The 141142-nt window shown below is 54.8% G+C and overlaps 1 protein-coding gene across 3 annotated transcripts; it reads right to left on the bottom strand.

The window, feature by feature from the left end:
- Positions 1-26737: 26737 nt before the first annotated feature.
- Positions 26738-132425, bottom strand: RBM19 (RNA binding motif protein 19). Of its 3 annotated transcripts, none has more exons than XM_082491607.1 (25): positions 132309-132425; positions 131265-131447; positions 130556-130687; positions 130286-130324; positions 129501-129720; positions 128126-128394; positions 127539-127613; positions 127202-127280; positions 126391-126462; positions 125476-125676; positions 124523-124653; positions 124003-124124; positions 123121-123217; positions 122588-122698; positions 121897-122097; positions 121273-121390; positions 118766-118914; positions 117464-117524; positions 115626-115705; positions 114266-114321; positions 112671-112787; positions 83699-83804; positions 76273-76393; positions 69046-69158; positions 26738-26757 (listed from the first exon to the last, which is right to left on the bottom strand). In XM_082491607.1, exons 1-24 carry the CDS (start codon positions 132342-132344, stop codon positions 69067-69069), a joined length of 2868 nt encoding a protein of 955 aa, XP_082347733.1. In that variant the 5' UTR covers positions 132345-132425; the 3' UTR covers positions 26738-26757; positions 69046-69066. The 3 variants fall into 3 exon arrangements, with proteins under 3 accessions (XP_082347733.1, XP_082347732.1, XP_082347734.1); XM_082491606.1 differs by lacking the exon at positions 26738-26757 and adding an exon at positions 57681-58052; XM_082491608.1 differs by lacking the exons at positions 26738-26757; positions 69046-69158; positions 76273-76393; ... (2 more) ...; positions 114266-114321; positions 115626-115705 and adding an exon at positions 116611-117219.
- Positions 132426-141142: the final 8717 nt, after the last annotated feature.

The following is a 141142-nucleotide window of genomic DNA, read 5'->3' as shown; positions in this document are numbered from 1 at the left end:
ACGGGTGTCGCACCTGCCCCGCGCGGGAGGTTTTTTTCAGCTCTCCCTGACTTTTCTGATGTGATTTTTGATCCCGGGAAGCTTTGTTCGGGGTCTGTTCAGCTCCAGGCGTAAGACATATGGCAAAGCCCTTCAGGAGAGGAGGGCTGAGGAGTCAGCCAGCGTTGGAGGATGCAGAAGGAGCTCACGCTCGCGCCCCGGCCGAGGGCTGCCGGAGCTGGTGCTAGCAAGCGTCACCCAGGGGACAAGCCAGGAGATCGGTGTGGGCTGGAGACTCCACCACAGACCTGGGGTGGGTGTAACTGGGCCGGTGCAAAGGTCCACACAGCAGCATCCCCACCAGCCGCCAGACACTGAGGGTGAGGTTCATCTTCTCCCATGTTTAGCGAGGTGAGGTTTGCCCCCAGGGGGAACGTCTCAGAGCACCAGGCTATGAAAGACTCTCTGCAGACACTCAGGGAGGTGCTGGCAGCTTGGTGGTGAGAAGGGGTGAGGCAGCCCGCGCTCTCAGTTGCTGACTCTCTGGGATAAAAAATAGCTCCTTTGCCCACAATTTTGACTCTGGACTTCAGGCAGTTGATCAGCTGCAGGGCCTTGTGCCGGAGGGTGCCTGACCAGGAGATTCTCGGCTCCAAGTGATGCCAACGCCTGACACGCGAGGATAGTCTCTCTCACTGCATTTCAGTCATGACTGAACATCCAGAATTTCCAAAGACAATGGGGTTTTTGAAGGCGTCCCTTTCTCCGGCCAAAGGTTCAACCGTGGGGAATCAAGAACAGCAAACAGGTTGAATCTGTTGGTGTTCAGCGGTTTCACCCCATAGGCATGAAATGAGTTTATCTGTGTGAATTCTTTAGATTTGATCTCCAAGAACTCACAACTGATTGATGTAACCGGTTATCAGCCCTGGTTAACTGATAAGAGAAGTTACCATGCTGAACTCTCCACAGAAAGAACAATCTCCATTCCTGGCCAAGGCGAGCTGGCCCACAGCTCTGGTAAGGGTTTGTGGATGCTCCTGCTGCCAGTGGTAGTCCAGGCCCAGCTGGCACTCGTGAAGATAGGAAGCCCAGTAAAGGGGAAGGGATTGGCGCCGTCCCCCAGTGGGGGTGAGTCGCTGCCTGTCTCACCACGGGGAGAAAGACGTTCTGCACTGGCTTCCAGGGACAGTGAATATACGGCATGTGCAAGCCACTGCCAGGTCCCCAGTTGGTTTCTCTCTGAGTTGTGCTCGTGTCTGATGAAAACCAACATTGTGAACTGGCACTAGATCTGCAAACGGCAAGCCAGGCAACAGGAAAAACATTTGGACCAAACCCGGTGTTTGTGAAGCAGTTCTCTGAGCTCCAGCGTAGCCAGCGCAGGGATGTCCCTGTTCACTTTGCAGTCGCTGGTCTGTGCTTCCAGCTCTGCTGGGGGAGCTGAGGCTGCGTGATGGAGCCAACATATGGCATCAAGAAAACCTGGAGAAGGCACAGGGAGAGGAAGAACGGCAGATTGACCTGTAAAGGTGTTAGGCTACCACCACAGGTGTCTTCTCTGCCCTAGTCCCAGAGGTTGTTACTGCGGTACCAGGAAGGGAGATGTGCCTTTATGTCCCATTGTGAACTGCATCTGATGAAACGTAGGGAGGTATTTCCCAGTGCTGGTTCTGCTGTGGAAGGTGGTAAATTCCTTCCTCTTCTGCTGTCCCACCTTTTGACCTCAGCGTAAATCAGAGCCTTGGTCTTGCCTGTAATGCTAAATACATTGCACTGAATCAAAGCCACCTCATGGTGAGAAGATCCGTGGGGCTGTCTTAGCACCTACCACCGTCACGGTATTTTGAGCTAAACAGAGTGTACCCAGCAAGCGCGTGAGCTACAAGAACACATGTGCCTGTTGTCACAGCTCAGCTGAAGAGCTCCTTGGACTGGAGAGATGGCTTCAATGTTGATGGGAGTTGGGTCATCCCAGCTAATTAGCCCAGTTAGAAAACTCAAATTTCTGTGGGACCCAGAGGCTTGCACAGACGGACCTGGATCTTGCTGGCACTGATGTTATCCACACGAGAGACCAGAGGCATCTGCAGAACATGAGTTCCACATGTTCATCTCACCACAGGCTGCAAAATACTCATTAAACTCCATCTGCAAACCAACACCTCTGCATTCAGAAACCAAAACCCTTAAATGTGCTGAACTACAAGAAAAGAACAGGGGACAAGACCAGGTACCTAAAATTAGAGTATCTCATGGTATGGGGGGGGTCACATCTTTATTGCAGTTGATACCTGGTGGAAGAAAATTAAGCCAATTCATGGGGAGGGAAAGGGGTTGCAAGAGATAAGCCTTATCAGGGCCCAAAGAGCACTGATTGCCCTTAATTGGCTTCACCTGGCCTGGCCTGGCCAGCCTCCCCTGGGGTCCCACCCACCCCTGCCAATGGCTCAGGAGCTCTATTTAAGGGCAGCCCTGTGCCTTTGCCTCCTTTCTGGGCTATGTTGCAGGTGTGCCTGGCTCTGGCTCTGCCTCCTGGATGGACCTTGGACCTACAGGGTAAGTAGTTTGTCTCCTGCCCCTGATGAGACCCCCCTGGGCAGATCCCTTGCCTTGTCTGGGACCGTTGTAGGATGCTGTTATGAGCACCCTGAACTGGGGTGACCCTTGGCTCCCCTTTGCTCAGGGAGAAGCTGGCCCTTGCTGCTCCCTGACAAGCCTATTCCCACACCACGAGCAGTGATGAGACGCAGAGAACATTTCCCCCTCCCCGCAGGCTTCTTGCGTGCTCGGCCTGAGCATGGATGGCTGTTCTTGGTGCTGAGCAGGACATTGCATTTCACAGGCTGGTCCTGCTGGGTTTTGGTGGGAGAGCCCAGGCATATTTTCCACGTCTTCCTGGAGCTGGGACGGTTCGGCGTGCCTGGGCACGTGCTTCTTTGCAGAGCAAATTATGAGATCAGGACCTGCTTTTACAACAGGGTTTGTTCCCACGTTGTCCAGGATTAAATCCCTCCCCCCCACCCCTTCCCCTCCCAAGCAGTGGGGAACAGGAGAAGCTGAGGCATTTCCTGCAATGACTAATTAGATCCAGCTCCTAACAACACGCACCAGAGAAAAGCAAAGCATTAGTCAGGACAAGGTAATGAGACTGTTCCCCCTCCCCAACAATTTCTCCCACTAATCCCAGACAAAGCTCCAAAGCTGGACCAAGCTGCCAGGCGGTGTAAATCAGCACTGCTCTGCTTCCTTCGGTGAAGCTTTGCTGATTTATAGCAGCTGAAGATTTCTCCCCACCAATAATTTACATCTTGAGAAAGAGCTAATTTGGGGCATGTTCATTTCTAATCCTTCCCCGCTCGGGTGCTGTGGTGGGTACCAGGGCACGGATCTTTCTTGGAGGCATGTTAAAGCTGCCACCATCGCCCCCACCACCACGAAAGGCAGTGCCACCGCTGACAGAGGCAGGCGTGAAGGGTGTTCCTGCTTTTCCAGATGGCTGGATTTCTCCTGCAGCCACTGTAGTGGCATCGGATTAAGCCACGGGCCAAACACACAAGCGGTTTAATAATGAATGATGCGCGCGTTGCCAGCGACGAGTAATTCACCCGGCAGTGTGTGTAGCACAGCTGCTGTCTAAGCACCTGGCCTTCAAAGGGTGAATGAACATTAAGATTGTCCCATAAAAGTCGGTCCAGCAGTTGCAGGCGGGGGATGTTTTATGAATGGAGGTGGCAACCTGAACCTAGCATTTTTGCAGCAGTTGGCCAGTAGTGGAAGATGATTTGCGGTGTGGTTCGCTGAGGTGTTGGTCAAAGGCTGGAGCAGATGGGAGCATGGTGGGGAGGCCTGAGGAACGCAGGAGGAGGTTTAGGAACACTCAGGAGCAGAGGGATGTGGAGCATCAGCAGGTAATTGGGAGGAATTTCAGGGTGGGAAGACAGCCCAGGACTTCAGGGAGAGTTTCCAGAGGAGATGTATCTGGACTTGCTTAGAAGTCGGAAAGGGATGGGCACCACAGCTCCCATCTTGTCTCCTCTCCTTTGAGCCCAAACCGTCAGATGTCACAGGTAGCAGGTCAAAATGCTGGCAGAGGTGTCTTGAGCACCCAGCACTGCTGCTCGCAGACCATCAGGGTGTAGGCTTGGTTCCATGCATGTAAACAAGGAGATGCTGACTGTCAAACGGGGATGGTGAAAGGTCATACTTGGTGTGCAGGCACTCAAGACCAGAGGAAATGATGGAAATCACAAGAGCAAATTGTTTTGACTGCTGATCAACCTCTGGCCAACAGGTGAAAGGCAGATGGTTGGACAGTCCTCTTGTGCCTTCACCTCTTCCTCCTGAACCCTGCAGCTCCACCATTATCTGCCAGTGCCAGCAGGAGTACCTTTTTCTCATCTGGACATGCACTCAGCACAACAGGAGATCTGGCACTTCAGCCTTAGCATGGATGCTTCCAGCCAAGGGACGAGAGCTGCATGTCCTGGTGTGGCCCCAGAACGGGCTTGGTAAATTTTTCCCCATCAATTCCCCACCCCGGCCTTGCAGTCAGCAGAGGGGTTTGAGATCAGCCTCAGGACCCTGAGAGTCAAGTGAGGCCAAAAAAAGCCCTGTGTTGACTTGTAAGAAGAAATCCCGCTCTGCAGCAGCCAAGCCCCAAAGCTTTAAGAGCACAAGCTTGTCCATAGTGACACGCAAGTCCCTGGGTGTCAACAGATGTCTTGTGTTTTGCAATGCCCTTGGTGTCTTCATCCAGAGCGCAACCCTTGTTTGGTATGGAAAATACAGCCCAAAGAAGTAATGCTGAGCACTAGTGTATTTTTTTTTTTTTTTTTTTTTAAGACTAAAACCCCTCCTTCCCACAAGCCACCACTGTCCTCTTGGCTGCTCTGATGCAGCCACGTTGGTGAAAGAAAACGCTTCTCCCAAGTTTCCTCCCTCCCATGGGAATTTCACCCCTCCTCCTCCTCTTGGGAGGCATCCTCCAGCCTCTTCGGAGCACAAGCTGGGGAAGGCACAGGGAGGAACAGGGGAGGGAGAGAAGTTGGAGATGTTTGCTAGCAAATAAAGGACTGTGTGCTTAAACACTCTTCCTCTGCCTATCCCCACCCGGCAGCGTTTGCTCAGCAAACACCGCTAATTCACCGGCTTTCCAACGTTTGATTCAGTCTGCAAAAGCAAACCTCGTCTCCCACGTCCCCAATGGCCTCCTCTCCCCCCACTTCCCCTCCAAGACGTGCTGCTCAGCACCAGCCCTCTGCTCTTCCCCACCTCCCCTGGTCTTCCCTTTCACCCCCAAAATTTAGGAGCTGGTTAAAATTGGGCTGAGGTGCACAGGGTGGGCAGGGGATGCAGCAGCCTCCCGTGCAGCAAAGCTCTCCTGCTGTGCTACCAACACTCATAAATTTGTGGGAAAACACGAGCCTGGATCATCTTTTCCTGGGATGCCACCCATGCCCAGGCAACAGGCTCGAGCCAGGTGATACGGGGTGAGCACAACCCACGCAGGCTTCACGCAGGTCCGGTCGTGAGAAGGGTGACGAGCTAGGTTATGTGGAGGTGGAAGAGGGAAAGTTGGTGTGGGACAGAGGTGGTGATGGTCGGTTTTCTCTTTGGAGAAAGGTAAGAGGTTTTGCAGAGGAGCTTGGGGAATTGCAGCCCTGATTGCACAAAGGGGTCAGCACCTCTTTTGCTTTTGACCGGTTAGTTGTAACCAGTACCTCCCCTAAGGACAGGGTTTAGACCCTGCGTCTGCTCTGGCCATGGGAAACTGTTTTCTTGCTTGACTTGAAGGTGCCCAGCAAAGGAGTTGCTGTTTTCAGTTATCAAACTACTAGACACAAGAAAAAAACCTGAAACCACCCTCTTCATCTGAGCATTGTCTTATATGGGAGAGTCATCAGCTACTATGGTATGGTATAGTATGGAGATACTACAGGATGAAATAGTATGGGTGTGGAGAGATCAATACATCTAACGGGGAACACTTGGGTGCCAAAACGTTCCACCAACTCCAAAATGTTGAGTTTTGAGTCAGAATATAACTCCCTCTTCATTTTGGGATAGCAGTGAGAATGTTCTGCTGAAATGATCATCAATTTCTGCTTGCGGCTTGGCCAGGAGTTTGGAAAACCTTTCCAAACTTGAGTTGCGTCAGAACTTGTTTTACCAGTCATGTTGACCAGCGGCACTGAGATAAGGAGATACTGAGGCTGCCTGGTTCCAGGTGTGCTTGGACAAGAGACTTGAAGGGGACAGCTGAGGTGGTCTTGCCGCATCGCTCACACCCCAGCGCTGTGTCTCACTGTGTTTCTCCTGATGACACTTGAATGGTGCACAGACCTTTTCCTTCTCCTGCTCAGCTTCTGATCTAACTTAGTAGAGGGAAGCACTGATTTGGAGCCAGGATCAAATCCAGAGGAGGCTGGGCTTGCTTGGTTTGGGTTTGCTTTGTGTTGTGTGGCTTTTGTCATAGCTGTTGTGAGAGCTACAGCCCTTGGCCACACTCTGCTGGCCTTCATCCTGGCAGGACCTCATGCCGTGGCCGTCCAGACGTCCATCGCCCATGTTCGCGCTGCAAGCACATGGCTGCTAAAGGCCACAGCAGGTCCCTGCTGAACTCCTGGAAGAGGCGACGGGCTTGGAAAAGCAATCCTCTCTGCTCGCCTGTCTGCATGGGAAGCATCCCCCTGTCACTTAAAACCAGCCCCGGAGCTCAGGCTGTGACATATGCTCCCTTCTCGCCTACTCTCCCGCCTGCCTTTCATGGCAGGTCCTCGCAGGAGACCCATTAAACACTGAGCTGACCTTGGACCTCTGCCCGCGAGCACGGGCAGGAGCGCGCGCCCACCGTGCCGTGCCCACCGGAGCTGTCACCGGTGATTTACCACGCTGCGGCTGCGATGCTGAGCACGGGGAGAGAGGGAGAGCCGGGGCGGCACGGCGATGCTGCGGGGCAGCGGCAGGCTGCTCTGTGTGTCTGCTGGCCAAGACGCCCCTCTTACTGCCCCTCCGGGTTCAACCCTGGGTCTTAATTTTCCAGCTGACTACACTCGTTTCTAGTGGGGGAGAGAGAGGAGATGCAGATTAAAACGGTGACAGCCTCTGGCGCTATGTCTGTGGCTGAAGGACAGCTAACAACCGCGGTGGGCTGTTTTTCCCTCTTCTCATGCTGTTCTGATGGGACCAACTCTACCGTGGAGGCACTTCTCCTGGGGAAGGGGTGATGTGTCCCAGCCGCAGGCTTTTTGAGTGAGGTGTATGGACACAGCTGGGCTGGTTTCGCATCAGGAGTCAGAGCGGTGTCCCTCAGACCATTCATACACGCTGCTGTGCAGGACATCCTTTGGGTATGGCATTAAGCCATTGCTATTTTAGTTCTTGATTTTACACCCTGAATCTGAGCCATCACCCCACCATATCCTGCTCAGCCTTTCAGATTACCTGGCCTTACCTCTAAACAAACACGTTTTCCGTGACAACCTATAGAAGGCCTTCCATGGTCTTACCAGAGCCTGATGACCCCCTCCTGCCCCATTTCTGGGGTTTTCTCCACTGCTGGACCGGAAAGCCCCAGAGCAGGTCCTGTCCCTGAGCTACATCCAGCGTTTCTCAGGGCTGTCCTGGGATAATCTTTTTATCTTGAGTTTGCCATGTGGAGCGCTGAGGTTTAGGCTATCCCTTGGGAGGAGAAGCAAACAAGAGCTGCCTCTGTCAGAGTCTCTGCAGGCAGCCAGAAGAGATGAAGCCATATGAAAGAAAGTAAGGGTGGGAAGTCCCAAAATGTGCTTCAGCTACACCACCAGCAGAAGAAGGCAATGGCAAGCTGCGGAGCTGCATCCCTCTTTGCTCCCAGCTATATTTGGAGAGAGCCCTAGGGAAAAGGGAATTAAAGCATTCTTAGCTGCCCCCCGCCTTTATCGCATCCTCAGAGTGAGAAAGAAGTCTTCACCATCCGTGCTTCTCTCGGGTCATATTTGATAGTAATGGGTTTTTTTCTGGGAGCCTGGTGGGATACACAGTGAGCTACCAAAAGAAGGAGACATTGCTGCTCTGTGTCCCTGGGGAAATTAGTATGGATGCAGGAAAGGATGGAAAATGTAAATCTCTCTGCCAGGTGCCGGGTGGCTGCTCAGGGAACTTCTTTGAGGGATGAGAACGTTTTCCCTATGGACGAGCTGTAGGCACCTGTTAAAATTAGAGCAGCGGCACAGTGAACCTATTTTCCTACCCTGTAACGGTGAGCAAACGCTCATCTGAAGTTTGGGTATCCCCTGGAATGAACTTGCACCTTTTTACTCAGCTCAGCATGTGGAAATGCTCCAGGGAGACTTTTACGATGGGGTCCCCGAGAGCTCTAGCTTCCTTCACCCATCAGACCTCACCTTCCCCTCCTGCCTGCAGGTCAGGAATGGGTGCAGGGTAGGGTGTATTTGCAGCCGTGGTGGCTGTGGTCCGAGATGTCTTTGCACCCAGAAGATAGCCAAGCTGTGATATTCTTTTTTTTTTTTTTTTTTTTTTCCTTCAGAAATAACCTTTGATTTTGAATGCATTTATGAGCGAGGCAGTTCAAAGGCAGCTCGGCTGCAGCAGGCAGGCTTGCACCACTCCTACAGTATCTCTGTTGGACACAGCAGAACTTGGGGACATGAAACCGAGGATCTAAACCTCGAGGCGCCTTTGAAAAATCTTCACTTGGAGACTTTGCTTGACATAGTGAGGAACAAAAAAGGATTTGGAGTTGCGCAGGGGCACGGAAGGAGCAAGATACGAAGGAGAAGCTCTGCTTCTGATGCTGCCAGTGCTATCTTGGTGTCTTGACTCTGACATAAATGCCCCAGTAGGTGCTGGGCTGAGGCCTGCTGGCTTATTTCTCTGCTTAGCCACGAAAACCCATCGTTCTTTGCTTGGCTTAGCTTGGAAAAGAACCACTCTTCAAGGCTTTGGGTTTTGTCTTCATTCCTAGTGATGAATTTCTTGCTATGGAAAGCTCTGCAGAACCAGACCTGTGTAAGCCGTAGCTGGGAGGTGCTGGTGGAGTGGTGGGACAGGCAAGTACGACCCAGTGTGGGCAACCTCTGCTGCCACTACAGCACCGTTGTTGCAGGGATGGAGTGCTCCGCTCTTGCTGGTTGGTGCTGGAGGTGCATCGCTGAAGCGGTCCGGAGATTGGACATCTCCTGGGGGAGGCAGGGGGAGGATGGAGCTTGTGTGCAAGCAGAGAGGAGCTGGGCTGGTGCTATGGTCCTCACTGTCGGGAACATCCTGGAGCGGGCTGAGATGACTTTTTTTTGCACGGGCTCCCATACGTGGGTGCTGAGCATGTCCTACGTTGGTCACCTCCTTGGCTGGGAGAGGCCAGGAAAAGAGGTCTCCTGGCCCCGACTGTGCCTCTGAAGTACGTTGCCCTGCAGAAGGAGTCCTCCTTCATCCCCTCGCTTTGTATTATTATTTCCACCCCCCCCCCCCTCTTTAAATTCATCTTCCTCTGCCATCCGGGGCTGTCCCTGCTGGAAAATTACTCTCACAAAAGCTCCCTCAGCAGTAATTACCTAAATGGGGGGAAGGGAGGGGAGATCCATTTAGAATCCACTTCATTGCGGGATTAGCTAATTAATTAACGGTTTCACTGACAACTCGAAGGGGAAGAGTGTGTTAAATAGGAAGGCTTCGGAGCTTGATTTATGTGATCTGACACCCATGGTCTCTCTGCCAACTTGCCGTCCTGCCTTCCCCTGGCCGTGGGGTCCCGCTCGCCCGCCTCTTCGGGGATGCTGTGGGGACGGTGCCTGCTCGGGGCTGCCAGAAGGCTGGGGCACGTGTGGGGAGACAATGCGGAGGTGGATGGGAGCACGGGGTTATTAGCTGGCAGATGAAGCCGGGCTTGGAGGGGGGTTGTGGCCACCGAGCTGGCAGGGCCACCCATCTGCCTGGCTCTGGCACAAAGAGAGGAGGATGGTCCTGCCCTGCGCCTCCCCCATCTCACCCTGCGTGGCTGGGAGAAGGAGGTTGTGCGAAGTTGGATCGGAGCCGCCTCTGCCTTGTCCCCCTCCACACTCTGCCTGCGGTGATGGCAGCGGGTCCTCGGGGGGGGGTGGTTGGGGATGGGATGGGGTGCAGGGTATGCGGCTCCTGACTGTGAACGAAGCTGCTGAGAGGCCTGGTGGCCCCAACCACTCCTCTCCTCTGCCACAGGCTGTGTGTGCAGCCCTGGGTATGTCTCTCAGCCCCGCAGTGTCTCCCTTCCCTGCCCATCACCCGGTGTGGTCCCCTGGCTCAGGGCCTGTAGACCTGGAAGGACGGTGGGAAGTGTCCTAGGCATCAAACCTGGTTGCAGGTCCCCAAAACTGCTCCTCATAGGGTTGGCACCAGTGCCAATCCTGATCCAGCCTTCCTCTGGGGACTGATCCTCATCACCCGGTGGCTGCAGAAGGCCCCAGACTGCACCAGGGATGGGGTTGGCCATGATGGCCATGCAGAAGCAAAGACCAGCATGGCTCCATCCACACATGGCCATGCTCAGCCCGACAGGGAGCCTGGGGAACACCAGCTGCTGGGGAGAAAGCTGGCAGTGCTGCCTGGCCCAGCTGTGCCACAGCTGGAGTGAGTTTGTTGGGTCTCAGATGGGAGCAGCTGCACTGACCTGGAGTGAGGTCCCAGCAGCAGGAGGGTGATGGTGACCTCAACACCCTCCCTTACACATCCTTCGCTTTGACCGGGCTCTGCCCACTTTCCCCTCTGTTTTTTTGTGGAGTTGGGAGTTCCCAGAGCAGACGGGGGTTCAGGGCTTGCTCTGCCCATCACCCAAATTCAGCCCCCACTGCCTGGTACCTCTCACCCACGTTGGCATCTCGGGGGACAACCAGCTGTGTCTTTGGATGGGAAAAAAATAACACTCGAGAGTTTCCAGCTGGATTTGTTAATTTGAGCCAAAGGTTAAAACGTGTATTGAAAAAAACATGCTTTTTTTGGGGGTTAATTTGCATTTGTTTGTTTGTTTGCATTCTGCAAAGACTGTAATTCCCTTCGGAGGCAACAAAACTGCCAAGTTTCACACCTTCGCTGGAGGTGAAAATTTCTCACGTTGGTAGCAAACCCAGGGATTGGTTTGGGGAGAGACGAGGAGGGGGGGAGAGCAGCGGGGGCCGGGTTTCCTTCCACTTTCATCTGCTTCTGCCAGGATGAAGGGGAAATATTGATTAACTGTTACACCGGACCTGCCCATCCATCCTGCGAAACTGGAGGGTGGGATGCGGTAGGGGACAAGGTGGGACATCCAGAGCGATGGCCGTGGGATGGGCACGGGGAACATCATGGGCTCATCCTGACCTCTCTGCCCACTGCGGGGGATGCTCCCGCAGGTACCCAGCCCTGCCCCCCCCCCCCCATCCCAGCGCTGCCCCAAACCTCTCACCATTGACTTTGACGATTGTTTCAGCCACTTGAATGCCGGAGGCAGGGAGGGGGTTAAATCTAAATAAATCTTAAATGGCAAATAAATAAATAAAGGCAGTTCTGGGGTGGGCTGGGGGTGCGCCCGTGTCTGGCAGGCCTGTGCTCCCCCCTCGTGTGTGTGTGTGTGTGTGTCCCCTCCAGCACTTTGATTGCTTTTTTTGATGGCTTCTAAATAGAGGCGCCCGATCGCATCTGGGAGGAAAATGAAACAGATTTCATTTTTCACACGCGGCACAATGGCCGCGCTGACAAAAGAGGAAGGCGGCCCATTGTCCTGCTCTGCATCTTCACATCCTACCTCTGTCCCCCGAATTAACCCCTTTCACCTCCGCCTTTGTGGCGACACCACTTCGGAGCCGCGGAACAAAGGCGGCAGAAAGCCCTTGCCGTGTACCGGGGTGTGTGGGGGGGTGGGTGGCAGGAGGGGGGCAGCGGGCTGAGGCACATTGGTGTCCCTCATCTCGTTCCCCTTGGGCCAGCGGTGGCCGGCCGTGTCTCCTTCCCATCAGCCGCTCACCAAGCAGGACCTTCTCCATCAGGTCCTACCTGCATCCCTGGCTGCAGGGGGGGGCAAGGAGGGGGCATTTTTTGCCCCCACACCTCCTCTTCCACCAGGACGTGGGGTTTGCAGCAGCAGGATCAGATCCAGGGAGCGGCTTCACCCAAGGAGCCCTGAAGGAGCGGGATGCCTTCAGCGGCATCATGGTCCTGGCTGTGCCGCACGAGGGTCCCGCAGCACCCCGCGCTCCCCGGGGCTGAGACCTGTTAGACCAAGACCCAGAGCTTTGGTGACCCCGTTAACCATGTCCTCCTTTTGCACATTAAGGGTTCACTGGGCTTTGTTTTTGTTTCTTCTGTGGCTTTTTATGACCAACTCCGAGGCGATTTGGCTTATCGCACTTAGATCCATGCAAAACTACAAAGCTAAGGAGGGAAAAAGGAGTAAAATTCTTTTGAGCAAAGCTCGGAAGGGTTTGGGGTTTGCTCAGGCTGGTTTTGATCCGAGCCTTGTGCCTTCACAGGGATCACGGGAGGGCTGGCACGGCGGGTGAAGCCAGAGCCAAGCCAGCACGGAGCCAGAGCACGGCTCAGGCGGCGGAGTTTTAAGACCCTGGGAAAGTGCTTTCAGAGATTTCAGTGTTTCTTGGAGCCGGGGGAAATCTCAGGATTTCTCTCCCCGGCCTGTAGGTTTATCTCCTCGAGGTCTCATTTCGGGGAAGATGCCGTATTTTGTTTCGCCTGATTGTTTTGACTCCCGCGCTCACATCTATCTGACGAGCCCTTCTGTTCGAAGATGACACCGCTGCGATGAAGCCTGCGATAATTCCCTCCCTCCCTGCAATCGATGCCCTCTAGTGCAAAGGCTGCCTTTGGCTGCCACGGTATTTTTAGATGGGGGGAAAAAAAAAAAAAAATAAAATAAATCACACCCAGAGATCTGTTTTTCCCTTTCCCGGCTCAGTCTTCGCAACAGGCCCCCGGCGTGCGGCCGTCAGCGGTTCGGCGTGGGGCCCCGCGGTGCTTTGCTGCTTCCTTGGGCTTCCCGGGCTGGGATGTCCCTTGCATTTGAGGAGGACAGGGGGGAAGGATCAGACCCTACTTTGGTGGTGGCGGCGGGGGGAGATTTTGCTAGCAGTAGGATTCCCTTTCCCCAACCGGAAGGTCACCGTGTGCATTGAGGAGCGGACAAGACCCTGGCCGGCCGATGGATGTCCCTGGTGGTACCCAGGGCCACGCGGTCCCTCTCCCTCTCTGAGGCTGACTCATGCCGTTCCCGGCTGCAGCATCCCTTTAAATAGCAAGGGACTGCACTCCCACCCGGGGCCTGCAGAAGGTTAGATAAGAGAATACAAACCACAATGCTTGCCCTTTTTATTTTTTTTTTTTTTTATCTTTCCTTTTTTATTATCTTCTTATGGCTTTAGAATTATCTTCACAGACACTACATGAATTTAGTCAGGGCAGGTAAGGTCACACACAGACACAGTTGCTCATATTTATGTATATTCACCAGGCAAAGGAGATAAATGGGAAAACAGGCGCAGAGGGGGCCGGGGAGGGGAGGGAGGTGGCGGAGGGGGGACGGGATGCGTCGACCCCCGGGTAGAACGAGGAGGGGCAGCATGTAGGTATGGGCATTGTGGCTGTGACTATGGTGGGGTTGAGCGGGGTACCACGGCGTGCGATGGAGGGGCAGCTGGACAAGAGCCAGGAGGAAGAACAGCACCTGGGCAATGACAAGGTCATTTCTTGTGCTGTGGCGTTAAGAGCCTGCGAGGGGAGGGTGGGCAGGATTTCCTGCAAGGCTGGTGGAAAATCACCCTGGAAAGTCTTGGGGTTTTGGTCGGCCCCTATCTTCTGCACATTTATGACCATAGGAACCAAACCAGCAACCTAAGGGGTGAGGTCATAAAGCAGGTCGTGGCTAGTTCAGGGTTTGATAGCTCACTTAGGACACCAAAAAGTTAGGTGAGATAATTCTTACTCCTGGTCCTTTGCACAGAAAGCAGTGCTGTGATAGGTGATATGTCCAGGCTCTGGCTTCCAGGTCAGTTGACATCAAGGAGAGATGACCACGTCATGGTCAGAGAGATGATGGAGATGACCATGCCATGGCGAGGAGGGTATTCTGTGACCTCATGTTGGCTGTGGCTGGAAGGTGGGTCATGGCAGAAGGGTGTGAGCAGTGGTGAGATGCAGCACTTGGTCGAGGTCACAGAGTGAGAGCTGATGATGTGAGTGCTGCTCCATCTAAATCGTGGTAGACCCAGGTCAATGGAAGCTTGAGCTGGGGTTTTACGGGTGATGAGATCTGGCTGGGCACCCTCTCCAGAGACATGGGGATGGTATACAAGGGCTGCTGCATCTTGGGAACCAGCTGGGATGGAGCTAGCAGAAAGCCAACTGGAAGTTCCTCCTGAACTGCGCCTTGTGTTTCCCAGGAGCACGGGAAAGCACCTTCTCCCTGCTCCCCTACACAGGGCAGTCTGGGGGGACCTGTGTTTGTGGGGCCCCAGAGGTGACAGAGCTCCTGCAGCAATGGGTTCACTTTCTCGGGAAGCCCCATCGCTGCCAGGCGTGCAGGAGAGCGAAACCTCCACCCCAAGCAATCGCAACCATGTGTGTGGCAGAAGGGACCTTGCACACACGGGCAGGGTGACAGAGAAGAACTGGGAGGCTGATTTAAACTTAGCCCCAGTCACGGACATTTGTAGAGCTGCTGAGATGACCAAAACACCAACCTGAGCTCAAAGCCACCCAGTATCCACTCAGCAGCTGCTTGCCGACACATTTTCAGGAGAAGAAAAGCAGACTGAGAGATCCAAAGGGCTGCTGAAATCATAGAATCATGGAATGGTTTGGGTTGGAAGGGACCTCGAAGATAATTTTGTTCCAACCCTCCTGCCCTGGGCAGGGACACCTCCCACCAGCCCAGCTTGCTCCAAGCCCCGTCCAACCTGGCCTTGAACACCTCCAGGGATGGGGCAGTCACAGCTGCTCTGGGCAACCTGCACCAGGGGCTCACCACCCTCAGAGGGAAAAATTTCTTCCCAATATCTAATCTGAATCTCCCCTCTTCCAGTTTGAAGCCATTCCCCCTTGTCCTACCACTACATGCCCTTGGAAAAGGCCCCTCCCCAGCTCTCCTGGAGTCTCTTTAGGGACTGGAAGGAGTTCTAAGGTCTCCCCGGAGCCTTCTCTTCTCCAGGCTGAACAACCCCAACTCTCAGCCTCTCCTCATAGGAGAGGTGCTCGGATCATCCTCGTGGCCCTCCTCTGGCCCCACTCCAACAGGTTCACTTCTTTCCTACGTTGAGGGCTCCAGAGCTGGACGCAGCACTCCAGGTGGGATCTCACCAGAGTAGCGTAGAGGGGCAGAATCAGCGTCAGCTTGTCCTACCCTTACTCATGCCAGGTGGCACCTACCCACGCGAGCCTTTTAATGGTGAACTGTGGGCTCACCCATCCCCGGCATCCACGAGCATCCCGAGGGCTGAGCATCGCCTGTCTTCCGCGGGCTCCAAGCTGCGAGCCCACAACCCAGGAGGCGCTGGGCCAACTGTCAAAGAAATGCAGCGAAAAAAAGGGTGATTTTGCAAAGGTTTCTTCCCCTTGTAGAGACCTGGGTGGAAGGGGAGGGATAGGGCAGGGGCAAGGGCAGAGGTCTGGGACTGGGAGTCAAACTGTTAATGGCGGGAGCCTTTCTGGGAATGCGGGTACCGGAGCAGCGTGTGATGCTATTTCAAGGAAAATATATAATGCACCTAAAGAAATTGTACAGAAATTGCAAACAAAGCATGCACAGGAGGATATAAAATACCGAGTACAAGGGCACCCACCAATTATAACTTGATTTAAACCCACTTAATTCACTAAATAATAAATGCAGATTTACCAGAGGTGTCAGGACTAAAAGCATGCCTAACAATGCGTTTATTTAATAACTGTTTGCTCTCAATGTCAGGGCGCTGTGTCTAGAAAACACGTGCAGCAAAGGAAAGGCTGCGATTATTTTTCCCAAGGCCTACTATATCTAGGGGGAAAAAAAAAAAAAAATCAAGAAAGAGAAGTGAGTAATTGTAATGATCCAGCCAAGATGAAACCTGGCTTTCCCTTTACCCAGGGAAATAGGAAACCCCGGTGGGAAGAAGTGGGAAGCAGAACAAATCCACCGGGCGCGCTAATTCTCTGCTGGTATATGAAGAGGCAAAGGAAGGAGAACGAGGCGCTGGTTTAAACGAAGCCTTCCTAAGTGAGCATCAGCCAAGGGAAACGGTGGCAGAAACGGCTCCTCGCTTCACAGCCAGGGAGATGCTTTGTAATATTGGATCAGATGCTTTTTTCTTTTTTTTTTTTCCCCAGGAAAACTGGGCAAAGTCTGCTGATGACTTGTAGCTGCTGGTGGGGTGGTGTGAAGTTAAACGGCTGCTGGGTTGGACTGGTTCATGGCCCGTGGTGTTTTGAGGTGTCATTTGAGGTCTGGGGGATCGTGGACTTTTATTGTCTCTGAACAAGATTTGGACTGCCACCCACCAGGATTTGGGGAAAACTGGGGGGTCGGTGTTGACCTAGCAGAGTATTTCACCAAAGCACCCAAGATGAAGGAAGGTCTCGGGGTCTTTGGGGGGGTTCAGCTCCGCCTGGGGAACCCCCACACTACCAGCAATGTCCTGGGCTCTGAGTTTCTAGCCATTAAACAAGAACGTGGATCGTTCCACATATTGCGTGATTTTTGAGCTCAGTGCCATGGGGTGCTGAGTGTAGGTTCCATCAAGATTCCTTCATCTGCCAACCTGTAGTTTTGCCTGTAGAAAATAATACAAGGTCAAGAAGACCTTGTTCAGGAAGACCTGTCTTCTGCAAAGCTTGCTGAGAGGAATTGGCTGGAGCATCACATCAACGTGGCTTAGTAAAACCAAAGTAAACCACTCCCTCACCGTGGTCATCACCAAGAGAAGCTCATTTGAACCATCGTTTTCCCTCTAGCTGGAGCTGAGGATCCGTGAATATTTTGAAGTCTTTGAACCTGATCAGGAGGTGAACCAAAGTGTTCATCCCTGCTGATGGCCCGTCCTCAGTAAAGGGGTTATTTCCCCCCAAGACCCATCTCCTGGCCTCTCCCCCCCTTTCCTTCTGCTCCGTGGCCAGCCCTGCTCAGCACGGTGTAGGAAATTCAGGCTCGTTGCTTTCCGCATCCTCCTTTTTTTGGTCTTTATGTCTAAACTCTGTCACTATCCCCACTGCCACCATGCTGGTGAACGTGAGCTGCTCCTTGCCCAGGTCTTCCTCCCCCAGGTCTAGAGTCGCATCTCTCTGAGGTTCACACAGGCCAATTCTCAACATCTCCCTGGGTTCCCCAAGCACTTACTGAGCAAGTTGATGCTGACAAGAGTGTCAGGCTTTGCAAAAATAGCCCGGTGTTGGTATGAGTAGGTGGTGCCTGCTTCTGTGGGCAAAACATGAAGGACCTGGCAGGGCTCCGACAGGACCAGCAAGCCTGAGTCAGCGGGTGACCCTGCTTTGGTCATCTGAAGGGGGCTCAGCATCGAAGTGGGCTGTGCCAGGGCAGGAGAAGGTATATCAATGAATTTTCCTGTAGCCTTTCAAAAGTCCAAGGCTGGTTTGCTGTTTAACCCCATGAGATATTCCATGTGTGGGGCATGCGTCTCCAAGGCCATCTTTGACCCTTGCTTTGGGAAAACCAGCACCTGCGGAAGCTTTGTTCCCCATAGCACCTTTCTGCCGAGTGTGATGTTGACATAAAACCTCAGGGGTGGATACAACTCTGTTGTGCAAATGTTGAAGTGGGGGAGACGGTCCCTCAAGGAGCTGAGAATGAGCCGACCTAGTGGGATGCTTCACTGGGCGACCCTCCGGCTCTGTCTCCGGTGATGCCGGAGGGATGCAGCACGACATGATGAGCAGAGACGCCTTGCTTTGAAGTGGTTAAACCAGGGAAGATGAATCTCTCAAGTCAAATCTTAACATGGCAGTGCTCCCTGGCCGCACGTGGGTTTCTCCAAGCCTACCTCCTTCCCATGGAAACGCTGGTCCCACGGGGCTGGCGGTGTTCACGTCACTCCCAGCATGCCTGAGCGCTGCAGGCTTGGCCAAGGGGCACGGGGGGGGGGGGGGGCGGCACGTCCCTCACCCGGGGTGTCCATCACCCTGGGGAGCTGCCCCTTCTCCGATGAGGACAGCCCCTGCCCTCCACGATGGTATCAGCCCTCTCCAGCCATAGCGGTGGGGTTCGGGGAGGAGGAAGAAAAGTCCACATTTCTTTCCGCTCTTTCTTAGTGACGCACGTCCCTGAAAAGCCAGTTATCTTCCCCAAATCCCGCGCCTGTCAGGGCAGAGCTGCACAAAGAGCCCCCAACCCCTTCCCAGCGCCGCGTCCAACCCACGGCGGAGGTCTCTGCCGGGCTCCTCTTCCTTATTCCCCCCCTCCCCGCCTCCCCCGCCACTGTCTCCCAGCCTTATCTTCTGTTGTCTTCTTGTGGAAGAAGAGATAAAAGTAATTCTTATGGATGCTTCTCCGGCGAAGGCTTGCCTCCTTCCCCCCTCGCCTCCCCCAGCATCTCCCTGCTCCGTCCAGATAAAGGGTGAGGACCAAGCACATGTCATTTTCTTTGTGCAAAATCAATATTCAGCAAAGTTTATCTGTCCGACATAGCAGGAAGCGCTAATTTCATCCGCGTCAATTACTTTGATGAACGCTCATACTGTTCAGGGTGCGAGAACAAGATAAAAGAATTACTGAAATAAAAAGCACACACCCGCAAACGCGCGCACCCCCCCACCCCGCATCCCCTCCTTCTGCTCTCCCCCACCCCAAATCGCCCCTCTCAGGGCTGCGCGGTGCGGAGCGGGGCTGGGGGCAGACACTGAAGCCGAGGAGCAAGGGTCTGGGATGCCAATGGAAATGCCCGGGTGGCGTGTGCAGCCTGCCTCTATGGGAATGAGCCCAATTTGGGTGAAAAAAGCCATGGTTTGGGTTGGGTGAGAAATCAGAACCCCCCCCCAGCTCTGGGTATATGGGCATCACTCAGTAGCAGGTACATCCCGCGGGGGCTTGCGTGGCTGTACGTGGCTTTTTTTGATGTGCAGAGAGGAGGTCATGGGCACAGCCAAGGTTTTCTGATGTGCTGCTTTTCCCTGGTGGCGGTCTCAAAGCAGAGAGCAGTAAGGTGGCCGCGTGCTTCGTCACGGCCGGCTGGAACCAAGCGTGGCGACAGAAATGCCAGGGCAGGTCACAGGGCAGAGCGCGGTGGAACGGAGGGATGGATGGATGGAGGGAGGGAAGGATGGGTGGAGGGATGGGTGGAGGGTTGGAGGGATGGATGGATGGATGGATGGGTGGAGGGATGGATGGATGGTGGAGGGATGTATGGATGGGTGGAGGGACGGATGGATGGAAGCCCAAATCAAGGCTTGGAGATCCACCTGGAGAGGGTGAAAGCTGTCACTGAGATTACCCAGGACAAAAACTGTCTCTGGTGCTGCTGCACATGAGAAATGACCTCAGGGGAATAAGAGGAGCCCCTTCTGCCCAAAGCCACCGGCTCCTCAAGCTGCTGCCTCAGCCTCTGCGCATGAAATGGTGCGTAACAATTTTATAGTGTTGCTACAGCAGTACTGAATAAGCAGATCTCGGGGCCCAAGTCTTTAATTAAGCAGCCGGGCTTGATTTTCCGGCAGGGCTGAACGCACACCCACACTGTCACGCTGACAGTGTGGCCCAGACCTCGGAGACATCAGCTCTCCCTCCTTCCTCTGCAAAACCCGTCTGCTCCTGCCGATGGGTGCCAGCCTGGCCCTGCCACCCGTGTCCCCAAACCCGGGGTGGCAGGAGGAGTTGAGCCCCAGTACCCCCCAGGCTCGGGGCTCAGTCCTTGGAGGATGAGGTGGTTGTTTTTTCTTGGTTTCTAGAAACTCATCCCCTCGGTGCTGGGATTTGTTGGACCTCCACAGCAAGTCCCCTTTTCCTTCCATCCCGAACTCATCGGGAATGGCTCCCTGCTGAGCAGACCGATCCCCCCCCCCCCCCCATCTCCGCGTGCTCAACAGCCCCGGCTGGAACGAGTACAAATGGCCCTTTCAAATATCTCTGACGCCGTCCGTCCCAGGCAATTTGTCAGCCTGGTGGTCCCCTCCCAAGCCTTGGGCGCACGGGGAGGGGGGGTACACGGAGCAGGACGAGGTCTCCCGCCGGGGTCCTGGGAAGGGTGAGCCTTTCCCATGGGGGTGCCTCAGGTTGTCTCAGGGGACAAAAGAGGGCACAGCTCTGGATAAAGTCTCATCCTTGGTCAGAGCTGCCCGATTTTGCCCTGTTTTCTTTTGGGAGGCATTACCCTCCATGCCAGGAGCAGCCGTCCCAGCCGGGCAGTCCTTGCCCCACTGGGCAATCTGGCAGCAACCCCGCAAAGCACCCCACAAGCCTAAAGCAAAGGAAAACCAGGATGGGGAGGGGGCTGCTCCAAAATCACTGCGCTCCACAAAGCCTTGATATATCTTAAGTCACGTGAGGCGTAAAGACACCCCAGAAAATCCCAAATTCCTGGGTTCAGGTGAGGATGGGTGCACGAGGGATAGGCTGGACCTGTGTGCTGCAAGGGGACAGGGTGACACCGACGATGGGGTTCCCATGGGACACAGCCGAGGCTCACCCCAAGGCTGGGGGGGTACCCCCGTGGAGGCACAGGGCGGTGTCCCTGCTACCAAGCCCCGGCTCCCGAGGGAGGTGGCATTCACCGGGGAGGGGGGGGATTGCCGATGGCCGGCCCCCACCGCCAGGTGACCCCTTGGGCGCGTTTGCAAGCGGCGGCGGAAAATGTGGCTTAAGCAAAAATGCTGCCTGCACATGTGCAAGGGGGCTGGGAACGTGCGCTGGAGCGATTTCCACGGCTCAGCTCGGCAGCGGGAATTCGTTAAGTCACGGCAATTTGCCAGCTCGCGGTGGTGATGGTGGCGGCGGTGTGATCAAGAGGCTGTCCCCATTTCCTAGCCGGCTGCGCGCGTCCCCGCCGTGCCAAGGCTCCCGCTGGCATCGCGCTGGCACCTTGCAAGAGCAGGATTGCCCTTCGCCCACCCCACGGGGCATTTCTAGCCCAGCTCCATGTTAAAGCAGATCCGATCTGAGGAACACAAGTTTTCCCCCCACCCCGTGTGTCCGTGCTGCCTGTGGTCCCCACCACTTGCACCCCATCCCCAGCTGGGCACAGCTCTGCTGGGTACCCACCTCGGGGAGGATGCTCTGTGCTGGGGATGGTGGGGGACGCTCCCAAATGAGGCTTTTGGGGGGAGCAATCTGAACTGGTGGCACTTCAGAAGCAGGGGGGACGGTAATTGGGCTGGCAAAGGACAGGGCTCACCTGGCTGGTAGCTGGGCACCCCTCTGCTCGGGGGGGTCTGGGGGTGCCTCTCTCTCCACTGGCTACAGGGGGAGCCAAGACATCGAGCTAAGCCGAGATGCGCATTTTATGCGCGGATGAAGGTTGGCGAGGCGTATGGTGATGATGTGACGCGCTCCCACAGGGACCTGCTGGCAGGTTTGGGGACAGCTGGGGCAAAGCTGCCAAATCTACACGATTTTTATTTATTTATTTATTTATTTTCAGGTGAAGCTGGAAGCGCAGCATCTCAGCGCCCTGCCGGGAAGGCTCCCTCGCGGCAGATGTCTCCATCTCTTCACCCTTGCTGGAGCGGGTAAACCGGCCATGCGCTGGCCCATCCCACCTTTCACCCCTGTGTCCTGCCGTGAGGAGTTGCCCACCGTGGCAGGACGTCCCCGTCCCCAACGCTCGCTGCGTGGGGATATTCAGCACAGGAGTGGGATTGCTGGTGGCAGCGAGGGGTCCCAAAGTCACCTGTGGGGTGGCCGGAGGAAGTATAACCCAGATGTAGGGCAGGGTCCTGACCTCCTGTGTCCCCCCCCCAGCCTCCCTCATCACCCTCCAGCCCGACCCAGCAGGTCCCCTGGAAGTCAGTACCGAGCGCCTGTGTGGTTTTTGCAGCAAAAAGAGACCCAAAAGGTATGAACCGAATTAGGAACGGGCTGCGCGAATGACAAACTCCCTACAACCCACACAATTGCTTCAGGACGCAAACACGCAAGCTGCAGCCTGAAAAAGTGCCCAGTGAGGGATGATTTAATTTTGGAGATAGTTTCGAATCATGTAATTATTTGCTTGTTGGGGTTTTTGTGTTTGGTTTTGTTTGGTTTTTTTTTTTTGCGTTTCTTAAAAGAAACGTTAACGGCATTTCAAGGGTCTTACCACGACTGCCAAATAAAAAAGTCTGCCTAATTAGCAATACTTTGTTTGGGAAGAATAATCCTTCTTTGTTATTATTTGGAACAAGCAGACTCGGGCGGTGTGTGTATATGTGTGTGTAAGTGTGTGCGCGAGAGAGCGCGAGCGCCCAACCCACCAGCTGAATTATGCAACGAAATATTTCACGGGGGATGTCAGGGCATGAGGCTCCGATTTAAGCGCGCGCACGAAGTCGGGTTTTGCTTTAATCGGGGCTGTCCTGGAGCTGGGAGCTGTGCGAGCTCGGTGCAGATGTGTCCCCGAAAAGTCTTCATCACCCCAAATAGGGCGAGGAGGAACGGGGCTGTGCCGGCCTGGGATGAAGCCGAGCTGTCGGGGCGGGATACATCCCCCGGCTCCGAGCCTGCCCCATCCCCCCGGCCCCCCGCTCCCTCCCGGCTCTCTCCTGGAGAACACAAAGCTGAGACTTGGATTATCTTCATTTCCATATGGAGAGCGATGTAAGCCCGTTCAATGCATGGCCGGTCATTTTGTTCACAACTTCACGGCAAGCGGGAGCGAAACCCACTGGGGAAATCAACTATTCAGCGCCTCTCACCTTGGTGTGCGCACGCATGGGTCGGGCAGCGCAGGAGCCCGGGGAAAATCAAGCCGCCTCACTGGGCTGCCTCTGACCACCCTGGATCTCTCGGTGGTTTTTTTTTGGGGGGGTTGAAATCCACCCTGGGAGCCAGTGGGGGACAGATGTCAGCGCCGGAGCCGGCGTTTCCCGGTGAGGGGTGGCATCACTGTCACCGCACCCCGGGATGCTCTGTGCCCCTTGGCTGCATCCCAGCCCAGTGCAGACCCAGGCTCCTGTTCCCCCCCATCACCCCTCCGAGTCGCATCCTGGCAGCTCTGAGCTGCTCCACGCCTGTCCCCATCGCTGTCCCGTCCCCCCCCCTCCCCTCGCCGCGATGTCCCCGCTCCTCCTGACCTGCAGCCCCCTCTGCCGTTCGCCGCTCCCGCCTCGCCCCAGCAGCATCCCGCGGGATGCATCCCGCAGGGAGCATCCCGCCTCTCCAGCAGCCCTGGGCGCTCCTGGGTGCTGTGTCCCCCTCCATCCCCACTGTGTCCCCCTCCATCCCCACTGTGTCCCACTCCATCCCCACCGTGTCCCCCTCCGTCCGGGCGGACGGCACACCATTGGGCCCCAGTGCTCCCTCCCTGCAGCCAGCATCCCTCTCGCAGCGCCGGCGGCGTTGGCACAGCCAGCACAGAGCTGCTCCTTTCTCGGGACCGCAATGCGAGGCGGGGAATCAAAAGAGCCAAAATCCAAAGAATTCAACCCAAAACACCGCTTCTTTCTCCTTCTTGTCCGCTTTGCAGAAAGGAGGCAGCAGGGACCAGCCGGGGCGGCGATCAGCCTGTGGGGATGCTGGGGGCACACATGGGGCTCTGCGGGGAGGTTGTGGCCTCCCCTGCCCCCGGGGCAGACGCCAGGCTGGCTGGGGACATTGGCCCCGGTCCCCATCATGAAGCCCTGTGAGCAGTTCAGCCACAAAAGGCTTTGGGGTGCCAAACGCTGAGGTCAGCCCCAAAGGACACCGGGGAAGGGCGTTTGCTGGCTGGATGACGAGCCTTGACATTTCTCTACCCCAAAATTTTATATCAGGCACTAAGGCCTCATTAAGGGCTGCGGGATAATTGCGTGTGCTCTGGGGGACAGGTGGAGACCCTCATCACAGCGTCCCCAGGCTTCCCTCTTGCCGGCCTTGAAACCACGCTCCCCTCCCTGGATTTTCAGTTATTGTCTTAGACACCAAGTTTCACCCCAAATTGGAGCCTGAGCACCCTCCAGGCTGGTTGCTGAGCCCGGCTTTGGAAGAGGTGAAGCTGGGGGTGGGTGCATCGCCCCCTCCAGCTCCCTTTGCCAGGGAGGTGATGGGCTCACGGGCGAGATGCTCCCGCGGGACTGGTGGGCGCTGGGAGCCGGGCAGAGAGAAGGGTGGCGTAACACCATACTATCCACCAGAGAAGCCAAACGTAGCGCAGCAGCCTGGTCCCCCCCAAAAGCTGGCAGCCCCCCACCGTCAGCCTTCCGAACCCTCCCTGCTCCGCGGCAGATGGAGGAGGAGGTGGCAGGAGCCGCTGGAAGCGCGGCCACAGCTGCTCCCGCACGGCCCAGGAGCCACCATCGCCGGCCCAGCTGTGCCGGGGCTTATATTTTCCTTCTTTTATTTTTTTCCTTCTTTTTTTTTGTTTTCTTCCCTTTTTATTTCTTCTTTTTTTTTCCCCTTCATCTTTTTTCTTTCTTTTTCCTTCTTTTTCCTTCTTTTCCCTTTTTTCCTTCTTTTTTCTTGTTTTTCTTTTTTCCTTCCCTTTTCCTTCTTTATTCTTTTTCTTTTTCCTCATTTTTTTCCTTCTTTTCCCTTTTTTCCTTCTTTTTTCTTATTTTCCTTCCCTTTTCCTTCTTTATTCTTTTTCTTTTTCCTCATTTTTTCCTTCTTTTCCCTTTTTTCCTTCTTTTTTTCTTATTTTCCTTCCCTTTTCCTTCTTTATTCTTTCTCTTTTTCCTCATTTTTTCTTTTTTCCTTCCTCTTCCCTTCTTTTTCTTTCCTTCTTTCCCTCTTTTCTTCCCTTCTTTTCTCCTTTTTCTTCTTTCTTTCTTCTTCTCCTTTTTCTTCTTTTTTCCTTTTTTTTTCTTTTTCCCTTCTTTTTTCTTCCTTTTTCCTTTTTTCTTCCTTTTTCCTTTTTTCTTCCTTTTTCTTCTCCTTTTCTTCTTTTTCCCTGCTTCTTTTCTTCTTGTCCTCCCCCCCCCTTCTTTTTTTTTTTTTTGTTTTTTTTTGTTTTGTTCCTTTCCCATCCCTTTCCCCATTCCCCCCTTCCACGCTGCTCTCCCCCGGTGTCAGCGCGGCACGGGTGATAGGACACGGTGATAGATCTGCCTCGGCCACACTCTACAATAGCTCTCAGACAGTCTATTAGTCAGCAATTGTCTGCCAGGCAGCCTGGCCCGGTCCGTGTGCCGCAGCTGATAATGGCAAAGAACAAAGATGGCAGCTGCTTTGTAGAGGAACAGATTTGTGGCAAATCGAGATAAAATAAAGAGGAAGGAGAAAGGAGTGTAAGGGAAAAAAAAAAAAAAAAAACCAACACACACAAAAAAAAAAAACCAAACAAAACCCCACCACATCTAAAAAGGGGGAAAGGAGGGAAGAGGAGAAAGCGGCGGGGGCCGGGGAGGGAGGAGGAAGGATGCTGCGTGCGAGCTGTCAGGCTGCGGGAGCATCGCTGGGCTCTGGTGTGGTGCGGTTATGGGGAGGAGGAGGAGGGGTGGGGGGGTGGGGGGGTGGGAGGGAAGGAAAAACACCACGGGAGAAATAGAAAGGCTGTGGCGGACGTGGGAAAAAAAAAAAAAGAAAAAGAAAAAGGCGGAAATAAATAAATAAAGAAAAAAAAAATCATTTTCAGGCTTCTGGTGGCAGAGGTGGAGATAAGCAGAGACACGGCGGCTGTCGGGCGGTGGGGCTGGGGGATAACATCTCCAGTTGTGTATCTCTGCCTGTATCTCTGGGGGGGGGGGATGCCCCCAGGAGGAGCGGGGTGATGCCCGGGCAGCAGGGACCTCGGCATGGGGCACATCGGCATCGCTTCCCAATGTCCCTGGACCCGGCAGGGCAGCGGGGGCAGCGCTTGGCCCCTTTTGGGGATGGAGAGCGGGGGCTTAGCGGGGTCACTGTCCCACCCCCCCGGGTACCGCTGCCCCCACCAGCTGAGGGGTGTGTGTGGGGGATGTTGCAGCCTCTCACCACCCACCCGCCCCAGGAGCGCTGCGTGGGCAGGCAGGAGGCACACGGACACGCGTGGAGGTGAGGGACGGTGGCTTGAGGTTGGCCTGTCACTGCCACCAGCGAGGGGCGGCTGACCCCAGCGACCGTAGTCACCCCCCGGGAATGCTCAGGGACCGCTGCTTATCATTCTGAGCGAAGGGTGGATCCAAAATCAATTACAAAAAAAAAAAAAAAAAAAAAAGAAGACACGAAAAGGTGGACGTTATAATTGAAGTCCGATTTTTTAATTTAAATTATTTACTTTTTGCCTCAAAAAATTAATCGAATTAAAATGAAAGTTAACATTACGGTGAACCTATGCTGAAGTATTTAGTAGAATCTATTCACATTTAAATTAAATATATACGTATATGCAATTTTATATACGTATGTAAAAGATAGCTGTACAAATTTGCTGGTAAAGTTTTGAAGATAGTTACGCTACCGAACCACTGAAATTCAGCCGCGAAGTAGGTCAGCCCCAAACCGCCGGAGTGGTTCTTGCTCATACCATCCTATCTGCAAAGATAGTTTTTATTGCGTTTTGGTTTTTCTCGAGTGGCTCAGCTCAAAGACTGCTTTGCCCAAGTTGGGAGAGTAATGAGAAGTTCGAAGGCAGGAAAACGTGGTTTTGTCTTCCCACCTCCGCAGGATAAACCCATGTGAGCCGTGAAGTGCGCTGGAGGCAATCGGTGCCGGCGCCTCGCTGCAGGCAGCACCTCCGGTCTTCTAAGGGTCTATTTAAAAGGGAAAACGAATGTTTAGGAAACGCAAGACCTTTTTTCTTACAAAGTCGTCTTATTTAAGATGTTGTTAATACATACAAAAAAATGTAAAGTCCTATTTTTTACGTGTTTAATTGAATTCTGCTTCCCCTCTAACTAGTGTTCGACACGATGGAAAAATTAATAATCACCCATGTGATCCCTTCCGTTGTCCGTGTTTGAGGAGGAAATCCCGGGATTCCCCCGGTCACCCGGCACCCGGGGCGGCCAGAGCTGGGCACAGCCATCGCGGTGTCATCGGGACCCTGAGGGAGGGATGTCCTGTGCGGGGCGAACCTGGTGGGGCGACGCAGGGGTGTGCATGGCCGGGTCGGCCCATCCCGATGCTGATGGGTGCTGCGTTCCCCCATCCCGCTGGCCTTCCCAGCATCCCAACAGCATCCCAGCATCCCAACATCCCAGCATCCCAGTGTCCCAACATCCCAACATCCCAACATCCCAGCATCCCAGCATCCCAACATCCCAGTATCCCAGCATCCCAACAGTGTCCCAACAGCATCCCAACAGCATCCCAGCATCCCAGCATCCCAGCATCCCAACAGCATTCCAGCATCCCAACAGCATTCCAGCATCCCAGAATCCCAGCATCCCAACATCCCAGCATCCCAACAGCATCCCAGCATCCCAACAGCATCCCAGCATCCCAGCTTCCCAGCCTGGCGATGAAGACTCCCTCCATGCCTTAGACATCATCCCCAGAACATCCTGAGCTGCCGTTTCACATGGAGCCTGGTCATTCCCATTTTAGCTGGAGGGAAGAGCCGGGTTGCGGCCGCTGGTGATGCCAACACCAGGCATGGACCAGGTGATGCCCAAGTCCCCGGCTCATGGCAGCATGGTGCTTGCCCATCATCTCCAAGTCCCCGGCTCATGGCAGCACCGCTCTCGCCCGTCTCCCTCCCTCCTGCCCTCGTCCCCTCTTTGTCCCGGGAGCCTCCCCCAGGGCCCAGCTCCGGGTTAGTTCAAGTCTAGCCTATTTAGATAACCTTCTGGTGGGTCTATAGAGAGCCGAATATCCCTGCTGGAGGATCTCACTACAAATGAGCCAATCCGCCTAATCTCCTTATCGTTGTAGGCCTCAGCCTCGGGGCCTGGTTATCTATATGGATAAAAGAAAAGGGACACTGCACAGCACCTATCCCAGCAGAGACCCCTCCCCTTTAATCCTGCCAGGGTTGTTTCTCCCTTTATCCCCCTATTGCAAATCCCCAGCGAGAAGCTCCCCCCCCCCCTCCATGCCCCGCTCCCCTCCCTTCACGCCTGAGCAGGGAGGCAGAAAGGATGCGAGAGGGCTGAGCAGCGCCGGGATGCTCTTATCACCGACACCTGGAGTGGGAAAGCGGGGCTGGGGGGGGGGCAAATCCCCCCGGCCCCGGCCGGGAGGGAGGCTTAGAGGGGCTGGGGGCTGCTCCCGTGCCCCTCCGGGAGCTCCCTGCCTGATAAGTACCTTAATCATTCAGGGCCAGGAGTCCCGCGGGGCGCGGGCTAAGCCCCGCGCATTCCTGCCGCACACAATTAGGGCTCTTTCTCCCTCCCTCTTTATATTTTTTTTCCCTCGCTTTCATTCCTGCCCTCCACCCTTTCACCTTTGCATTAGCCCCCTCTTCCCTGCTTGGCCCCCAGCACATCCCCTCCATCCCCATCCCCATCCCCATCCCCATCCCCATCCCCATCCCCATCCCCATCCCCATCCCCATCCCCATCCCCATCCCCACCCTCATTTCTTTCCAAGCCCCCTTTCCCCCCTCCCTTCTCAGTTTTCCATCTTTATCCATTTTTCCCCCCCCTCCACCCTTTCCCCGCTCCTTCCCCCATCCCACCTTCTCCCCTGCCCCGTTCTCCAGCCCTCGCTCCGCTTTCCCCCTTTTCCCTCTCCATTCGCTCTTTGTCAGTCTGTTCTCCATCCCTCCGTCTGCCTCTAATTTCTGATTAATATGTTCTTAGCCAAGGAAAAGGGAGAGTGAGAGAGAGAAAGAGAGCGGGAGAGAAAAGAAGGAATCTTCTAAATAAATCATTTAGTCATGTGAGGAGCTAATCTCCAAGTGACGGCCTGTGTTTATCTAGTTTTTAGCAGTGCATGTTAAATAGTGATATGGGACTAATTTTTTTTTTTTTTTTTTTTTTTTTTTTCCGCTGGAGCTGCTGTGAAGGGATTTTTAACTTCATTTCCCAGAAAGAAAAATGGTGAAAGCAGAGATAAGGCCCCCGAGCAGCTCTTCCCCTGAACCGTTAGCCAGTGCAATTAAACACGCCGCCGCAGAAAGGGCAGCCGAGCCCCGGTTGCCAATTACTGACGCCTTCCTCCCCCCCCCCCCCACCCCCCCCACCCCACCAGGCACCGGCGCGCTGCGCTCAGCATCCCTGGGACCCCCCTGGACCGCCTCTCCCCCCCCTCCAGCATCCCTCTCTCGCAGAGGTCCCTCTGCCACCCGCCTGCTGCCTGGCCTTGGTCTTGTCACCTAACACAGCTCCCCCGGGGGCGTCTGCAGGACCTGGTGGCATCTCCGGTGGGGTCGGGGGCCACGGCAGGAGCGGAGTAGCCCACCACGAAAGGCATCGAGTTTGGGTTGGGTAAGAGGTCAGTTTGGTAAAGGAAACCTCTTGTTTTGCAACAAAGCAGGCAAATATTTCCCTTGGAAAATGACCAAACCCAAACATTTTCCGCTTCTCTGGGGGAAAATATTTGGTTTTCCCCTCTAGACTTGGACCCTTTGACAAAGCTGACCTGAATTTTGAGCTCTTTCTGGATCCTCCCCCTCGAGAGACGAGCGTACATAGTATTTTTTAACTTCGGTATCGTTCCCTGAATATTTTTTCACCTTTTCTCATTACTCTACCTCCCGGCTCGCTGAACGGTTACGCCTTCCCAGGATGGTGACACCTTCCTGCAATCACTTGCAAAGCCCTCATCCTCTGGCTCATTTTCCAGAGGGGCAAAATTGTTCCGGTTCGGTCCCATCTCCCTCCTCCCAGCAACCGGTCCCATTCCCACCCTCACCCTGGTGTTTCACAAACCCTTCCCGATTTCCTGCCTCTTTTTGAGGGAAAAGGATGGGGATGCTCAGGTGACTTTTTCTCTCTCCTGCAGATGAGGGAGAGAGATGGCTGTGAACCCCTCAGGGGAGGGACTTGGGGGGGGAGGGGGGATGGATGGGGAGATAAATGGTGGGAAAAGGAGGGTGGAAGCCATTGCTGTAGGTCAACTTCTTGAAGAAGACCTCCTCTCCTTGCAACAGCTTCTCCAGATGTTCTCCAGCCCCTGAAACCCGGCTGCTCCCTGGGCAACTGGGGGGAAATATTAAAAGAAAAATTAAAAAAAATCATCATTTTTAGTGCTCCAGGCAGATCCCATCACAAAGGGTTTTTCCCTGGAGCCCGAGAAAACCCCCAGGAGCCGCCTGGACCTTCTCCCCGGACCACGTCAGAGCCTCCCGGGTTGGGTGGATAATGAGCGGGCAGGAGAGGCAGCTAATTTCCGCCGAGAGCTCGGAGGGGGAGCCCGCGAGCGATCGCAATTAAGCCCTGAGCATTAAAAACACGGTAATAAGGGGCTACGTTGAGGGGAGGCAGAGCGGTAATTTAAATGATAGCCAGCTCAAATATGGAACGTCTAAATGTTCTCTCAGCGAGATTTATATGTGCGCGGGCCTACCTCGCTCATTTATTTCGTTAACTAGCTCCTTATTGGTATATCTGCCCGCTCTGGCCGTGGGAAGCCGGGGGGATGACGAGGGATGCCGGTGCGGGGTGCGCGGCGGGCTGGGAGCTCCCTTTTGGGGTGGGAAGCATCCCACCACCATCTCCCATTTGGGGTGCGGGTGGTCCTGCTGAGCCCTGAAAACTCGGTGCACCTCCCAGCAAGGGCTGGGAAACGCTCCGCATCCTCTTCCCATGAAGGGAAATTGAGGAAGGGGGATGCTGAGCAATTTGACACCACCCCCCCTCCGCCCCCCTCCACCCCATGATGGGTCTGCAGGTCCTTGGTGCAACCGGAGCCCGAAATATTTGAGCGGTGATTTGGGTCTGGGAGGGTCCCAGGCTGTGGGCAACTGCCCTTAGAGGTGGCCTCGGTGGTGACATGGCCCTTTGTCTGCAGCTTCTCACCCTTGGGGGGGGGGGGGGGGCTGGAAACAATTTAAAAAAAAAAAAAAAGAAGAAAAAAGATTAATTTTTCCAAGAGTTGGGAAAATGGGAAAGGTTTGCGAAGCACCAGGGTGAGAGTGGGAGTGGGAGCAGTCGCTGGAAGGTGGGAGATGGGACCAAACTGGAATAATTTTCCTTCTCCGGGAAAATGAGCCAAAGGACGCGGGGTTTGCAAGCGCCCGCAGCACGACGGTGCGATCCTGTTCAGCGAGCCGGGAGGTGAAGTAATGAGGAAAGGTGAAAATCCTCAGGATAGCAAACCCTCCTCATCCTCCTGCGGCAGGGATTGGGGGGGGCTAGCGGGAAGGACAGGTTCCCCCCCCCCACCCCCCCAAATGGGAATATTTTGCAGCGAAAGAAAAGTACCGGTGCCAAAATCCTCCCTCCTCTCGCTGGTTCACCCACCCTTTGGGAGGATGGCGGTGTGGGGACCCCTACCCTCCTGCCCCACCCCCCCCCCCCCCCTCCCCTCCGCCCCTCGGCTGCTCCCCCTCCGGAGCATCCCTCGGGCGGGCGGTTGGGAACAGCTGTTGGAGAGCTGAGATCTAATGGCTGCCTGGAGAGCAGTTAGTGGATAATTAATATTTGCAGCACAGAGCTGTGATTGCTCTACATCTTCTTCCTGACAGCGGCGCGGGGAGAGAGCCCAAACCCCGGGGCTCGGTGGCCCAGCAAAGAAAGAAGGGAGCTCAACTGGTCCCATCATCCAAAATACTTGGGGATCCTTAGCCGTGGGTGGGAGAGGGATCAGGAAAAGCCCCTGGATGCGGAAAAAGCCACGGCTGCATTGGCGAGGCCACCAGGGCTCGGTCCCTCCATCCCAAGCAACCCTCAGCCCTCCTGTGGGAAACCCCTCCGGTGAACTTTGTGGGTGCGAAAATGCTCCTCCTCTCCCCTCGCTTATTTTTTTTGTCTTTGCAGAAAGGGTAAAAAAATGTAAGTAGAAAAGTGCCCTGGAGCAACCTTGCAAAAAAAAAAAAAAAAAAAAAAAAAATTGGCTGGTTCTCTTCCCTGAGGGTAGGCAGGACAGGGATGCTCTGAGCACCCAAAAACCTCTGGGTGGGGGGTGAATAGGAGAAATGGGGATCCCTCCACCTCCGCCTCCTGTAGCGATGCCCCGGCGGAGGTTGGCTGAGCAGCTCTAGAGAAGATGAAAAAAGCCCTTAAGAGCGGCTCCTGCTTTTTATGAAGCGCTGGGCAAGGCCGGTCCCTGGGGAGGGGGCAGGACCCCTTGAATTTTGGGGAGAGCACCCCACGCCCAGCCCAGCCCCATCGCCCAGCCCAGCCCTGGGGGGAAGCAGAGAGCGTTGGTGCCGGGGGCTTTGCTGGGCAGGGATGGGGAGACTGAGGTCAACGAAAATCAGCGTGGTCCCTACCCTGGGGATGAGCAGAAGATGCACGAAGCCATCAGGGAAGATGCTCCGAAGCAACGGGGCGCATTTGGGAAGGAATACCATCCTCACACACACACACACACCCCCCCACTTTGGGCAGACCCAGCCGAGCTTTGACCTTGGGCTGAGCTCACGGCTGAGCCCGGAGCGCTCCGGCTCGCCAAGCGGCTGACAAATCCCTTCCCAGGTTCCCGGGAGCGGGGAAGCACCAGCCCGTGGTCCAGCCGGCCCCATCCCAGCCCCCATCCAACCCCCCACCCCACCTCCTCCCCGTGAGGGAGTGGCATCCTGACCGCAGAGCCCTCAAACCTGAAAAAAATAAAGAAGAAAGGCAAAAGATGAAATAAAAGCCTCCGTGTGGTGGGCAGGGACTCTCTTATCCTTCTTTATTAGCGTTGTTTTCCTAGGTTTGGGGTGGGTTTGGGTTTTTTTTTGGGTTTTTTTTGTTTGTTTTTTTTTTGGCGAGGAGCAAATCCAGCCGTCTCTGGCTGCGAGTGGGTTTGCTGCAGCTCGCGGCGCGCGGTTAATTCCCTCAACTGTTTAATTTAACAGCCTCTGAGCGTGCAGACGGAACGCTGTCGCTTGGCTCTTCCGAGAGCGGCCTCGGGACGCGGCCAATAAAGGAAAAGCGCAAATACTGTACTTGGGAGAGGCTCAAAAGCCCGCTCCATTCCCGCTCCCTCGGCCGGCAGCGGCTCCCGGGACTGCAAAACCCCACCGGGGGCGGCGAAGGGTGTGGGGAGAGAGCCCACCACCCTTGGGGGGTGCTTGGTGAGGAGGATAAAGGCAGATATCCCCATCCCCATCCCGTGCCTGCATCCCTACGGGAATCAGAGAATCGCAGAATATCTCAAGTTGGACGGGACCCACAAAGACCGCGTTGGCGCTGAGCATCACCGTCAGCGGCTTTGCACGGGTGTCTCCGTGCCTCGGTTTCCCCGTTGGCATGGCACCATGGTATCGCTTCTCGGCCACGCTGCGAGACGGAGCAAACTATTAATATTCGGCTGCTGCAGGGATGAACGCGAAGGAAAAGCCCATCGCTGCCGTCTCAGCCCAAAATATGGGTCACCTTTGCCATAGGGACAGTGTTGGGATGGCCCAAGGAGAGGGCCCAGTGGTAATTAACAGTGGCTAATTGAAGGCTTATGGGCTCTCGGTGGAGGGAAGCAAACCTGCCGAGGGTGCGATGTGCTGAGGAAGAGGAGTAGAAGAGCCCAGAAAGAGGAGCTTTGCTCTGCCACCGCCTGCCCACATTGGCCTTGGCCATGTCCCTTCATCCAGCCCAGACCCCTCGGGACTGGGGGCTAAAGGCACCGCTCCACGTATCGCTGCCGCTTTGGGGTTAATATCATAAATTATCATCCCCCAAAACCCACTTTGTGACTGCCTCTTTGACCCCCCCCCCCTTGTCAAGATGACAACATTAAACCATTGGCATTTAACACACACACACCCCCCACCCCGTATCACCACTTGGAGAAAAAGGGACCGTTCTCAAAATGATTATTTCCCAGCAAAAATCCCCAAAGTCCAGAAAATTTCTGCCAACATTGATTTAATAAAAAAAAAAAAAAAAAAAAAGAAAGAAAAAAAAAAAAGACCAGGAATTTGATTGCTAAGAAAAACTCTTGGGTTTAGTGTAAGCACCAAAATGCACCAAAATGCCATTCCCGGAGCCCACAGCCCAGGCTGTCCCCAAGGACAGGTGGGGCTGTCCCCAAGGACACATGGCGGTGACCTCAGAGGATGCTCCACGACTGATTTCTTGGCTGGGGAGGGGACATTGCCGGGGGGGAAGGGGGGGCAAGCAGAGGGATGCTGCTGTCCCCGTGCCCCCTCTGCTCGCCGGCTTTCGGGACTGGGGAGTGCAGACCTGTCACGAGTTGGGCAGGTCTCAGCATCGCCCGGGAGCTGCTGCGCCGTTCGGTAGGAGGATGGATTAAACCAAGAGGAGGATGAACCTGGAGGGGTTGGAGGAGAGAGCACGGCAACCCCACCCCCCACCCCTTTTATGAGGATATGGGGGTTGTGTCGCCTTGTTGGCAGCAGGTGACACAGGGGACAAAGAGCCTCATGGGGTTCCAACGCCTGGAAAGATGCAGGAGGATGCGGGAAACCTTTCGAAATCCGCTCCCAGCACTGGGAGAGGGGAAGGGGAGAGAAAACCCTCACGCAGGGGCTTTGGGGTGGGGGCAGCACCTTGAGTTGCTCTAACACCCTCCTGACGTGCCGGCCACCGGGATGCAGGAGGACAACGGGATGCTTGAGGACACCATCCGACCCGGTCTCACCTCCGGACCCATCTCCAGCTTTTCCCAACGTCTGGAAAGATGCAGGAGGATGTGGGAAGCCGTTCAAAACCTGCTCCGGCCCCTGGGAGAGGGGAAAGGGAGGGAAAACCCTCACGCAGGGGGGGGTCCGGGGTGGGGGCAGCACCTTGCATTACGCTAACACCCTCCTGATGCCACCGGGATGCAGCAGGACAACACGATGCTTCAGGACATCGTGATGCTTCAGGACATCATCCGACCGGGTCTCACCTCCGGACCCATTCCCATCCCTTCCTTTCGGCTCTCCCGGGTGGCAGGATGGGTGCAGGGGGCTCCGGGTACCCCCCACCCAGCACCCAGCCCCGCACCCCAGGGACCTCCCCCCCCGCCCCCGGCCCGACCCTGTGCCTTCCCACGGCCCCCGCTGGGATGGAACAAGTGGAAAATCAGGCTGCCTAGTGCCATCGCTCCCTGGATTAAAAAATCCTATAAATAGCAGGGCGGCTGCGAGCGGCACCACGCCACCCCACCGCCCGCGAAGGGGCCGTTTCGGCTCCGGCTTGATCCCCCCGCCTCTGGTATTATCCTTGCAATTTCTGCCGCAAACCCCGGAGTGCCTGGGCTTGCACACGCGGGAGTTCACACCTAGAGAACAGAGCCTTATCTCGGCGCTGTGTGCAGGACAAGGCTGTTTTACTCCTCCCTCCATAACCCTCTTAGACTTAATCCCGTCTTTAATGCCGCTTGGAAGGGGGCTTTGAACGGCTGCGCAGCCTAACTGGCTCTGACCTCTCCGGCTGCTCTCTCATGCCCATTTGGAGAACTCCGACTTTCAAAGAGATAACAGAAGCCCGGTAAATCCTCGCTGGGAAGCTAAAGCGATTGTCACACTTAGGGGAAGTTTACTCGGAAAGCAAACTTCGAGCAGCTTCCCGGCCCCGGCAGAGGGGGGGGGGTGGGGGGGTGAGGGGTGGTCCCTGCGGCGGGAGGGCGCGGGCGGACGCGCCGAGCGGCTTTCGGCGATGACGGTCCGTGTTTTAGTTTTGTTAATAACCATTTGGGATGAAGCGGTTAAGGGATGCTCTCCTTCATCCCAGTTGGGGGGATGCTGGGTGGGATGCAGGACGGGTGCTCCTGGCTCTCCGAACCCGCCTGTGATGCTCTCCCCTTCCGCCCCCCCCGAAATGCAGCACCTCGCAACTTCCCCCACACCCCATCCCCAAAATAAAGCGGCTGCGGGCTCTGAAACACCCCTGCCATTATCCACCCGGCTAATTACGCCCCATCCTTGGCTGTTCTCCCCCGTACCGCCATGCGGGAGCAGCCGGCCCGGCGCCCATCCTGGGGCGACCCCCCCCCCCCCCCCCTCCCCGTGCAGCCCCGCGGGGTCCCCGGCAGCCCCGGGAATCGACACCTTTCTGTTCCGCTTTAAATTAATCAAACCCAGAGTCCCTATATTAATACTGTGGTGGGAATTAAAATCATGCAACGCATTAAAGATGTAATTTAAAATTAATAACTCATAATTATTTATCATGGCGTATCAGCGGGGCTATGAATTTTCTCTTCTCACCCGGCGTTCATTTCCTTCCCTTCCCTCCTTCTCGCGCCTCTAATAGCTCCCGGACCATTATGAATATCTGCGAGTGATTTTTTGGAGACGCTGAGCTTAAGATATACCATGCTTAATTTTTTATTTATTTTATTCCCCCCACCCCCTCCTCCCCCCCGCCTCGGCGTTTTTCGGGGTGGATGGGAGGAGAAAGGCTTCGCTGGGCTGAAGAGAAGGTGGAGGCTGAGCCTGTGGGTGCTGTTAAATGCCTAAATGAGGGTGTCGGTTTTGCCACGTGCCGATGGCTTCGGAGGAATTGGCTGGTCCCCCTCTTCACACCCAGCCGTGCTCGGCCATGGAGGCTGCGGAAACCTGGGAAAGGCCTTGGGAATGGCGAGGGGTTTCCATCTCCATCCTGCTCTGGATAAGTGTGGGACCACTGGGAGCTTCCCGCTGCCCTTCTCCACCAGCGCTTCAGGGGGGGGACCATCACCGTGAAGTGCAAGATGGACGCATCCCCGATGGCCATCCCCCACCACGCTTTTGTTCCCCCGGCAGCTGAGGGGGGCAACTCGGTCATTTTATAGGGAAAACCCAGAGAAAACAGCGGTGAAATCGAGGGGGGAGGAAGAGATTGAAGCCCAGCATCCCTCCAGACACCACGCGGGTCCTGCACTCCCCCGCCTCCGTCAGCGAGCTGTGCCGACAGGGGAATCAAATCCCAAATAGCGGCTGGTGAAAGCTCACAGGAGGGAAAAAAAAAAAAAAAAAAAAAAAAGAAAAAGAGGCAAGAGCAGCTCTGTCTCTTTAAAAATAAATAAATAGATAAAGACTAAAAAAATGCAATAAGTATATGCAAATGTGTTGAGCCGAACATCGCTGTCTGTGAAACAGATGAGGGAGAAAGTGCTTGAAGCTAGAGAGGAATGAGGCAGCCAGCGCTGACCTCGGGGTTAATAATTTTTACTTCTCCATCTCATTCCCTCCATAAAAAAAAAAAAAAAAAAAAAATACAAGGGGGGAGGGAGGGGAGAGGCGGCGCGGGAGGGGAGGGATGGGGATGGGGATGGGGATGGGGAGCCTCGCCGGCAAAGGGGAGCTGGTGGTACCCAGAGCCGGTCCCACACATGGCATCACCCATGGGTGGGAGCTGGAGGGTCTTGGGAGGGGGGGAAAGGGCTGATGCGGTGTGGGGCTGAGCCCCGGTGCTGAGCGAGCGGTTTGCAGGAGGCGCCTGATGAGGAGGCGTGAAAAGCAACGGAGATGAAGGCAGAGCACCCGGGCTCCGGCTCTCCTCCGAGTGGGAGTGAAACATCCCATTAAATACTCCAAATATTGTGACTTTAGCAAAGCCGCGGCGTCCCGCGTGGGGGTCGTTCAGCCCTGCGGAGACGGCGGCAGACGGTGGGCGACAGCGGAGGGGAAACGCCGCGGCGTCACCCAACGCAACGCTTTGACGAGGCGGCGAAACCTCAAATCAATGGTTCTTGATGGAAAACCCAGCCGGCGCCAAATTTCCACCAGCTTCGGCATCCTGCAGCCCACGGCTCCTGCCGGACCCTCACGTGCTGAACCCAAAAGCGGCCTCAGAAGTGGAGGCACCAAAGAGGATAAAGCCTCGATGCATTTACGTGTGTAAATATTTCTTAGCTTCCCCCCGGTAATCCCAAAATAGCAGGTTTTGGTGTTTTCCAGCTGAAGCCTGCGACACCCGGAACGACGAGGCCGTAGCGCAGCGCCCGAAATGGTGCTGCCGCGTTTGCTGCCCTGCGACCGGCTGAGCGCCTTAACCAAACCAACGTTTCTGCTTTCTTCCCAACCTAGGCTGCTTTTTAGCTACAACCCCCCTAAAATGTCTCCTTGGGTGCGGGTGGATTCCCCATATTATTATTATCTAAGCTCGGCAAGCGTGCAGGGGTGTCCGGTAACCGTCACGTCTCCAGGTGTTTGGAAACACTCATTTTTCTGGATTTTCCCCTATTATACACTACCCTACTTCCCATATATTGAATTCAAGGAAAGTCCCTTTCATACCCCAAATAACCCCAAAACCTCACCTGCCACCGCAGGTGAGGGTGGGAGACCCAGCACCGGAACAAACCCCGCTGCCCTCCGCCTCCAGTCCACCCCCCCGAAAACATCTCCACCCTTTGCATGGGGGCTGAGCCCTGCCGGGTGCCCGGGGGGGTGGGGGGGTGGTGTTTCTCGCTGGCTTTTGCGAGTCCTCCCAAAGCTCGGGGATGCCAAAACCCAGACTTTCCCCTTCTCTGCAGTTCTCCCCACACCCTGCATTCCCATTAATCCCCTTGGGATGGGATAACAGGAGAGGGGGGGGGGGGGGGGGTGTCCATGGCGTGCCAGTGGCCGGGGCAGCCTTCGCCCATCTCCCTCGGCGTGAGAACTGGCACTGCCCGGGGAGGATTGCCATTCTCGGGGGCTGTTGAGGAGCTGTGGAGAGCAAATGCATCTCTGCTCACCTCTTCCTCTGGCCGACCTCGTGGGCAAACCCTGGGAGCTGCCCTACGCCAAGGGGGCATCTTGGGGGAAGGATGGATCCCAAACCCTCCTGCGCCGGGCTGTCTGCGTGGCTCAAAATCAGCAGCAGGGCCACAGCCTTGGCGGGAAAGATGATGCTTGGGTCTCATCTGGCTGTCTCTTGCCTCTGCAGCCCCCTCGCCAGCCTTGTCACCCCCAGCCCTCCTCACCCGCCTGCCGAGGGCAGCATCCTCGCTGCCACCAGCCTGGCCTGCAAGCCTGCATCCCCCCTGCATCCCTCCCCATGCAAGCCTGCATCCCTCCCTGCATCCCTCCCCATGCAAGCCTGCATCCCTCCCTGCATCCCTCCCCTTGCAAACCAGCATCCTTCCCCGCATCCCTCCTTGTGTAAGCCTGCATCCCTCCCTGCATCCCTCCCCTTGCAAACCAGCATCCTTCCCCGCATCCCTGCCTGCATCCCTTCCATGCAAGCCTGCATCCCACCCTGCCTCCCACCCTGTACCCCTCCGTTCGCAAACCAGCATCCCTCCCTGCATCCTTCCTCACGCAAGCCTGAGCATCCCCTCCCCAGGCACCCCACCCCCACCCCACCAATTCCCGTCCTCCCAAATCTCAACCTGATCCGGACCACCACCATCACAGCCCGCTCCCCCCCACCCCACCGTCCCCATCCCCGTCCCGCTCAGCTGAGCCCGTGACCCTGCGACCATCACCGAAGCATCGCGCCAGCGACGCTCGGGGCTGCACCGAGGAAGCGCCTCCTCCACCCCCGCGCTCGGGCGCTAAATGGAAGCGGCAGATCGATCCCGAGTGTGCCAAACTGACACGGAGGCTCATTAGGGGTTAGTTTTCATCCTCCTGCTCCCTGGCAGCCTTCACATTATCCCATAAAATTTATTTACTATTTCATGAATACATAAGCAGCAGGCAAACGCCGGCTTTTTATATATTTACACTGTATATATTTCACGGGAGAGTTATGTATGTCTCTGAGGCAGAGTGGAGGGAGCGAGAGGGGAGCAGGAGCAGAAGGAGAAAGCAGCTGTGAGGGAAGGAGGAAAGCAAGCCGTGGGGGAGGATGGGGATGGAGCACGCTCAGCCGCCGCCGGCGCGGGGCGGGAGGGGTGGCGCGAGGCGGGGAGCAGCTCGGAGCATCCTTCGCCCCGGACCGTGTCCCCATCTGGAAGCCCCTCCTGCAGCTGGGGAGCCCCAAGGGGATGGGGATGGCCGCAGGAGTTGGGGTGTCAAGTCCAGGCTTGAGGCCAGGGGTACGGGCACCGTGGGGGTTTGGGGAGCGTGAGCCGAGGACTGTGTCATGGCCATGGCACCTTTGGGGACCCCCCCAAAACCCCACTTAGCCCAGCGATGGGGTGGCAATTGTACTTGCGCCCGCTGTGCGACAGGGCTGGAGCGGCACCCGGCAGCGACTCCCAACCCGACCCCGAGACGACGGCGAAGGGTTTACGGTGAGGATCCACCACGCAAAAGCCCGGCGGCTGCCTGAGGACCTGGCGGGCACTGTCCCCACTGGGGACAGGCACAGCTTCTGCCCCCCGGGCCGAGCTGCGGCGAGGCAGCGCTGGATGGATGGGCTGGAGTTCACCTCAACAGCTGGCTCCTGCCTACTTGCTCCCTCCTACACACGCTCCGTATTCAGGAATCATTTAATTTCGAGCGTATGAAAGTCCGGTGGCCGTGAAGTCGATCACGGTTTGCATTTTGGGGCAAGGGGGAGAAGGGAGAAACAGCGAACAGGGGACTTAATTCCTAAAGCTTGGGTTTGGCAACGCTATATATGTCTTTAAAATCCAGCTGTGATGTTCCTCTTAACCCCTCAAATTGCGACAGGGATTGATTGCAGTCTCATTTGTTGTCCCCTCCTTTGCTCCACGTTCAGCCAGGCCAGAGGAGGACGATCCGTCCCACCCCCCCGCGTGGTTTCGGGACGGGTTGGCTCCATCGCGCTCAGCTGTCGGGATGCTTTTGGGTTGCGAGCACTTCACCAAAAAAAAATCCAGAGAAGGGGAAATAACCTCTTTTTTTTTTTTTTTCTTTTTTTTTTTTTTTTTTTCGCCTGAACTCCGACAATTTAACTTAAGAAGAACAAACTTGGAGGAGCCCGGCTGCATTAATGGCTATTCCTGAGCCAGCGGTGATGGGTGGGTATGGATTTATAGGGTGGAGGGAAAGCTCAGGGCCACAGCAGTGCGTGTGTCGGCACCCGTCACGTCCCAGGGATGGTTTCAAGCTGCAAAACCCGTCCTGTGTCCACCGAAGCACACACGGTCACTCCTACGGCCCAGCCAGGAGCCGTGTTTCGGGGCCGCTCTGCCCTCCTGGGACCAGCATGGATCTTTGCCCGGTTTCCATCACACACAGGACCAGAAGACCACAGCCTCCTGCAGAAGGCAGGAGAGTGACTCGGCCGCCTCCATCCCAGCAGGACGGGATATGGGGTTGCCTGGAGAGGTGGTGGAGTCTCCCACTCTGGAGACATTCCAAATCCGCCTGGACGCCGTCCTGTGCAACTGCTGTAGGTGACCCTGCTCTGGAAGGGGGGGTTGGACTAGATGATCTCCAGAGGTCCCTTCCAACCCTGACCATTCTGCGATTCTGTAGGGGATTTAGACCCGAAGCCAGGAAAGCACTGGGAGCACAACGCAATAGGTGGGATCCACGCAAACCCCTTCCCGGCGGCACAAAATTCAGCTTGGTTCCTCCTCCATGAGCAGGAGGATGGTCTTCCATCTGCAGGAGTGGTGGCCACCCGTCCCCAGCTTCAGCGATGGCTTCGCTTATCCTACAGTTTTATTTGGTGAAGACATCAAGTCTTCAAAGGTGCGGGACATTTTAAGTCTTTTCTGCGTTCACCGAATTCAGTAGACGTTTGGTCAATAGGTTTAGGAAAAGAGAGAGGGAATGGGAGAGGCCCCTTCCCTTGGGAACCCAGCTAGAGGAGAGCAAAGATCCTCATTTCCAGAGTGAACGTGAAGGGGGAAAAAAAAAAAAAAAAAAAAGCCAAGAAAAAAGCCTGATGGTGTTCATTTTAACTGTTCAGCCACTTGTAGCCTGATGCCATTAGAGAAAATAAATAGACAAGAGCCACTCGAATGGTACGTGCAAAGAGGAGACGGGAACAGAGACAAAACGAGCGCTGGAAGACGGAGGGAGGCACGACGGCTTTGAAGAAAAACGAAGAGCCGGAGCGATGCCGCTGCCGCCGCAGCTGCCTGCCAGCCCCCAGCCCCCCGCTCCCGCCGGGCCCTGCGGAGCTGGCAGCGGCCGCCGTAAAGCTGCCTTTAAAAGGTTGGGTGTACCGAAATCCTCCCCCCCCCCCCCACCGCCACGCTGCCTCTGCCCAGCCTCCCTCCGGCTCTGCCCCGCGTGGACGTGTCACCCTCGTGTCACCTTCTGGCTGCTGTGGCAGGGAGGGAGGGAGGCAGAGCTCCGGGCTGCATCCTGCTGGTACCAAAGCATCCCTGAGCCTTTTGGCTGCTGTGGTGGGGAGGGATGGAGGGAGGGATGGAGGGAGGGAGGGAGGGATGGAGGGCTCAGGACCACATCCTGCTGCTACCAAAGCATCCCTGAGCCTTTTGGCTGCTGTGGCAGGGACGGATGGAGGGAGGGATGGAGAGATGGAGGGAGGGCTCAAGGCCGCATCCTGCTGCTACCAAAGCATCCTTGAGACTTTTGGCTGCTGTGGCAGGGAGGGATGGAGGGGAGGGAGGGAGAGAGAGATGGAGGGAGAGAGGGAGGGAAGGATGGAGGGAGGGAGGGCTCGGGGCTGCATCCTGCTGCTACCAAAACATCCCTGAGCCTTTTGGCTGCTGTGGTGGGGAGGGATGGAGGGAGGGATGGAGGGCTCAGGACCACATCCTGCTGCTACCAAAGCATCCCTGAGCCTTTTGGCTGCTGTGGTGGGGAGGGATGGAGGGAGGGATGGAGGGCTCAGGACCACATCCTGCTGCTACCAAAGCATCCCTGAGCCTTTTGGCTGCTGTGGTGGGGAGGGATGGAGGGAGGGATGGATGGAGGGAGGGAGGGCTCAGGGCCGCATCCAGCTGCTACCAAAGCATCCTTGAGACTTTTGGCTGCAGTGGCAGGGAGGGATGGAGGGGAGGGAGGGAGAGATGGAGGGAGAGAGGGAGAGATGGAGGGAGAGAGGGAGGGAAGGATGGAGGGAGGGAGGGCTCGGGGCTGCATCCTGCTGCTACCAAAGCATCCCTGAGCCTTTTGGCTGCTGTGGCAGGATGGGAGGGATGGAGAGATGGAGCGAGGGATGTATGGAGGGAGAGCTCGGGGCCGCATCCCGCTGCTACCAAAGCAGCCCTGAGCTCTTCCCACTTGGTGCCCTTCCTGACCGGGTGATGGATGATGGGGGGGGTGGGGGTGTTGTCTGACACAGCCGGCACCATCTCTGCAAACACCGCTCGATACCTCCTAGAGCGCGGCCATTTATACACCATGATAGATGCGGCTATCAAGGGGGAGCGGCCGTGGCTCCCCCCACCCCCTCCCTTCACTGGGAAAGGGTGTAAATTTGGCAAAACGGCTTCACTAACCTCTGGCTGTTTATTACACCCTCCTGGAGGGCTCTGCAGCGGCGGCGGCAGCCCTGTACATGGGGAGAACTGGGTGGGAGATGCTCAGGGGTCTTCCTCACCTGGAGGAGTGCTGGGAAGTGTAGAGCAGCGACAAAGCGTGGCTATCGCAACACGTCTTGTCACGGGTGGGGGTTTTTTTGGAAGTCTACTGTTCCCCAGGCACAAGCGAGCAGGCAGAACCCCCCTTGTGCCACCCCTCCAGGTCCCCATCACCTACGGCAGAGGGGCAGCAGGATCAGTGCCTGGCGGATAGCTGGGCTCCAACCTATCCGTTCTGCAGATCCCACTGAAGAAATCAGCGTTTGGTCCCACCTCCTCATGCCACTACGGGGCATGGGGCCGCAACCCCCTCCCAGCCCCCCAAAACCCCTCAGTCTCACACACAGCACTCTCGTCAGGACCCGACAGCTCTGCTGCAGAGGCAGCAGCAACACGGAGCCATCTCCTGGTTTCCCATGGAGAAATGAAGGTGTTTCTTCTCTTGAGCTGCAAGAAAATTGCAGAAATGTTTTGGTTTTTCATTTCTTGGTTGTTTTTTTTTTTGTTTTGTTTTGGTTTTTTTTCTCCAAGACACCCAACTTTCTTCCTCCTCTCCATCCCGTATCACCTTCCAGCCCAGCGCGTTGCATCCCTGGGTCAATTGCCATGCTATTGCATGACGCTCTTCAAGCACCGACTAGCCCAAACCTGAGCTCCCACGCTAAATATTCACGAGTGGAGGAGATGGGGCAAAAGGCACACAGCTGGGCCACCAAACAGCCCAGCCAGAGCTTCGGCTGTGGGAGAAAAGGAGATGTTCAGGGGACAAAAAAAGGGGGGAAAAGGAGAGGAATTGCAGGGAGGACACAGTGCCGGAGAGTCAGAGCACGGAGATTGAGGCGAGGGTGGGGAAAGCTCCGTCTGATCCAGGAGGCACCGACCAGCCGAGGCTGCGGCCGGCAAGGGGTGATGGAAGAGGACTGGTCCCATCTGCTCCCCGTGTCACACCGTCCCTCCTCCCGGGGCTCTCTGGCAGGCGTGTGCTCCTGACAGGCTGCAGAGCTATTGATGCCATTTGCCTCTGCCCTGGAGGCTTTTTGGTGATGGAAGATGCCTCCATTAATACAAGGGAAAGGAGCAAATGTCTGGAGATAAAAATAAATAAATAAATAAATAAATAAAAAACAAACAAAAAAGTAAAAAAAATCAGGAGGGTTCAGGAGATTGATTCGACAGCCACCGTCACTTTGCTGCTGGGGGTGCGGAAAGGGTTAACCACAGGTTCGTTTTTGGGAACTGGGCATGGAGGGAAGCAAGACACTGGAAGCATAAGAGCTTCAGGGAAACCAGTCCTGGTCGAGCAGCTGATGAGAGGAGCGATGCCGCGAAGCCCCTCCGCTTGGTTCCCGTCCATCCCGGTGCATCCCGGTGTCCGGCATCGCCTCCCTCCCCGCCATCAGTCATTTCTGCGCCGCCACTGGCCGGAGCCACGGCTGCCAGAAGCTGAACAAAGAGGGAAGATGGCTGTTCCTCCTCCCAGAGAGGTCACGGGCGAGAAGGAGCAAAGCCCTGGGCAGGAGGTCACGGGCTTCAGCGCTTCGCCAGCCCGAGCGGAGACGGTGTGGGGAGATGCAGATGCCACCGGCTCCAGCGTCGGCATCGGCTCCTGGCTCGCCGCGCTTTGATCAAAGCCCTCCTGGAAGCAGAGCTGGGACCTCTCATCTCCTGCACGGGTGGTTTGAGTGCTGGGGGACGGCAGAGCCGCCTCCCGCCGGCGCCGCCATGCACGACTGCGGCAGGAGCGTGTGTTACGACCGAGCAAACCCTCTCCTGAAACGTTCCCAACGGCTTCCGACGCCGCGTCCTCTGCGGACACCGGTTCCCCGCGGCAAACCAAGGTGGGGATTGCCCCTTCGCCAACCCTCCAGGTCTTCTTCTCGGCATTCGTGCTGGATTTGGACCTGCTGCATCTAAGTGGCCGGTAGTCCCCAAAATACGGACTTCACAAGAGCCACCACGCCAGGGAAGCCGCACCATCTCAATGCGGTTACACCAGCGTAAACAGCGTCATCCCACAGCCGTCAGCGAGATGTTGCCACAGATGACGTTTTCCTAAGGATGGACCGTCCCACCCAGCAGCTCCCCTTCCCAAAATCGAGAGGTTTGCCTTAAAAACCAAGCCACCGACCTCTCCAGTTCCCTGCATGGCTCTTTTTTTGGGTTTTGGGTTTTTTATCCCCCCCCTTGGGAAAGCCTTCTCCCCAGCCAGCACCAGCCTCAGCAGACACTTTGAGCATCTGCTGAGCTGCAAACTCAGTTTTTCCCCTCCGTGCCCACGTTACAGGTGAGGAAAGAGGAGAACGGCTGCACCACGGGGCAGAGGGAGGTGATAAGCGCTGCCTGTCCTCATCCCCAGCCCCAAGTGGCCTTCCCCACGGAGGGATCCACCAGACCTGGGTGGGCATTTTAAATATCAAACTGAAGATCTAAAAGGAAATAATTAAAAAAAAAAAGAAAAATATTCCCGGGGGTGCTGAAGTGGCTCCTGTGACACTCCTGCTAGAACATGAATATTTGCCAAAAATCGTTTGTATTCAGACACGGCAATATATTTAGTTTTATGTCCATTCTGTGTCTGTCTTCGCTACCTTGGTCACTCCAGCTCAGGAACCTGCTCCTCAGTGCTCTGCCAGGGACCAGCACCCGAGGAGGTCACAGGGAAGCACGGGGACCCCCTGCTGCAGGGACAGGGTGAGCCCTGATAGCGAGGTCCTGCAAGAGAACAGCAGCACCACCACCACCACCACCCGGTTTGCATTTTTGTCAAGTGGATCCATGGGAGAAGGCGTTTAATTCACTCCTGACCCAGTCCCATCGAAAAGTAACCGTCCCTGTAAGGCACGTCCTCAGGGAGAGCTGGTGGCTTGCAAGGCCACCATCAGGGACCAGGAAGGACACCTTCCCCAGAGGGTTTCTTCATGAGTTCCTGTAGGTAGATTGCTGCATTTTGGGCAATAGCTCACTCAGGGAAAACACAACTGAGAGCTTTATCCAGTCTTGAGCTACCAAAGGCACTTTTGACACGTTTGCCGTGCCATCCCTTGGGGACACAGCTTGAAGTCCTCCTCCCCATCAGTACACGGACCTGCTCTGCTCCAGGATGCCCTACAGCAAGGGGGGGAGCTGCAAACTCTGGAGGAGGGTCCTGAGCTCCACCAGCACATGGGAGAGCTGGTGAAGAGACCCACTTTCTTCTGCTGAGGGGTCTCGTGTCCTGGGAGGAGAATGAGAAGAGTGTCTCCAGGGAGCCCCAGGCCCACAGACCTGCACGAGCTCCCACCCATCACACCTTCACCATCAGGCAGGCTGAGGGATGGGGGAATGTGGTTTTTGATGTGCCACCGTGGCCCGAGATGAGGCCTCCAAGGGAAACGGGGGGGGGGGGGGGGGGGGGGAGGGGGGAATTTAGGCTAGAAACCTTGCCTTTCACTTGTTTTCGGGAAGGAAACCAAATGCTGCAGGAGGAGCTGTCTAAAGCAGCCTGGAGATGCTCCACCAGGGTGCGGAATGGCATGAGAGCGTGCGCATGTCAGTCACGCTCCTGTCTCCCCCCACCGCTCCCACCCAGCGGGTTTCATAGCCCTCTGCGCAGGACGGAGAGCAGGAGATGTGCGTGAAAGCCGGGAGACACCACGGCTTGTGTCTCTTGGCTGGGGGCATCGCCCTGCTCCACTCCAGCGAGCTACCCCGTGGTTCGGTTATCCGCGGCGGGAGGAATTCCAGGAGATGGAGGGCGGAGAAGAGCATCCCCATGTCACACAGCATCCCTGGCCCGTGATGGCCACCGCAGCATCTCTGCCTGTCCCTCCACCACAGGGCAGGGGCTTGTCCTCCCCCCGCCTCCCCCCAGCCTGGCTCTAGGGGAAGGGGCAGAAAGCACAATGCCCCCGGTGTTAATTGGGGAGGGGGCAAAGCAGCCTGCACCGGCACCCACAAAAGGAGCAGGAAAATTACCGTAACGAGGAGCTCCTGCCACGTGATTGAAACACCACAATTAAGCGAGTCCCGTTCGCTTTATTCACTGCCCAGCCGAGGGGGTTGATTTGGAGGGAGGGGAGATGGGGGGGGTTATTCCCCTGGGAGGGTTAATGCCCCCGCACAGAGGAGGGAGCAGCTCTCCCCGCAGCGCATCGGCACGAGTGGGGCAGACCAGCCCGGGACACGGTGGCAGAGGACTTTCAGGGTATAGCGCATTTAGGACGGCCGCGCCATCGTGCCCAGCTGAGCGCTGACAGCTCAGGACACGGGTGAGAGGCAGCAGGGTAAGCACATCGGTGACAACGGGGACTTCTTCCAAAAGCCGGGTGGGGGGTGGGGGGTTGGCCTGGGGACCGCAGCTGGAGGAGAGGAGCATGGAGAGGGGCTTCGCAACGGGAGCCTGCAGCGGTGTGGGATGTCTCTGCACCTTTGCCAAGCTACAAGGCTGCTGGGAAGGGCCGTGTCATCTCCTCTCCTGCGTCCCTCGCGCCAGGTCCTGCTCCTGGTGCGGGAGCACCCACCTCGCTTAACCGCGTGGCCAACCATGGCAGGAGACCGGGGATGCGCGGGGCGTTTCCGAGCCTACAGAGCACCAGGACAGTCCCCAAGAGGAGAGTGGCAGAGCCTGAGCATCCTTCCTCCCGCTGCCACCGTGGACCAAACCCTTGGCCTGAGCACTCAGCCCAGAGGCGGGTCACCCTGCCTGTCCCCACGCTCCTGCTCTGGATGGAGGCGCTGACTGCAAAGAGACACTCGGGACCCCTATTTGGCAGCTGCTCCTTATTAAAACACCCGCCCTGCGCATCCCCCGGCCCCCACCATCCTCCTGGGGCTGGACATCGGCAAAGCCCGTTCCGCGGCGGCCCCCGCGCATCCCCTACCTGGGCCACGCAAGAAGAAGAGAGCTGGGCGCCCGCTGCCAGTCACAGCCGCCCCGTCGCTCAAGCCAATCAATGCAGCGCTAATTTAAAAAGCGACACATTTATCCAACCTCCCTCCTCCAACCGACAGCTTCGGCATGCTCAGACCAGCCTGCCATAGCCGGCCGAGCCCCAGCGAGGGAAGGCCATCCCGCGCGCCACAACATCGACTTTCTTCTGCTGGCCACCTCCACCCGTGGGGTTTGAGACCTGCCGCCAACAAGCCTGCTCCACTCACGGGTTCGCGCTTTCGGCGTGTGCCAATTAAAGGGGGTCCCCGCTGCCAGCGCCGCAGCTGGGGCCCGGGGCTGCCCCCCCCACACTCCCCCCAGCATCGCCCGCCTACCTGCATCCCAGCATCGCCCCCTTGCAAAGCCGGACCAGCTTCTCTCCCAGAGCCGGGGAGGGGAGGGGGGCACAAATCCCAGAGGATGGGCTGGAGGAAGAAAATCCAGCCCCAAAAAACCCTCAGTGCCAGCGTTCTGCTCCCCTGCCACAGCTCTGCTGGCATCCACCCCACCAAGGCTTCCTCCCAGAAGATGCTCCAACGCAGAGCAAAGCACCTATTAATTAAAACGATGCTCCCACCCAGCGAGGAACATCTCCGCTCTGCCCCTTGGGTGCTCGGGGACGCTGCCCAGGGAGTTCCTCGCTCCCAAACCCCATTTCACTGGCGGAGGCAGAGCTCTGAAGGGGGGGGGAGGACTCCAGCTGACTGGGTTTCTCGTGGTCCTGGTCCAACATCCCCCCCCCCAGGCTCCGCTGGCTCCGTAGCTGTACGCCAGCACAGGACCAGCAAATTTCCCACCGGCGAAGCTCCCAGCTTGCTCACGTAGCGCGGGGAACATCCCAAGCACCGCACTGCTGCGCTGCTCCTTTCGGGAACACCTCAACACCCCTCTGACTGTAACCTTTCCCAAATAAGCCAGAGAACCCAACAGCTCAGCTCAAGGCCACAGACTTTGCTGGAGACACTTCAGCCATAGATGGGTGATTTTATAGTTGCGGTGAAGCCCACCAAAACCACCCAGAGGCGTCGAGGAGCAGCTTCCAGCCGCCGAGCCGAGCCCCGCGCATCCTTCGCCCCGGCTAACGCCGCCGAGAAACCTGCAGACCCGAGCCCCGGTTCACTCTGCGATGTTCCTCCTCCCACCCAGTTCACCATGCAGACGTTCGGAGAGTCCACCCGAGGTGAACAGACCATCAGAAGACGGGAAAGCCCACACCAGAACTCAGAGCTTGCCCGCAAGACCCAGCGCTGCCCTCGGTCGCATCCTTCACCCGAATCGATGGGGCGGCTGCGGGTCGATTTACGGGGTGAGCGCAACGAAGAAACGAAACCCGGAGCGGGAATATTCCTTGCCGAGCCACACGCTTAAAGCAGTCAGGAAAGGTTTAGTTGAATACATTCAAATAATTAATACGTAGGAGAACATTGCGATTCCCCTCTTTGCTGGCCCACAAACAGAAAGAAGCTAAATTCATTAGCTTAATATTTGTTGAGACTTATTAGTTTAGCTCTAATTTCACGATCAGATGGCATTTTCGGGAAGTTGCAAAGCGAGCTCTAAAAGAGTCGTTGAACCTAAACCGTGGCAATAAAGAGCAAACACTTTAAGCACTTTCCCAGAAGAAAGTCCGTGCCCAGTTGCTGGTTCACTTTTAACACCGTTCTCCCACCGACCGGAGAATCGGCCGCTTTTCTTCCTTACCCCATCTCAAGCCAGGGCTCAGCTTCTTCATATTAAAGGAAATAAAGAGCTCCTCCAGCTGACGGGGCGGTGGGATGCTCGGTGGAGGGAGTCACCACTGGATCCCTCCCTGAGGTGAGCTGGTGAAGCGCCTCGGCCAGGCTCGCGGTGATGGAGCTCCCACGCTCAGCTGATGGAGCATTCCCCAGCCTCTGTCTACACTTGACCTTTCATTCAAGAAGTCCTCACCCAACGCAACCGAGCCACCTCCTGGGGGTAGATAACGAGAACAAGGCAGGGCAGGAGCCCTCTCAGCCTTCCTGAGGCAGCGTTGCCTCCTGATTCTGATGGCGGCCATCCCTGCACACCACTCGTGAGACCTCAGAAGGTGGTCCAGATGCTTTGAAGTCATCTTCTAACTGAACTGGATGAGCAAGACTGGGCTGATCTGAGCGGTGTCCTCGGCGGCTGAGAACCAGAGCGAACCACAACCCCTCAGCACCAGCAAAGGCCTTGCACCTGAGTTGAGACTCTCCTGCATTTCATTGCCACCACCTGGAGACCTCGTTCAATAAACCCAGTAACTGCAGTTTCGGCATGACAGGAACATAAACCACGGTTGCCGACCCCAGCCTCAATCTTGGCTGCTCCATGCGTGAAATCTTCCAAGCTCCCGGAGCCAGGCGAAATATTTCATCACGAGGAAGACTTTGTACTGCAAAGAGGACTTCGCTCCATGCAGCGAGGAGCTGCAAAGAGCAAGAAATGCCCAGCGTAGAGATGTCCAGCACGATTCCTGCCCTGAATGGCTCTTCTAAACAGGGCTGGATGCTGGAGAGCCTACCTGGGCCGTGGTCTGCAGGTGGTGGGGAGAACCTGGAAGTTCTCCTGAAGGCAGCTTGGGCCCATGTCTCCTGGGGAGGGCACTCCACTTGGAGGTAACAACGTGCTTCATTCCCTGCTCCTTAAGCAAACTTTTAGGGAGGCAGAATTGATTCTGAAGTGTTATTATCTTAATTACAGCGCACGTTTGCCACCGTGGAAGCCGGGTTCTCAGCTGGTGGAAGCCATGGGAAGATCTCGGTGCTTTGACACCAGCTGGGCAAACCTCTCCCCCCCCCCCCTCCCCCCCCAAAACCCCAGGTGATGCTGCCGAGATGCCAACTACCTTCCCAGGGCTCGGATGCAGCCTCTTCCTCCCCCCATGCCGTGTTTGCTTTGGCCTCGAGCTCCCGCTTTGCCCGGCTGGAAAGGTCAGCAACCCCCGGCGGAGGGGAGGACAGGGGCAATCGTGTCCCCACCCCCCCCCCCCGGGTGACCCCTCGCCCCGGTCCCCGTACCGCCCGCGGCCGCCGCGCGCCCAGGCAGCTGCCGGGTGGCTGACCCCCGCGGGTCCCCGCGCTGACAAAAGGCCTATCTTCTCTCCGCCTAAATGATTTAAATTCTAATCAAACATCATTTATAGCACATCTCGGAGCCGTCTCCCGGGAGCTGGTCCCACGTGAGCCGTTGCCAGGGCAACCGGGGGGTCTCATTTCAGAAATGTCAGATTGCATTATTGTCTTCACACTTCTCTGATAACCCGGTGTCTCTCCCTCTCCTGCCACCCCCCCACCCCCCCTTCCTCCTCCTCCATCCCTCCACACCAGCCTTGTCCCCCCCCCCCCCCCCCCCCGCCTCCAGAGGACATCACCGGCTCCGTTTCGTTCCTCACCCCGCCAGCATCACTCTCCCACCGCCGCCGCTCCTTTGGGCTCCGCCGCCTGAGCCGGTGCCGTGTTATTTTGGACGGAGAGGAAGAAGAGGGCTCGGTTTGCGCTTGAGTGGGGTGGAGGGGGAGATGCTCCCATCGTGTATGTGTCCCCCCCGTCCCCCCCCCCCAACACTGCATCCCCTACCTTGACATGGTGGTACCCGGCGCGCCAGGGTGCCGTGGGGCTGTACGGGTGTGATGGGTTTGGGAAACCCACGGCAATTTATTGTCGTTTAGGCAATTATCCTCTCACCTGATGACCCCTCCCCACCCGGGAAGAGGAATCGGGGGGAAAACCAAGGAAACACAAGGGCTGACATATAAATAGATTTAATAGGATAGGACTAAATAATTAACATTAATGATACTAAAGGACCAGTATTGATCCCGATACCAGTATAGAATGTACAAGGACTATCCTCAGCCCATTCTATCCGCAGAAGCCGTGCCCTCCCAGCAGTGACAGCCAACGTGGGACACCGAGCGCTGCAGCTTCGGGAGGAAGGGAAGGGCTCGGGGCTGTGGCACCGGGGCGAGGAGTTCTCAGGGTTGCAGCCATCAAGGCAGAGAGAGAACTTTGTAGCAAACTTTCTACTTTATATCGAATGTGACGTTGATGGTATGAAATAACCCCGTTGGCCAGAGCGGGTCAAGTGCCCGGGTCACGCTCCTCCTCATCCCCACACCTGGCGAACTCGAAAAACACCGAGACCTTGAAACCCGCACACCGTAGCTGGCTAGAAAGTAGGTATTTTCACAAATTCAGACACTAGAATCTTCTAAAAGTGCGATTTTCCCAAGTATTAGAAGAGAAATCAGTCCTGTGTCACTCAAACCAGGACAACAGAGTTTCCAAGAAGAAAATAAGAAGGGGACAATGGTGGACACAGAGTTCAGAGCAAGTTCCTGTGCCTGCCCAGGGGAGAGCCGCTCTCCTGAGGTCTTTACAAAGGACCTTCCCTCCTGAGGGCATCTCCCAGCGCATCTAAAGTGGGTTGTTCTGCTCACCTTGATGGTGGCAGTTCAAAGCCACCACCCTGTGCCGCAAGAACTGCCCGTGGGTCCGTTGGAGGAAAACAAGCAGCACACAGAGGAAGAGCACCTTTGCGTGGAGAAGCTTCTGGCCTCAGACACCTTCCAACTCCCCCCATCATTTAGGCTGACTTATGAGTGGTGCTCCTGAGCCAGCTCCAGATCCATAGCTACGTGGTCAAGTTCTCCCAACCAGCTCAGCTTCCAGCAAATCTATGGAACTCTCTCGCTTCACCACTGCCATGTAAAATGACATACAAGACCCACTTGGTAATGACTTACAAACTACCCAACCAAGGCAGACCCACCGTGCCCCTTGCACAGCATCAAGGGGGAGAAGGTTGAAGCAGCTACACAGCATCAAATCATCAACTTCCACTAAGGTGGCAGCCCCATTGAGCCAAGCGCCTGTCCAACACAGCCAGGCAAAATAACCACCAGCAGGAAAGGAGAGCAGCCACCAGAAAAAGAGCACAGGTACCTCAGACAGCAGAAGCTAGATCATAGCCACCGCCTACACACAAAGCCCTCAGCCCCATGGGCATAAAGACCCCCTCTGTCCCCAACTCAGCACCTTCTCCTCGTTGTCGTGGTCCCACTGCTTGCTCTTGTTGCTGCTGTCACGGCCAGGCCCTACTGCTTCTCCTCAGAGCACCATGAACCCCGGGAGGAGCATCTCTCCTTGAGAGGAACCTATATAAGCTTCAGGTGCTGCTCGTTCCCACATCTTCTGAAGGCATTGCCAACTCATTGCAGCCAGCAGTGTTTTCCCTCTTCCATGCTGTGTCTACCAGTGAGGTCCACCTCCACCCCCGCAGAGGTCCTTGCCTCTAGCTCCCAAGGGCCAGGCTGGTGCACCAACACCATGGTCGGTTGATGAACCTTCAGTGAGGTCTTGCACAGCTCTGAGCTGAGCCGGGTCCAGCACCGACGCAGTTGTCACACACCAGCAAGGATTGCCCACTGAGATGCTGGGAATCCGATCTTGGGGGAAAAGAGTCCCGTTTCCACAACCCTGGGAAGGGTTTGGCCAGGAGCCAGTGATGGTCCCATCACCCCAGGGCAAAACTGGGGGGCGGTTTATGATAACTTTGGCACATCTGAGGGGTGCTGGGTGGGGGCGATAAGCTGCGCCCAGTGGTTGGGTTTCAGGAGCCAATGTGACAGCAAGCACCGTGCCTGCTCATCTCTCACACCACCCCAACAGTCCCAATTCCCCTGTTTTTAACCCCGTTTCCCTGCATCCTGCCGCAAGGTGATGGGGGGTGGCCTCAAAGAGCTGGGACGGTGGTCACGCCATCCCCGCGGCCCCTGGGTACCAGTGTAAGCCCACGTGCGCCGTCCTGCATCCATCCTCCATCCGTCCGTCCATCCATCCATCCATCTGCCGGGCGCCTCGGCTGCCTGATAAACCCCTAATGAACCTCCCAACGCTGCCTCTTCCCAAAGAATAAACCAGCCCTGGCCCAGGCGGTTAATATTTAACTGAATAAGGGCCATAAATATGGAAAATGGGACTTTTAATTAAATAAGCAGCTTTTAAAAGGGCCCTTGGGCCGAAGAGGCTTTTGTTTAAATATGATTGATTTGACATGTCCTTTCCCTCCCGTTTTCTCTTGCTCTCTCCCTCTCTGGCTCGGTGCAGGGATGGGAAGCAGGCTGGCGTGTCGCGGTCCTGCTGCGGGACCTGCCGCCCTGCCTGCACCCAGCCCAGCCGCCTGCTCCCCGAAAACCTGCCCGTGGCAACAAGCACGTCCGTTTTGGGAGCCTGGGAGCGCTCGGGTGGGCACCTGGGCAGGGAGAGCCCTTCAGCTCGTTACGGCTCATCTGATTTTTAAGATCTAAATCGGAGCGGACGGGTTCCCCTGGCTGCTGAGCTGTCCTTACCCACCCCGGCTGGGGACACCCTGCCTCGCACCCCCCCGCCGGGGCAGGACCTGCCCTCTCCCATCCACACAACCACGTGGGTTTCCCCATGTAGGGCACGGCGGGTCCCTTACGGAGGGGAAACTGAGGCAGGGAGCTGGGAATGACCTGCCAGGTTGGGAGCACAGCCAAGGGAAGCGACTTCACCCGGTGCTTCGGGGGTGAAACCTCCTCCCCCCCCCAAATTTCAGCGCACACACACACACAGACAGACTTCGGCTGCAAAAGTGCAGTAAAACCAGGTCTTAATAGCTTTGCTGTTCTTTGACATTTGGGTTTTACTCGCTGTAGCAAGCGGCACTAATTACTTCTTAGTTACCCAGGCGTCGCAGTGCGACTGGAGCAGGGGGTTTATGGAGTGCCACGGGCTGCCGGTGGGCACCGGGGTGTTTCCATGCCTGGGAAGACCCTGGGGAGGTGTCAGGGTGCGGGTGGCCCTGCCCAGACCGGTAGCGTCACCCACCGTGTCCCCCATGACCACCGGGAGCATCTCCAGGCCACCAAGCTTGGCTCTGGGAGAAATAGGAGCTGGGCAAAATAACAGGAGGCTGCAGGACAGAAATCACTGGGAAAAGATGGGAAGGACCGGGAAAAGGACCAAGAAGGATCGTCGCTACACCACGGTATAAACCAGAGCTGCGCCCACATCTGCAGGAGAAGATGCAGCATCTGTCCCCGGATCGGCCGGGGCACCGAGAAGCTGGAAAAGGCACCAAGAGCAAAAAGGACGTCCCCAAAACCGAATGGCCGTGGGGTGAGGGATGAGCACAGACCGGGAGAAGCAGCGGCCCAGGCTGGTGCTTGGACCCCAACCCGGGCTAACGCCGCAGCGAGGGTCGCTCTCGGCGGGTTCCTTCTCTCTATTTTCCACCCGTGGTTCTCCCCCATCCAGCCTCAGGTCCCCTGCGCACAGTGCAGGCACGGCAGGCTGCAGCCGAGAGAGAGCGCACGGTTAATTATCTCCCCAAACAACTCGGGGAAAGCAAAGTATTCCCTGGACTTGGACCTGTTGCTTTGACAGGATTTCATGAGCAAAGATGCGGAGATGGGGGGAAAAAAAAAAAAGAGAACACGAACTTGGAAACGAGCAGGTCAGGCTTCACATCGCTTCTGGGTATCCTCAGGCATCCACAAGGTGCCCAGAAGGATGGGGTCCTCAGTCTGGAGTCAGACTATGCTGCTGGTGGGACCTCCTCCCCCAGAAACCCCAGTGAAAACCCCTCGGGTTGGTCGCTGAGATCACCAACGCTTGAGGCAACCACAGCTCAGCATCCCCAGTGGTGACACAACTCATGGACAGTGCCCAGGTCCAAAGTCTCCTCAATGCCGGGTCACCAGCGAGCAGGCAGGACCAGCGTCCATCGGTGGTGGCACAGGGAGAGCTGCTCGCCCCATGGGTCCCTTCCAGACACCCTGGCGTGACTGTGGGTCCTCTGCCACACACCAAACCTGGTGCAAAAGGATGGGCTTCTGGTTTCAGTTTGCTCGGAGACAAATTAAAGTGTGTCTTAACGTCACGCTTTCAGCAGGTCACGCTTCCCCACGGCATCTAGCGTGGGTTCCCCGTCTCGGATGTCATCCCCCCCGTCCATCCTCCTGGAGGACAGCTTTCTCCTGAGCTGCCTTCCATCTACAGTGACGTACCCCAACTCTTCATACACATCGTTAAACATCTTGCATTTTCCCTTTAAAGCACGTGAGGCGCTGCCAGGATTAGTCAGCGATGAGCACCCACGCTGCACCCCTCCCTTGGTGCCACCTCCTCTCCTCCACAGCACCCTCAGGCACCTCCAGCTCCGGGTGTCCTCTCTAAAGCACTACAGAGCCCTCATTTTTTGCCCTCCCCCCCCCCCCCGGAATCTGGGCATGTCTCAGCCCTGGCGCGCAGCTTTTGCACAGCGAAACACCAGTGAATCCTGCCTAAAATCACCTCCTCCCAGCCCTTCCCCCTGCGGGTGCCGGCGCTGCCTTCCTGCTGGGAGGACAAGGGACATTTCTGGAAGGGGCAGGTCGGGAGCTGGTGGAGCCAAGGGACAGATTCCCCTTCCTGGGCAGGGGTTTCCTGGCTCTGCCCCTCTCCTGTTAGAGCCAGATGAGGATTTTAAGGTTTTAACGCCCAAACAACATGATGAAAAGCAAAGCCCGCACCTTTCCCAGCCAGCTCCCACTTGGATGAGATGGGAGAAATCCACGGCCCACGTTTGGGTCAGAAAGGGGTTGTCCTGGATGTCCCCAAGCCACCGAGTCCATCACGCGCCATCCCCCGCTGCAGCCGCCGGCGCGCAACTCGGCGCTCGGTCCTCAGCAGCACGAGGGCATCGCTCCCCCCGAGCGCCGCCGATCTCCGCGGACGCCGCTACTGAAGGGTCCCAAGAAATCCCACCCCAAACCGCAGCCGAAAGCCCAGGCCACACCGACCAGATGTGCTCAGCCCCGGTATTTTTGTGGATTCGGGCTCAAATGAAGAAAAACAACCCGGAGAGAGGCATCACCCCGGGGAGGTCTGATGCCACAAGAAGATCTGACCACGGGGTTGCTCCTGGGAACGGGAGGCGAAAGGCAGAGCTCACCGCGACAGTGCACAGATAGAGATTTGTTGAGGTTTTGTTGTTTGTTTTTTTTTTTTTTTTTTAAAGGTATGCGGTTCTGAAAAAGAAAAAAAAAAAAAAAAGAAGGAAAAAAAAAAAAAAAGGCCCCGTGTTTGCAGCCAACACGTGTAATCTGTTGCAGCCCTTGTCAGACAAAACAGTTTTGCCGTAAGACAGCGGTTCCCAGAGGGGAAAGGGGCGAAGTGAAAATACTTTATCAGCCACGTACATATGTAAAGCGGTACCCTGGTTGAAAAGCAAAGCCTCTTTCCCTTTGAAAGCCGGGAAGGGAGAGACGGGAGGCGATTGCCTGAGAGCGGGGACAGAAATGACACAGGCACAAAGCCCAACGCAGCAAAGCCCACACCTCCCTCCTAAAATACGCTTATCTCCCTATCGGACCAAAATAACCACCTCGCTCTGGCGAATATGTATTAAAGAAACAAATCCAAACCAGCCTGAGAAGTGACTCAGTTTGGAAAACTCTTAAAATACGCACGTGGTTTTTAATGTACAGAAATTACCGTTCAATAGCGACATTAGGAGCGGGTTCTGCGGGGGTCAGCAGGGGAAGTGGCCCTCTCCCCAAGTTTCTGTGCCACCGAGGCGGGGCGGTTTCCGAAAACGAGGGGAATCGCGCCCCTGCCCGGATTTAAGAGGAGATCCTTAGGCGGGAGCTGCCAGCAGAGAAAGGCTATTCCTCCCCTTCCGAATTCAAGGGCTGGGAATACCGAGGATGCGGACGCATGGCTTAAATGGGCCCTCGAGTTCACAGGACGAGCGGACTCCGCTGGCAACAAGTGGGTTGGCCGCCGAGTCCCCAGCAGAGGCTTCTCCCTCTCCCTCCATCAGCCAGACCTGAGAAGACGGGGGGAAAAAAAAAATAAAATATATATATATATATAATATTAATGCCACGTAGCAGTTCCCTGCCACCGGCGGCGAGCCAGCGAGGGGGACTCCAGGCTGGGGACACACACACACACACACACACACACACACACACACACACAAAGTGCCCGGCTCCATCCCAGACTCCTCCAGCGGGATGAAGATCCCGGGGAGGGATGAGATGCTGGGGCGCTTCCCATGAATACGGACGCATGTAGGCAGGAGGGAGGCAAGAACTGGGATGGGGGGGGGGAGGAAACGGAGAAAAGAAAGGCGAGAAAGAGGAGAAGAAAGGGAAGGAGAAGCGGCGGCGGGGGGGAGAGGGAAGGAACACGCGCGCGTGCCCATCTGGGCGATGCATCACATTGAAATTGTCCCGCATTAAAAATTCACCAGCCAGTGAATTTTCAAGGGATTTGTAGTAATTAGATGACAAAATGCTGGCAAATCTCAGGCTTGCCAAAGATGTTACTCAGGGGTCAAAGACTCGACACTTTTGGCTGGGTAATTTGTAAGTGTCAATCACACTCAGCCATCAGAGAGAAAGGAGAGATCTAACGGCTGAATCCTAACGAAGTCCGAGGCTCCTGCCTGCTCGTCGCCCCCGCCAGACCCCCCCTCTCCGCTCCCGCGGCCGCACGCGCTGCCGGGCGCAGGGGGGGCTGCCGGCACAGCAAACCCAGAGCCGGGTGTTTTGGGTTTGTGTTTGGTTTTTTTTTTTTTTTTTAATTTAATTAAAAAAATAAAACAACCAAAACTTCCCAGTTTTCATTTTTCAGCCCCAATTTCGGGTGGAAGGACCAACCCGCCCTGGTTTGTAGCTGCTCAGGGGTGACGCGCCTGTCCAGTTTATCCTGCCGGAGGGGGGTAGGACGGTGAGCCGCGTCCCCCCCGGGGCGAGCCCTCCGCAGCCCTGCATCACTTCTTCTGACACGTCCTTAAAATTGCTCCCGGGACGGTCTGTCCTTCCGTTTCCCGGGGCTTTCTCAGCCCAGGCTGACACACTGGGCTGGGCTGAAAAGGAAATTAAACCAGCTCCTGCCTGCAATCTGCCTCTTTCTGCCTCCCCAGCAGGTGTCACGGAGCCTTCGGAGCCACCAGCACCACCGCACGGGTTGGCTCTGCCCGCCCCGGCTCTGTCGAAATAATTTGGGTTAATTTAGACACCGGTGGGATGCTCCCAGCCCGGAGCAGTGTGGCAGCCGAGGGGGTGGCCGTGCCAGCGGAGCTTCGGGCTGCTGCCGCGCACCCAGCCCCGCAGCCTGGGGGAAGAAAAGAAATTAAAAGGTTTTCTACTTCGTCAGTTTACAAATCAGACCACAAAATGCAAAATTCCAGCTTTACCCTGGCCACACACTCTGGCTCCGGCGTGGGGCTCCGGCAGGGCTCAGCTCAGGGCGGGAGGGATGGGGCTGAGGTCCAGCCTGGGCTTTGCTGCCGGGTACCCGAAAAACCGGGTACGGCCCCACCGGGATGGCTGAAGTGTATAACCGGGACAGAGCTCTCTCACGGTGCTTTGGGTGAAGCTTTTATTTGGCATTTTGTGGTTTGATTTCCAGGCTGGTGAAGAATGAAACCTTTGGACCGGCTGGAGGGGGGCACCCCAGTTCCTCCCCAGCCCCATCAGCATCCCCGGGGCGGCGGCGGCTAACGCGGGCGGCGCGTAACCCCAAAAAGATTTTACGTCACCAAAGGCAGGAGAGGCAGGAGCTCCATTTTCTCACCATCTCTCGTGGCTTATAAAGCTGTCCTCATTACACCTGCTAAATCCCACCTCCGCTTTTGGGCCGTCAGGGAGGGTTTAAAGCCGTAGGGAAGGGATGGAGGGACGTGGGGTGGAGGGGGGAGGTTTGGCCACCACCTCTGCGGTGCTGCAGCTGGGGTATTGCGAGCATCCATCATACCCCAGGGAAAAACACTCCGCACATCCCGAAACCACTTTCCAACCTGCTTAAATAAGTCAAGTCACAGGGAAAAAAAAAAAAAAAAAATAAAGAAGGTTTGTTTGCCCCGCGCCACCCGGCGTGCTGGATTTTGTGAGCCTCCTCAATCCAGCGGCTCTGGGAGGGGAAAGGTGGGGAGGGGGAGCGGAAGGGCAGGAGGAAAATTGCCTTTGGCCAGAGCGGCTGCGGTTTATTTCGAATCCGTTGCAATTCTTTGCTGTAGGACAGCGGGACGGTAATATCTGGTAACTCAGCCAAGCGGCAGCGCCGGTGCTCTCCAGCCATCGCGCTGCCCTATATAAGGGAGCTGAGGGGACTGTAAAAGTGGCTGTAGGTTTCTCCTCAATTTAAAAAGTCATTTAGCAGCTGCAAAACACCGCCTGGCAACAGCCGGCCCTCGGAGGGGCATCCTTCCTTTAGCTACTCATCAGCTGCGCTCCCCAGCTTCTATTCTGCGGATTTAAATAGCCCAAATCGCAGACCGAGATCCGCATTTTTTTTTTTTTCCCTTTTTCTTTATCTTAACTTTATCAAACACCATCTTAAGATGCTGCTAGAGGAACATTTGTTGGGAAGCAGCAGCCGACCCGCGGGAGGGACCAAGCGCCTATCGCTGCCACTCCATCCGGCGGACGGCTCTTGGGAACCGGTTCCCCCTCCCCCGACCCCGAGGACGGGGTGCCCGTGGGGCAGCACCTCCTCCCCGTGGGAACCCGCTGCCGGCAGACGACGAGAGACAGCCCACACCTCACTGCGCCTGAACGCAGCTCCTGCCGCTGCCTCGCGCGCTCGCGCAGGAGAAAATTAACCAGCAGACAAAGCAAAAGCTGAGTTTTAGTTCAAGCGAACGCAAAGAAGACCTTTTTTCCCCCCCAGATGACCTCTCCTGACGTACGGCACTGACCTCCCTCCTACTTTCCTTCACCCTGACAGGTAGCACCACCGTGCGCGATCGCCGTCCCAGCGGCTTTGCTAAGCCCTGAGCTGGGGACATCAGGCGTGGGGACATGGTGACACCAGCTCTGTACCCTCCAGTCCGTGGGGGCTGCGGGGCCGGAGCGCTGGCAGGACGTGTGGGCTGGACACGCTACTACCCATCACCCCAGAGGGTCCTGAGGCTGGAAGAGATAGCGGACCCTAATTAGGTGGCACTAATTAGGGACTGTGGAACATAGGGATCCGTGCCCCTGCAGGTCCGAGCCCGGCCGCTGCTGCCCCGCCGTCCCTCCTCCGGTGTTCTCCCCCGTCGCCGCTCTCCGGTTTCCCCGCTCTGGCGCTGGCATCGCTTCCTGTGTCTCACCGATGCAGGTCACACCGCGCGCGCACCCGCCTCAGCCAAAGGCTCTTGATATTCTCTCTGCCTCTCTTCCTAGCTCCAGTTTGGGGTGAAAGCCTCCCTTATTAGCCAATTTGGATACCCATTTACTGTGAATTACTCAGCCTGATTATTATTCATGAATGGCTAAGTCGGAAATCTCAAGCCTCGCCATGCGATTTCTCTCCCTCTCCAATGCATATATTTAGGGAAAACAGGAGGCAGCGTGTCTCAGTCGCACGCAGCCGTGCTCCGGGGCAAGGAAAGCTGCCGCCTCGCTCTTCTGTTCTGTTTCCTGGCGAGGAAGGTGGTGGTGGAAGGGGGAAGGTGGTGGTGGAAAGAGAAAGGCACTGGTGGAAGGGGGAAGGTGGTGGTGGAAGGTGGTGGTAGAAGGGGGAAGGTGGTGGTGGAAGGAGGAAGGTGGTGGTAGAAAGGGGAAGGTGGTGGTAGAAAGGGGAAGGTGGTGGTGGAAGAAGGAAGGTGGTGGTGGAAGGTGGTGGTGGAAGGGGGAAGGTGGTGGCGGAAGGGGGAAGGTGGTGGCGGAAGGAGAAAGCTGGTGGTGGAAGGTGGTGGTGGAAGGTGGAAGGTGGTGGTGGAAGGGGGAAGGTAGTGGTCGCGGAAGGGGGAAGGTGGTGGGGTGGAAGGGGAAAGGTGGTGGTGGAAGGGGGAAGGTGGTGGTTGTGGTAGGAGGAAGGTGGTGGGGTGGAAGGAGGAAGGCAATGGTGGAAGGGGGAAGGTGGTGGTGGAAGGGGGAAGGTGGTGGTGGGAAGGAGGAAGGTGGTGGTGGAAAGGGAAGGTGGTGGTGGAAGGGGGAAGGTGATGGTGGAAGGTGGTGGTGGAAGGGGGAAGGTGATGGTGGAAGGTGGTGGTGGGAGGGGGAAGGTGATGGTGGAAGGTGGTGGTGGAAGGGGGAAGGTGGTGGTGGAAGGAGGAAGGTGGTGGTGGAAGGAGGAAGGTGGTGGTGGAAAGGGGAAGGTGGTGGTGGAAAGGAGAAGGTGGTGGTCGTGGAAGGGGGAAGGCGGTGGGGTGGAAGGGGAAAGGTGTTGGTGGAAGGGGAAAAGTGGTGGGGGAAGGTGGTGGTGGAAGGGGGAAGGCGGTGGGGTGGAAGGGGGAAAGTGGTGGGATGGAAGGGGGAAGGTGGTGGTAGAAGGAGGAAGGCAGTGGTGGAAGGAGGAAGGTGGTGGTGGAAGAGGGAAGGTGGTGGGGTGGAAGGAGGAAGGCGGTAGTGGAAGGGAAAAGGCGGTGGTGCCAAACACTGGTCATGGTGTGACCCGGGGTAAGGTCCAGACATGTCCTAATATTAAGGAGAAGCTCACGGTCCCCAAATCCCGAGCAAACCTCCAACCAGCATCCAGCCCACCGTTCCCATGGGCGGCTGCAGCCTGGGGCGATGCCAGTCTGCTGCTGTCCCCTTCAATGATGGGGTCCGGCTACCGGGAGTCACCTTGGCTGGAGGCTGAGCCCGGCTCATCAGTTGGCCATTGGTTACCCGGCGGCAACTCGTCTGATCCCTTAGACACAGACAGAATATTTTAACGCCGGCTGCCGGGGAGGTGAAGGAGGTTTCCACGCAAGGCAGGGAGACGACAGGGCAGCAGCAGCGGCGTCCCTTGGCTAATCGTCCGGCAGGGGAGAAGCAAAGGAGGTTTGCAACGGCAAAAGGGTGGTGGGAGGAGGAAGGGAGACAATTAGGAGCTGAAGAAAAGCAAGCCCTGACCGCCGGTGCAAACAGGAGTTTGCAGCACACCTGCGTGCCCGGCAGGGAGCTGGGCTGCTCCCGGCAGGGATGCGGGAATGGGCACAGCTGCTTCCACCTGTAGATCCGCACCGTGCCGTGCAAATGGGGAAACCGAGGCAGCGCGGGAAAGTATCCGCGGGAGAGCATCGCTCCGCCAGCAGCACGCCCGCCTCGGCACCGCTTCTTCCACCTCAAGGGAGCGGCGAGCGAAGCACCGGGGTTTGCTTTTTATTTTTTTTCTTTTAAGCCCAAATCCTTTTTGCCACGGTACCCGCCCCATCGCGCTCAGCGAAGGCGACTCCAAGCAAAGCTGGTAGAGATGCTGGAGAGAAGGGGATGGCTGCCAACGCCAAGAGGCAGAAAGAACGATCCCAGAGCTCCCGCCCGGAGCCGGCAGCCGGGCTGGAAAGCAGCAAGTGTGACCGGGGGACGCGAGCTCTTCCCGCAGCCCTGGCAAAGGGTTGGCGGACGGCATCTACGGTGCTTGCTGCAAAGAGACGGCCTTGCTTGGCCCTGCAGCGCTTCCCAGAGGGAAGGAAACGCTTCCCACACCTGGGAGGAAGACTTTGCAAAGGCGAGAGGGGATTGAAGGGAGGAGAGGAGCTGAAATCCAACGCCGTAGGCAGGATGGGCGCAAGACCGACAAAAAGAAACCCCCCCGCAGCAGGGATGGGGGGGGCACACGAGCAGCAGCAAACCGAGCCCGGGAAAACAACACGTGGCAGCGCGGGATGCCGCCTGCCCGTCCGTGCCTGCGCCGAGTCCCCCGCGGGAACGCTGAGAAAAACAACGCAGGCGGCGGTCAAAGAGTTTTTCCGCAGGCGATGAGGCGCTTTGAGCAACGCAAGAGGACGCGGGTGTCCCAGCCCGGCTCCGGGAGCAGCGGGAAGCGTGGCTCGGCGCCGATAGTCAGCCCAGGGGGGGGCAGCGCCCAGCAAAACGGGGGTCCATCGGGTCCGCCTTGACTTGCTCGCTCTCCCCTTAAGCAGATCACAGCCCACACAGGCCTCTGGCAACAGGCAGCAATAAAGTAAAGCTAGTTTTACATTAAAACCCGTTAACCCTCTGATTCAGTAAAAAAAAAACCCCTCCATTTGAATAATATCCTAATCCAATTCCAGAGCCGGCCCCGGGGGAGGGGGATACGGCGGGTGCCCGGGGAACGGCCGCAGCCGGCGCAGCTCCCGCTGAGCTCGCCGGTGTCTCGTCCCCGCACGGAACCGGCACAACCTGGCAAAAACCCACCCGGGGGGGGGGGGGAGGGCAGAGGGCTTCAAAACCCCACAGGGATGCTGCGCCGTATCCCGGGGCTTGCAGAAGAGAAGACCGAGCAAAAACCCCCCCAGTTTCGGTTCTCTGATGGCACGAACACGTGCCTTGCACAAGCCCAGAGAGACTCCCCCGAGCTCACCTGCCGGAGCCCGAAATACCCCGCGCGGCTCCCAGAAGGGTTGTGACCTCCAGCTCTCACCCGCAGAGCCACGGGTGATGACCCGACCGGGGGCAGAGGCTTGGAGGGGGCTGCTCGTCCCCTCTGCCATCACCCCGGCCTGCATACGACGCGCCCACCCCAAAAAGGACACCCACAGCAGATGAGCGTCGCACCCCCAAAAAGCGCCCGCATCTCCCCAGGGAGCACGGGGCAGCCGAGGGGTGCGCGGCACTCGCGGTGCCACCGGCCCCGCCGTGTCACGAGCCAGCGAAAGGAGAGGCTACAGCCCATCACAGCCCAATTACAACAATTAAGCGTGCAATCATTTGCTATAGGTACAACCTTTCTGCCTAACAAGTTACCGCTAAAAGAAACTATTATCGCTGCCGAACAAAATCGGCGCATTGCGATGGTGTTCAGCCGGGGTTAAGGACCGGCGGGAGGCTATTTCCCAGGTTCAACTACGTGGAGAGTTAAAAGAGTTTGCATTATTTTATCATTAGGAATGTTTCAGATCTGGGGTGGGGGGGTGGGGGGGTGGGGAAGAGGCAGCGGGGAATGATGAATTTCCTGCAGAGCTACTTAGGCATTCATTTTAATTCAGGGTAATTAGCGGGTATATGCTCGTTTTGAGAAAATTCCCGTTAAACCCCTCGGTAATTTTAGGGGTGCAATGTGTGGGATTCTCAATACGTAACAAAGAAGCCGAATCTTTGCTCGCGGAGTAGGGAATTAACTCAAAACTGTTCTCCAGAGCTGCGATCAGCACTTTCATAATTAATGTACGGGCATATATATCTGTATACACATACACAGCACACTCCCCCCCCCCCCGCACACATCAAACAGATTTCCTTGATACCAAATTGCCTGAAAAATTAACCAATGTCAAACTGCTCAACAAGATAAGTATCATTAAGGGAAAAAGAAAATCTTCATTATGTTTGAAGGTACAGGGGAGAAAAAAAAAAAAAAAAAACAAACCCTCATGAAATGTTTTTTAGCTTGTTTCCAGACCGGGAAATAACATGTTTTAAAACATATCAAAGGGTTAAATTAATTTTCATTAAAATTTAAATTCGAGAAGGCTCCCTCTCTTCTTTCCTCCCTCCTCCCCCTTTGAACGTTTGACTGGCAACCATTTCATATTTCAATCTCGGCAGAACAAATTGAATTAGATGTTGAAACCAAACTCTGCTCTGTTCTCTAAAGCCTACATGCTCTGCTTGCGCTAATCCTTTTCGTCGCCGCTGCAGACCTCAGAGACGCTCAGCAAGAAACCTGCCCCGCCACAAAAGACAATGAAGGGAGAGGGGAAAAAAAAAAAACCAAACCAAACAACAAAACCAAACCCACAACCGAACCAGGGGGAAAAAAAAAAAAATAAAACAACAAAAAAAAAAACCAAAACAACCCAGGAAAATCCAACCCCAACCTGCAACGCTGCAAAGCTGCGCCGAAATTGGGTGATTCGTATGCCTGGAAGGGACCCTGCCCGGCTCTGCCGTCCTCCGCACCGGCCGGTGGCTGCGTTGAGTGCCGCCGGTTGGTCCTTCACCCCCGGGATGCTAAAGCCCCGTTTTCCCACGGTGACCCACTCCCCCTTCCAATGAAAAGCCACCCCAGGACCACCGATGGGTCCCGCCGCTGCTGCCCCCCGTGCCGGCGCAGATGGGAAAGGCGGCGGGGAGCCGTGGAGGGAGCGGGGATGGGGATGCCGCTCATCAACGCTGAGCAAAACAAGGGAAAAAAGCAGCTTGTCACCGTTTTGGCTGACACCCCCTTTCACGGCGCTGCTCCAACACCCGTGCCTCAGTTTACCCACCCGTCCAACGAGCGCGAACGCCTGCCTGCTGCGGGGCAGGGCGGACGGGCTGGATGGGAAGAGGATTTTACACCACAGCCCTGCAGAGGTCCCAAGGGCCCCCCCCGGATTTTGGGGGGGGGGGGGGGAATCTATCTCCTGAGCCCCACAGCAGGAAAGCCCAGTGTTGGGGGCCGGGAAGCTGCTTGGGGGCAGCAGAAGGGCTCACGAGCTGCAGCACAGTTTGGAGGACCGGGACGGGGTGTTACAGCTCTGGGCACTGAGCTGCAGCGCTCAGCCTCTGCCCGGGAGTCCGCACAAAGAGCCGGGGAGCTGCCGGTGTCCAGCCCAGGGCCCTGAGGGAGGACCGGTTTTGGGGAGGAGGTTTGCAGAGAAGCTGGGACAGGATGCACCTGAAAGTGCCGGGCTTGCCTGGGCTCTGTGCAATGCTGTCTGTCCTGCCCCTCCTGCGCTGCTCCATCCCCCCCGAGCCCCATCCCTCCCCAGTTCTATCCCCCCCCAGCTCCATCCTTCCCCAGCTCCATCCCTCCCCAGCTCCATCCTTCCCCAGATCCATCCCTCCCCAGCTCCATCCTTCCCCAGCTCCATCTTTCCCCAGCCCCATCCCTCCCCAGCTCCATCCCTCCCCAGCTCCATCCTTCCCCAGCCCCATCCCTCCCCAGCTCCATCCCTCCCCAGCTCCATCCTTCCCCAGCTCAGTCCTTCCCCAGCTCCATCCCTCCCCAGCTCCATCCTTCCCCAGCCCCATCCCTCCCCAGTTCTATCCCCCCCCCAGCTCCATCTTTCCCCAGCCCCATCCCTCCCCAGCTCCATCCCTCCCCAGCCCCATCCTTCCCCAGCTCCATCCCTCCCCAGCTCCATCCTTCCCCAGATCCATCCCTCCCCAGCTCCATCCCTCCCCAGCCTCATCCTCCAGCTCAGTCCTTCCCCATCCCCATCCCTCCCCAGCTCCATCCTCGGGCGAGCTGCTGGAGAAGGTGTTAACAGCACGTACACCTCGAGGCATCCTTAAATCAGAGCTGCTCCAAGGGAACAAATGTTATCTCGAGGCCCCGGCACTTACTGCAGACGCACTGCATGAAGCAGGCAGTTATTTAACCCAACTCGGATTACTCCTGCGGTCATGTAAGCACCTTCCCTTTCATCAGGAGGGCCCCGGCGCTGCGCTCGTGCCCGGCGCTCGCAGCGGCCGGGGAAGGCAGACGTATTAGCAGGGTTATTGGTCTGCTCCAGGCCCGGATGCGCTCGCTATTCAGGCGGCCAGCGGTGTTGTGGGTTGAACAAAAGTCCGGTAATAAGTAAGGTTATGAGCATCCCACTGCTAGGTGTATTGGGTACCGCCTCGCAGCAATAGGTAGATATTGCCGAGAGGAAAACAGCCTCTCCGGCAGTAATGCGCATCGCACACACGAACACGCGCCAGCCAGCGCGGGGCGGCTTCCCCCGGCGCTGAGACACGCAGGGCAGCCCCGGCTTCTCTCCGCCACGCTCGGCTCAACGCCGCTTGGGACGTACACAGCGCTCAACCCCAGCAGCACCCCCAAAAAAACCCCAGGCCACTTTGATGAGATTTAGGAACCGGCGTCATTTCCGTGGCTGTAAAAATGAGAGCCAGAAGAACGCGTCAGAATCGTTCCCTCGGAGGCGCTGAGCAAACACGGCCTCGCTGGGGACACCGTGGCAGGGACTTTCTCCCCGGCATGAAGGATTTGTCAACCCAGCGCCCCGTCGCCTCCCCGCACAACGGGCTTGGTCCTCCATGAGTTCCTCAGCACAGGATGGGGTTCCATCACCGTGGAGGTGGGCGGCGAGTCCCTCCGTGGATGGAAAAGGGGGTCAGAGTGCAGCTCAAAGGGACCCAGGAGCCTCCCTGGTGTTTTTACAGCGCTTCTCCAGCGGCTGTGGCTGGTGGACAGGTTTCCTCCCAGCAATCCAGGGTTTTCACCGTGGCCACAAACACATGCAAAGGAGATTCACAAACCTATCTCACCTCTCTTGAGGGTTTGCCAGGCGGTCTCCAAAGGAGATGGTTGAGCCACATGGTGTTTGACCACAGGGAGCTCTTTACTCCTGGCAGCCTCTGCCACCCCATGCTCTCCAGCCTCCAGAGACGCTACTCCAAGAAGACCCATGTCAAGGAGGAGCGACGCCAGCCACAACTCGAGGTGGCACAACCAAGACCTCGGGGCGCATGGTGGCCTGGGAGGGAGTGCCGCCGTGGAGACCGTGGGTGCTAGGAGGGAAAAAACCTTTGCCAAACGATCTGTTTTGGGGTGGCAGCTGCAGGTTGGTCTCCAAACAGGCAGGTTTGTTTTGTTTTTTTTTTTTTGGCAGCCCATCTGTTCTCCCCCAACCAGAGCGAGGGCCAATTCGCGACTTGACAGCGATTTCTGCTGCAGCAGCAGTTCTGGTAGGAACGCAAACGCGCCGGGGAGCGCACGGAAACACAACCAGCACACGCGCTCACTTCAACGCGGAGCCCAAACCGAGCTCGAATCTGGGCTGTACCCCCTGAGACCACGGCCAAGAGCCTGCGGGGTGACAGGGAGAGGAGAGGCAGCGGGTGGAACCCCGGCTCGGGCGCTGCTGAACCTTTGCATGGTCACCTTCTCCTCCTTCTGGCGCTGCCAACCCCATGGCAGCTCAGGGCATTTTGACCTTTAGGGTCAGCTGCGCCCTGCCGCGGTCCCACTGCCCCGGTACCCACCTCGCCGATGCCCGGCAGCTGCTAGATGGCCTCGTCTTTGTTGCTCTCCTCCTCTTCCAGATGTTCCAGGATTTCATTCAAAATCTCCGATCGTTTTCTCTTCTTTGGAGAGTCTGTCCAGGTCCGGGTGGCAGCAAAGGACACGTGGAAGAAGAAGAAAAGCAAAGATTACAACCTGGGCACACGCATGGCCACTTCCAGCTCATCTCCTGCTACTTCCAGCCCACCTCACCCTGCTCCCAGGTAAAGCCCCTCAACTATCATTTACTTCTCTTCACCAGCCAGGCCCTGGTGTGACTCCATACCTACCACCCGGGCTTTGGTTCACCGGCTCTGCTGGAAGCAAACAGCCCCAGTGTCCAAAAAAGCTCATCGATGACACTGGCCCTTCCCTTTCCCCCCAATTCACCCATCCCCTGTCCAAGAGCGGTCTCAAGACCAACCTAGACACCAGCCTTGGTTCAAGAAGGCTCTTGGCAGGCCACAGACCCACCAACATCCTTGCTGAGACACAAGATCGCCGCCTGGCCTGTATCTCCCACCTCGGCTGGCAGTGGGTGAAGGCAAGAGGCTGGCTCCCCCCTGAGAGCCGGGCAGGGATGTCCCCTCTTTGTTTCTCCTGCCCCACACCGACAGCACTGTCCTGTGAACCCCCTGAAGCATCCTCATGCTCCTGAAACCGCCGTGGGGCGCAGCATCCCTCCCCACGGATGCTACAACCCCGCGGGAGGGCGAGAAACCCCCGGGGGGCTGCCAGCACCCGAGCCAGCATCCCAACCCCGCATGGGCGCTGCGGGTGACAAAGCCATTTGGTCCCCGCGCTGAGGCCGATGTCGGCGTTGCCTCCTCTCCGCCAGGCAAGAAGTGGCCTCTCGGCAGGAGCCGCGGCGCAGCCCCCTCTCCCCCCCGCGCGCTCCCCAGCCAGCGGCTCTCGCTTGCGAGCAGCACATGGAGAACAGCTGTTTAAATCCCGCTTTCAGACATCAAAAGCCTCGCTGGGTTTCTCAAACAAACAAACATACCATAGGACTAAAGAAAAGGTGTAAAATAAATAAATGGAACAAGCTGTGCATTTTCTTTTAGTATTACAGCTGCTGCGGGAGATAAACAACAAGTAAATGTCACAAAACATCAATACAGAAGAAATTAACCTGACAAAAGCTCACATCCCCCCCCCCTCCGCCTCCCCTCCCCCTGCCCCCCCCCCCCCCCCCCCAACCTCCCAACAATTTTGCATTTCTGGAGTTCCCATCTAATGATTTTATTTTTCAATTAATTCCTTGACAGAGCGCCAGAACCCGCCTCCCTCCCCGCCGGGGGGCTGCAGGGGGACGGGGGGCAGGGGGACAGGGGTGCCAGTGGCCCCCCCTCCCTTCCCGGTGCCCACCCTCCCAAGCCAGGGGGAGTCAAGGGGGGGGGGGGGGGGCTTCAAGGTGCCACCCCAGGACCCTCCAAGTGCCTCTTCCCGGTTCAACCATCCGAAGGCACAAGGATGGCTGGTGCCACCGCAGAAGAAGGTGCCGGCTCAGCGGTTCTCCCTCCCCTTTTCTCTGCCCTCCTGGTTCCCGCTCCCCCCGTCCGACCTCGTGCTTGGGGCTGGGAAACGTGGTCTCAGCACCCAAATCCACAGCAGGGCAGAGTTTGTCCCCCCACCTGCCACCCCCTTCCCCACCAAACCCCGATGTGCCGGACGCGGAGAGCCCGCAGGGAGGCGACGATGGGGGTTGCGGGATGCTGGATGTGGGGTGCTAGGTGCTAACGGAGCATCCCTAAGCAGCGCGGTGCACCCAGGGGACCGGCCGTGGCATGGGCAGGGGGCTGGCAGGGCAAACGGTCCCCACCGTGGGCTCCAGACCCACCGGCTCAGCCACAGTGCTGCCGGGGGGGGGGGGGGGGGGCACTGGGAGCATCCCCCCCATCCACCTAACAAGGAGGAAAAGGGGAGAGGGGAAAAAAAAAACCCAGGAGGGTGGGGAAGCGAATTGGGTCGACTTCCGCTGTGCCGCTCCAAGCTGGTTAAGGTTTGCCCGCTAACGATCCCATTTGCTTCCTTTAAACAATAGCCAAAGCCGGCGGGGGTGGGCCGAGAGGGGGATTACCACGGGATTAGAACGTGGCAGGGTTGCGGATGCCACGCTAATCCTGCAGGGTTTTACTCTCCGGCTCCGGCATGTGTTTGCATTAGTTACAGATGCTCTCTAAAAAAAAAAAAAAGAAAAAGAAGAAAAAAATCAAAAAAAAAAAAAAGAAGAAAAAGAAGAAAGGAGAAAAAAAGGGAACCCGAAAAGCTGGGAGGTGAGTGTCTGTAATGCAGCCGAGAGGTAAAAGGAGCAGCTTGAGGGTCTGCGGCCAACGGAGGAGCAACCTGGGAGAGGGGATGGGGATGGGGAAGACCCTTCCCATGCCGCCGGGGAGGGCACGAGGATGGGGTCCAGAGCGGAGCGCACCTGCCCCTGCAAAGCCTGTGCTTCCAGCAGCCAACCGTAAATAACCAGGGGCGAGCCGCAGCGGGGCTCCGCTGCTTTCCACCCACCCACAGCCCTCTGCCAAGACCGGGGGTGGGGGGGGGAGAGGGGTGTCTCGCTAGAAACGCTCTCAAGCCAGACCCCCTCCCCACGCATCTCTCCCATTCACCTACCCCGCAGCATCCTCATCCCCTCTTTCCACCCCATCCTTCCTATTAAAAAAAAACAACAACAAAACCACAACCAAACCCCAACCAACCCGCCAGTCATTCCTTCCCCTTCCCGCGTCTCACGCAAAACTCCCCATCTGTCAATTTAATTCTTTGATCGATGGGAAAGAGCAGAAAAAAAACGGCCCAGCACAGCTGGCTTCCCAAGTTAGCCCTGGCAGGATACCGCCAGCCCCGCTGGTGACGGCTGAGTGCAATGTTTGTGAAGCGCAGAGAACACAAGTCAATAGTAATTTAGCTGGATTGGGAGCAAGTACCTTCCCCGCACGGACTGCGAGCTCCCGGGAGAGAGGGAGCGCGCGCACGCTGAGGGTATGGCCGCCTTCCTCGCAAATCCTTCCCCCCAGCGAGGCCGGTCAGGATGGAGCCGCAGCGGCAACCGTCGCCCCACGCCGGGCAAGCGAGGGAAGAAAAGGGGGACCGAGCCGTCGGCAGAGCTTTCGTGAGCTGCAGTTACGCGATCGCGGGGATGCGGGGGACGTGCAGGTCTGCACCGGGGCTCTGGATGTGACCCCGGATTGTTCCCTCCTGCGCAGGGCACGGATGCAGATCCACCCCTCGCCCCGGGGCTGGCAAATTCAACTGCAGGGCATCGGGATCCCTTTGGGGCTGTTTCGGCAGAGCCAAAATATTCTGCTTGCTGATTTCAAAAGCCGTCAGCGATCCTCGTTTTCCAAATGAGGATCCCCCTCCCCAAATGAGGGCCGAGATGCTGCTGGTGGCAGGAGGCGCGCATCCCTCGCTGCCCTGATGTAGCATTTGCTCCGTCAGTGCTCCATCAGGAGACCCGGCTCCACATTATGGGCTGCATTAGAGGCCCCAGTGGCCACCATTGGCCAACATTTCCATGGCTTCCCCTTACCACATTAGAGTAGATAAGTCTCTTTATCCACAGCAGCATCAAACCCTCCCTGTAGCTGGCCAAGCTCTTGGGCTCTCCAGCCACCTTCCATCAGCAGGTCCCACAGGTTAATAGTGTGCGGTGGGATGCAACTAAAACTCAAAGAAAGCAATGTTTTTTTTTTTTTTTTCTAAGACCCTCCTGCCTCAGGATGGAGAGAAGGTACGTGCAGGAAGGAGCCAAAAGACTTAAACCTCTTACAGACTCTTCTGGAAGGCAGGAGGGCAAGTGCGGGGTGTAGCGCTGTGGTCCCAACCGTCACGGTTGGGCTGTGGCTTCCCTCCTGAAACCATCTCTGGCAGCTGGTGACCACTTCTGGGGTCCTCGCTTCCTTCTGGAGCATTATAAAGACTCCAAACCAGCCATAAAGAATGACCTGAAAAACTACACGGAATGGGAATTCCGTTTTATTCCATCTATTAGACCTATTGAAAAGACGGCTCAGAAGTGACTTGATTTCCTTGCGAAGATAAAAATGACGGGGCTGACACTGGAGCTGCTGGGTGAGGGCTTTCGGCCACCACTACTCAAGACCTGAAAGCTCAAGGTGGCTTTTGCAAAGCTGGAGATGTAAGAAATCGGCTGTGACAGCAGTGAGACAGAGCGGGATGAACTTGCTGGCTCAAGTCAAAGTCACCATCGAGCCCAGGGGAGTGCAGGTCACCGTGTTGTCCCACTGGACCTGGGTGATAACAACCCCCCAGGCCTTACGGCGATCTTCTCACCCTCTGTTAGCACTCTGCAGCCTCTCTTACACACAGATCCATCACGTGCTAACTCTGGAAACATCTCTACGTTACCGTTGTGCTCACAGCAAACCAAAAGCTGCACAGAATCGAGGAAACGGAAGAGAAAAAGAAGGAGTTTTTCAAAATACTTCCAATTCCAACGGCATAAAACTTAGGAGGAATGTGTCCGAAAATCCCGTGAGATGGGCAGTCTCAGCCCTTTGTCCTGCTTTGATGCTTTCACCTCTTCTGGTAGGTGCAAAGCCCTCGGCACGCTCCCTGGTTGCTTTTATTTCTGGGGAATGACCAGGAAAAGGGCCAGGAGCAGCAGAGGCCACATGTCACCCTGTACCGATGGCACAGCGCTGCCAACACGGCTTGATACAAACACGCGATGCTGCTACAGCAAGACCAGCTTCTCCAAACAGCATGGGTGGCTTGTGGTGTTGGAGGTCTCCGGGTCCAAAAGGATCACAGAAGACTTTCAGAGAAAGAAAAAAAAAAAAAAAAAGACTCTCTCATGGGATAGCAATGCTCAACCCCGCAAAGACATTTAGGGCAGGAAACAAGGAATAAGCCGAGTTGGATGGTGGGATAAAAGCCACCCCATCTAGCGCACCGTGCCTTTTGAAGGCACCTGCCTGCACATCCTGCTTCTCAGACGCCGCTGGCTGGGCTTGGCTTGGGGACCAGCGTGAGGACTGCAGCAGCAGCGGCTTTTGGTGGCAAAGAGCAGCTGAAGACACCAGGGACCTCGGTCTTGACTCTGTTTCCTGAGCCTTGAAGACTCAAAATTACCTTTTCTCTCACGTCCCCAGATCCATCCCTTCCTACCTTGAGATAAGGGACCAGAGGGGTCCTGACCACTGCAGCCTGCAAAGCTGTGGGAAGACCCTCACAACCACGCCAAGGCGGGAGAGGAAAACTCACGGGGACGTCCATGAAGAGCGTGGGCATGTCTGAGCTGCTCCTGCTCCTAGTGGGGAGACGAGGAAAGTGGGGGGAAATGGGTATCGGTAGGAAAAAAAGTAGACTTGGTTTCTGGTCAACAGACTCCAGTTTGCACCACCAGTGAAACGAGACGTGTGGTCTCAGCCCGGCTGCTTCGGCAGCTTGAAGGGACGGGGAGGACTCAAGGCAGGACAGCAACGCCGTGCGTGCTCTGTCTCCTCTCCACGTCTCCGAAACATCCCGCCTCGAAAGCAGGAGAGGGCACTTCTTCCCAAAGACATCAAATCCCACCCACGAAACTCCAGCCTGCCGGCGCGGTGCAGAGAAGCCGAGCCCTGGCTCCCAGGCAGCGGCCGGCTCCCGCTGGTGCCCGCTAGCGTGGCCCCAGACGGGCTTTGTTATGGAGAGCCGCTCCTGGCGGATCCCGCTCTGCCGCAGGATTAGCTCCCGGCAGTTTCGCAGCGGAGGACGCGTGTGTGCGCCGGGCAGGGCTGAAGCCATCGGATGTTATTTCTCTCCCCTTGAGACGGGCTGGAGCGCGGCGACGACGACTGCCGCCTTCAACCCCATTTTCGGTCCCTAAAGATGGGGAGCGATAACCTTGCTCCCGTTTTTCAGCCGAGCCCCTGCAGCCAAGGCTGCATCCCTCCTGCCACGTCAAAACGCTCTGCTGCTGCTCTCCCAGAGCCCCCGCCTCGGTGAGGAAGACCCTGGACAAGGAGGCTGGAGCAAGCTCAGACAGAAATCGGGAAGGAAGCTGAGCCTGGGGAAGACGGGGAAGCGACAGAGCCCGCAGGCAGCAGCCAGCACCTGCGGCTACCACGAAGCGGAGACTATTCTTCCCCTCCCATAGACTGAGCAGAGTAGAAAGGGAGAAAGGAGATCCCGAATATAAAAAGAAGTGCATGAAACATCACGCCTGCTGCCTTCTCCACCCGGGTGGAGATTCCAAGTACGACGTTTTCCCCCCCTCCAGCACTGGGTTCCGGGTGGGCACATCCATTCCCCAGCAGCGCCAGTCCTCCCTGCTGCCTCTACACCCAGGCTATTACATACACCTAGACACTGCCGCGCTCCTTTCGGTCTCCGTTTTGGCAGCATGCTGGAGACCAGCCCTTGGATCCCAGCTCATCCCACATAGCTCCACACCTCTCCGGTCGTACCCACCCTTAGCCCACCGAACTCCACCTTCCCAAACTTGTAATAACCAGCGCTGCACACGCCACTTCACAAACACGAGGCCGGGTCCCGCTGGAGTCGGGCTCGCTAAATAAGCGAGGCTTGCTGCTTTTCCATCAGCGGGGATTGCGATGTGCAGCTCCAGAACTGCTTATGCCAACCCCCCCTCCAACCCCCGGGTGACGGGCACGTGCGTGATGGAGAGGGGAGGCTGGGAGGGGACGCGGGAGGACGAGCATTGATCCCCAGCTTAGCCCACCAGCCCAGGGGAGCCCTTCCTACATAAATATTTGCCAAGCAATGCATTTGTGCCTGTCGATGGCTGTCAATAGGAGCCTGCGGTGCTGTTATCTGCGGAGCTGTCATTCTCGGGAACCTCATCCAAACGGCCCTCTCCACATCTCAACCGCTGGCCAAATTATTTGTCCTTTTTCATCCGCGGGCTGAGTGCGCAAGAGCCTGCCCCCGACTACGGAGCAGCCCGGGTTGCGGGCGAATGGAGCCAAAGCATCGCAGGTGGCAACGAGGTGCCTCGGCGGTGCCGGCACGCGGAGAGTTAACCGGCTCACGTGCAGCCAGAGAGCTGTCAGACAAAGCCATGGCCTGGATGCCTCCTGCTTCCCCCTTCGTTTCCATCCTCAGGCGCCAGCATCTACCTGCCAGCCCCGGCGGCAGCGGCGGGGAAAGGGCTGGCGTGATCCGGCAGCGTGTGCCAGATGGGACGGCGCCAACCGGGGCGGTATCGACAGGCCAGAAGGATGCTGCTACGTTACCGTGGAAATGATCCGCCGTTTTCCGTCTCAGGGCCTCCACCGTCTCCTCCGCGTCTGCCCACTCCAAGACCAGCCTCCGGCCGTACAAGTGCGTGCTGTGGCACAGGGCGTTGAACGCTTTCTGCAGAATTAAGAGAGCGGGGGGAAAAAAAAAATTAAGGGAGAAAACAAAACCAGGCTCACAGGAGGAAAAGCAAAGATGCCCCCCCCCCCCCCCGCCCTGACTCTAAAAGGCCACCGGAGAACATCCTACTTGGAGCACTTTGCTCCGATGGGGCAGGATTCATCACCATCAGCGGTTTTGACTCGGTCGTTTATCTTCTACGTACTTGCAGCAGAGCGAATACCCGTCGCCGTTCCTGCAGGCTGCTGCTGCTCGCCGGGGAGCAGGCGGCAATCCAGCAGAGCGAGCGGCTCAAGGTTGGCTGCAGCCTCGCGTCGCTCCGGGACCACACCTGAGCCGGGAAAGCTGCAGCCTGGAAAAGCTGTGGAGGTTTGGGGCAGAGCTAGGTGGGTCAACGGCGACTCTCCACCTACCCTGTCCTCTGCTGGCACGCAGTAAAGCACAGCTCAAAGGCGTAGGGAGGTTGCGTTCTGCTCAGGGGCAGCGAGGTTGGAGAAGCACGAGCTTGCCGGGGAAAGCCGCCTTCCTCTCGCCAACCGTTTGGTGGCCACGGTGGCAGCAGAGCCAGGAGGCAACGCAGAAGTCCTCTTCTCTTTTTGCCCGTGGTGGTTTGCTGGGTTATAGAAATCCAGAGGTTTCCTTATCGTTCCGTTCTGCTTAACAACATCTGTACAGCTATCACCTCTTGCCGAGATCGAATACCACCCAAGTGCTGGCCAGCACAGCAGCTCAGATGGCTTTCTGTATCTGTAGGCAACCAGCAGAGGCATTCAGGATGCAGCTACTCGACCCAGGGAAGGTTGACTTTGTCCTCGTTTCCCGCAGACTTTCAAGGAAATTCAAGACTGAGCAGGATGGGGCCCAAAATGCAAATAAACAAACACACCGGTCAAATATTTTCATCCCCAGAGGCACCCAAAGTGCTCCGTGGCAATGCGACACATGGCTGGGCACAGGGGTAGAGAAAAGGAGCCCAAAATGTTCTTTTAAAGATGCCAGCTAAGGCTGGGATTACGTAGGGTTATAAACTCTCCAACTCACATCCCTGGAACAAATACGACGGCTATAGGACCACATAAACACATCCCGCTGCCCAACGGGGACGTGTCCTCCCATCTGGAGAGACCCCCAAAGCAGCACTGAAGTTGCCCTGGAGAAGCCCGGACCTCTCCTCTGAGCCGTTTGCCAAACTGCAATTTTGATCCATCACAGTTGCCCCCGAATGTCACAATTCTGGGCAGAGCGGCTCTTCCCGCAAGGGGCTTTGACTGCCGCTCCTCGGCAGCCAGGACCCTCAACACCCCCCCCCGCCCCCCCCAATTTCCAGCGACCAGCAATCAATAGCCCGTGTCTTCCCCTCCTTCCGACTCCCTTTCACTCGTATAATTCTCATCCGATACAAAAAAGAGAAATGAGGAGCACCAGCTCCACCTTCTACCGTAGCATCACTGCGACTCTCCCTCCTTCGCCAGTTCCCTGGGGCTGACCCCACCGGGGCAGCGTCCCTCCTTTTCGGGGGACCGCGTTCCCCTCCAAAGGGCTGCAAGCCTGGCTGGTGCTTTTGCAGCTACAGCTGTTTTTATTTGCCGCTGCTGTTGTTTTAAAGGCCTATTTTCACTTGGAATGGTATCCAATTAGCAGAGCAATGTGTCGGCTTAAATAAACACTCAGGGGGAGGTGGCAGTAGGGAGTTGTGATGGCTGTTTACGTTGGCACAAAGAGCCGTTTCCAAAGCCTGGCAAACAACTGCAGCTCTAATCGCCGGGTCTCATTTGTTAATTTCTACTTTTTAATTTCTCACTTCCCGCAGCAGCGAGGAAGAAGAAGGTTGGAAGACGGGATATGGCCCCCGGCAACCTCGCTGCGTCCCGCAGCGGGTGACGGAGGAGGGCAGACCATGCCGACCGTGTCCACCATCATGGTGCAAAGCGCGGCGCTTGGTGGGCTCTCATCCTCAAAGCTTCTTGCTCTGCCACGTCCTCCTCATTGAAGGATCGCTTCCACGCCGCGCCGGGCACACACGGGACGAGGCATCCTTTAGATTTGCTGGGAGCACTGGGAAAGGTCACGGAGCAAGAGGGAAGGCAAGCATAGACTCATAGAATGGTTTGGGTTGGAAGGGACCTTAAAGATCATCTAGTTCCAACCCCGCTGCCATGGGCAGGGACACCTTCCGCTAGACCAGGCTGCTCAAAGCCCCATCCAGATACTGCCATCACATTGCATTGCGTGGAAGAAACCCGCTGGGAGAGGAACATCTGCCAGCAGCTTGGTGACGTTGGCCCTTCCCAGCTGAACACACTCCCAAAATGAGCTGTTTTCCACCCAGGATGAAGCAAAGCTGGGGATGCCGGGGTGGGATCGCAGGGATCCTTCCAGCCCCGGGCAGGAAAGGACGTGCTGGGACCTCTGCTCCCCACGGCCCCGTCTCCCAGATGGGCTCCCGGCGCGGGGGCTGCAGGAGAGAAGCCGCCCATTTCAGGGGAAAAACACGTGGATGTCACTTCCTTTGGAAAAGAGCTAAGAAATAAAACTTAGCTCTTCATTGGTCTGAGAGGAATTAAGGTTTTTTCGCTGGGGGGGTGGGGAGGAAGGAAAAACCACCGATGATTTAAAAGACAAAGGGATGAAGGAGAGAAATGCCATCCCCATATATCCGCACCGCTGGAAACCTTCCGGCGAGAGGAGGAAATCTGCCGCCGCTGCTATTCCAAATGGAAAGACAGGTCGGGGGGGGGGGGAAACCCTATGTTTTAATCACGTGAGAAATATGAAACGGGGACAAGCAGGCTGGCTGTCAAAGAAAGTGGGGCCGGAGGCAGGAGCTATCCTCGGGGTGCAGCTCTTCCAACCCCCCACCCCCCCCCCGAGGGTCTTTGAAGAGCAAAGCATCGCCCGCCCAGAGGTTGGTTTAGTTGTAGCTGAACTCGGGATCAAGAGAGGTGTGGTGTCTGCTCATCCGAGACACCGGAAAAGACCTCCAATTGTGACGGCTTCTTCGCGTCATCCTACACCTTTAGGAAAAGGGGAGCCTCCAGCACGCAAGGTTCGGTACCCTTAAATGCCAAAAAAAGCATTTAATTAAAGCTGCTGCTTTTGGTAATACGCCCGCTGTCAGGTAACACCAAAAGCTGAGGAGCCCCGGCAAGCCTCCTCGCAGGTCTCTTTTGCCTTCCAAACGCTTTAGGGGCTGCACGAAAACCCTATGCACCTCCTCCCCCTAGAAAACAGGATGCCAGTACGCTTCAAAACGACATTTCTGAACCCTCCCGAGTGTGATTTTGCAGAGTTTGGTTCGAGCTCAGCGTCACGGCTCAGTGCGGCAGGATTTCGCCGCCAGCCCGGAGTACGGCTGGGGCAGCGGACGGAGAGGCCACCAGAGCAGGGAAAAGCGGAGAGAGGATGGGGAGAGGCTGGAAGAGCAGCTTAAAAATGTTTGTGGGTTTCAAAAAGGGAATTTCAAAATTAAGGGGTGGCCGATAAACCCCCACGAAAGCCAGGCTGCGAGGACCAGGCGGACACTGCTCTGGAGCAGAGCCTGCTGCGCCAGGGTGATGGAAAGGCAGAGATCGAGAGACCGGACCACTGCGTCTCTCACCCTGAGCGCTACGGCTCCATCCCTAAATGCCGTATTAATTCGGAGGACAGTGCTGCTCTGCCTACAGATTCCCCCTTGCCCTATTAAATACTCAAGCCGAAGAGCCTCCGGGCTGGAGTCATTAGAGGGACAAAGGGTCAACAACATTAGGAGATTGATAAATTTCCCTTCCTCGCAAGAACCGGCCCCAACAGAGGATGCTCTCTGCGATGCCAGCTGCACACAAGGATTTTTCCTTCCGTGTGCATGCATTTTTAAAGGCTTGACTGTCTTTCCCGAATGGGCAATTTCTATTTGGAGACCAGATGTATTTTTATATCGACAGGGGAGAAAAGCGGAAACTCGGCTCCCAGTTAATAGTTCAAAAATAAAAACAATCCCACAACAATCCTGCACAGGGAACGTCAGGAAACATGCCGAATGGTTAATACTTCCTTAACTGGCGTTCATTTGTTATTGCCAGCGGCTCAAAGTACTCCTTCTCTTCCTTCAGCTTCCACACACTCCCAGCTTGACCAGCAGGTATGCAAACCCTCTTCGTGAATATTATTTTGTCCCTCCTGTTGCTGTCTTTGACGTGGGTTCCTCCCCGTTTCCGGGCTTTGCACGTGTGTGTGCTGTGATCTGTTAAATGCTAGCGACACAGAAGAGAGACGACTGCTAATTTCATCTGATGGCAGCGTAACACTCCCAGTCGAGGACCATCCATCACCCTGGGAGCCGTCAAATGACCCAAGAGACAGCCCCGGCTGCAGATGTCACCGTGGGAAAGCCAGGCATGAGACTGGGGCTCTGAAGGATGCGCATCTTCATCTCTGAAGGATGAGCATCACCATCGCTTAAGGATGAGCATCTCCATCACTGAAGGATGAGCATCTCCATCGCTTAAGGATGAGCATCTCCATCGCTTAAGGATGAGCATCTCCATCACTGAAGGACGAGCATCTCCATCGCTGAAGGAGAAGATGCCACCACCGGCAGCGTCCCGTGCCCTGCCTGGATGTCACCTCCCCTGCCTGACGAGGGCGGTTCGGGTGCTCAGCCCTCCCACACCAGCACCTTTCGGCAGGGCTGGCTCTCCTCGAGTGGGTGCCAGAGCATCAGGGGTGGCCCAGGGGATGAAACTCAGGCCGGCGGGACAGGTCTGCCAGGCACAGCACCGGGGAGTTTGGAGGGGGAACCCCACATCTCTGTCTCAGCTTGGGAAAAATCTCCATACGCGCTCCCACAGCAGCCGTGATAGCTCAGAGAAAAAGACAAACACGGGAGGTCACGGGCTTTAAATGCCCAACAAAGCCACCCTAACCATTCTATTACAAAACCATCATGTTTTATAAGACGCTTATAAGCGATTTCCAGATTACCACTCTGAGCAAAAACGTCACCGACAGTCTCAGCTATTCAGCTCAGAGGTCTCCAGGCCCACTCCCCTCCTCTCTCATTTCACTTAGCAATAAACTCCGAGCCAATTATGCCCGTGTTTACAATATTCAGGATCCTATTCATCGATACACAGCACATCCTTTTCCAGACGGCCAATGGAGTGTACTTGATGTGCCACTTGTGAGACAATTAAATCCCTCAAAGAGACGAGGGCGGGGGGGAAAAAAAAAAAAAAAATAGAAGGAAGAAGAGCTGCTTTGCTGGAACAGAAGAACCTCCCCCCCTCTTCAGTGATCTTCCGCAGGGCATCTCGCTCCCCGCACGCTCGCCTCCCGCGGGACCTGCGAGCGTCGGGAGCGGTGGCCGGAGCAAGCGCCCGGCTCTGCCTGCCGGCGCTCACCAGCCGGAGATGGGGTTCCTACCGTTGACATCTCTATTTATCCAGTGCAGCTGGAATCAGCCACCGGGTCCCCACGGGGCCGAAGAGAGACTGGATGCAGGTCTGTGCCCTGTTTCCTCCAGAAACCAAGCAGAAAAGTGGGTGCTGTCTCATTCACCCCCAAACCGGCGGATGAGCAGCCGTAAAGAACCGGCCAGGTCCCTGGATTCACCTTTCCATCAAACGCTTACAGTTTCCTTGGGGAAAGATTAATTCAAACCCGAGGAACAAAGCCCAAACGGCTCTGGAGGGAAGCAGAGGTTAAAGCAAAAGCTGGCCAGAGCCGGGGTGTGCGCAGAGCCGCAGGCACAGCTCCGCGCGTGGGGAGGGCATCCGCGCTCCCGGGGTGTGGGGGGGGTCCGCTGCACCCCACGCCGCCCAGCGAGCCGGCCCCCGAGGGGAGGACGAACGCCGAGCGGAAGGAAGTTTGAATTAGGATCAATACAGGACTAACAAAGAAACTCTATGTACTGTGTTATACGGGAGGTCAGACTGGAACAGATGATCTAATAGTCCCTTGTGATCCCGGATCAATGAATCCTGTCTAAAAACATAAACACAGGCTATGCCTGCTCCCCCTCCCCCCCCCTCGCCTTCATCTCTGCTCGCAGTCTGGAAAATTTTGGAGCCTGGGGGAGTCAGTGGAGCCACACGGTCCCTTCCCTTCAGCAATAACATCCCTTGGCTGGTGCCCACAACCGCTCCTCTTCCAGACAGCGTGCGAAGCGCCAGGAGCCAGCAGCGGGGTCGAAACCTGCTGGCAGTGCCCACGGACCACCTTACAGTGGGGCTGAGGACCCTCTACTGCCCAGTGCAGGACAGCCCATGCCTGGTCCGACCTGCTCCCGAACCTCTGGCAAAGGGTGAGAGCAGAATACTATCAGACAGGCTACAACCCCCTTGTTTCTTCTGCAAACATAGAACTTACCTATATAGGAAAGCTTTTTTTTTTTTAAAATAAATAGATGAGCATTTTGAACAGCAATCTATCCCGGCTTAAAACGCTATGGAATATTTTGCAGCGTAGTGCATTCACACTGCAAAAACGGCAATGTATGGGAACGACGAGGTTTGCATTTTTTTGGTTAAAGCAATATGCGCTTTCAACCCGCAGGCGCCAGGAGCTCCGTTCTTGGTGCTGAGAAAGGCGTTTCCCGGGCACCGCTGCCTGCTGCCGACGTCTTCCGTATTGCTGTCAAACAGCCAGTGCGAACCGCTCCGAGAAAGCATCCTCGGCCACCCCGGCACGGCTAGGTCCCCTCTTCAGATCAAGACAACGACCAGGTCGCAGAACTTCACTCTTGTGTTCAGCGAGGCAAAGCAGGCGCAGACCTCTCTCTCTGCTTGCCCATCCTTTTGACCAACTCACAACTGCTCTCCTGCTACGCTCAGGCTCTGAAAAACGCCGGGGTAAGGCTGCTCGCAGGGGGTTCTCAAAAGCCATGGAGGAACTGATGGAAGACGGGCCTCGTGCAGTTTACAAAGAGGTGAACGGCCACAACATCTAAAACTTCCCTAAAGCCAAGGTGGTGGTGGAGGTGGGACACGCACTCAGGTTTCCCGATGTGTTATGTTGGGTCAAAAGCATCTCTTTTTCGCTTCTGACAAACCCCCATCCTTCTGCTTTAGAAGGATTTTCAGCCATTGTATCATTTGCACCAAACCTCTGCCCATTACAGCGTGGATTGTGGGTCCTGTCGCGCAACCTCCAGCGGTTGTCCACACGGGGTTTTTAGCCTTAGCGCAGCTTTGCCGGTGAATGGTAACAGCCCGCCCCAAATCTGGGCTAAGCCCCAGTGGGATGGAGCCTCCGGGCTCCCATCCTCACCTTCTGCTCCGAGACCTGGCTGGGAGAGGCCAGAGGGGGAGGACTACATCTTACCTTGGCATCCTGCTTGGTGAGGAAATCCACAAACCCAAAGCCTCGATGTGATCCCGTTCCTGCCATTTTCTTGGGCAGCCGGACGGTCTTCAGCTCTCCAAAGGTGCTGAGAATTAAAAAAAGCAAAGACACCATGAGATCAAGGGAAAAACCATCATTTTATCACAAATCATGGCGCTACCGGTTGCAGACCCACGTTGCAGGCTTGCCAGTGCTGAGGACTCAGGTGAGCGGTGTCCCGCAGCCGCTCTGCTTCCCTGCAAGCCCCATGGCCAAAGCACCTAGTAAGAGCTAAAAACTCAGCTTGGATTTCACCCTTTCCGGTTGTAAACCTTAACAAACCTTCTCTTCCCTTCAGGAGATGTGCAGAAACCGAGGACCCAGCCTGCACGCCCTGCCCTGTTGGGGGCGGGCAAAGAGCAGGTTACAAGGAGGCTCCTGACCACCATCGAAACAGATTTATGTGCACCTCTAAAGAGAGGCACAGGACACCAGAGCACGGCCCCACGGGGACCTATTCTCTTTCCAAAATAGCTCCTCCATCCCCAGAGCCTGTTGTAGGCACCGCATTCACAAAGGTTGAACGGGTTGGAGAGTTGGGCGGAGAAGAACCTAATGGAATTCAACAAGGGCGAGTGTAGGGTACTGCACCTGGGGAGGAATAACCCCGTGCAGCAGTACAGGTTGGGGGTTGACCTCCTGAGAGGTTGAAAGAGGGGGGGGGGGAGAGTCTCCCACTCTGGAGCCATTCCAAACCCGCCTGGACGCGTCCTGTGCCACTGCTGGAGGTGCCCCTGCTCTGGCGGGGGGTGAGACTGAGGGAGCTCCAGAGGGTCCTTCCAATCCTGACCAGGCTGGGATTCTGTGATTGGTGTCATCCCTCCGCTCCACGGGTGCTGGGTATCATTTTTAAGACTGGATTTCCTCACTTTAACACCGCACTTGGGTCCCCCCATTTCCCACCCCGCAGGCAGCCCCCCAACCTCTTTCCTGAGCTACAATAAACCGGTTTTAGTTAAGCTTTCCGAAGGTATACAGGGTAACAGGTGAATTCAGCAGACTCAAGTCTTGTAGGACTCCCAGACCCAGCAGCATTTCAGACAAGTCTCTGAATGCCAATGGGAGAGAAAGTCAGGAATTGGGGAAAAAAAAAAAAAAAGGGGGTTCACGTTTAGCTGGAGGGTGTGGGATAGGGTCGGCAGAAACCCTAACACAGAACGCCCGTCCCCGGAGATGGAACTTGTCACTCGGGCGGCAAAGCACACAGCCATCGCACCAAGCTTGGACCTCCTCCAAAAAGCCTGAAAACAGACACGAAAGCGGCGCTCGCCAGACACCCCTCTACAGTGCCGTCCCCCGGAGAAATTCCAGGACAAAGCCGCCGCTTTCTCTGCATCCGAGCTCCCGCTTCCCCTTCTCCTCCCCTCCCCTCCCGCCCATTTATCAAACAGGGATGCACAAACTGCGGGCAATAAATATTTAATGTGGACCGGGGTCTGAATAGATGTGTTATTTTATTTGGAAATCTACACACACGCGCGCATACACAAAAGGAGCCCGGGATGCGGCGGTGCCAAAGAGCACCTGGGAATAAACACAGTAAAGGCCATAAACGCTCTCGTGAAATGATATAAGCTAAATCCTGGGAGTTAACCTGGTGCACCGGCAGCATGACCAGGCATTCATCTACCCAATTTCCTTCGGCAACGTGGTGTGTAAATGTACCATTATGAAGCCGCAAAATGAATCCGCACGTCTCCTCCTCGCCGCTTTCCCTCCCTCCTGCCCCCTTCGAGCTGGCGCCAGGCAAACAAACAAACAAACCCGAGGGGAGGCGAGGGAGCAGCCTCGGCCGGCGGGGATGCTCGGTGCCGGGAGCAGCAGGAGCGCCGCGTGGTCTCCAGCACCAGGAGGGTCCTCCTGCATGGGGGTGGGGGTGATGGGGGCCCCCCCCCTTCGAGAGCTCTGCAGGTTGGTCCTTGCGCTTGCAGCATCCCTGTAGGGTCTCAAACGCCTCGGTGGGGTTAAGGAAGGGGTAATGAGAGAGCTCCTGGCCCAAGGAGATGGCAATCGAGCCAGGAAAGACAGGCGGCGGGTGGCACGGGCAGGGGAGTGTTCGCTCCAACCTATCGCTCCGTGGAAAATATGACGGGCATTGCCCGGGGGGAGCAGAATATTTGCCAAAAGGGAGGAGGTCTCAGACAACACCCGCTCCGTGCACTGAAACGCCACGTGTCTCCCTTTGACACACGCAGGATGGGCAAGGAGGCTGCCAGCAGGGGGCAAGACGGCTAAGGACCATGGGGTTGGGCCACCACGGGGGAGCTCTGGTGACCCACATCAGTTTGGGCAGAGAGAGAAGCAGCCGGCTCTTCCCTCCTCCCCAGCTCACAGCGGCCCGAGCCACCTATACTGGGAGACATGGGGAGGCAATGGGGACCCGATCCGGAGCGGGACTGGCCATGGACATCTCCCTGGGGAGAGGGGTGGGGGGAGGCAGGACAGTGGTACTCACCAAGGACGCCCAGAGAGATGGGTCCATTTGACGAAGCTGCAGCCCAGCTCCCAGCGGGGAGCAGGCAAACTGGAGGGGGGTGAGGAAAGCCGAGGGGCCAGCGGAGACAGGGCTGACCCCACCGGGGTTGCGGAGTAAAACTCCCCCCCTCCCCCCCCCACTGCGGTGCTAATTAGAAACCACAACACAGCAATTACCATCCCGGGAGCTGCGAATGAAGTGGAGAGCTCGGGCCTTTAATGTTCTCCTCTCCAGCGCCAGGCAGAGACTCACACCTCTCTTTTCCAATTATTTCCTCTGGATTTTTGGGGGGAGAGAGGCAGAGGCGGAGGGAACCCAATTACCCCCCGCAGTGCCAGGCTGCCGGTACCCTGGGAAGCCAGGCGCCGCCGTGTTTGCTCCCGTGCCGGCTGCATCGATGGCCGCAGCTTTCCAGCTCCGGGACAGCCACGCGCCGTGACTGCGACGGATGTGGAAGGGGGATGGCGGAAGGGGAAGGGATGCAGCTCATCACCCAGGCAAAATCTGAGCAAGATGACACGGCAGAGGAGAAAGGAGCTTTTATAGAGGCTGCTAAACCGCATCTCAACTATAAGATCCCACCGGGCTGCTTCAAAACACATGCTTCCCGGGGTCGGGATGGCTGCAGAGGCGGGGGAGGTGGGGGGGTCACAGCAGCTCACACCCGGTGTCACTGTCACCTCCTTCCTCTTCCAGCACCCAGCTCCGATGGGTGCAAACGGTGTGAAAACGCAGTGCACACCCCAGGGGTGGGGGTTCCTCTCGGAGCCGACGTCTCTCCTCTCTGGATGGAGATCAGAAAGCACTGGCACCAAACCCCACTGCCGGCACGGAGCACAGCACGGTGCCAGGCTCCTCGCCCCGGGCACGACAGTTTACAGGGAAGTCCCTGGAGATAACGCGAGTGAGAAAACTGAGCAGTTTCTGGATTCGTACCCATCGGCACCCAACTCAACCTAATGAAGTTCAACAAGGGCGAGTGTAGGGTACTGCACCTGGGGAGGAATAACCCCATGCAGCAGTACAGGTTGGGGGTTGACCTCCTGGAGAGCAGCTCTGTGGAAAGGGACCTGGGAGTCCTGGGGGACAGCAGGATGCCCATGAACCAGCAACGTGCCCTGGCGGCCAAGAAGGCCAATGGCATCCTGGGGGCCATCAAGAAGAGTGTGGCCAGCAGGTCGAGGGAGGTCATCCTCCCCATCTACTCTGCCCTGGTGAGGCCACAGCTGGAGTGCTGTGTCCAGTTCTGGGCTCCCCGGGGTCAAGAAAGACAACGAACTGCTGGAGAGGGTCCAGCAAAGGGCTACAAAGACGATGAGGGGAGTGGAGCATCTTTCTGATGAGGACAGGCTGAGGGACTTGGGGCTTTTTAGTCTGGAGAAAAAAAGACTGAGGGAGGATCTTATTAATACTTATAAATCCTTAAAGGGAGGGTGCCGGCGATGGGAACAGTCTTTTTCCAGTGGTGCCCAGTGACAGGACAAGAGGGAACGGGCACAAACTTGAACACAGGAAGTTCCATCTTAACCTGAGGAGGAACTTCTTTCCTTTGAGGGCGGCAGAGCACTGGCACAGCTGCCCAGAGAGGTGGGGGAGTCTCCCACTCCGGAGCCATCCCAAACCCGCCTGGACGCCGTCCTGTGCCACTGCTGGAGGTGCCCCTGCTCTGGCAGGGGGTGGGACTGCGGGAGCTCCAGAGGGCCCTTCCAACCCTCACCATTCTGTGATTCTGTCTTCTTCAAGTGCTCCCAAGCCCCTGTGCCACAGCACGAGCGCTGAAGGACTTGGCAGGTGTGGGAGCAAAGCCCTTTGCTTCTTGAGACATCCACTTGTTTGCAGTCAGTCCGATTTAACTTTGCAGAAGAGCGTAACCTCCTTTTTGGCGAGTCCTGACCTCCACCTTAGAGCCACGTGCCTGGCCCGGGGCTGGATTTCTGGCAGGGCACCCCCAGAGTTCTTGGTGGCACTGCACGAGGCAGAGATTTCCTCCCTAACGAGCACAGCCAAAATGTGCGGCAAAACCAAATGTCTTGTATAAAAGACCTCCCCCTGGAGCTGCTCACAATGCAGGCAGTTTGGGGTGTGGGGGCAAAAGCGATGAGAAACAACTTTGCCACGGAGGCGGTAGGTTTGCAAAGCCCCCAGAGACCTGCCGTGCACACGGCTGTTCCGTCACCTCCCGGTTTCCTTCTCCTTGTATGCATGAAAAATGGTGTCCAAACGGTGGTCCTCTGAAATCCTGAGTGGGGGCGAGGGCCCAGAGGGGAGCACAGAGGGCATGCAGAGGTGTGAGGTGGGTCTGGAGGACGTGGCTTTCCCGGTCTCCCTCTGCCCATGCCGCAGGCAGCTCGCCAACCAGGCTGGCAAAATCCATCCTCACGCCTGTGCTCCCTTCTCCCAAGCTTGGCAAGTCTTCACGCCTTTGGCTGGAAGGGATGACAGCCCTGAAACAAATGCTGCAACTAAGATATTTCCTAAATGAGAACCTTTTTTTTGGGCCGATCCAGATTTACAAAGGCAGAGGGGAAACCAGTAAAAGCCTGTATTGGCCCTAGCTGAGCAACGATCCACACAGGTGCAGAATACCGACATCCACAACCTTTTCCTCCACAAGCCGGCGGCCCAAGCTCAGTCGGAACACATGATGTTCCCAGAGATGCCAGAAGGGACATCCCATCCCTCCCACCCACGACGGATCCAGCACTCCTACATGGCTTTGCCGGGTATCAGCCACTCTCCCAATGCTTTGGTGGCTCTTCCAGCTGTGCTCCAGCCGTCCTCTCGCTTCCCTGGCTGAACAGAGGCGAGAGAAGTAGATTTCTCCTCCACGCTGTAAGACGTACGCTGCAAGCTGGCTGCAGGTCAGAGGAACATCACTCCTTGGGATTGTAATTATATCCTTCTGGCACAGGCCAGCTGGGAGGCAAGTCCTTTGCCTGCTAATTATAGGACATTATATTGCTATTAAGGAGAGCGCACTCTGGCTGGGTAGACAACACACTGCTCACTTGGCTTTGCCTGTTTCCTACAAGGAGCTCGCGCATCCTTCGTCAACACGGCCAAGCGGTGGAGGGCAGAGGAGGATGGGGATGCAGGTGGTCTCCAGAAACTCTCTTCCCTCCTCCGCCAGCACGACACGCAAGTTCCCAGCCTGCAGCTCCCTCCCCTCCCATCACCGCTCTCCTGCCACAGGCACAGCCCCAAATCCTCTGAGCTTCCACCCCAGTGTCGCCAGGCACCATCTTCTGCCGCTGACTCTGCCACCTCCTTTCACGGCTCCTCATTTCTCACCGGATTTTGTTTGAATTTCTGCCCCGCGCTTCCAAGTTTCCCCCCAAACTCACTCAGCCCCCAACGTCTAAGTCTGGCCTCACCGCTGCCCCAGGCAGACGTGATGGACATTCGCACACACTCGTTCATGGGACAGGTACCTACAGACGAGGTTGAACGGTACTCCAGCTGGGAAATATCCCCTCCATCTCAAACAGGAGCATTTAAACTGCCAGTTCCTTGGGACAGGCCAAGACCCATCCAGCCCAGACCGTTATTTTCAAGCCCCAAACACAAAGATGTGTTCATCGTGCTCGATCTTGGTGCGCCCTCAGCTACGAGCTGACCAAGGACTCTTGGGTTGCCAAGTTCCGTAGGGGAAAGCACAACCGACACCGCAAATCCATGCACGTGGTTAGAAAGACCAACCACTGTCCACTGTCAAAGGAGCAGATCTTAGAAAACAAATTAAAAAAAAATAAAAAAAAAAAATCACCCTTAGGTTTCTCCAGACACGTACCACTGCATGGGGCAGTCCTAAACCTCTCTCTCTGGTTTATCTCCCTTCAAGAAAAACAAACTTGTAATAATCGCGTTGGAAAACCCATTGTGATAACCTCTAGCAAGGTTGGCAACCTTCTTGTGGGTTGCCATCTACTGCCGCCATCTCCTCTTCTCTTCCCTCGCTGCTTCCTCATCCCCCAAGCCCTGACGCTGCCTAAATCCCCCCTCGTGACTGTTGGCAGCCCCAGGACAGAGCTCAAGCAAATTAGCCAGGCGGCGTAACCGCTCATCAGAAATGGCTCTGGGCAGGGGACGACGAGCCCAAAAGAGACAGAAGTTCTTCCCTTCCCTTGCTGCTCAACCTCTTCCCCGGCAGCAGGCTGCAGCCACACTTCAGCCCAGCAGAATTCACTCAATCACTTTGCAATGGTCTTATTTTCTTCCCCCCCACCCCCCGGCCCCTAAATAGGACCTTCCCTCCCCCAACAAATTACCTCCCTGCCAGCCTCTGCTTCTGCGCTGATTTGCTGATTATGAGGGGGGGGGGGGTGGGTGGGGTGAAATCATAATAATGGTCCTTTTTTCTTTCTTCCTCCTTTAGGAACGCGGGACCCTGGCAAATGGTTTTGCCCCTGGGCTGAGCCGTGGCCAGTTCCACCCCCTGCATGAGAGAGTTAATGAAATACGCAGCGGAAGGTCCCTCCCGCCTCCCGCTCCAGGACTTCAGCTGACTCCAGTACGGCTAATCCCATTACAAGAAAATAACGTGGATAATTCAAGCTAATGAAATCGTTACAAGAATGTGGACAGCCAGGGGTGGACATTCAGAGCCAATTTAACACTCCTTGGTGTTGTTATCCCCAGCACAGGAAATATCTGAAAGGAGGAAGGGAAAGGAGAGAGGGAGGGAAAAAAAAGCCCTCCTCTCTTGTTAGCTTAAATCCTGTTAGAGAGTTCAGGAATTAATCTGCCACCTATCTCCCCTATTACCACCATCATCATCATCATCATCATCAATAACGTCTCCTCGGTAACCTCTGAAAATTAGCAAATGAAGGCGCAGGAGGGCAAGGCAGGAGCAAAGCCTCCCGACACGCCGAACCAAGCGCAAATCGCCGCCGCCTCCATCTCCGGCGGAGCCGCAGGGGCAGAGGACGGCGGGGTGGAGGGACTTTGCAGCAGAGCAGGTGCCCCGGCGGACACCCCCCCCCCCCCCCCCCCCAGCCCACGGCTACAGGGATGAAGCGATGCGGCAAAGCGGGTCCTCGCCTGCCCTGGCACCGCAAAGCCGATCCGTGGCTCCCACGGCAGCTCCTCGCCTGCATCGGACAGTCCTGCTGGATAATCGAATCGCCTTCAAAAGCCAGCGGTACGCAGGAGGACAGCCACGTCTGCGCCTTGTTCTTTACAACACGGATCGTCAAGTTTTTCCAGCTTCCTCTCCTCTTTGCCCAGGAGCATCATCTTTGTTTGGAGGCCTCTTGATCTGCTGGCGCAGCAAAACCGGCTTTTGCCGGACGCGATTCCTGTTCTTTCAGCGCCAGCCTCACGCTGCCGGGAGAAGGGCTGCCGCCTTCTCCCAGCTCAGCTGCTTCCAAGCCACGGACCACTTTTTGAGGCTAATTTTCTAAGGGAGACCTGGCCAGGCTACAGCAGGGCTAAAGCCAGGCTCCCCTCCTGGCCACCCGTACCGGGGGAAGCCGAGCACCGACGGCATGTGTCTGAGCTCAGCCACAGCATTTCACCACACATCCCTCTTTTTGGCACCATCCGCCGGTCATACTGCACTTGTGGACGTGATGAGGTCCCTCTTCCATACCACGCAAACAAAGCGCAGCTCTGTCTGCGGTCGAAGCCTCACCATGAAAAGATTTCAGAGCTATTCAAGCCGGTACCCGCAGCTCACGCGGGACCGTGAGTGTTCAAACACCTCCTGCGTTTTCAGCTGGATACAGGCGATTCCCACTTTTCCCTCCCTGCACCGCTGGGTGATGGCAGGCAGGGTCCCGCGTGCCTTCCCAGGGTGCTGGGATCCCATCCCAGACAGTATAAAGCTCCGTACTCCCCCCCCCCCCCCCCCAAAACACCTGCAACTCATTCCCCGAAAGCTTTAACGAACTGCTGGACAGGGCAGCGAAACAACACAGCAAAGCAAAGGGGAGAGACTCCCAAACCTCTCAGAAACTCCAAGTCTCCCCAGGAGACGGGGGAGTCTCTCTGAAACAATGCTTCTGACACGGGAGCGACGTTTAACGGAGTCCTACACAACATGCCCACGAAAATGGGGCGTTTTCAAACCAGGAGGTTTTCTGGGATGGTCCTGATGAGGCAGGAGCAAGCAGCAAGAGATGCTGCAGCCCTTGAGGTGTGCTGCTGAGGAGCTCAGCAGCGGGCAGCGATGCCGGGGAACAAAGCGGGGCGACCCCAGGCTTCTCTTCAGCCTCTTCTCCCCCATACAGGTGACCACGCGATGCCGCACCTCTCCCGTTTTTTCCACCTCACTGCCTGCAAAGCCACGGCTGCTGTCTACCAACCCCGCACGGACATCCAACGCTTCAATCAATCCACGAAGGCAGCAGAAGGACTCGGGATTTTTAAAAACAAAAAAAAAAGGCAGTGCAACATGAACGTGAGCATCTTTGGTAGGAGAGAGAAAGCAAAAGCCCAACAGGAAAAGCAGCTGGAAGTGCTGCAAAAGGGTGACCTGGCCCTGCAGGACAGGGAAGTCACCTCGGCAGGTGACGGGAGATCGGGGCTAGAGAAAGGCACACGAGAAGCGCTTTGCTCTGTGGACCGTAGAGATGGGACACAGGGTGTCCAACCTGGGTGGCCACCCCCTCCCTGTCCCAAAGGGAGACTCTCTGATGTGTCATAGAGAGGAATTTTCCTTTTTTCCTGCCACCGCAGCGCAAACAACACCTCTCCCCTTTTCTCAGGCTTTATTCCCTTTAGACTTGTAGGAAATCCACACCAGCCAGATTCCCACCGAGCAGCCCCCTGAATTTGGCTGGAAGCAACCAACGCTTTCCGAAAGCAGCCCCCCGTCTGCAGCAGGGAAGGGGGGAGCGGGATGAACCCCTCCTCCCCGGATGCGCCCGGCATGAACAGCACCGTTCGATGTCTCCGGGATGCTCTCTCCTCAACACGTCTAATTACAGCCAGACGGCGCTTTCGGCACACCTGCCACAGCAACTGTTTATCTTGCCGACGACTTTAAAGAGCATCGTTTGCAAAGTTTGCTAAGAAGGAAAGCCAATTAGCATGTCGCCGGCGAGGCACAAAGATCCTCTTGCTTTATCTCCGCCGTGGCTGCTCAGCAGAGGACCCTTCGGTGCTAATTCCCTCCCGCTGCCTCTTCGGCTCCTCCAGTTGGAAACGCACGCCCGTGCTTTCTCCCAGAAAAGACCCAAAAGCAAAAGGGGAGGGGGATTTGCAAAAGGAGGGGGACAGCAGTGCTGAGGCAGCGTGAGCTGCCAAATTTGCCCGTTTCGGGAGCTGTCGGGAGGCAGCGGGGCAGAGCCGTGCCTGAAGGAGGAGAACCCAAAGTCCAGGAGTGAGGGGGACCGTTGCGAGACGTGTGGCAGAGAGTCTTGCAAGTGAAGAGTGAGCTTTACCTATTGGGTTTGGGGTTTTTTTGGTTTTTTTTTGTTTTTTTTAAAAAAAACCTGAATCTGGGGAATAGGCAGGCACAGTGCCCGTGGCAGAATAAAGTGATGCTTTGCCACAAATACACGTCAAGAAAACCATCCTGGTAGATACAGCAGCCAGGGTGATGTGGTCTGGGAGTGGGGGGGAGCCTGCAAGGCTCCCGCGTCCCCGTCCCTATGTCACCCTCCCAGATTCCCCTCTCCAGCCCCAACACTGCCCCAGCCAAGCCTGGCGGCTCAGGGACCCCCATCGCACCCCCTGCCCAGCCTTCGCAGCGCCTGCACCCATCTCCCCTCCTTCAACCCCATCATCCCGCTGCTTCAGGGCTCCTCTCTCCCAGCTAAAGGCTTCGCTGGGGCTCTCCTCTCTCCCATCTGCAGGTCTTCACATCTCCTACCCCTCCTTGTCAGCTCAGCGCCCATCTCTCACCAGGGACCATCAGATGACTCATTTGGCCATGCTACTGACCAAGTTTCACTGCAGATGCCCCCTGACGCGCTCCCCAGAATAACGGCGGCACTGGTCCCAGCTCCAGCACGCAGAGGAAGCCCACGAGATCCACCTAGAAACCGGTCCTGGGGAAGCTGGCCCGGCTTCTGGATTGCCCTCGCTCCCCCTGTCTTCTGCATGGGGAAAATGAAACAAAGTTTAGCTCTTTTTTTTGGATTTATCAAATTTTGGCCCAGATCTTGAAAAGCTATTCAGATGCTCAGTATGACATATACTTTCCAGTACCAGAGACTATACGGACACAGATGCGTTTCTTCCAAGGAACTGTGAACTAACCCACAAGACTCCTGCTAATATTAAATCCCCTTTTTTGTGGGCAGCTCACTCGGCAGCAGCCTCCCTCGGAGCTCGCAGTGAAGCAGAATCTGAAAACACGACGGCTTTGGCCCCCCACCAACACGCAGCCAACGGGACCTTCCCCCTCCTCAAGATGCAAGACACCCCCCCCCCCCCCCAAGGCAGTGGCTGTTTCCCATCGCTTAAATGGCTTGTTGAAAAACGTAGCAAAACATTTTACCCCTTCTCGATTTATTTTCCTTAACAGTTGCTTATGAGGGACCTTATCAAAAGCTTTCTGAAATTCCAAGTAAATTAGTCATTAGGCAGGTTTTCAGAACAGTAATTAGGCCACTCCATGCCCCTGATGTATTATTTACCTGAGAAGATATACATAATTAGGGCTCTTCTTTATAACTGGTATTACACGCACTAAATTCTACTCCAGTCTATCGTGTAATTACGCAATTAGGCTGCATGCTAAACAGAAAGAAAGCAATTCTGAAAACCAAGCAAAAAGAAAAGCGGGGGAAAAAAAAAAAAAAACCCAACCCCAACCAACAGTAATTATTATTTTTTAAATCCTCCATCACCGGCACAGCGGCAGGTCTTAAAATTTTAATATCCCAAGCACTTAAGTCATTTTTAAACAGGTGCTGCAACCAGGTTTGGTTTCTTAATTTTGCCGCGTTTAATCCTACTTTGCGAGGTTTAGCGTCGTGCGAGAGCTTCAGTTCCTTAAAGAGATTTGCTTTCAAGGCTGATGTTAAAAGGGCCCTTTCCCTTCCTTGGTTGGCGCGGATTTGCCGTGCCGGTGGCCGCGGCATGGCATTGTCTTGCGGCGTCCCCTCGGCTCCCCGCTCCTCCCAAATGATGATTATTTTTCAGCAGCTTCCCGGCTCGCAGCCGGCGCTGGCAGAGGCAGACGGGTACAGTTGCTGCGGTACGACCATCACAGCCATTCTGCCCCACCGAGCTGGTTCCCGCGGCAGCGTGGCAAAAAGAAAGGTGGGGAGCGCTGGGGGAGGTTGAGCACCAGCCCTCGGGTAGAGAATCACAGAATGGTTTGGGTTGGAAGGGACCTTGAAGATCACCTCGTTCCAACCCCCTCTGCCCTGGGCAGGGACACCTCGCACCAGCCCAGGTTGCTCCAAGCCCCGTCCAACCTGGCCTTGAACACCTCCAGGGATGGGGCAGCCACAGCTTCTCTGGGCAACCTGCAGAGGGAAAAATTTCTTCCTAATTCTAATCTGAATCTCCCCTCTTCCAGTTTGAAGCCATTCCCCTTGGTCCTATCACGACATGCTCTTGTAAAAAGTCCCTTCCCAGCTTTTCTGGAGCCCCATTAGAGACTGGAAGGCCACAATAATGTCTCCCCAGAGCCTTCTCTTCTCCAGGCTGAACAACCCCACCTGCAGCAGGAGATGCTAACAGGTAGAAAACCACCCAGCAGCCTCCCCGCGTGACATTCGGACCGAGGGACGTACCCGGCCATGTGGAAGCTCCATCCCTGGAGGTTTTCAAGGCCAGGTTGGACGGAGCTTTGAGCAACCTGGTCTAGTGGGTCCCTGCCCATGGCAGAGGGTGTGGAACTAGGTGATCTTCAAGGTCCCTGCCAACCCAAACCATTCTATGATTCTACGATCTTCCAACTTGTTCCCATCTTCCTCCTGGCCTGACTGTAAAGTGAGATCTCAGCTCCTCCACAGGTCCCTTCCCACCTGTGCCAGCCCATGCTGCGCAAGCTGATTCACCTCTGTCCACATCTGTCCTGCCTTTGTTTCCTGGTCCCCACCGATGGAGGAGCGTGTGCCATGGGGTCTAACATAGGCTGGGGAGGATTTTTTTTTTTTAAATCTACCTATTTTTATACATCTATTTTATAGTTGGCGAGATCAAATTAAAACACCCAGGCCTCTGAGCACACTGACACCTCCCGGAGAAGACACCTGTCTATTATCCACATTTATTTTCATGCTTTCAAGACAACGGTCACTCACTATTTAGTTAAATCATGAACAGATTTCCTTCCAAAACGTTACATCTCAACGCTCAAACTTTCTGAGCCCATCCCCAAGGCACAGAGGAAGGTGTGGAGCTGGCACGGGGAACGCCGGGAGCTTTAGGAAGCGTCACGTTTGCACATCGCTGTCGGACTTGCATTGAACACTGCGAGAGAGCTGGGGGCTCAAAGTCACCTGCTGGTCCCAAGAAGCGTGAGCTGGTGACTCAGAGGACTTAAAAATAACCGCGGTTGGACACGTGTGACTGAAGAGCTCATTCAAAACCAGCAGAGAGGTCAAAAAAATCCCCCTCTAGCATTATTTAGGTTTTGCCACTGCTTCTCTCCTCTTTTGCTGTCTTACAGAGACATGAGGTCCGCTTGCAGTCCTGCTCGCCGCAGGGCTCTTCCCTCCTCTGCCACTGTGGTGCCAGCCCCCAGTGAGACTCCACCTGGGCTCTGGCCACCCCCAAAATCTGTGATTTCACCTAACCAGTGGCTTTCTTCTTGTTGTTACTGTCGGGTTTTTTTTTGGGGGGGGTGGCGGGGGGAGGGGAGAGAAAAGACATTCAAGTATAGTGGAGAAAGGGCCAGCTCTACCAGGACAACCAAAAGAGGACTTCTCTTGAGCCTCCCATCACACCCATCTCCAAGGACCACACCCGGTCCAAACTACAGCTTCTGATAGCCCCTCCTCTGGTGGCTCTCACCGAGATGTACAAAACCCCACAGTCGTGACCCTTCTATCCCAAACCCCACGAAACCTCAATCCTTGCACGGACTTCAATGAGTGCCTCCAACGCTGGCGAAGCCTTTCGCAGAGCTCACGCTCGTAAGCCACAATTCTCCCCACACGCAGCACCTTGCAGGACCAGGGCTTAGGAGCCACCAAGTCACCACAGTAATCACCAGCGGGTCAAGATTTCAAAGGAACCCGCAGCTCCAACAGGGCGGAGATTTGGGGATTTATCTCTCCCGGGCTCTTTGGAATATCCTGATCAGAGTGCAGCTCCAGTCAAAAATAAGTTATGCTAAAATAACGCTCGCAGGAGCGCCCGGTACAAATCTCCGCTCCTTTAGGATTCTTATGAGTCAGCTTGTTTCAAAGACAAGAGGAAATTTGTGCCACTGGCAAAGCAGTGAACAGAGCGGGGAGACTCAGCCATGCCTCGTGGGCCCCCGAAGGGGTACCTAGAGCATCCCGTAGGGGCAAGCAGCCTCGCTCTTGAGATACCGGCTGCATCAACAGTCCAAAAAAAGAAACGTATCTCAGATTCAACTATAGAACGCTCTTGCAGCGAGCTGGAGGAGAATAAATATAGAAGCATTGAGATATTTATAGGCAGAGAGCTATTTTAACACAGCTCCGCTTTAAAGAGATTCCTTATTTAAGTCTTGTCCCTGTAAAGCTGCAGGATGACTTCGAAAAATAACCAGATTCATTATTTTCATCAGAAGACCAGAGAAACACGTAGGGGAGATCAAATGCATGCAAATGCACTAAGAATGTGAGAGCTCGAGTGAAGTGCTTCTGTTCCAGTGACTCAAATACAATAAGGGTGGCGAGATCTCCTGAGCGCAGGGTAGTCTCCGAAGAGCCCAGCCCGACCGCGTCTGAAGCCCACCAGGGATCAGAACAAGCCAAAGCGTTAAAACCAGGCGCACATCAGCTGGTTGGTGAGGCAGGCTGGGAGCCACCATGCTCCCCTGACCACCACTGTCCTCTCCAGAGACACGACCAACCCCCAAAACATCAGATTTTCTCACTGTCCCATGAAAGCAACGTGAGCAGAGGAGTATTTCTAAATGTGTTTACTCTGGTTCGCCCACCCTGTCCCCAAAATTGGAGGTGCGGCTGTTACAACAGTCGGTCTTTTCTCGCTCCCAGCATGCTCTATCCTTTAGTCACCCTTTCCCACTCCGCACCAACTACAACGCCTGCTAAAGCTCACAAGCTACTTCATGCAGCGGGACACGTCTTTACAGGTCACTATGGAAAACTCTCAGAAGACGGGAAGACAGGGAGCAACCGCCTGGTGCAAGCGTTATCTGAGCCATCATGGGATTCAACAACAATGTTCCTACTCTATTTCTGCAGAAAGCTCATCGCTCTCCACCCACCGGTCTCAGAAAGCGCGTGCGATGACGGGATGAAGAGGAGATTTGTACCGCTACAACCAGCAAAGAGCAGCAGAGCCCAGGACAAAAGTTGACAACTCCAGCTGATCCACCCACGGGACTTTCAGGGCAAAAAGAACCACCGTGGAAGTAACTCCTATTGGGTTTGGTTTTTTTTTTGTTTCCTTATTTACATCTTCAGTATGGAAGAGCATTATATATGCAGGAGCGCACTGCAATAACAACGTGATTGAGCTGAACAAGCAGGAGTGTGCGTGTCCACGCGTAGGCAAGCTGAAGTCCATCCCACCACTGCAGCAGATGCAGGTCCTCTCCATGGAGATGGACCTTTGCAAGGCACAGAACCACCGCTGGGCACTTACCATCTCCTCAATGGAGGGAGATGTCCTAGAGGTGGGGACGTGCCTCCCCGCACTGTCCTCACCCAGCATCTGGGTATCATACTGGTATCATCACGCAAACACCGGCAGCCGTGAACCCTGCCAATGCAACCTTGCTAATTTAATAAATGGACTTTGATGAGGCTAAGTGTCCGCTCCAGCGCTCCCCAACCCCCAGCCTCAGCCCTGCCCACCCCCCTCCCAACTTAAAGCCTCTTCAACAAAATGAACCACCCAACAAAACCACATAGCCTGAGCATTTACTCTGCTCACCAGTGAGAGACGGAAAAAAAAAAATGCAAGAAAGAGGGCAGAGCAGCTCAACGGCAGCGTCAAATGCTGAGCGGGGCATCTGCACGGTGGGGTGCAAGCTCTCCCCATCCTGCTGTCCCGCCCAACCCCCCAAACCTTCAGGAAGGCTCATCGCAATGCCCTGGGTGTTCACAATTGATAGCAGGCAGGAGCAGACGCTTGTACCTTGCTGACAGCTGCTGTCAATGCGGCGTGGCAGCCGCAGGCTTGCCGAGGAGGTGAACGCGAGGTAGAAACGAGGGGCTATGGAAGAGGAAGAGAAACGGTGTTCTCCTCCATCTGGCAGCAATGCCTGCGTGAGCTGACCTGAATGAGCTGTAATGCACACACGGGTGCCACGAGAACAAACAAACAAGGCAATGATACACCTTAAAATAACCTGCCAGGCCCGACCGATGTCCAAAAGGGCCACTTTGCCCTCCCCAGTGTGGGCATTTCCAACAACTTTTGAGCACTGGCTGTCCAGGCAGGGATACCCGGCTTGCAGGGAGCTGGAGGCAGAGCAGGGACCTCATTCCTCCATGCTGTGAGGTTTCCAGGCCAGCGGCTTTCAACAGAAGATCCTAATTTTTAAAGGCAAAACAGGTAGGTACAGCTCTCCAAGCTGGTACACAAGCTGCCGTGCCCGTATTGGAGTTGACGGATTAAATGAGATGGGAGCAGGTTACAACACCCCAAGACGAGATGCTTTGCTCGAATAGAGGCATTTACCAAGTCATGAGCTTTCCTCCGATTCTTGCACTGATATCAAGCAACAGGGCTCAGGAAACCACCTTCCACCATCGCCTGTCTGCCTCCGAACAGCCACGACGTCCCACGTACCTCCCAGAAGAAACGTCTCTGCTTCAAGCGGAAGGTCCCCTACACGGGAAAGGGTAAAAGCTGACGCCAAGAAGCATCACCGCGGGCTGGTCGCATCCAACGTGCCGGATGACAGCCAGCTGCCAGGGAGCAGTGCTTTAGCAAAAGGAGGTGCAAAAGCGTTCTCCTGCCAGCTGCTCATAAGGGCAATGCAAAGGTGGGGGAAAACACACTTGCACCATGGAGAGAGGAGAGACAGCAACGTCCCCAAGGGATGTGGCTAAGTCGGAGGAGCCTGCTTTTGGTTCACACATCAGAGGATGGGCTTTTCGAGGAAAAGAGGACCTCAGAAAGGAATCTGAGCTAGAAAAGCACGAGCGGAGTTGACCAAAGAAATAGAATAACGCCTAGATTCAGAGATTCTCTGCTGTTTAATAAGCATTAGAGAGCATCGGTAACACCCAGCACTCAGCTGTGGGTACCAGAGGCTGGTGCTGCTGCTGGCACAGGATTTGCCACTCTCATCCTTTGTTCCCAAGGGCCCAGGGGGTCTGTGGGCACGAGAGCCACGGGTCCCTTGGGGCTCACGGGACTCCTCTTCCTGCCCAGGCAGCTAACTCCCCTCCCAAGGTTTGTTATAAAGCCTTTCAGTCTCAAATAGGATGGGCCATCAGCTCTCTGCTGTGAGGAGAGCGCTGTGCCTCCCAACGCGCCGTTTCCTTCTCTGCTCTCCCAACAGGGTGACCCAAACTGTTTTTTTGCTGCTGCATTTTGCCATGTGCGGTAAGAAGCATGGCTATAGGGTACACGATGAGAGAAAGAGGGGAGGACACAATCCTTCTGGCCCTAAACCACAAAAAAAAAAAAAAATATTATAAGAGCACACGTGGACAAAAGCTGAGACACCTTCTAGGGATAAGAATAACAAAAATCGCTGGGGATGGTGCAGAATCCCCGCTGCCGGAGAACCTTATGGGGGAAGCGAGCTGCCAGCCAGGATGGGCTCGGGAGCCCCGAGAGTCCCAGCCCTACCTTGTGTGACGGCGAGAAGTCCCTGCAGAGGTGACAGCTCTGGCAGATTCAGCGAGCAAACAGCCGAAAACAGTGCAGAACAGGGGGAGAAAGGAGAAAGGCGACAGTGGCAACCGAGGAAGCGATCTTTGCAAGGGAGAGCCAGGCTGCGCTCGCTTGCATTAAAAAAAAAAAAAAAAAAAAAGAAAAAGGAAAGGGAGACAACTGGTTAAAGACCAACTTCTAAGCAGCCTCCTCGCTGCCCACAGGTAGGGCAGGGCAGGTTGGCAGCTCTCCTCCCTCTCTCCTTCCCTCCCCGACACTTCCCCTCTGCGGCAGACCTAATTTCATGGGGTTTTTGCACAAGCAGTGGGGTGGAAAATGATCCACGAGAGGCAGCACGTGGCGAAATAACCCCCGTCCCTGTCCCTATTCCCCAGATCCCCCTTGCAAGGTGAGCAGCCCCCAGCCCGGTCCCCGCCGGGTGGGTACCGTGGCAAGGTTAGCCGTGAGCTCGCCAAATCTCAGCCGTGATGCGGGGGGGGGGGGAGGGGAAACGACAACACCCACGCTCCCCCCCATCCCCGTCACCCTCCTAGACGCTGACGAGAGAGACAGCGCAGTCCTGCGTGACAGCGTGAAATTAATATGATTTTGGGGGAAGCTGGCAGTGAGTAATGAGCATCTGAAATACCTGTCTCCACCCCATCACCCCCCCAAACTCTTTTAACCCTTTGGCTGCTAGCGCGGCAGTGGGATCAAAGGGTGGGAAGAGTAAGACCTGGGTTAAAGAGAACCAAAAAGGGGTCACCGCAGCCCACCCGACAACTGATTTTGCAGAGCAAGTCATGGCACAAATCCCTACGGTGCTGCTTGCGATCAGACCGAGCCCACCGCGGTGCCAAGATCAGCACTCCCGGGCTCAGAAAAGTCCTCATTGGTGCCTTTCCAAGTGAGGATCCATAAAATGTCAAACAAAAAAAAACAAAAAAAAAACCAAACAAAAAAAAAAAATAGAGGCTGAAGGGGGACCAAACCTGTCCTCCAAACATCCCTGGGCAAGTCCCAGAGCACCATCCATGAGCAGGACAGGGGACAGCCTGATGTGCCCAGACCACCGATGGGCAGGTAACAAGCAGGTCTGTGAGAAGCAGAACAAAGGAGATGGCTTTCCCAGGGCCAGTTTCCCTGGTACCTAATAAAATGAGAACGTGGTCAGAAGAAAACATCCCATCTTCAAGGGCAGCTTATGTGAACTCCTGGAAGTCTAATAAGGGTCAGTCCCATACCACCACCTTCCTGGTGGCCTCAGGAGCTTCCTCCTATATTTAACTGCACCAAGTTCTCAAATTGAAGATCTCCTCTCCTCTGCCAGATGCCTGGAAGGGGTCAGGGTACTGCTGGGGGAGGAGGAAAGGGAAGCGAGAAGACAGATGGTCAGCCCGATCTGCCTCAGCTTGCTTTCTTTCAGGAAAAGCAACGCATGGGCAGGAGCACAGGCAGAAACGCTCATGGTGCCACCAGCTGCAGAAGCCAACACGGTTCAAGTGCCTTTGGCAGGGGGTCCGCCCTGGGGGAGGTAAGAGGCTGTGCAACCAAAGGTCCTTAATCGTAACCATAGCCCAAGGCTTAAAATCCACTGGATTGGAAGAAATAGAAATGCTGTAGCAGGCTTGAGGTTAAAAAAAACCACCATAATAATGCAAAGAGAGTTGCAAATGAAGGACAATGTCATCCCGAGGAGAAAACTGTGATTCATTAGAGACTTGTTCAGGACCTTCTCATGAAGTGAGACTGAAAAAATACCCACACGTACATGCCAGCAAAAGGCAGGAAGGTGGGTGGGCCAATGTCACCGCGCAATTCTAGTTAAGAAACACAACGGAGAGAAGAATTTTAAGACCTGGAAAATAATCATCTTGATTGCTCCTTGACTTAAAGGCTAAGGCACAAGCTCAAAAGTTAGTCCAGTGTCACTTCAACATTGTAGATTACGCAATCCCCCCGGCTGCCAGCCCCCAGAGTAGCCTCGGTGGCCAAGGGGCAATTCTGAAAATTCACAAGAACTGGCTACAACATAAGGCAAAAAAAATAACACGTTTTTCCTTCCTTATATATAGACGCACACATACTCTTCTTAAAAACTTAGTATTATAAGTTCTCCCTTTGTCCAACAGCACTGAGCGGGTTATTTACAGGAGACAGCAGCTCCTACGGGCTTTGGTGTTTGCTTCCTATCGAGGAGAAAAAACCCACGCGTACGCACGCACGCGTGCGTGCCGGTCCCCCTCGGCACAGAAACGCAGCAAAACCCCCCAAACCAAAATCCCAGAGTTACGTTTGAGTAAGACATTTGGAGAGCAGCCCCTTCCCCCCCCCTCCTCCATCGCTCTCCACCTCCCCCAGCCCCTCCGCGCTGACGAGCGACGGAGTCTGTGCGTAAAACTAATTAAGTTCCACGGGGAGGTTCGGCTTGGCGCCCTGGCGAGAGATGCTTCGGCAGGAGTCGGAAGGAAGCAGCCAAGAAAGTCTCTTCATTTGCATCGGACAACTGGACTGCGCAAAAGCAAGCAGCCGAAAACTCCTTGACAGGGGTTTCGGGTGAGCAGAAAAGGGGACCTGTGGGTATGGAGTATGTGGAAAAGGGGGGGGAGGGTGGGGAGAGTATAAAAATCGAGTATTGCAATGAATATTCAAGGCAGGGAAAAAGATGTGCTGAAAAATCTTCCTTCTGCTCTTGGGAAGATCCACCTTTTAAAGCAACCCTGTCAAGATAACAGAGAGTTAAACATTTCCTTATCTATGTTAAACACCTTTATGATTCAAACTGAAAAACGGCGCTGCAAACCTATTTCCCTCTCCCCCCGCCCCATGGCTCATTTTGGATAGTCAAATTAAAGTGGCCAGTTACATTTCTGGCCTCTGAACATCAGCCCAACGTTGCTGTGTTTAGGTTTCCAGCACATAAGGGAAAGGCTTGAAGAAGGACCAAAAAAAAAAAAAAAAAAAAAATCTGTTTAATTTACTTTTTTTGAGCTAGTGAAAGAAATAAACCCTGTATTCTCATCCAGAGCTCTCGACTCCCGAGGCTGGTGCATGTATCTGCAAATTGCTGCCCAGAAACAGCACCTGTACCCTGCGTTTCCCTGTGCACCTCTCCCCAGCACCCGCAATTTGGGCACGGGGAGCACACGTGGATTAATAAATCCCCTGCGCTGAGCCGGGCTGTAGGGATGCACCTGGGGTGGGCTGTGCAGGAGAACAAGGTTGCGCGTGATCCAAAGGTGGATGACAAACGGCGGTCCAACAGTCCAGCCTAAGTGGGAAAGACGTAAATCTTCCAAGAGCACCCCGCAAGAGGGGAAAACGGGGTGGTAACGGAGACCAAGGGCGGGAGGAGAGCCGGAATATGTGGCGGGATCACGGGGTGGACAACAGCAGCTCAACACAATAGTCACACAGAGTCAGGACCTGGCGCAAAGACCAGCCCCGAGTCTGCTGGAAGGAGAGACATCCCCCAGACGCTGGAGCACAGGGGGAAATGTAATAGTAAAGAAACTCCATCTTCACCTTGCAAACCAAAAATCCACTAATGGCGCAGATCTCCTCAGCCAGGAAGGAGGGATCCATCAACCAAACAGTTTCCTAACCGCGCCAAAGCAAACCCATCCGGCAAAGACATGGTTTTTTGCAAATGCCTTCGAATTACGTGGGCAGACGGGGCCCCATCCAGCAGGCGAGCGAGAGGGGCAGAGCTGCCCTGGGAAGCTTCCAGAGCAGCATCCTGCAGCCCCCCCCCCCCTCCATGCCAGACACGCTCCTCCTCAGACACTCAGCAGCCCAACGCACAGACCTCGCATCCTAATTAGGAAGCCGAAAATCCAGCGTTAATGCAAAGCGCCACATCATCTGCCGGCACCGTCAGAAGCCGCTTGCGTTTACATCTCCTGAGGATGCGGTCTTTAACCGTCTCACTGATGCCCCTTCCCATGCATGCAGCCCCGCAGTGCTCCTGGCAGGGGCTTGGACCACGGTTTTGGGAAGCCACCTTTGAAACAGGTCCCCCAGAGACAGACCAAAACAGGGCAAAAGGGCTGTTAGCATGGGAATCCACCCATACGCTAAAAGATAAAGATATCAAAATATAAAGACAGCGGAGCACATACACACACCTACGTGTGCACCACCACACCGTCAAGTGCCCGTAATCCCAGGGCACTCGATGGCCTGGAGCAGGGATGGCTTTGGAGATGTCCAAGAATGACTGGTCACTTTTTAAACCACCCTTCCCCGCCTCCCTTTTTCTCCCCTCCTTGAGAACAAGACACAGCAATCCCACTCCACACCAAACCAAACTCGGAGGCATCATTACTGCTGTCAGCGCTCAAACGTGTAACGAGACATGTTCCAGTCTGTGCTCCTCAAACTGTTTTTGACAGGTTTCCACCAGAACACGTGCCTCTCGGCAAGATACACCTTCCACGGTCCTTCCGTGTGCTGGCGCCAACATCCCAATTCCCAGGGGAAGCCAGAAAGATGGGATCCAGCGCCTATCTGATGGATGGCCACCAACGCCAGCTGCTTCCCCAGGGTCCTTCTGCTTGCGCAGGCTCATTTTTGTGCACCCCCTTCGAGCACAGGTTTGCAAGCACGGCACCCTGCGACATGCAAAGGTGAGAGCATTTGCTTTAATACACTTATTCCCCCAGACCTTCTCAGGAGCCGTGTCTGCTCTCCGAGGCGCCTAAGCCCCGATCCACAAAAGGTCCTTAAGCGAGTGATCAGTACTGGCCTGAGTAACACGAGCGAAGAATTGAGCAAGGTATCCAAGACTGGATCCCACAGGACCAGTCGCTCTCCTCCCTCATCTGCAGGTTGCTCCAGTACAGGATTTTATTCCTCTGACTCCATGCCAAGCAACGGGGGAGGCTGCTGAGCCACAGGCGCCAGACTGAAAAAGACCACGAGGCTCTTCCCCGGGCAGAAGTAGCCTCCTGGGCAGCAGGGGTGGCACATAGCTCTGGGGAACATCTTTCTATTCACCCATAAGGGAGCAGAAACCTTTCGCTTTAAACCAGTTACTACACCCAGGTAGCAGGACAAAAGACATTTAGGTGGTGGGCTTTGCTCGGCACCCAAACAGCTACCCCCCCCCCTTCCGAGTCCTTCAGACTGGATCTAGCTGCAGACTGACAGTTGGACCATCTCGATATAATGACTCAGAAACGCAGCTTAATCTGGTCAGGGATAGAACCCAGATGAACAGGGAAACGAACCCAACAGCGGTTTCTACCACAAGAAAGGGTCGATGATCTTCTCCACTTCCTTCCACCAGTACTGTAGCCCGGCGTGCCCAACGCCTGCCCATCCAGCAGCTCTGCCCTGTCCCCCCTGCCCTTCAAATAACAGTCTCAATATTTTACCTATGTCAATTTGATTTTGTTTTGATTGTAAGGGCTAAGAGCATAATAAATAGGAATTTTTATAGCCTTATGAATCACAGTCGTGTTTGCAATGCTTATGCCCTTACCTAGAGTCTGCAGGGTGCTGGGGGGACTTTCCAGCTATTGAACGGTGGAGAAGGACCTGCACTTTGGTTTTTCACAGGAGGACACAGTACATGCTGGGGACATCACTCCCAGCAGACAGTCAGGAGCTAAGCGGGCGACCTGGCCAGGAGGAGACGTTCTCACCTAGGACAGATCTGCTGATGTGGTCAGATGGCAGAAGTAACAGGTAGACCAGTGCACCCACGGTTACTGGGAATCACCAAGCTCATCCACCGTCTCCAGACCTCCATCGTGGGGCTCAGCAGCTCCTGAGGCTTCTCCCCACCATCCCACCCCTCAGCTTCACCTCCCCTTGGCCGCGCTTGTCCCAGCAGACCCTCAGGCCACGTGGAGGCACTCGCTGTGACTTCTGCAGCTCCCCCCACACTCATGGGCCATCGAACTGCAGGGGGACAGCACGGAGAGAAAAAAATTTAAGCAGGTAAGAGGAGGCAGCAATGGATTTTGAAACATTTCTAGCACAACATCTAGGGCTTTTAAAAGCAAAAGCATCACTTGCAGAGTAATCTCAGATTGTTCAGCAAGCGATGCTCGCAGCACCGTGCATCCTCGGGCTGTTTGCACTGAATATTCTAATTAATGCTGCTCAGCACTTGCTTAACAAACTCACATGTTTATGAAGGGACTAATTTTTTTTCCTCCTTTGCCTTTCGGTAGCACAGATTTCCATGGCTTCAACAGGACAACGTTACTCCGGGAAGGAGAAATTGTCTCCAGTCATGTAGACTCCATTACTGGGAGAAAGGTGTGAACAGCAAGTATATCTGGCAGACGGATTCATTATACCACCGTGTCCTTTATAATGGGAAATGAAAAGCCCATTCTGATAACTACACTTTATTATGATAGGTCAGCAGAAGTGAGAGGCATCATCTTATAAAATTAACTTCATAAAGACTGCCTTTAAAAAAAAAAAAATATCTCTGCTGATTTATCCACCGTATCTTTCTTCAGAGATTTTTCTTCTTCTAGAAGAGACATGACTCCAAAGTCTTGTCCCACTGGCCGTCTTCACTTTTACCCTCTATCACAGGGAATAGATCTGTTTTCTCCTAATCAGTCCCAGGCACTTGTTTTGCCAGATGCAATAAATGCCATGTCTTTGTCAAGATGGAGAAAATAGTCAGCAAAGTAGTTAAAATTAAAAGAGACACCCATCCCCGAAGGTCTTCCTAAGCAGCAGCGTTACTTTCTTTATAGGGAAGTCAGAATATGGAGATAAACGCACCCGATAACCTGCTCTGTGCTCCGGCATACCTTTCAATTGCTTTTTCTGCCGGCTGCTTCTTTAGTCAAACTGAAGTCCAGCGTCTCAGCTGATAATAATTTTATGATTTTACCGCTTTACACAATGCCTTTGAAATCCGTTCCGACAGGTGAAAGGCAAAGGACGGCCAGACGGGCATTACAACACCTTCCACACTCACAGCGCTGACATCTGAGCTCGCTCCGAATTCCGAGGGTTGGGGTCTACTGCAGCTAATTGGCAGAGGGGGGCTGGAAGTGACGGTCATTGCAATTTTAGGAGAATTTATAGATACAGAGCCGACGATAAGTTCTCTGCTGTATTTTGCAAAGAAAAGAGGAAACAATGCCAGCCCCAAAACGCGCTACTTGAAACGCAACTCTAGTAACTGCTTCCTTCAGCAGTACAAGCATCAGGTACGTCAAAGCCGAGGCAGACTTTGTACAGCATCTACCCCCTCAGGTTGCATTTCACTGGGTAGAAATCTTTAAGAAGACTTTTTTCTAAACCTACTTGTTCCCCCTTTGGGGAAAATAAAACATACATCTCCTTGAAACGTTATATGCCAACTGCAAAACAGCCTTATTTTTAATATTCGTGAAAGTTGGTGCGGAGAGAAGGAAGAAGGACGGAAGAGGATGCTATGAAACAAATAGTTAATTGGAACTTCCAATGAAGGCTGCTTGGATCTAATGTGATAGATTTTAAAGGAGCCTAATTTTCAGAAATTGCCAGAGCTCCAATCTGTGAAAATGTGGCCTTTCACAGATCTCCAATTCAGCTTGCCACATCTAGAGTTCCTTCTGAAAAAATAAAAAAAAAAAAGTCTTGCCATAAAAGCCCCCCAATTTGGTAGCAAAAATTAGCAGCCTTCATGGGATATCAATCCCTTTGTCTCTCCTCCCCTAACTATGGCTCTTTGGAAAGAACTAAAGGACCATTTGCCTTTTGTTATTTTTCCAGGTAGTAAAGATAAGAGTAGAATCTAATAAAGAACAAAAATGGGGGCGAAAAAAACCACACACCCACAAAAGCTAAATCTTCACACCTAGCCCCAAACCAGCCCCTATAATTGAAAAGCATTTCTCCCTCTGAAGAAAATAACACCTATCTGGTCTCAAAAAAAAAGTAATAAAAAAGAATATATAAATCCCCCGAGGGTGCAAGAAAGGCTAACACCTCCGGCAGAAGATGGCAAGACGCGCTCTGAACCAGCGTCGCACACCCCAGCAAAGCCACCAGGTCCAGCGTGGAAGGTGGGCAGCACCTAAGGCTCACGGAGCCCTTCAACAAGACATTGATGTTCCAGGCGGAGGACTTCGGCCGTTAACCAGAGCATTCACGACTCCCGTACAGAGAAAATTAAGCATCACTTTTTCTCCAGCCCAATTAGAGCTCGATATCCCCAAACTCCCAAATTAAAAGAAACGCATTTGCTTGGAATCTTCTGCAAACCATGAGCTTGGGGGGAAAAAAACAAACAACACACAACTCGATTTGAATTTTACACCCGCTCACAGACCTTTCCCAAGGGACTGGCCGCCCTCCCCCCTCCCCGGGATCCACCTCGCCGCCAGGGACGGGCAGGGGGAAACTCCTGGGGAACGCGGCTCCCCAAACCCGCGGGTGCTCACCACGCGGCGGACACGTGCGTTGGGAAGCACGCCTGTCTCCAACCGCTTCCAAACCTCAGCCAGGTCCAGCCCAGAGGGTGGCGCAGAGCCTTTCCCTGCGGTCTGCACGGATGGCCCCAACCAGCTGGGGAAGGGCAACAGCGAGGGAGGGCACGTGCCAGACAGCCACGGGCTACCTTCGCCGCCTGGAAGAACACGAGCGATGGTGCAGGGCAAGTCTAAGCATTTAAGCGACGCATGCATAAACACCGATATTAAAAAGCATCGGGACAACCAGGGCAGGATTTCCCGAACTGCCAGTGCTGAGCAGCACCAGGTACACCACCTTTCAAAATTCGCTGTTTAAAAAGACCCAAATCCCTTGTTTCGCTGTTCTGGTGTCGTTAACACCTACTGCAGGTCCATTTAAAAAGGAAGACACAGCTCCCTGACAAAGCTCAAAACATGGAAATAGGTGTTTGGGGAAGGATATATCCTTATATCCGAGCATATATCCTTATTTCCAGGAAACATAGATACATATTTGAAAATATGTATTTGCACAACATATGTATTTGCCTGGGCTAATACACGCATATATATGAAGCGTGTATGTATATTTATTTATTATTTTTTCTCCTGCCCAGGCAACTGAGAAAAGAAAAAGCAGCAGGCACAGACGGAAGCAGGTTGGGAGACATCAGCTTGCGGGGCTGGAAAGTGGCTTTTGAGCGTGCGAAACAATAGAGGAGATGCCGGCCCTTGCAAAGCCTCCCACCTCTGCGGGTTGCTGCCCTGCGTGGTGATGCCCGGCGGTCCCCAGGCTGGCTGTCCCCTGCGCGGTGGTCCCCAGCCAGCTTTTCCTGGGCAGGCTAAGAGTGCCCCCTGCAGCCCTGCCGCCCCCGCTGCCAAGCAATTGTTCGCAGTTTCCAATAAATAAATAACAAAATACAAATAAGACAGGTTCCTAAATGCAGAAAGAGCTAAAAGCTCCAGAGTAAAGGCTTCTGATTTAAAACCCACCAAAAAAAAAAAAAATATATAAAAGCAGCAATCTAGGAGGACGAAGCGTTTAGCAGCGCTCCATCACGTCTGGTTTTGGCCACTCGGAAAGGAAGGGGGGATGGCAGAGGTGGTAGAGGGAGGATTGTGGGTCCCGTCCCATCCGCCCCCCCCCCCCCCCCCCCAAGCCGGTGGCTTTTGTTTTGAGGATAAAACACACATCTCTGAATATCCTAAGTAAATGAAACGGATGTTCACGTATCGCTCCGAGAGGGCTGTCAACAGCGCACGCGGCTAGAAGCTGCCTGTTCCTTGCAATATTAATCAGACAGCTCCTCTACCCCTCCTCTCCACAGCACTAAGGTGCCAGACAAGACAGGAGGAAAAAAAAACATACCAAAAAAACCATCCCCCCCCCCCCCCCCCCCCGCCCTGTCTCTGCTGAGCTCGTCTATCCTTGTGATATACATAAGCCTCCCAGATCCTTCAACTTAACCTAGGGCCCTAGAAGGCAAATACATCCCCCTGGTTTTGTTTGCTCCAGCTGTAGAAAGGTCACGTCGGCAGCCACACGGTGCTGGGTTTTAAATTAGCAGTGCCTCACGCGCTAAGAAAACTCAGCACAGCGACTTGGAAGTCCACGATTTTTGCCCTGTTTCAGTCGGGCCCCTCAGGGCTGCGTTGAAAGCAAAAGCATCCAAGCTGCACAGCACGAGCAAGAAAAACCTTTCACTCTTCTGCAGAGATCTTTACGCTGTGCCTATCATCACCCTGCCAAGTCACGGTCTGTGTCCAGTTAAATCTCCAGGGCCCATCCCAAAATAGTCTTGCATCCTTACACCCTTGCGAGGACATAGCCTACCAGCCACACGGAAGCCACTGTCCTTACCGGTGGGCAAGTCACCCAGGAGGACATCACGTGCCAATAAAGTAGGTAGAATTCACTGTACGGAGGGAAACGTGTCGTTTCCCCCACAATCAACAAATCAGTGCCCCATCGCTCCTCGCAAAGCAGTATTCACTGCGTGGTCTGGGGAGGTTTCAAAGGGTTAAGTGATTCCTCAATTCAGTCCCTTTGGGAAGAACCACCACAGCCCCGACCAGCTGAAAGCACCTGCTTTCTGGCTTAGAAAAAAAGCCTCCTCCTAACACAGCACTTCACGTCAGATGTCAGCTATCACCCTTATTTTGCAGGTGGGAAACACTGATGGGCAGAGCTGGACACCGATTCCCCCAGATTCCTTCTGGAAGCCAGCAGCGGAGCAGGGACAATGGCCTGGATCAACGAGCAAAAGATTCTCATCTCGGCAGCAGAAGAGACACCGCATTTTACAAAGTTTCACCTCTTTTCCGGGATGCATTACGAGGCTTAACAAGCCACTGCACAAAAGGCTGAGGGATACAAAGAAAGCAGAGATCAGCCAGCGGCACAGAAGGCGGCAGGCTGGGATCCTAAAATCCCTCTTCCATGCTCGGCGCTCTCCCAAGGCAGGTCTCGTGGCTGGGAAGGCGTTCCATGCCAGAGCAGGTACTACAGAGAGCACAGCCCCACATCCTTACAGACACGGGGCTGCCGATCGCAGAGCGCGTGAGGCGCACGCAGAGAAACACTCGTGGAAGGGAAAGCAAGACGCAAGCGCTCCCTCTGTGATGGGAAGGAGCTACGCCATCACGTGGGTGAGACAGATGGAGGAGGGAGCCAGCCCCAGTTAAAACCTTTCACACCAGCTGTCTGCAGCGGTTCTCGGTGCTCCTCCCCAGCCAGGTGTGCTGAGCATCAGGGAAAGCTGCTGCACGCCTCTCGGGCAAGAGGGGAAAAAGGGAAAAATAATCCAACGTTATATCATTTACTCAACAGGCGGGGAAGATCTTGAAGCTCCGTGGACATCTGCCGCACAGTGATGGGCCACCGGGTCTGACAGTGGCTCCAGCCAAAACGCTGGCTTATGCGACCGCCATCTCACCAGCAGAATTTCTATACTGGTATAACCTGCCAAGCCATTTGTATTTATGTTCAGTGAAAGGCTTGTTTACTTCCACAAAGAAAACAAAACTCAGAATATTTACGATCCGATAGCAAGATCCCATATGAAAATCATACCGGCTCCAGCCCGCAGCACTCCACAGACGCCAGAGATGAGCGCTTTCTTACCTGAAGAGTTCCCTGATTTCCCTGATGGTGGCCTGGAACGGGATGTTTCGGACCAGGATCTTGGAAGTCTTCTGCTTCTTGACGGTTTGTTTCTTTCGGGACGATTTCACAGCGGGTCTACAAAGTCAACAGAAAGGGCAGGTAAGGACCACTGCGCAGCAAAACGCCCATCGCGTTCTGGCTCCTTCAAAATCAGGGACACAGAAAAATTAGCCAGCTAGCTCGCACCGCCACCCTCGCTCCCATCTTACTGGCGACAATGGAAGTGTCATACAGTACACCAAGAAGGAATGAATTCAAAGGGTCTAAATCCTACATCTGAAAATCAAAGTTTCCAGCTTCTTGACATTTTTTTTTTGTGACAGTTGACACATTTGCCACCAGCTTTGGTTTCAATATCAAATCTTGTCCATTGCAGTGTCAGGAGAATGTACTATTTGACATATTAGAAAAAAGAAAAAAGCTTAATGTAAGCTACTTTTGATTCTTTTTCTTACTGGCTCAGAAAATAGCAAATGAATTTTTTTACTAGATTATTAATTTATTTTTTTTTTAAACTTCAGAAATTTGCATTGCATTTGAACAAGAATTTACCTAATACCAACACAGCACCTTACTTCTTAAAGCAAAGCATTCCGCGTTGCAAGCTGGATACCTACCGAAGGGATTTTAAAAACTAAAATGGATGAAAATGGTTTATTAAACAACTGAAACACAAAGTGCAGACGGGGAGCTCTCAGACCACTTCTGGTCCCCGGGGCCCAGATTTTTCAAACAAATTTTGACATTTCAGCGATGCCTCCTCCAGTAGGGTTTCCAAAGTGCATAAAGGACGTTTTTTAGGTGCCAACATTCACCTTCAAACATCTGGATTAGCTTTCAACTTTGCACTTAGAAGATTCTGTACCGAATAAAAACTAGGAAGGAAACCCTAACAGGCAGGACTCGGACTCCAAGTAAATTAATCCACAAGTAACCGCCTCCTCTGCGCCTGACAGCCCAAACAAAATTTAAATCCAAATTTTTTTTCAAGCAAGAAAAAACCAAAACCCAACCCAGTATTTGTCTTGATTTGATCAGAATTGGCAGCAGAACTTTATTCTTAAGCCGCTGTTCTCCCTGATGAACCAGGCTAAAAGAGTTCAGTGCCCATAGAATATTTGTCTTCCAGAACTCTTTAAAGCCGCTGGAACTTGGGCTATCAGTTGATTTTGCCATGTTGACCAAACGGTCATCAAAGTAGAGGTTTTAGAGGAGTTTGTTCCTCGAGTGTGGAAGAAAACTCAAGGGACTGGTTCCCACTTTGGGCTCATTTTTGGGATCCCACTACTGCATGCTGCTTAGGGATTTTAACTAGAAACACATCATTTGGTGAGCGAGCACCTTCGCATCAGCTATTCATCATTTCTTTTTTCTTTTCAAAACTGACTAAAGTGACTCCGAGTAAAGCACAACAAAGGCTGAGGTGTTCAAGAGCCAGAGCGCTACTGACCACATCCCTCAACGCAGAAATGTTAGGCGAGAAATTAAGAACCTACCAAGCATTACCACAGCTTAAATGTAACCTCTTTAGAGGGGTGAGACAGAAGCTTTACCTGATAGCTCTCTCCGAGATTTTCACTTCCAGCTTATGGCCATCTACAGAGCAGCCCTAGAAGTTAAAACAAAGAAAAAAAAAAAAAAAAAAAAAAAAAAATCAGTCACAACAGCTTCCAGGATACAAACACAGCATTTCACATCTTGCTCTTTTGCATATATTCCTCCCCTTCTCCCTGCTGAAGTTTTTCTCCACTGAACACCGCTCCTGCGAGGCACGGCTTCTGAGAGGAGGTTGGAGACAGCTTGACCGACTGAAGCAGCAACCAACATCCACGCTCCGGCTGTCCATCAGTCTCAGCTCTACCACTCAACTGGCAAAGATGACTCACTCCACCGCTTTGGGCCATAGTTTTTCCTCTACCTCTAGACTGCAAATTCCTCAAGGCATTGACCGTCTTATTATTTGTTCTGGAATGAGCCGAGGAGGTCTTATTGGCCATCAGTAGCCAAAACAGCAAGAAAGTCTTCTGTTTCTTGCTCCCTGTGCCTCAAAGAACTTTCCTACAGTTCAGAACTGAAAACAAACAGCCTCTTCTCTAATCGTCCCTGACATGGCACACCACACGCAAAGGCACTACGCACCGGGAACCTGGAGCCCTGCTGCCCATTCCCTCCACAAAAATACCAGTTTTCCTGCTTTTTCTCTTCCCCAGGATTCTGCCTTTCAAAAGGATGGAGAACACATGTTCACCCCGAGACCTCCCCAAGGCTGTGGAAGGTGAAATGCCCACCCCTTGAAGGTGGGACTCATGGATTGCGGCCACTGAACACCCACAGAGCACGCAGAGTAATTCCTTCACATCTGCCCAGAAAGGAATCACACCAGCTGTCTACCCCACACCATCCAGGTAGTGCGGACCAAACGCTCGGATGTTCTTCTAGCAGCAGAGAGAATGATTTATCCCTTCGGAGGGCAGCCAAACCCTGTGGCGTGCCATGGAGAAGGCAGGAGGCTAAAAGACCCTGAAGCAATGAGAGTCACAGAGGGTAAAGCCGAACTCTGCAGCACTAAACACTACAAAATATTTGTTCTCCTTGCGAGCGGGGACCTGGGTCTCTGTCACCTCTGCAAAGGGCACCTTGAGGAATCAATTAATTACATTTCAATCCTTGCATATTTTCTGCCAGCTCCATATCGGATCAGCGCTAGGAAACACTCTTTCGCGTGAGGTCTGCGTTCCTTTCCGCACCCTCTGTCCTCACAAACCTGGCCCATTTTTTTTTAGAGGCTTCTCCATCTACACGGTGTAACTCGTAGCACCGACACCCTCGGCGACGTTTCGAACCTCGCAGTTCATCCAAGCCTTTGCCCACCACCTCCGGAAAGAAAGGTGGAGCGACAAAGCTTCAGCTTACCTGGAGCCGGCGCAGGGCCTTCTGGGCGCTCTCTGGCTTCTTGTACTCCACGAATCCAAAGCCCATTGAAAGCAAAGTGCCTGTCAGAAGAGAAAGGGGACTCGCTGAGCTAGCGGGAAACGGTGACGATAATAAGCAGAAGATTTAAAACCAAATCAAGAAGCAAGCGCCGACTGCCAAAATTGGGGGGACAAACTAATACCCCAGGCAAAGGCTATTACCCCTGCCCATGCCCTGACCCCCATGTTCCTCAGGAACACCCCTTACCAACTTGTTTGGAGCAAGACACTGCCCTCAGACAGCTTGGTTTTGTGCTGACGTTGAAGAGGAGATAACCAATGACACGTGCAAACCAGATTTTTGGCTTTGCCTAATTTCAGCGCAACCTCCTTAAATAAAACGCCAAGTCCTACAAAACAGCCGCCGGTCATAGGCGGGTAAGTGATCCCATCACGGATACACAAATGTTTGTTTATACACAGGATGTTTTCCTCAAGACCGAAATAAGACCTTCATTTGGAAAATTTGTCAACCACCCAGAATAACGGTTGTGACTTTTGTTGCAGGATAGCAACGTGCAGGTTGCGGTTTGGTCCCCAGAGGAGACACTTCTGACCCGCCATCCCTTCCGAAATTCATTCTGGCTCAGCAGTCAGTTACCGACCGCTGCTGGGCACCGAGCATTTGAGATCTGTTTCAGTTTGGAATGCCACGTGCTGTATTTCCCACCGTTGCAAAGTATAAGCCCTGTGTTTCATTTCAGAGGCAAAATGCCTTTGAGATCTGCCATGCACAAAAACCAGCAGCACTTCGGTAAACCTGGGCGGGCAGCTGCCCGTTCCAGGCCAAAGGAGAAGACATTTACTCCACCTCCCTGCACAGCAAAGGTTTGCAGCACCTACGGTCACACCGTGCTTCTGAGGAACACGCTGACCAGTACAAGAGCCATAATTAAGGCTGGGTGGCGAAAGGAAAAACCTGCACGCAAAACCGTAACACGCAGTTTCCAACTTCCAAACCTCAACGGCAGCAGACTGTAGTGATGACCCCACAGTGACAGCAGGGCATCGCGGTGGTAGGTAGTACGAGACCAGCCTAGATGCAAACGTTGCTGTCTGGTCACCAGCACGCCTACAGCCAGACATGCCAGTGGTACTGAAGTTCACTTTATTTTTTTTTTTTTTTTTTTCAGTGGATCCAAGTTTTCATGTATCCCATGCAAGGGGAGCCCTCTAAGGCAAAATCCTGGAAAGCTGTGTGACGCCCTAACCTAAAATCCAGAAAGACGACAACAGCCCATCTGGCCGGTGCTTGCCTCAAGCCAAAACTCTTCCCGGTCCAACCGCCCAGAAGGCGAGCACAGACACCGCAACAGGCACCACCGCTCGCCACCGCAGCCCGCTGGGTTGGAAGCCGGCAGGCAGAAGGCAAACGCAGCTCACTCCGCACAGTACTCCACCAGGCATCCTTGAAGATCCCGGCCGTGACCGCGGGTAAAGCATGTCACGCACAGGTTTAATCATCGCGGGGCACCGGTTCCTTTCAACTTGCATCTCGCCGCCTTCTGTGATCCTGAAGGAGTTGGCTTCTCCATCTAAAGATCTCAAGAGAAGGCCACGTCTCCACAAATCCCACAATTGAGCTTAACCTTCTAGACCGAACCCCGGGCTGGTTTTGGTTGCTGCTTTCAGCCATTTCAACAGGCACACTTCTAGAAATATTAAGGATTTCGCCAACGGGAACGCAAATGCTCAGCCAGATGAATGCTAAAGCAATGCCACACCTGAGCCCTCCGCAACCAGCCGGGGGAAGGAATTGAACAGCAACATCTAGAGTACCTGCTTTGTCTTTCTTCTTGGATATCGTGCAGCTCTTCACAGCTCCCACTTTGGAGAACGTCTGCAAGGAATTTGGACACGTGATTCAGTTCCCTTTGTCACAAGCTTGCAACTCGAGTGACAATGTGGCCCTCTTCCAGAGCCAGGAGCACAGGCTGGCAAGCCCACCTCCCCCCAGCGCACACCTGACAAGCAGTCAGCGCAGCTGCGTCTTTTCTTATAAAAGAGAAATTTCTGTACCAATATACACGCACACAGAGATTTTTAAAGGTATCAAAACACATGTTCCCAGAAATCCTCCACCCCCCCTCAGAAACAGCGCAGAGGTGTCTGGAGGAGCGCTATGGATTACAAGATGCCCTCAGGGGTGGGCGACTCCTGCGATGCCCCTGAAACACAGCTCTTTCTAAAAGACACGCAGGACGGGCTGCAAACCATCTACCCGACTCCCTCGTGAAACCGCAGCCAGAAGGCAGAAAAAGAAGAGGGGACAAGTCCCAGTCCTCTGAACATCTGCATTTGTCTCCAGACCCAACTGGACCAGGGTCTCTACACAGTACCACAGTCCCAAGGTAGAGGAGCGCAGGTCCAGGATGGACTGACATTGCGTCAGCTTTCTTGGGCCATGAAATGTGGCATTTCACCATGGCTACAAAAAGTGGCAGAGACAAGAACTCCCAGTTGCTTTTCCCTATTTTGCCGCTAACATCTCACACGGTTTAGAAACGCTACGATCTCTCCCAAGTGCTTTGCTGAGGTAAAGTAGCACAGACAGCTCAATGTTGACAGCAGCTTAGATGAAAAGCACATCTCAGTGAAACCATCATTTATTTATTTATTGCTTTAACACACAAAGCAGTATCACAGCTGTAAAAGTGCTTGTCCCAAGGAGAAGCATGGGAAATGAGGAGTCTTAGAAAGATTTCCTACTGCCTCCACCTGTCCCAAGGTGGAATTAAACCCCACCAAACCAGTTTCAGATACGTCTTAGCTGATGCCTGAAATCCCAAAGCGGAGGTTCCCAGTCCCAGTACAATCCAGTGCTCCCTCATCTCCCATTACATCATGCTGGCTGCAATTTAACTCCTTTAAACACTTTATCCTCAGCACAACGGAGGTGAAGAACAGCTTGCCCCCTGCCTTCTGCAGCACAGTAGAGCCCTTTCTTCCAGCCCACGCTGGGAGCGGGGGTTTTGCTCCATCAGGCATCTCCGTCTGGCCCTCAACCACATGCTCAACCACCTCCCGCTCCATCTGAGTGGACTGTACTAAGCAACACCCCTCTCCTCACTTATGGCTCACCTCCTTCAGTGTGTCTTCCGTGGTGGCAAAGTTCAGGTTTTTGACGAACAAGGTACACCCAGGAATGCTTTCTTCTTCCTCCTCCTCCTCTTCTTCTTCCTCCTCTTCTCCCTGTGCTGCTGTTTCCTCTGAGTCCTTTAAAGCTTCACCTGAAACAAAAAGAAAATCTTTATAACGTGGAGCTTATCTGTAACAGTGTCTACTCAACTAACAAAGGCGGTATACTGAATTTCTTCCCCAGTGAAAGAGCTCCTATTATCAAACACAATTGCATTATAGAATCATAGAACGGTTTGGGTTGGAAGGGACCTTGAAGATCATCGAGTTCCGACCCCCCTGCCATAGGCAGGGACACCTCCCACTAGACCAGGTTGCCCAAGGCCACGTCCACCCTGGACCTGAACACCTCCAGGGACGGGGCCTCAACAACCTCTCTGGGCAACCAAACACGTACCGAAGGGCAACAGGGAACTGCACCCAGCACAGAGGCTGTGGTCTTAAAGGGGTTCACTATGGCATTAACACCTCCAGAGTTTACACTCTGTGACGCAGAAACCTCACTCAGGCCAACAGCAACGCACATTATTTTGTACAAACTTTGCTTTGGGATTCTGCAAAGACAAACTTGTAAAAAGAAAACCAAATAATCAAGCTGCAATTCAGCAGTTGGTGCAACAGCTTCCTCTGGGGCACCCAAGCCCCGTGGCGGAGCTGCCTGTGCCTGCCCAGAGCCGGGAAGTTAAGAGAAAGCTGGATACTGTACAGCTGCTCAACGGGCAAACCTGCTGGCATTTGCAGTTGGTCTTACCAAGGAGGGAGGCTCTGGCAACTGCGTTTTGACTCTCTCCATCCATACAGCCATCCATCCATTCCCCTCTCTTCCCAGCTTCTAAAATGACTGTATTTAATGCGATGAAGAAGCCTCAAAGCTACTGAGATTTCGCACATGTGGGAGGGTGGGGAGAGATCTGTTGGATCCTGCACTGAAGCTGAAGCATGCATCAGAAAATACACACAAGTGCACGCACACGCTCTCTCTCTCATCCATTGGCTCACCAACTCCTTTCCTCACCAGACCACTTGTCTTTTAGACCGGCTTCATCCTCTACAGCACAGCTGATGCTGTGCTCAGAAGGGGCAAACTACATGTCTCCCTTTGGCATTACCATCCCCTTAAGCAATTTTTCTAGGCTTCTTTCTCCCTCATTTCGTACGAGGAGAGCCTACACTGGCCCAGGGGTACACAGAGACCCCTCAGCTCCATCCCAAGGGCTGTCTTTTCCCCAAGCCTTCTTGGTGGGATGGTGCGACCCTCCTCGCTCCAGCCAGCAGCATATTTGCCAACAAGGCACAGAAAAAAACAGATCACCTTTGAAGGAGGCTTGTTTGAAGAAAGAAGGAAGAGATTCAGCGAGACAGGGGCGGGATGAAGAGGTGCCTCCGTCTGTGGTTGGCACAATACAACACGGCCACGCGCTGCTGCCCAGAGCCCTTTTGTGAGCAAGGCGTTCACTGCACATCCCCTCCCTTCCCTCTCCCAGATCCAGAGGCTGGCAGCAAAGACTATTATCAGCCCCGAGCAGCCTTCCAGGAGCTCCAGCGCTTAAAGCCCTTTATCTCCAGGTGAGGGTCCCAGTTACAGGGAGATAAAGTGGCCCCCCACCTCCCCCTGGCTCCAGCCTTCCCCTGTGACCCAGGCGCAGAACGGCAGCCCGGGAAGAGGCTTTTCATCAGCTTTTCTCCCTCCTCCCCAAAGCTCAGAGTCCTGAAATATCTTCTAGCAAAACAAACCTACATAAAGACACACTTCTTCGGCCTCCTCTTTTTTCTTTTTTAAAAGGATCTTGAAAGGTTTTAAAATACATAGGCAAGATTTAATTTTTACAGCCCCTGGGACGGGGAAAAAGAGGTTATACTCAGGGAGGGAATGTCGTGTCCTTTGGGTAGGAAATCACCCAGACAAAGCACACAGCGGGGCTTGACACAAAAGCACAGAAGAAACATGCACAGGGACCCACAACCTGTCACCAGCAAGTCAGCCACTCCGTCCACTGCTGCCCAGTACTCCCATTGTTACTGCCCACTTGGCTGCCCACGGGCAGGGATGGTGACCTTGCACTGGGCACAACTGCACACACGCTCATGGGGTCAGGTCCAGCTTATAGAAACCAGCTACTGCCCTCCCAACGGCTGCTGCCAAGAGCAGACTGGGCCAAAAATCTCTTCCCTGTTAGCCCAGTCCAAACTGGACCTGTGTGCCATGAGCAGCACTGCACTGCCCACACGTTATCCAGGAGGGGAGGAGTGCAGGGATGGGAATGAGCACAATGCTTGTGTGATACGATCAACTAACGCACGACAGAGCGGGTGACCCTAAGGGCCATGCAGATGACTTTGTGAAGCTGGTTCTGTCCCCAAAGGGTCAGGAATATCAGCATTGCTGCTTTACACATACAGGAGAGGTGAAACAACCAGAGATACCTCTGTCCCAAAGTCAAAGTTCTTACCAGGCACCAGCCTTGCTTCGCCCTCCTTTTCTAGAGCCTCAAGGGTTTTTTTCTGAGGGGCTGGGCTGAAGAAGACACCCATTGGAGCCCATTCCAGATACAACGGCACAGAATGAAACTGTAAAGAGAACACAGGGGAGAAATGAAGAGCGGAGGGCAAGGCCTGAAGAAAAATCTCTGCTCTCAGCTTTATTTTCCTCTCACTCCGTAACAGAAAACAACAGCAGTGGAAAAGCTGAGCAACTTTTTCAGCTGGCTAAACTCTCTCACTGAAGGAGAGTCTGTATCCAGCCTCACACAGGACCAGAGTTTACCAGGTACCACACTCATGCATCGTGAAAGGTAAAAGAAACCCTCTCCAGGCTCTTCTAAATGTGTCGCAGCCCCCTCCTCCAACCTCCTTCTGCAGGTTGAGAGCCCTACTCACCCACTGCTGCACGAGGATGCACCGGGCATCTCCCTAAATCCAAGGAATAGAGAGTAACAGCAGTGCCTCTGGGATAACTGACTTCCCCTCCAAAGTCCTCCGCCCCTCACACTTGAAGCAAGCACTCCTTTCTGCAGCTTCACAACCAGCCAGGATCCGCACTCTCCAAGCAGCTGCCTACCACTCGCCATGCTCACCTTGGAGTAGGCCAGCTTGGTGAATGCTTGCTTGGCCTCGGTTGGCTCCAGGAACTCCACAATGGCCGTGATGCCTCCTTCTGGCAGCAGCACCCGGCCCAGGCTGCCGTGTTTGCCGAAGACATCCTCCAGCTCTGCTACGCTCGTGCTAGCTGGGAGGTTCTTCACCAGGATCACCGTTTTACTCCGCTCACCAGCAGCCTGCCACGTTCGGCGGGGGAAGAAGGGGGAGATTGGATTTAAAAAAGCAAACCCCAATATCTTACTAACTGAAGATCCAACACACCGTGCCCTCTCACTCCACATCACCTTGGGCCACATCACCTTTCCAGGACCCAAGAGTGCCAATAGCCATTTAGAAAACACTTCCTATAAGATCCACTCCCCAGTACAACCTCCCTGTTCCCCAAACAGGAGCTCCAGCTCCACCCCGATACGGACACAGGACAACTCCCCTGCCTACAGCAAACTGACCGTCATACTATAAGCCATAACGCTATGTGTTTCAACCGTCCCAAGGGCAGTTGCATTTTCAAATGGATGGAACATTTCCTAACCCATCTAAGCGTTCAATCCTGCAAGATGCTGAGGATTTAATTAATAATTTCAAAAAGAGAGCTGAGGACATTAGGACTAGGCCATCATATAGAAGAGGCAGGTACACATCTTAGCCTCCAGCTAAGCATCTCACCTGACTGAAGGAATCCAGGCTGACTCCGTTCTCAATGAGGAACCGTCGAATTTCCTGGACCAGCTCAGTTTCTCCCAGAGCAACCCTCACTGCCACGCTGTCTTTACTCTCCTGCAGGCAAGAAAGTCAGTCACCTGTTGTTCCTGCTGCTCTCAGCAGCAGATGCAAAGGGAATTTGGCAAAGAGCTTGAAGGTAAAATGCTACAGCTCCTCTGAAGCTGCCGGTAGTTTTGCTGCTGGGAGTTTTGCTGTTGAAGTCAGAACACTTCCCAAGGCAAAATGAAGTTTCCAGGAAGCAGTAAATTCCCATCAACTTCTAGTTATGTAGAAATGCAAAAGCAGAGTGGGAAGGAGGGCTGGGAGTGTCACTTTGCCTTCCACAGACAAAGAGACTGTTAGGCTCGGGTCCCACAGAGAAGCTACAGCACAAATGATCTCTCAGCCTGCATGGTGCTCGTTCACAAAGGCCATGGGCATGAGGAAACAGATAGGAAAGAGATTTCCCATCCCAGCCAATCAATAACCCAACTCACATGATCCAGCACTTGGCTTTTGGAAGCGTTGTACTTCTGAGCAATGGCATCAGCCACGGCATTGGTCCCCACAAACAATGTGTTCCAGTTGTGAGAGCTGGAAAGAGATAGAAGAGCCAGGTTCAGAGTCATGCGGTCCCTTCTTCCACCTGCGTCTCTCTATTCAATGGTCCTGAGAAAAAACACCTTTAAATGCAACCATTAGCAGCCAGGGTGAAGAGTCAGAGGGAAAGAAGGGTGGAACATCCTTAGAGAAGGGACAGGATGAGGGAGATATGACTGGAGAGCGAACAGAAAGGCTGCAGTGTGGGCAGCTTAGCTCTTCTTCCCTAGACATGACTGGTCACAGCTCTGCAGTTACAGCTGGAAGTTCAGATGTTGGCTCAGAGGAACAAATGTTTTTTTTTCAACTGGTTTCCTAAAAGCACAAATCCCACACAAGCAAGGTTGCATTCCCTCCCCTTCGAGTTAGAAAGTATCAGCCACTTCTTTCAAGCTAATTTGTCACACAGAAAGATAAAGTCCCTGCAAGTTTCAGAAATACAGGTAACCAAGTAGAAAAGAAAAACCCAACCAATTTAATTTGAAACCACTAAAGAACTGCAGCATCAGACCAATTTTTATTAGACACCAGAGAAATAAAGTTGTACACAGAGACATTCAAACCAACATTTGTCTCAATTTCTGCTGCTCACTGAACTACTAGAGCTACTTGGACAGAAGAATCAAGTAGGTAAGAGATAAAGGAAACAGAGCTGCACAGCAAGTGCTTTATTGACTTTGGTAATCTATACAGCCCCTGCAAAGACCCCACATGCATTCCTGCCACTTTGGAATTTGGCAGGTTGTGTCGTCTTGCTCCACTACAAGACACCTCTGTACCTGGCACTGTTGGCTTTGTCCTTGGCCTCTTTCTGCTTTTTGTAGGAGGAAGACTCTTCTGCATCCAAATCTTCACTTTTTTCCTTTTTGATTGTGGACGGTAAAAGATGCATCATTCTACCCTAGAGGAATGGAAGAAGAGGTCAAACAGCTCTGAAATAACCCACAGATGTTCATGAACTAAGCAGAGTGGAGGAAATTTTCTGGCACCTTTCCTAGTCCAGCAGCCTTGGTGGAAGGAGGGAACCTTCCTTCCCACAGGAGACGTTATTGGAAGTTAGGGTGGCACGCAATGCAAGAGAGACTCGCATCTCCATCTTCACCTCTAGCTCAGACTTTGGTACCTGCAAGGCTGTTCAAACCAGGCTGCTCTGCCAAAAGTAACCGTGTTCCCATACAGCAAGGCAGAAGAGACTCCACCTTTTCAGCAAAGCCCAGAAGCAAACGCTGGGCCACATTACTAACAAATATTCCCACCAGCAGCAGTCTAGCAGCACAGGAAAACCATCAGTCACTGTACCTGGAACACTTGCCCATCCATTTCTGCATAGGCTTTCACCGCGTGCTCAGGAATCATGTAGGTGATGAAAGCAAATCCTTTGGATTTCTTGGTCAGTCTGTCTATAGGGAAATGGATCTCCGAGAGGGGTCCTGCAAAAGGCAAGGCTTTTCCGTGAGAGGTGTCCTCACACAGCCACCACACGCTCTGAACTGGCGCCTCCTGGCCAAAGCCAGGGAGGAGAGGAGCCAGGGAGCAGCTCTGAATACTGCAGAAGATGTGCAGCCAGCCACCAGCCTGGGTGAGGAGCTGTGGCTGCAGACTGACAAGATAAGCCCAGCAAAAGCACTCCAACTCCGGTTGTGCACTGTGTGGCAGCTCACAGGGCTTCGACAAGCGACACAAACCAGGCAAACTCTGAGCAGTTGTATTTACCTTCAGTCAGGAATAAAGATTTCCACAGCCTGACCCTCTCTACCCTCCAGGACACTCTAATGCCAAGACAGCCTTAAATGTGTTTAACTTTGAGCTAGAAAAGGGAAGCCTCAAGCTTCCACCTGACATGCCAAATGCAATTTGGGATGTATATCAGAGATTCATGTCTTGCCTACAGCATCTAGGTATCTGTGATCAGCATTTCATGCAGCGGGTGCTTTTGGTTATCTTCTCCTCCTCCCCATCCCACTAGGACTCAAGAGTCTACACTGGCAAGAATTTTTACCGTTGCATCGGAGATGCGATGAGAGGGGTGAGGACACACACACTTGCTTCAAGCAAAGAAGCACGGGGCCAGCATCAGTTTCGAAGCCAAGCAGCCACACGCTACCCCAACCAGGCAATAAAGGTGACAGGAGTCGGTCCATACTCAAGATTGTGGGACACAGCTTTGTCCATTCACAGCCAGCAAGAAAGCCTCGGTGCGTACAAAGGAAAGACGTAGCCCTGCAAATCCCAGTCCCACAGCAAATACTTACCGTACTTGGAAAAGATCTTCTCCAAGTCCTCCTCCGTGCTAGTAAAGGGAAGATTCCTGACAAAAAGCCTCCCTGATTCAGACAAGTCCTCCTCTTCCTCATCGTCCCTCTTCCTTCTTTGCCATGGCTGGTTATCAGGTTTTGCCGTAACAGTTTCTTTTGGGGTATTCCTGCATCGGAATACCTCAATGCATCGTCCACCTAATCCACAAACACACAGAGAGGCACATTAGATGCTTCCCAAGGCTGTGGGCAATCAATAGCAATGCACAAAGAGCCTGGGCTTACAGCAGTGGCACAAGCAATTACAATTCCACAAGCTTTGAGCAGATCTCTGCCTGTTTTTAAAAAAAAAAAGAAAAGAAGGGGTGGGAGCCACAAGAGATCAGTTTTCATAAAAATCAGGATAACGTTTGCTAGACAGCTCCACAGTCTCCCTTCCTTTCAGGGAGCTCCAACTTTTCTGCCTGCACAAACCCAGCGCACAGGCTTCCAAGTAGATACTCCCATTCCGCATGGGATTTTTGCAAATATAATTCTAGTAGTTCAGCTAAGGACTAGGCCAAGAACAGGTTTCAAACACGGGCTTACAGAACCATTTGTACAAATCCCCTACGCCATCCCAACCAGACTTAAAACAGTATCATTTTTATACCGAGAACAAGATACACTTGAAGCACGTGACAAAAAACGAGGGCCAAAGAGCAACACACACAGCTCAGTCACTTGCCAGTTCTGTGCTGCTCCCGACACAGCACCTGGCTTATCCCGCATCCCCCGAGTGGAGGAAACCACCCCCACCATCTGCCTGGGAAAAATTAAAATGATGGGAGGTACTTCTGCAGCGAACACTTCAGCAGCTGAGCACCCTGCCATCGACATCAGCCAGAACAAGAAGGAACAAACGGCCCTTACCTATGTATTCTTTTTTTCGCTTCAAGGCCCTTTGCACTTCAGCTTCACTCTTCAAGTCAACAAAGATACAACCTTGGAGGAAGGAAAGGTCCAACTGAGCATCATGTGGGGAACACACAACCACTAATTGGCTAATTAAGGGTGAATTGGGCTTTCTTTAATATAGATTCCTATAGATAAAGCATTCAGCTCCCATTAAAGTTTCAATCCAGCCTGAAAATGGCCGTGTCAGACCAGAAGGCTGCCTTTTAAAAGCTTTTTCTCTATATGTACACCAAAGAAGCCTGACTTAACAGCTGAAGTAGGCCTTCACAGGCATCTCCAAGAGCAAATAAAAGGTGCATCTGCTGTTAGACTATGAAAGGAAAACAGCATATAGCAAAGTTCCCTGCCAGGTCTAAGGATCTGTTCCACACTTTTTCTGATGGGTACCTCCAGTAGCCACAGCCTGTCAGGAGACCCACCACAGCTCCAGACTGCTCTGCAGCCCATAGGCACAGGTCAGCAAAGTCCCCAGGTGCTGCTGCAGCTATCCCAGAGGAAGAGGCCTTTACTTGGCGTGGTTTGGGATGTTTTGGAAAGTTCCGGAGGCAAATCAAAGAAAAGGCTCCTGCTGCTACTCCTAAGGAAGCACAGCCAACATTACTCTGCCCACGGCATCCTATGGACGGCAACTAGGGCAGGTGAGCTGCAAAGTCACACAAAGGTCTGTGAGCATCGGGACGCGAGCCAGTGATTTGGAATTGCAGACAAAAAGAGCAGAGGTCCTCTAACTCACAGATCCAACCCCCGTTCCACGTATAGACATTACCTGTATTTTTCCCCTGGGTGTTTTTTCCTATCCGGATAGCCACTGGCTTCAGAGGCAAGAAGAATTCACGAATCTTTTGCTGCAGGAAGAATTATAATTGTTTAAGTAAGTTCTCAGATACAGTAAGCAGCACGTTTCAGACTTAGGTTTTTTGATATACGCGATAAAAAACACCACGTGCAACATAGAACATCTCTGCACAAAGCCAATTCAAAAGTTCCCCCAACTGCCCATACAGCTCCGTAAGTGAAGATAAGAAACCTCTGCAAAGATCATGCCGAGTTACACACTGAGAACACCCTTAAGTCTCCATTCCCAGCTCGGTAGCAAAGCTTGCCTCTGTGATGTTCAAGGGGGCACCACGAAGTTTCACTGTGTGTGGCGTGCTGGCTTCTGCTGAGCTGCCTTGGTTCTGGACAGAAGGATGGAGGGAAAAAAAAAAAAAAAGATAAAAGAAGCTGAGTGAAAAAAACAAACAAACAAAAAAAAAACCAAAAAAAACCCACAAAAGTCACAGCACAAAAAGCTGGTCTTGTCCAAACAAGAGGCTGAACAGTGGGAGAGAATATCAAGAGATTCTCGCAACTGCATCAGCCTGGGATAGTCAAACCCAGTTGCTAAAAACAGACTTCTGCAGAACAGCATTTCCTCCAGACAGAGACAGGCACGGGAAAAACAGAAAAGCCTCTGAGAAGGGCACTAGCAGCACTTGTTTGGAAGCCCCACCTCCCAGAAATTCCATCAGCACTAAGAGAAGATCCAGGAAAGTTTTTTAATGGCTCCTGCCCAGTAAGCCAAGAAAGCTGGTACCTAGGGGGTCCCACAGACTTCAAGCTTTCAGCTCATCGCTGGAGTCACTGACAGACACGTTCTATCCCAGAAAGCTCCTGCTTTAGATAAGACAAAAGTCTAATTCAGCTATACCTCTAGCGTGGGTCCTTTTTTCTTCTTTTCCGCTGGTGTTTCTTGCTGTGTTTGTTGGGCTTTTGGCTTCCCCCTTTTATCTGTGTGGATACCAACAGTTTCTGCAATGCCCGAATCCTCCTCACTCTCACTTTCCTCTTCCGCCTCCTCGCTATCTGTTTCTTCCTCTGTACTGGATAAGGAGGAAGAATCCTTCACCACTTTAGATTTCAGGTAATCCATATCTGAGAGGTCTTTGCTGGTAGCTGCCTTCTTCTCTCCTTTCTTTGCTGTCAGAGAGGAGAGACCAGAGAATTTTTATACACAGATGCTGCTGCTCTCTCCCCAGCCAAGTGAAAAGCTGAAACAGACACAATCACAAGAACCACCTCCCCCTCCTCTACCCTTTTCAAGGGGAAGAAAGGCTTGAAAATAGCAGAGTAATTTTATCACAGCAATTCCAGACTGACACGTCTGGATGACTATTTTTCAAAGCAACAGTTCACACATAAAACAAATTAGAAAGACAGTTGAGGAACTCCGTAGCAGAGTATTTTGTCTCTCTTTTAACTAAATACTTCAGACAGACCCCAGAGAAGGTTTTCAATTGATCAGTTGAGTCTTGCAAGGTAAAGGACAGAGAAAACTGTTTCTCCAAAACACTCCTCCCTGCCAAAGATCAATTGATCATTTTAGTTACCCAAAGAGAGGTGAGAAGCAGCGGGGAAATGCCATTCACTCCAAAAGAACAGCATAAGGAAATACCATACAAGGAGGCAGAAAGGCTCCAAAACAACGTTGATCACTGGCGCAGAGACACTGGATTCTAAGAAGACATACACCAGACTGCAGCCCAGACTTCTTAGTCTTCTAAGTTAACCCACTAGATATAGTTTTCCTTTCACGATCCAAGACACTGAACTCTGTCCCTTCCCATCAACTGACAAGGCCCAAGGACACACCGATGCTGCCAGAAATACGCAAAGGCAGATCAGAAAAATTCACGGATATCAGCTACAGGTTACTAAATAAACTGAAACCACATCCAGCACTGGAAATCATGGTGATGAAAGCGGCTGCAGGGTAGAAGAGCTTTTAACGGAAAGATGCAAATGTTTGCCCTGTTACCTTTCCCTAGACCTTGACTTAAGGACCCACAGGAAAGCATAAAAGCCATCCCATTAATATCAGAAACCGCATTTCCCACATCTCCCCACATTTGGGAAAACACCATACATCAACAGCACACAGAACGAGTCTCATGCTTGAGAAACCATCTTCCTGATGACACTGTCTTCATCTGGAGATAGGACTCCCGAGTTATGCCTGATCAGCACACGTGCTCTCACATTCACCGTGACAAAGACAAGCAAAGGGTGATATCTCCTTTTGGTACCTTTAGTTTCCTCCTCATCTTCAGAAGGCTCATTCCCATCCTCCTCCTCCTCCTCACTGAGCCCCTCAGATTCATCTGAATCAAAGTTGAGATAATCAGCTGCTGGCTTTGATTTTCCCTTCTTGGGCTCCTCTGCCAAAGTGTCATTAGCCCATGTGGCCACCTGAGACCGTTTCTGGTGAACCACCAAGAACTCCTGGAATGTTTTATCTTCTTCCAGCTGTTGAGAAAGAAACCAAGCAGACAAGCTGTAAAGACAGACACAGGAGACCTAGTAGTAGGTTTTAATTCAAAGATATCATCTAATTTCCTGCAATGTAAAAAAAAAAAAAAATAAAAATCCCTAAGAGGGGAGTCTTCCACTTTATGCTCACAAGGTGAGCCCTTGAAGTGACTGAAGTCTTTCAAGATCTCTCAGTCCTACTCTTTTTTGTAATTGATGCTTAGAAAGCACTTTAAAGAAGAAAACAAAAAACTAAAAAGAGAAAAAAAATGTACAAGTGAAACGCACACGCGGTTAAAAACCAGAATTGTTGAAACAAAGTTGTCCTGAACACAGTGCGTGGTCACATAGGAATAGGTAACAATTACAAAAAAAATGGTCCCAGTGTTGGGGTTGTTAAAATCATGTTTTTTCACAGTAAAATTAGACTGTCATAGAGTTGGTTAAATCATACACCTTGCCTGAATTAATGGCATTGGAAGCAGTACAGAAAAGTCATTCAGCTCTCACTCTTGATACAAGCTAGCAAGAACTTAGGGATTGCAATTCAGCCTCAACTCACCTCCTTTAAGTTTTCTGTTGGATCTTTCTTCTTTTTATCCTAGGAAAAGAAACCATTTTTAAAAAGTATTATTAGAAGCACAGCCAAGATCGTTTCTCAGGTAACCTAATGGTACAGGGAAAACAGATCCTAAGGCAGAAAATACCAGAACCAGGATACCAACATCCACTATCCCAGCTACTCTGTCCTCTTCTCCACACACTGGGCTACCCATCTCTCTGCCAAGTCACTGACATACATCAGAGCCTCAAAGAAACAAGCAAGACTCACTTTCTTTGTGCCTGCAGGAGCTACACTTGCCACAGGTTTCTCAGTCTGTTTTTCTGAGGTAGGGGCCTTCTGAGAGTGCTTACTCCACGCTTTGGGTTTTGAAGGGTCACCAAAAGACTTGCACAACTCAACCTGAAAAGAATCAATCAGATCTTTAATTAAACATAAATTCAACAGTCTGGTTCTGTAATTGCTGGATAAGCCACATTCAGGAACATTTCTTATAACACTGATGGGATGGAGGGGGATGTGCAGAAGAACAGGCAACTTCACACAGATATTTTTTTTTGGAAGCACAGAGCCACATGTTCACTCGACATGGGGAACAGTTTGTTGTGCTCATTTAAGCACAGTCAAACAAGTTGTCCTCCTTAGCACGAACCATCCTCTGTCCAGAACAGCAAGATGAAGGACTTTAAATAAAAAATGACCTCAAGCTCAAAAGCTCAGATTATGACAGCTCAAAACCTGATGCTGCTGTTCTAACCAGCACTGAAATCGCTACTAGTGCGCAAACACAGCCGTCTGAATCAAGTACCCGCTTGAGACTCCAGCAGTGACACCTGGCACCAAGCTTTGCTGTTTTGCTGCAGAGGACTTGATCTTTAGGCTTTCTTGGCCCCTGGCTATTCACCTCTAAGACCACCAAAAACTCCAAAGACAAACTTTCTGAAGAATCAAAAGAAGGTATTTTTAAAGATCAACTCACTGTGACTCTAGAGGTGTCTATGAAACTTCTGTTGAAATGGTTCAGTGCTGTTTGAGCTTCATCTTCAGACTTGTAGCCAATGAAGCCAAATTTCCGGAACTTGCCATCCTTGGTGAACTTCAGGCAACAATCGGTCAGCGTGCCAAAGGCGGCAAACAATTTCCGAAAGCGATCTTCCTTCATCTGGGAAACATGGAGGAACAACAGGAAGGCAAATCAGCAGTGAAGTGAGAGATGCTTTGCATCCAAAGAAAGACATTTGCTATCAGAGGGCTTCTGAAGTGCTGTAGGAACCCACACCATATTGTGGCAACGCTGAGAAAAAATACCACCCATCAGCTATCAAACTGCTTCATCTCCACCATGAACCCACTACACGTACAGATCTCTGTCTGCAACACCCCCACAGCTAAAGGGTGCGCCCAGCTCTCAGGGAGCCCAGAGACCTACAGCACTGGGCTGCCACAATCAAGCCCCAAATTCAACCACAGGCACGGTGACACCCTCACGGGGGGCTCAGCTGGCAGCAGAGCAGCACAGTGCACACCTATGCCCAGCTGCTGGAGAATGAGGGGAAGACAGTGACCACAACAAGCTACACCCCCCCACCGAGGGGCTGACAGCTCCCCTCCCCTGGGGCACCTCCCCAGCCCACTCGTCCTCCCCCTCAACCAGGGCATCTCCCTGACTGCTCCTGGGGCACTCCCTGCCCAGGGTCCCCCACCATCCGACCCCCAAGGGTGCCTCCCCGCCCTCCCCACACATCTCCACGACTCTTTCCACCCTTAGAGCCCCTTCCCCCCGGACGCCTCCCTGCTCCCCCACCAAGACACCTTTCTCCCCCCACCCCGAACCGAGGGCCCTCTCTCCCAGGGGATCTCCGCACTCACCCCCGTCCCCACCGCACCGAGAGCCCTCTCCCCTCCCGGGGCCTCTCCCCACCCAGGAGCCCGCGTCCCCCCGGGGCGTCCCCTCAGACCCATCTCTAAGCCCGCAAGACCCCCTTCCACCCCGCAGACGCCGCAAACCGTGGGGCGGCCTCACCCCGTTGGGGAGGTTCTTCACGATAAGCCGCGACATGGCGACGACAGACAGCGAGCCGCGACAGAAACAAGCCGCCCCAGCGCAAGGCCCCGCCGCCCTCAGCGCCGCACACGCCGCTCCGGGGGCGCCGCCATCTTTTCTCTGAGTCACGTGGGCGCGGAGCCGCAGCGCGCAGGCGCCCGAGGCGGGACCCGGATGCTGACGACGGGCCCTTAGCAACGGCCTTAGCAACGGGGCCCTCGCAACCGGGCGGGCCCGGCTGGAGCGGAGGACCGCCGGTGTGGTGGGACAAGAGGGAGCATCAATAGAGCATCAAGCGGGCAGGGACCGGGGGTGGCAGGGAGGTGATCCGTTGCCCACCGCCGGGTTTCTCCGGGACGTGCGGCCGCAGCCCCCCGCCCAGGCCAGGCCGCTCTGCTCGGCGGGGCCGGAGGAGGGAGCTCCGCGCCCGCCGCTGCCCGCTCCCGGCAGCCCCGAGCCGGGCACCCGCAAAAGCACCCGCGGGGGCTGTCGAGGAGTTGGGTTTAACGCCGGGGGGAAGAGGAGGGGGGGAAGCTGCGGCGTGACCGCTCTCCCACCTTAACCCCTCGCAGCAGGGGCAAGGAGGGAAGGGGAACAGGAGCGAGGGAAAGCGGCTTCTCTCCAAGGAACCACAGAGATGTTGTGGTTGCAGAAGCTCCTGCAGGTGAACGAGGTCAAAAATCACAGCAGAAAAAACCCTTGCAGGGGTATCAAACCTCTCCTGCCCTGAGCATCCGTGGCTGGAGGGCCAGTTTATTTTGGGGCAGCAGAACTATTCTCCTTCAAGCATCCCCTCTTGTTCACAGCCCCTCAGTCCAGCTCTGCCCGTCTTCCACGAGGGACGGTGGGCCAGGCCTGAAACCCGGCTTTACACCTTTATTCCCAGAGGAAGATGCTCAGGACAACTCTCAGCTTCACCACAGCCCTCACCAGTTTTTCACCCCCTGGTGGGTTCCACACCTGATTTACCCCAGGGATGGACGCTGCCTCTGCCCACCCAGAGCCACCCTGGCACGGAGGTCTTCCACCCCACAACCAGCATGGGCAGGGACACCATCTCCTAACGCCCCTTTGAGGCTGCTCTGGCTGGCTGTGCCCATCCCAAAGGCTCAAGGCAGCAGGGAGCGCGTGGAGCAAGACGCTTGGAGGAGACAACCCTTGACCCAGCCACACCGCTGCTGCATCCCAGTGTCTTGGCAAGACTGGGATGCAGGATTGTTAACTGGAGAGCCCAGCCTGAGCCCACACTCTTCCCCCAAGCAAGCAGCAAGTGGAACACTTGCATTTTCCAGGGAAGGAGGGCCAAGATGATGGGCAGGCTCAGAGCACGGGGAACAGGAGAGGGTGGGATGCTGCTGAGACTCTGCTCAAAGGGAAAACACACAGCACAAGCCCCTCTCACCCCACAGCCCCAACTGTGGGCACCCAGGAGCAGATGCTCCTGCTCCCAGTCGCCTGGCACTTCAAAGGGGTCTCTGTGAGGTGTCACGGCACCAGGGACCCAACTCCCTCCCCCCCTTGCCCTCTGCTCCTGCCTCGTCCTTGGCCAGGCTGTCAGACCTGTCACTTGGGATGAAGGCTGGCACTGACAGGGCCACACTCACGCCATCACTAACACATCCAGACCTTGCCCTTGTCACTCCTGTTCTCTCCAAGACGCTTACCCCCCTCTCTCCCTCCCCATCTCCTCCTCACCTGCTGCTCACAGCCAGCAGCGGTGCCCAGCTCCTGTCCACGCTGGCCAGGCAGCTCTGTCCTTGCCTGTTCCTGCCTCCTAATCAGGCACGGTGGGGACAGAGATGTGCCACGGCGAGCCATCCTGCTCTCCGTGCATCCTCACCTCCAGCCACGACTTCACCTGAGGCTGCGATTTCCCCCTTAATAGCCTCTCCTGCAATTGGGGTTGATTTTCCCCAGGTGAGAGCTTGACCCCAGCACTTGGCTGCATCCCCTGAGGGTGCCTGGGACCAGAAAGAGCCATTTCTCCACTGAAGTTTGGGAGAGAGGTGCTTAACCAAGCCAGGCTCTGCGCCAGGTAGCCAAGCTGACTCTTGATCCCAGCAAAGAAGCCTCGGTGTCCACGCGGGGATGTGGATTTTGCAAATTCCAAGGAGATGCTCAGCTTTGCTAATCTCACTTCTTTGTAACCAACGTACTTTAGCCCTCCCCAGATGCAAAGATGCAATACAGAAGCACAAACTTTACAAATACCAACTTTAGAAACTTTGAGGTTTCTGGTCCCTGGGGTGGGTCAAGATTTTAAGTTTACAAATGTGAGAGTTGGAACAACATCCTTTTTCTGGCAAAAGCGGAGAGTTTGAGGGCAGCAGAGAGATAAGAGAGTTGCTCCTGCAGTGGGTGGTTCTGCTGTGCTGTGGAAGGTCCTTCCCCAAGGCAGGCTCATTTCTGATCAGAGATCCCAGCCCTGGGAAGACAAGAGGGAAACTGAGGCATCGTCTTCAGGATGCTCAAAGGAGGTTTTGGAGAGCAGTTCCCAGTGCTTGAACATCTGTCCTGAAGATCATCCTTAACCCTTCTGCTGCTGGCGCACGGTGCAGGTAGGGAACAGATTGGGTGTCAAAAAGCCAGCTTGGATGGGTGCAGGTCAAACAGCCCACAGAGACTGGGGAAGAGACTGAATAAGTTGTTGGGGTTTTTTTTTGGTTGGTTGTTGTTTTTTTTTCCATGGAAACTATTATCTTTGATGATGCCAGTGTGAGATACTCCTGTCCCCACAGCAGTGCCAGACCTCCTCCCGGTGAGGGGTACCCAGCAGCGGATGGGATGGATGTGGGCAGCTGAGCTGGGTGGGGAAATGCAAGACAAAGCAACTCTGCTCAGATTTTCTTTCTTACACTGACTTATAGCAACAAGAGGCAGAGGGGAACTGGGAGGTGATGTGCCTGGCAAAGGTGACACTACATCAACCCGCCAGGTTTGCCCTCCTGTCCCCGCAGTTAGCTCTGTGTTGGGGTGTCCAATGGGCCAGTGGCAGGGTCTGGGTGATGACCGTCCCTTTGCCCTCACTCCTCCAAATCCACCCCCCCCCCCGCTCTCTCCATGCTCAGCAGAGGGGGACCCAACGCTCTGTCAGCCCCACCGCTGAGAGGAGGGGGAAGACGTGGTCCCTCCGTGAGCTCCAGCCAGTCGACCTGTCACAACGCGTTAGGTGGCCGGCTCATCGGCCGGACGGACAAGGGGTTGCACAGCGCCAAAGAGCAGGGGTCACCTTGCTGTAAAATGGTATTATGGGCTGCCTGCAGCCAAGCAGCTGAACTTTGGAAAGCGGGGTTAGGGCAAGGGATCGCGGTGTCGGGGGCATCTCTCGGTGGGGAGAGGCAGGTGTGGGTGGAGGGGCAAAAGGTCCCCGACATTGTGCTCTGGGAGGTGAACCGGGGGTAAAATGCTGTTGAGAAGGAGAGAAAGAAAGAAGCTGCCACAGATCCCATCTATCCCTAGGTATGGTGAGAGAGGTCAGATGCAAAGTCTACTGCGATCTTTGGAGAGACGCTTCTCTTGGTCTCTAGCTTGCAGTGTCCAAACAGTCACCAGAGGTTTCTCCCCAATTTCCCCAGGTGCCACAGCACAGCCTGTCACTCCTGCCATCCCAGGCAGGCAGAGCCGTGACCCCGAGCCGGGACGGCTGCTGTGGTGACAAGCCAGCCTGCCCTCCACTGCCCCAGGCTGGAGGCAGGCGCTGCCAACCCTGCCCGAGAAAGATGAGCGCAGCCCCAAGGAGCCCTTCATGCCTGTCTGATCGGGAGCGCCTCGGCCACCGCTGGACGCTGGTGAAGGTGAACAGGGAAGGTAAGATCAGTCTGAGCTGGGGTCACCTTGCTAGGGCAGCATCCCCTGTGCAGCAGTTCTAGTGCTTGTGGGATGCTGCTGAGCAGGTTTGGGGGTTGTAGGGGTTGAGCACGCCCCTCGATGGGAGTGAGGACTAAAGATGCTTAGTTTCCTTGATATGCAGACCTTGAGTCCCTCTTTTTTCTTTTAGATGGGGATAATGAGCAAAATTCAGCCTCAGGGGATTACCACAGAGGGCTGTAACCTGGCTGAGGGCCTTCTTCAGCTGATTAAATTAACCTACAGATACCAGCGAGGACAGGGATGAATGTGACCCAGGAACACTCACCGCTTGGTTTTGGTGTGCTGGCACCCCACCAAGGCACTCTGCTTATGCGGGTCATGTTATATTACCACCATCATTGGAAAGTCTGCCTGAGCCTCCTTGGTTTTGCTGCTGGAGACGTTAGCTTTTGGGAGTGGAGATGACCGGACCCTCCTCATACGGCCAAATTGGCCCAGTCCTGGAGAAAGGCAATAAAAGGCTGTCTTTAATGATACAGCTGGTGCTTGGAAATGCAGTGCCTGGTACATCTGCCCCTCGTGTGCTGCACAACAAGATGGGATCAAGGGAGGAGCAGGAGGACCAACTGCCCTTCTGAAGGACTTCATCCCTGGGCAGCTGGGACTGCCCAGTCTGGTCTGCTGGACCCTCTGCTAGAAGGAGAGGATGCTTTTGTCCTTGCCTGGGGGATGCAATTGCTGCAGTGTCACTGTGGGCAGCAGAATTTGGCTTTCAACCAGATTAAACCCTTACCTGAACCTGCCTGCCTCTGCAAATGTGTCCTGGGCTCCTTTTCTCTGCGCTCTTTGCGTCTGCAGTTTTGGGGCGGAGATTGCATCTCTTCAATGCCTCGAAGCTAAACTGTAATGCTGAGATGCTGAGTAACAAGCAGATGGGTGTGAGGATGAGGAAGGGCAGGAAAGCTTTCCCCCATCAGGTCTCTGAGCACAAACGAGCCACTGACACCAGCTAGGCTTGCCACACAGAAGGATTCAGAAAGGACTTGGAAACCCAGATAGTCCAAGTCCTTTGCATTACAGAAGCTGGGGAGCAGAGGTAAATCATGTGCACGAACAATAAATCATCTGCCAAAACACAGTTAACAGGACCACACTTGCCCTGGAGAGGAACCACCACCAGAGCAGGTCTCGGACCTCCTTTGTCTCCCTTTGAAGCAGCTGATGCTGGTGGCTGGCAGAGCCAAAGGAGATGGTCCATAAGGTCAAACCCCTCATGGTGTTTCTCTGCCCGTGGGCTGGTGAGGAACATCACCACTAGCCCACATGCCTCCAGGAGCAACTCTCCCTAGCAGAGCCATCCACGGTCCTCCAGAGAAGACTGCGTGGACCTTGACATTGAGTACACACAAACTGCCAGGATCAGAGAGGGCTTAAAAGAGAGGTTCACCCAGTCTTCATCTTGATGTCACCTAAAGCCATGGGAGATGTTGACTATGCTCTGCCGCAGCTGCATCTGGCCCAGGCAAGTGCCATCACCCACCAATGACACCATTTCCTCCAGCTGACAGATCTGGTCCAACTCTTTCCCAGGGTGCCCCGAGACAGCCTTCAGCACCTCTCTTCAGACCTACAACAGACTCCCCACCAGCCTTCCTGGTGGCTGCGGATGGGACCCTCCGCGAAGAAACCAGGGAGAGGGATTTTGCCTGCTGCTACCCCTTGCCTGGTCTCTCCTCCATCCATCACCCCTTCCACCTCCTTCAGTTTCCTTTGTATTTCTGTATTTTTGGGGGTGTGTGTATGTGTGTGTAAATGGACTCAGGGGAGGGTCCAGGCAACAGCTGCCTTTGATCAGCGCAACATGTGGGAGATGGAGCACTTCAGGAATGCCGACTCCTGATCAAAGGTGGGAACACAGTGACAGCCAGGACTTGGCAAAAACCCATCCCCGCTAATCCCTGCCGAGGAGCTGGGGGGTCGGATCAGTGACCCACACAGGCGAGCTGGCCCTCGGCCCCGTCAAAGGGAGCGATCCGCGCCCTGACGCAGGGTGAGGGGCAGGAGGGTCGCTCCTGTCTGCCTCACAGGGCTGTGTCCCGAGCGACGCGTTACCCTCTCCAAGCAATGGGATTTCCACCTCTTCTTTTGCCCTCCCTGGCTTCATCCTTGCTCCAAAACGCTCATCAACCCTGCCCCTGCCAGCACCTCCACTAGCCCGGCACACACCAAACCCTGCAGCTCCTGCATGCCCCCCCCCCCCCCCCCCGTGGGGTGATGCCGAAGGGAAAGCGGGTCCAGTAATGCCCTAACACTTATCGCCTCCATAAAGACGAGGGGAGGGTTGAGAGGTCACTTATTATAAAAACAGACAGAGGTCACTTATTATAAAAACAGCCCTTCCTCAAAAGGGAAGATAAATTAGCCCCCTCCCGATACACACCCGGGCTTTGGGGACAGCGAGGACACAGCTCACAGCCCCCCCTCTGTCCCAGGTACCCGGGTGGCAGCATGTGGGACAGCCTCATTTGTGGGCTCAGCCCCACCGCCGAGCCTGGCTGATGTCACCTTCCCCCATGGATGCTCTTATCTCCTGGTGGGCTTTCTCCTGATAACCCCGGTGGGAAGCCAGGAAGCCCATCGGCACGAAGCAGGTGGACCCCAGCAAGGCTTCGGGTGAGGGTATGCTCAGCCCCCCCTCAAAAAGCCACAGCCAGTCCTGCTCCACCGCGAAGCTCGGCTCTTCCGATGGGAACTGTGCCGGTGTTTTCCCCTAGGCAGAGGCTCTTCCCAACCTCAGCGAACACCCTCGCACTCTGCCAGTGAAAATAATCCCACGCCACACACCTGATGCTTCCTGCACCCCCTTTTCCTCACCCCCCTTCCTCCACCCCATCGCTATTTAGGTGTTGCTTGCCTTGGCCAAGGCTCCTCCGGCACGTTAAAAAGGGAAGCTTTTAAAAAGGGCCGATAAGGGTTACTCCCGCGGGGTCACCCCATCTCCGCAGACGGGGTCACGGGTCGCTTCCTCGCCGCGCGTTGCCTGATAATGAGTCAATCAAGGCCGGGGTTACGGAGACAGGATTTATCAGCAAGCCCTGGGAAAATAAAGACATGACAACGTCCGCTCAGGCTGGGGGTTCCGGCAAGGATGAGCCTTTTCTTTGTGTGTGGATGGAGGGCTTCGGGCTTACGAGCGGATGGGGCTGGCACAGAGGAAGGGGAGGGAGGGATTTGGGAGGCAAAGAGCGGCAGGAACAGACCGGCAGCTCAAAGGTTATGCTCCTGGCTTAGTCCCAGAGTGGCGATGCTCTGTACCATGACGCTGCTGGCCATCTCTGCAACAAGCTTCGGGCACGTGGAGGAGCTGCCGTGGCAAGCAGGGGCACCTGAGATGTCCCACTGCGGACCAGAGGATGGGTGGCAGCCAGGGAAAGGGGAGCCCAGCCCCAGTTCTGCACCAATGGGACAAGGCGGTGCCGTACCCCACGCAATAGATACCTTGTGCCAGACCTGCTTTATTCTCTTTGCTGGTGCCAGCACCACGCGGCACCTGGGAGTGCTGGGTGTCCCCAGGGAGCGAGCGAAGCTGGAGACTCCTGGGAAAGGTTTGCAAGAAAAACAAAATCCGCAATAAGGAGAAATAAGGCAGGAGGGACGGCCTGATCAGCACTGCCACGTCCCCACGGGCACAGTCACACCACACGAGTCCCAGCCCAAAGGATTTACCTGCCAAAATATGCCACAGGCCACAAAGGGCGCTTTTTTTTTTCCCCACCTGGTATCAAACCGAAGACGGCAGCCTCCATCTACAGCTGTGCCTACACAGAGTCCTGCATCTCAACACTCGGAAGCCGAGTGTGAAAATTCAAGAGCAGAAGGGGAAACTGAGGCACGGGGAGGGGAAAGCCTGACGAGGCAGCCAGGGGTGCAGCCACAGCCTCCCCTTACCCTACCTGGGCTAGTTTTGCTCCAGCCCTAGGAGCAACCCAAGGACCACGCCGGGATCCTCACGTCCGTGTGGGTTATGGGGGTGGTCGGAGGCTCCCTGAGCTGCAGGAACAGCCCTCGGTGCAGGGATGCAGCTGCCCCATCCCATCCCCAACAAACCAGAGCTGGTGCCCGGGCATGGAGGATGGATTTGGGAGAGCGCGGAGGCAGCAGCAAGGGGCAGGGGGCTGTGGGAAGGGAGGGGAAAGCATCGGGAACCACTCGAGCTGCTCTGCGGCAGCACGGGGTGACGGGCCACCGCAGTCACCTGGGGAGAGCCGCACACAGCAAACACATCGCCGGGCAGCGCGGGAAGGGCAAGAGGCGATGAGGGATGGCTGTGGGGCAGCCCAGACCAAGGACTTGCTGCCAACCCAGGCTGAACTCCCTCCTCGGCCTCTCCTCCACCATATGCATCTTGCAAACACTTTTCCCTATCAGAGAGGCTTAGCAGGGTGAATATTGAAAGCACCTGCCTCCCTTGGCCGGGAATCAAAGGCCCTGGTGTTGGGATCCTGCCGCTCGCGCAGCGCAATTATCCCGGACCAAATGCCGCGTGCGAGAATGTAGGGCACCCTCTCTCCTCGCCGACCCTCCATCGGAGCCCAATGCAATTAAAATAAGCGATGCCAGATGGTTTATTAGCGACTACAGAGCTGGGAGCCAACACTTGTTTTCTTGATCCAGGGCGAAGGCATCAGAAGCGGGTCTAACCCAGACCCCCGCCAGCACCCACCTCCCCCACAACAGGGCAGGAGAGGTTGGGTCGATTGGGGAACGTGGCACTCCGGTACCGCAGTAACGAGTTCAGCAAGCGGAGAGATGGGATTCGATTAGGTTGTGGCACTGGGGAGGCAGATAAGGGAGAAATGGAAATTGTCACCTGCTTTAACAGTCATTTGTTTGTAGCCTTAGAGGCCAAACGAGCTGAGGTTTGGGGCCCTCAAGAGAAGAAAGACATTGAGGCGCTGGAGCATGTCCAGAGAAGGGCAACGGAGCTGGTGAGGGGTCTGGAG

This window comes from Vanellus vanellus, assembly GCF_965231255.1.
Source record: "Vanellus vanellus genome assembly, chromosome: 16".
Lineage (NCBI taxonomy): Eukaryota > Metazoa > Chordata > Aves > Charadriiformes > Charadriidae > Vanellus > Vanellus vanellus.
This window is presented reverse-complemented; position numbering and strand designations above follow the sequence as displayed.

Excerpts from the sequence above, each read along its gene's own strand:
- RBM19 (XM_082491607.1), bottom strand. The coding sequence starts at position 132,344 with ATGTCGCGGCTTATCGTGAAGAACCTCCCCAACGGG. Across the intron at positions 131,448-132,308 it reads TGAAGAACCTCCCCAACGGG|ATGAAGGAAGATCGCTTTCG; the intron begins GTGAGGCCGCCC and ends CATGTTTCCCAG. Across the intron at positions 83,805-112,670 it reads GAAATCAGGGAACTCTTCAG|CACCTTTGGAGAGCTGAAGA; the intron begins GTAAGAAAGCGC and ends TTTAATTCTCAG.